The 137,534-nt window shown below is 46.2% G+C and overlaps 2 protein-coding genes across 3 annotated transcripts; one reads left to right on the top strand and one right to left on the bottom strand.

The window, feature by feature from the left end:
* The first annotated feature begins 19,599 nt into the window (after positions 1-19,599).
* Positions 19,600-28,171, top strand: LDHD (lactate dehydrogenase D). The gene is made up of 11 exons (XM_003829529.4): positions 19,600-19,731; positions 20,709-20,821; positions 21,030-21,171; positions 21,411-21,552; positions 21,681-21,840; positions 22,200-22,399; positions 22,495-22,623; positions 22,703-22,830; positions 23,462-23,552; positions 23,673-23,784; positions 23,865-28,171. The coding sequence occupies exons 1-11, from the start codon at positions 19,660-19,662 to the stop codon at positions 24,028-24,030; spliced, it is 1,455 nt and encodes a 484-aa protein (XP_003829577.1). The 5' UTR covers positions 19,600-19,659; the 3' UTR covers positions 24,031-28,171.
* Positions 25,671-137,329, bottom strand: ZNRF1 (zinc and ring finger 1). Of its 2 annotated transcripts, none has more exons than XM_003829527.7 (5): positions 136,265-137,329; positions 42,704-42,799; positions 31,504-31,609; positions 29,817-29,906; positions 25,671-28,654 (listed from the first exon to the last, which is right to left on the bottom strand). In XM_003829527.7, exons 1-4 carry the CDS (start codon positions 136,686-136,688, stop codon positions 29,849-29,851), a joined length of 684 nt encoding a protein of 227 aa, XP_003829575.4. In that variant the 5' UTR covers positions 136,689-137,329; the 3' UTR covers positions 25,671-28,654; positions 29,817-29,848. The 2 variants fall into 2 exon arrangements, with proteins under 2 accessions (XP_003829575.4, XP_008953139.4); XM_008954891.4 differs by having other exon boundaries at positions 25,671-26,982; positions 136,265-137,293.
* Positions 137,330-137,534: the final 205 nt, after the last annotated feature.

Here is a 137,534-nt window from a genome sequence, read left to right as displayed (position 1 = left end):
TCATTGACTTGAGTACAGTACTGACATGTAGTTCCTTTTGCCTTTACTTTTACAAATTCCATTCAGTTCCATAGTTACTTATGTCAGCACCTTTTTCCCCGACCCTCTTCACTGGGGCTGTTTTATACATTTAGAAAGAAAAAGTTACATTCTCTTGCCACCATCTGCATTTTTTCCTGGGACTCCCCCGACTTCCTAAATGATCTTTTAAAAATTTGCCTTAGCTGGGCGTGGTGGCTCATGCCTATAATCCCAGCACTTTGGGAGACAGAGGTGGGTGGATAACTTGAGGTCAGAAGTTCGAGACCAGCCTGGCCAAAATGGTGAAAACACATCTCTACTAAAAATACAAAAAGTAGCCAGGCATGGTGGCGGGTGCCTGTAATCCCAGTTACTCGGGAGGCTGAGGCAGGAGAATCGCCTGAAACCCAGGAGGTGGAGGTTGCAGTGAGCCAAGATTGGGCCACTGTACTCCAGCCTGGGTGACAAAGTGAGACTCCATCTCAAAAAATAAATAACCAAATTAATTAATGAATAATAAAGATAAAAACTTGTCTGTATTGTTTCACTCAGTGTGGTAAAGTTCTATAGGTTTTGACAAATGCATAATGTCATGTATGTACCATTATAGTATCATACAGAAGAGTTTCACCACCCTCAACATCCTTTGTTCTTCATTATTTATCCCTCCCACCTTGAACTCCTGGCAATCACTAAATTTCTTCCCCCCCAGACAAGGTCTCACTCTGTTGCCCAGACTCGAGGACAGCTTTGAACTCCTGGGCTTACCAATCCTCTCACCTTGTCCTCCCAAAGTGTTGGAATTGATTACAGGCTGGAGCCACCGTTACCAGCTAATCACTAATCTTTTTACTGTCCCTATGGTTTTGTCTTTTCCAGAATGTCATGTGGATGGAACAATAGAGTATATAGTCTTTTGAGAGTGACTTCTATCACTTAGCAATATGCATTTAAGGTTCCTCTATGTTATTTTGTGTTAAGGTTCTTCTTTGTCTTTTTGTGACTTGATAGCTCATTTTTAGAATTGCTGATTAACGTTCCACTGTATAAATGAGTTACAGTTGGTTTATCCATTCACTTTTTGAAGGATCTCTTGGCTGTTTCCAGTGGGTTTTTTTTTTTTTTTTTTTTTTTTTTTTTTTTTTGAGATAAGGTCTCACTCTGTCACCCAGGCTGCAGTGCAGTGTTGTGATCATGGCTCATTGCACGCTCTAACTCCTGGGTTCAAGCAATCCTTCTACGTCAACCTTCTAAGCAGCTGGGATTACAGGCACCAGCTAGTTTATTTTATTTTATTTTTTTTTGAGATGGAGTTTCACTGTTGTTGCCCAGGCTGAAGTGCAATGGCACGATCTCAGCTTATCGCAAACACCGCCTCCTGGGTTCAAGCGACTCTCCTGCCTCAGCCTCCCGAGTAGCTGGGATTACAGGCATGCGCCACCACATCTGGCTTTTGTATTTTTAGTAGAGATGGGGTTTCTCCATGTTGGTCAGGCTGGTCTCAAACTCCAGACCTCAGGTGATCCGCCCGCCTCGGCCTCCCCAAGTGCTGGGATTACAGGCATGAATCACCACGCCCAGCCAGGCCTGGCTAATTTTTTTTTTTTTTTTGAGGCAGAGTCTTGCTGTGTTGCCCAGGCTGGAGTGCAGTGGTGCGATCTTGGCTCACTGCAAGCTCTGCCTCCCGGTTCACGCCATTCTCCTGCCTCAGCCTCCTGAGTAGCTAGGACTACAGGTGCCCGCCACCACACCAGGCTAATTTTTTGTATTTTTAGTAGAGACGGGGTTTCACCGTGTTAGCCAGGTCTCGATCTCCTGACCTTGTGATCCGCCCGCCTCGGCCTCCCAAAGTGCTGGGATTACAGGTGTGAGCCACCGCGCCCAGCCCAGGCCTGGCTAATTTTTTAAAATGTTTTTTGGGGATGGGATCTGGCTATTGATGCCCAGACTGGTCACAAACTCCTGGGCTCAAGTTCATTATCTTTAATGACCAACTTAATATTACAAAGAAGCCAAATTCCACAAAATTAATAAACTATTGAATTCAATCTCAATCAAAATTTCAATTAGAATTAAAAAAAATTTTTTGAGATAAAATTCATCTAACATAACATTCAGAATTTTTACCATTTTAAAGTGTGTAAGTCAGTAGTTCTTAGTATATTCATAATGTTGCACAACCATCACCGCTATCTAATTCCAGAATATTCTCATCATCTTGAAAGAAATCCTATACCTTTCAATTCCCTCTCCCCCAATCCAGGTGGAATTTTTAAGGCCTAAAACTTATTATTATTATTATTATTATTTTTGAGACAGGGTCTTGCTCTGTCGCCCAGGCTGGAGTGCAGTGGCACGATCTTGGCTTACTGCAACCTCCACCTCCTGGGTTCAAGAGATTCTCCTGCCTCAGCCTCCCAAGTAGCTGGGGCTACAGGCATGCACCAGCACGCCTGGCTAATTTTTGTATTTTTATTACAGATGGGGTTTCACCATGTTGGCCAGGCTGGTCTCGAATGCCTGGCCTCAAGTGATCCACCCGCCTCAGCCTCCCAAAGTGCTGGGATTACAGGCGTGAGTTACCATGCCTGGCAGAAGATCTAAAACTTATTCTAAAATGTACATGGATATACAACATCATCTGTGAAGTAGTCTGGCCAAAGAAAGCAGAATCTGAATTCAATCAAGCCTCTGAATATGTGCTGTCCAATATAATAGCCACTCAAAATTAAAATGAATTAAAATAAAATTATGCAGCCATAAAAAAGATCATGTCTTCTGCGGGAACATGGATGGAGATGGAGGCCATCATCCTTAGGAAACTAACACAGGAAGAGAAAACACAGGTTCTCACTTATAAGTGGGAGCTAAATGATGAGAATTTATAAACACAGAGCAGGAAACAACAGATGCTGGGGTCTATCTGAGGGTGAAGGGTGGGAGGAGGGAGAGGAGCAGAAAAGGTAACTATTGAATACTGGGTGTAATTCCTGGGTGATGAAATAATCTATACAGCAAACCCCCATGACATGAGTTTACCTATGTAACAAATCTGTGCATCTACCCCCGAATCTAAAATAAAAGTTAAAGGCCAGGCACGGTGGCTCACACTGTAATCCCAGCACTTTGGGAGGCCAAAGCGGGCAGATCACCGGAGGTCAGGAGTTCGAGACCAGCCTGGCCAACATGGCGAAACCCTGTCTCTACTAAAAATACAAAATTAGCTGGGCGTGGTGGCATGCACCTGTAATCCCAGCTACTTGGGAGGCTGAAGCAGGAGACTTGCTTGAACCCAGCAGGTAGAGGTTGTGGTGAGCCAAGATCGCACCACTGCACTCCAGCCTGGGCGACAGGGCAAGACTCCGTCTTGAAAAAAAAAAAAGTAAAAAAATCTTAAAATGAAATGAGGCTGGGCATGGTGGCTCATGCCTGTAATCAAGCACTTTGGGAGGTTGAGGTGGATGGATCACCTGAGGTCAGGAGTTTGAGACCAGCCTGGCCAACATGGTGAAACCTCATCTCTACTAAAAAAAAAAAAAAAAAAAAAAAAAAAAATACTAGCCATGTGTGGTGGTGAATGCCTGTAATCCCAGCTACACAGGAGGCTGAGGCAAGAGAACCACTTGAACTCAGGAGGCAGAGGTTGCAGCGAGCCGAGATTGGGCCACTGCACTCCAGCCTGGGCAACAGAGTGAGACTCTGTCTCGGAAAAAAAAAAAAAAAAAAAAGAAATGAAATGAAATAGACAATTGAGTTACCTTAGCCACATTTTGAATGCTCCATAGCAATGCATGACCACTGGCTACAAAGTGGGAAGCGCAGATCTAGCATGGTTCCATCAGAGCAGAAAGTTGTACTGGCCAGCATCTCACCTAGATATAATAGTTCATAAGAAATACAGAGATTAGAGAAATATATTCAATACCACAAGGATGCAATCACCCAAATACAGAATATGGAAATTTCTACAGAACAAATGACCCTGCTTCATTTTTTTTTTTGAGACAGGGTCTCACTCTGTTGCTCAGTGGCATGATCTTGTCTCACTGCAAACTCTGCTTCCCAGACTCAAGCGATCCTCCCACTTCAGCCTCCCAAGTAGCTGTGACTACAGGCATATGCCGCCATGCCTGGCTAATTTTTTATATTTTTGGTAGAGATGGGGTTTCGCTATGTTGCCCAGGCTGGTCTCAAACTTCTGACCTCAAGTGATCCCCCCGCCTTGGCTTCCCAAAGCGCTGGGATGACAAGTGTGAGCCACCATGCCTGGCTTACCCAGTTTCTTTAACAAATACATGCCATGAAAAAAGGAAGGGGGAAACTTGCAGATAAAAAGATTTATGAGACGCATCAACCGAATGCATTGTTTGGACCTTCACTGAACTTGATTTGAACTAACCAACTGTAAAACAGACATTTTCTTTTTTTTTTTGAGATGGAATCTCTGTCACTCTGTCGTCCCGGCTGGAGTACAGTGGTGTGATCTTGGCTCACTGTAACCTCCACCTCCTGGGTTCAAGTGATCCTCCTACCTCAGCCTCCCAAGTAGCTGAGATTACAGGTGTCTGCCCCTGCACACGGCTAGTTTTTTGTATTTTTAGTAGAGACAGGGTTGTATCATGTTGGCCAGGCTGGTCTCGAACTCCTGACCTCAGGTGACCCACCCACTTCGGCCTCCCAAAGTGCTGGGATTACAGGCGTGAGCCGCTGTGCCTGGACAAGATAGACATTTTTTGAGACAATCCAGGTAAGCAACGAACCGAGGTGGACGTATAAACTCATTCAAATATGGCAGGGGTGAAGGACCCAGCTAGGATGAGAGGGGAGTGTGTACCCAGCTAGGATGAGAGGGGAGTGTGCACTCCCGATTTGATGGGAAGAAAAACGAGGGTAGGTAGAGCGTTGTTTTGGTGATGTTAGCAACATGATGCTTCTCATTTGCTGTGGGAGGAAAAGGAGCTAGGAATTAGCTTCAAGAACAGCAGCCGCATCACTCCAGCATGGTCCTGAGCTCTGCCCCGGGGAGGGTGAATATGAAAGAGGTGTGAAGTCTTTTCTTTCACCTACCTGGAAAACTGCTGCTCATCCTCAAATTTCCTCTTCCAGGAAGCCTCCCTGGCTTGCCCCACTGCCCAACCCCATTCCATCCTGAAAGCCCTCCCTGAGCTTCCCTCCTCATGCTCCTGAGGGTGGCCCACTCTAAGTGGGACACTGATACCTAGACTTGCAGGGTGACGAAGAACTGGCCAGGTGGAAAGCCTGGAGAATATGCCAGACCGAGGGCACAGCGTGTGTCAAGAGCAAGCCTGGCTAGAGCTTGAGGTCTACAGGGACAGAAAGGAAAGCTGGATCTTAAGAGGTCAATGAGGAGGTTGGGAGGAAGTGGGATATAGAAAAGATGATAAATGGATATCAGGCCCTAAAAGGTGCCAGATCTGTGGGGAGGTCAGCAGGGCACAGCAGGATTTTTAAGGCCACTGCAAGGGCTTTGCATTTGTTTGAGGGGCCACAGGAAGCCACTGAAGCGTTTTAGGCCGTGGAATGGTCTTTATCCCTCAGTTTTGTCAACCAAAAAAAAAAAGAATCAAACTGTAAAATACTTGAAGGGATTTACTCATGTGAGTATTACGGTAGGTAGCTAGGCAGGCATGAACAGGGCAAGAGAAGGCTCCCCCTCCACCCAACAGGAAAGTCAGGCCACCCTCAGGTGATGGTCAGGCAGTTACACTGTTTCTCTAAAATAACAGTTGGTGGCAGCCTGCTCCAGGGAAAGGCAGTTTCCCAATAGATACAAAAACCTGAAACGGATGATCAGCCTCCCAATAAGATCTCAGGAGTTGGGGGACTGAGCTTGAGCATGCGTACTAAGAAGCAAAATGATGGAGTTTAACAGATATATGACCTTCTAGGAACATTCAGCTGGTAAGGGAAGAAAGCCTCAAGTCAGCATGCGTACAAGGCCAGTCAACAAATTGCACGTTTCCCTCCCAAGCGCTAGCAGGCCACTGACCATGTGGACAACCCACCTCAAGAAAAGAATCAGGGGAGAAGGGCTGCAAGACCCCCAGAAGCGTGCCACCATATAAAACTCCAAGTCAGGCTGGACATGGTGGCTCATGTCTCTAATCTCAGCATTTTGGGAGGCTGAGGCAGGCGGATCACTGGAAGTCAGGAGTTTGAGACCAGTCGGGCCAACATGGTGAAACCCCATCTCTACTAAAAATACAAAAATTAGCCAGGTGTGGTAGTGCATACCTGCAATCCCAGCTAGCTACTGGAGAGGCTGAGGCAGGAGAATTACTTGAACCCAGGAGGTGGAGGTTGCAGTGAGCCGAGCTTGCGCCACTGCACTCCAGCCTGGGCGACAGAGTGGACTCTGTTTGAAAAAAAACAAAAAACAAAAAAACCACAAGTCAAAAGGTCAAACCACACACTTGTCTTTCAAGTTGCCCTCTTGGCCCTCTTCCAAGTGTACTTTCCTTCCTTTTGTTCCCACTCTAAAGCTTTTTAAATAAAATTTCACTCATGCTCTAAAACTTGCCTTGGTCTCTCCTTCTGCCTTATGCCTCTGTAAACCCCAAAAATCTGAGGCAGATCTCAGTTAATTTAGAAAGTTTATTTTGCCAAGGTTGAGGACACACGCCCATGACACAGCCTCAGGAGGTCTTGGCGACATGTGTCCAAGGTGATCACAGCACAGTTTGTTTTTTTACATTTTAGGGAAACATAAGACATCAATCAACATATGTCAGATGAACATTGGTTCTGTCTGGAGAGGCGGGACAACTAGAAGTGGGGAAGGTTTTCCAGGTCATAGGTAGATAAGAGACCAATGGTTGCATTCTTTTGAGGTTCTTATTAGCCTCTCCAAGACAGGCAAAAGGATATGCATTTATCTCAGTGAGCAGAGGGGTGACTTTGAATAGAATGGGAGGCAGGTTTGCCCTAAACAGTTCCCAGCTTGACTTTTCCCTTTAGCTTAGTGATTTTGAAGACTCAAGATATTTTCCTTCACATTCCCCCTTTTTCTTTTTAAAAATCTTTTAGAGAAAGCATTTTAGAAGAAAATCAGTCTCTGATCTCAGGTTTCATCTGATCTCTCATGGCTAGGATGGTTTATTCCTAGACAGGTAAGTCCCTAGTTGCTAGGAAAGCTCATTTTTAGAAGGTTGTGAAGTCTCATGTCCTCTGAAGAGAAAATAGGGGGAGGAAAGGAGAACAACAACAAACAAAAGAACAATCCTGAAAAATTGATATAGGCCACATTACTCCGAAGTCCATACATCAGTAGACAGATACGAAAGTGGCTGGCCAGGCGCGGTGGCTCACATCTGTAATCCCAGCACTTTGGGAGGCTGAGGCAGGCGGATCACCTGAGGTCGGGAGTTTGAGACCAGCCTGACCAACATGGAGAAACCCCGTCTCTACTAAAAATACAAAATTAGCCAGGCATGGTGGTGCACTCCTGTAATCCCAGCTACTTGGGAGGCTGAGGCAGGAGAATTGCTTGAACCCCGGAAGCGGAGGTTGCAATGAGCCAAGATTGTGCCATTGCACTCCAGCCTGGGCAACACAAAGAGCAAAACTCCATCTCAAAAATAAACAAACTACAAAAAAAGTGGCTTATGTATATAAATATAAATAGGTTGCTGTTATTTTCTTCTAAAGTTTAAGTTGTCCAGCTTCAGTTCACAGGGCTTTATGAAAACACAGCTTAGTTTTCAGTGACTCCAGATTAGGCAAAATGGGAAAAAAAAAGAAGGAAAAATTTGAAAACATTATTTTGAAGACACGTTGCCAAGAAAAATTAGAATTTGGTTCAAAATGTAGATAATAATAAAAACTGAAAAATATTAGACAAGACTAGAATCTAACCATGAGTGTTACTATAGTTTTGGAAACATAATTTTCCTCTCTCCAGTTTCCTATTTTTACTAAAGACAAATCATGGTAGGACTGGTTTGCTTTATTGTACTTGGCCTAATTATTTGTATACACTGCAGCAAAAATAATTAATCTTTACACAGGCTTTTAAACTGGTTTTGATGGAACGTTGTCCCAGAGAAGGAATCTCAGATAAGACTTTTTTTTAAAGCCGAGCCCAGCCATGAATTTGTACCATCAAATATTGATGACTTGGGTGAATTCTTCTCCTCTTGAGGTTCCAAGATAAACGTGGGGCTCCTGGGCCCCACAGTGACATTCTTTACTTACCACAGGTCAGGAAACCTTTACAGGGACTGTGTAGACAAAGGTATGAGGCCAGTTTTTCAAGGGGCTTTTATTGGCTCCATAAGTGAAGTTTGATTCCTTAAAGGAAAGCACACCGTTCTGGTCAAAGTCTTGGTAAAAATAACTAGTTTCTCCAATTGTGTCCTGTTACAAATGAAAACAGATTCTTTTTGCACTTATGGAAATAACTGTATTGTCATAAGTTAAGAATACTCACAAATAGTTTCCAAATTCTGTAGAAATCAGGTAGAGAGAAACAAATATGCTCTGAATTTTGTTCTTGAGTATACTTAATTGTTAAAAGTTGTAAATAGCTTAAAAGTTTTCTTGACTCTGAAAAGCAAAACAAAGATCAGCAATGTTTTAAGCAAAAAGGTTAAAAAGATTACTTCAGACTTCTATTAGTTTACTCCATGCAGTTAATTCCTGTTCTGCTTGATATTCATGAACATTTCAGCCCTCCCTGAATCCTGAAAGTTTTTCCTTTATGCTGATGTCACAATCTCCAAAGTTATCAGAAACCTGCATTCAAGAGCACCTGTTAGACCAGGCATGGTGACTCATGCCTATAATTCCAGCACTTTGGGAGGCTGAGACCAGCGGATCTCTTGAGGCCAGGAGTTCAAGACCAGCCTGGCCAACACGGCAAAACCCCATCTCTACTAAACATACAAAAATTAGCCAGGCATGGTGGTACATGCCTGCAGTCCCAGCTACTTGGGAGACTGATCTCCTCATGCTTCCCTCTTCATGCTCATGCTTTTTTTCTGAGACAGGGTCTTGCTCTGTCGCCCAGGCCGGAGTTAAGAATCACTTGAGCCAAGAGGCAGAGGTTGCAGTGAGCTGAGATCATGCCACTGCACTCCAGCCTGAGCAACAGAGCGAGACTCTGTCCCTGCCCAAAAAAAGAGCACCTGTTAGAGTTTTAGAGTTTTACAGCTGATGGTAAAACTACCTTCTATAAAATCAGTTTTATAGCTGATTGTAAAACCAAAGAGGACCAAAACAAGACGATTATCCGTGAATGACAAAAAGTTTTAGAGCAGCCATAGTCAAAGATACAATTGACAAGGAAATTTGTTACTTCTGCAGCACACAATAATTTAACATAACAATTATGGTTATTACTGATAATGTACATTAAGTAAGATCAGAATTATAGGAGTTTCTCATAATTTTGGAACACATACCAATAACATATTTATAGGAATACAGCCCAAAGAAAACCAAACACCATTTTATATTTGACAATGCTTCCTGTATAATTTTTAGACGAAATAAGCCAAATATGTCATTTTTGGATTTTAGGGAACCTATTAATAACATTTTAAAGGACTAGTTAGGTCAGAAAAAAACATAATTTATAATTTTATCTTGGAAAATTTGTCAAATATCAAAGGTATAAAACACTTGATATTACAAAATAGGATTACAAGTCATTGTAAAAGAATTCATTTAACCAGCTGGGCATGCTGGCTCATGCCTGTAACCCCAGCATTTAAGGAGGCCAAGGTGGGTGGATCACCTGAGGTCAGGATTTTGAGACCAGCAGGCCAACATGGTGAAACCCCATCTCTACTAAAAATACAAAAATTAGCCTGGTGTAGTGGCACATGCCTGTAATCCTAGCCACCTGGGAGGCTGAGGCAGGAGAATCACTTGAACCTGGGAGGCAGAGGTTGTAGTAAGCCAAGATCACACAATTGCACTCCAGCCTGGGTGACAGAAGAAGACTCTGTCGAGGCGGGTGGACTTTGCGAGGCTGAGGTGGGCAGATCACGAGGTCAACAGATTGAGGTCATCCTGGCCAACATGGTGAAAACCTGTCTCTACTAAAAATAAAAAAATTACCTGGGCATGGTGATGCATGCCTGTAGTCCCAGCTACTTGGGAGGCTGAGGCAGGAGAATCGCTTGAACCTGGGAGGCGGGGGTTGCAGTGAGCCGAGATCGTGCAAGTGCACTCCAGCCTGGCGACACAGCGAGACTCTGTCTCAAAAAAGTAAATAAATAAATAAATTAATTAATTAAAAGAAGAATTCATTTAACCAAAGTGATAACTCAAGGATTTAAAAAATACAATGAAAACCTTCATTCTTTTTTTTTTTTTTTTTTTTTTGAGATGGAGTTTTGCTCTGTTGCCCATGCTGGAGTTCAGGGGGTTGATCTCAGCTCACTGCTCACTGCAACCTCTGCCTCCCAGATTCAAGTGATTCTCCTTGCCTCAGCCTCCTGAGTAACTGGGATTACAGGCACCTGCCATCATGCCTGGCTAATTTTTGTATTTTGGTAGAGACGGGGTTTCACCATGTTAGCCAGGCTGGTCCTGAACTCCTAACTTCAGGTGATCTGCCCTCCTCGGCCTGCCAAAGTGCTGGGCTTAGAGTCATGAGCCACCGCACCCGGCCTGAAAACCTTCATTCTTTAAGAGAAGAGATTTAATTTTCCAAATGATAAGCCCTAGTAAAAACAACATGAAGCCAATTAAATTTGTTTTCCAAAATTTTATAAACAATTTATAAAATTTTCATCTTGATCATAAAGTACAACTTCCAGCTGGGCACGGTGGCTCAGGCCTGTAATCCCAGCACTTTGGAAGGCCCAGGTGGGTGATCACTTGAGGTCAGGTGTTCAAGACCAGTCTGACAAACATGGTGAAACCCTGTCTCTACTAAAAAAATACAAAATTAGCCAGGTGTGGTGGTGTATGCCTGTAATCCTAGTTACCTGGGTGGGTGAGGCAGGAGAATCTCTTGAACCTAGGAGGTGGAGTTTGCAGTGAGCTGAGATTGTGCCATTGCACACCAGCCTGGGCGACAAGAGCCAAACTCCGTCTCAAAACAACAGACAAACAAACAAAAGTACATACAGGCAGATAGAAGGATGTGATAATTTTAATTAAAAAAAATTTTTTTTTGAGTTAGAGTCTTGCTCTGTTGTCCCAGCTGGAGTGCAGTGGCATGACCTCAGCTCACTGTAACCACTGCTTCCTGGGTGCAAGCAATTCTCCTGCCTCAGCGTCCCAAATAGCTGGGATTACAGGTGCGTGCCACCATGCCTGGCTAATTTTTGTATTTTTAGTACAGATGGGGTTTCACCATGTTGGCCAGGCTGGTCTCAAACTCCTGACCTTTGATCCACCCACCTTGGCCTCCCAAAGTGTTGGCATTCCAGACCTTAGCCAGTGAGCCTGGCCTATTCCTCTTTCTTAAACTACCAGTCATTTTACTTTAGTACTAAATTTATCATACAAAAGTCTTTCTCATATGAAATTATTTCTCTTTAAGCTTTCTTACCAAAAAAAAAAAAAAAAAAACCCTTTTTATTTTTATAACTTTTTTTTACATCTCTTTTATTCCCTGGTTCCTTTTACCTTGCTTTTTTTTTTTTTGAGATGGAGTCTTGCTCTGTTGCCCAGGCTGGAGTGCAGTGGCACCATCTCAGCTCGCCGCAAGCTCCACCTCCCAGGTTCATGCCATTCTCCTGCCTCAGCCTCCCAAGTAGATGGGACTACAGGCGCCTGCCACCACGTCCAGCTAATTTTGTTTTTGTATTTTTAGTAGAGATGGGGTTTCACCGTGTTAGCCAGGATGGTCTCGATCTCCTGACCTCATGATCCACCCGCCTCAGCCTCCTAAAGTGCTGGGATTACAGGCGTGAGCCACCATGCCGGGCCCCTTTTACCTTGTTTTATACATGACCTTTAAATTAGCTTTGAGGCCGGGCGTGGTGGCTCACGCCTGTAATCCCAGCACTTTAAGAGGCTGAGGAGGGCAGATCACCTGAGGTCAGGAGTCCAAGACCAGCCTGGCTAACATGGCAAAACCCTGTCTCTACTAAAAAATATCAGAATTAGCCAGGAGTGGTGGTGGATGCCTGTAATCCCAGCTACTTGGGAGGCTGAGGCAGGAGAATCGCTTGAACCTGGAAGGCAGAGGTTGCAGGGAGCTTTGTACCACTGCACTCCAGCCTGGGCAACAGAGCAAGACTCTTTTCTCAAAAAAAAAAAAACTTTCAATTAGACAAAAATTGTTCACCTTTTTCAAAAGGACACACTTATTTTTTATTTGTATTTTACTTTTTTTGAGATGGAGTCTCACTTTGTCACCCAGGCTGGAGTGCAGTGGCGCAATCTTGGCTCACTGCAACCTCTGCTTCCTGGGTTCAAATGATTCTCCTGCCTCTGCCTCCCGAGTAGTTGGGACTACAGGTGTGTGCTATCAGGCCCAGCTAAATTTTTTTGTATTTTTAGTAGAGACAGGGTTTCACCGTGTCGGCCAGAATGGTCTTGATTTCCTGACCTTGTGATGCATCCTCCTTGGCCTCCTAAAGTGCTGGGATTACAGGTGTGAGCCACCGCACCTGGCTGGGACACAACTTTTTTTAAGAAAGAATGTTTTTGGCCTGTGTGGTGGCTCACACCTGTAATCCCAGCACTTTGGGAGGCTGAGGTGGACAGATTGCCTGAGCTCAGGAGTTCGAGACCAGCCTGGGCAACATAGTGAAACTCTGTCTCTACTAAAATACAAAAAATTAGCCAGACATGGCGGCATGCATCTGTAGTCCCAGCTACTCGGGAGGCTGAGGCAGGAGAATTGCTTGAACCCTGCACCACTGCACTCCAGCCTGGGTGACAGAGGAAGACTCTTTCTCCAAAAAAAAAGAATGTTTTCCTACAAATATATATATATATATATATATATATATATATATACACACACACACACACATTCTTATATATATATTTGTAGGAAAACATTCTACAAATATATATACATATATATATATATACACATATATATATTTTAGACAGAGTCTCTGTGTCGCCCAGGCTGGAGTGCAGTGGCATGATCTTGGTTCACTGCAACCTCCACCTCCTGGGTTCAAGTGATTCTCCTGCCTCAGCCTCCTGAGTAGCTGGGACTATAGGCATGCACCACTGTGCCCAGCTAATTTTTGCATTTTTAATAGAGATGAGGTTTCACCATGTTGGCCAGGCTGGTCTCAAACTTCTGACCTCATGTGATCCACTCGCCTTGTCCTCCCCAAGTGCTGGGATTACAGGCGTGAGCCACTGCACTTGGCCCAAATATATTTTTATTGGAAAATACCCAAATAATAAAATCTCTATTATTTAACTTTAGATTCAAAATTATGAGTTTGTCTATATTTATCCTATAATATTTACTTATTTTATTTTAATTACTTACCTAGATTATTTATAAAAACTGTGCTTGTCATTATTTAAAATTATGGAACTGCCATTGCAAAATTATCACTGAGACAGTGAAAAAGATTGCACCTAAGTGACTCCATCTTGCTTCTAACCACCAAGCTGTTCTTGTTCATTCCTGGGCATAGGCCAAACTAACTTTGGGAGGAACTTATAGTTTAGCTTTGAAACAAAGATGATAACAGTGCTTTTCCAAAACAAACACTATTGCCTATAGACTGGACTGCCTAAAGCCACAAGATGAGAAGTTATGGTAATCTTACTAAATTTAAGATGTAGCTATTTTTATTAAACCAATATTAATGTCTTATTTATTAAAGATTTGTTAAATATAGTGAACTCCAAGTTTCTCTTCAAAGAATCAGTATGTCAGTATGTTCAGCTCTCTTATTCTTTGATTCTCCATTTTAAAGTTTAGCTTCCTGGTTCTCTTTGCCCCCTAGCTTCTAGTTTCAGTAAACAACTTTCCCACCAGTCCTAATCAGTACTTCACATCTGTTCCCCTGGTCACCTGCTTTGACCTGAGTCACTCTTGGTCACCTACTCTGTCCTGATTCATCCTGAGCCAACTGTTCTGTAACCGCCCTTCCTGCTAAACTACTCACACTGCCACTCCGGCTGGTACTCCTGCTCTTTTTAAAATAGTCAATCGTAATTAGCTTAGACTGTGCGGTCCAACCCTATCCAATAGGGGAACGACACAGCAGTAGGGGCTACCTGCATCAGGAATAAGAACTCCTGCCCCTCCCCTGTCCAAGTGTGCTCTCACCATTGTTTCATCTGCGAGGGGCACCTTTTCTGCAGAAAGTGAAAATTGCCTTGCTGAGAAAATTAAATTTATGTTTGAGTGCTATTTCTTTGTGGCACTGGGGAATAAGCATTTTGCATTTCTAACAAGGTTACACAAGCAAAGATCATTCTGTTTTGGGCTGGGTATATAGTTTTGTAACCCCTATGACAAATTTTGACACCTTATAGTATTTGGCAGGGATAAGTATGAAACTGCTGGATTAATATGCAAACAAAAATGTATGCTGGCAATTCTTAAGACATTTCTAATATTACTTCACCAGTAATTTTAAGGCTAGCTTATTTATTAATAATTTTACTGAGTTACATAAACTTGAAAAAATATTTGACTAGTCTTTTTTCCTGATAAAGCATTTCATTCAAGAACTTTTATTTTCTTAAGCCAGTTAATTAGAACTCTTTTAAGCATTTTCAGTAGTGAAGCATTGTGTACACAACACATAAATACATAGACGTATTAGGCATGCTGATAGAAGTACATCTTATGGATACACTCAGATTATTGATAACCTGTTTCACAACCCTAGGCAGTTGTCAGCTAAATAGCCTTATGTTTGCATATTAAAGGAAACAACTCAGGTGAAAATCAAATAGCAAAATTTACATCATAAGGTACAGAGAGAAAAAGTCTGGTGGTGCCAGAGGGAGATGAAAGATGAATGCCAAATCAAACATAAAATTAAAGAAATTTGCCGGGTGTGGTGGTTCATTCCTGTAATCCCAACACTTTGGGAGGCCGAGGTGGGCGGATCACAAGGTCAGGAGATCGAAACCATCCTGGCTAACACGGTGAAACCCCGTCTCTACTAAAAATACAAAAAATTAGCTGGGCGTGGTGGCGGGCACCTGTAGTCCCAGTTATCTCCGTACTCTCTGGAGTACAGAGATCGCCCCACTGTACTCCAACCTGGGTGACAGAGCGAGACTCTGTCTCAAAAAAAAACAAAAAAGAAATTTATCATAGGATTGTATAAGGAGACTAGTTTTATTTAGATAAAGGGACTACCTATCTTTTAAGTGGATCTCTGAGCTCTGGGCAGAGCCCACACTGAATCCTGGGTCTCCAAGAAGGGACACTTATTATGAGGTTAGAACACGTGATGCTTTTACAGTGCACTTTTTAAAAAACTTCTTTTAAACAAAGACATTTCTAAGTGTCTAAACCATAGTCTTCCTTAAAAACCCAAGGGTAGGCTGGGTACAGTGGCTTATGCCTGTAATCCCAGCACTTTGGGAGGCTGAGGCGGGCGGATCATGAGGTCAGGAGATCGAGACCATCCTGGCTAACACGGTGAAACCCGTCTCTACTAAAAATACAAAACAAACAAACAAACAAAAAACAAGCTGGGCATGGTGGCGCCTGTAGTCCCAGCTACTTGGGAGGCTGAGGCAGGAGAATGGCGTGAACCCGGGAGGCAGAGCTTGCAGTGAGCCGAGATTGCGCCACTGCACTCCAGCCTGGGCGACAGAGTGAAACTCAGACTCAAAACAAACAAACAAACAATAGAAAAAACAAAAAACCCCAAGGGTAACCTCTGTTGCAATAACTATTTTAGTCAAAACAAACAAACAAACAAAAAACACACAAAAAAACCACAAACAGGTAACAACAATACAAAAGTAAGCAGTTTAAGAGACGAGACGAACTTGCCTGTTTACACTCTGGGGATTGCATAAGAAAAAACAGGTTTCTCCCCTAAAGGGAGCCTGGTGCCTTCTCTGTTCTCTTTAAGGAACCCCAGCTATTATAAACTATTTTAGGTCCCTCATGCAGCAGAGGGTGCAAGAGAAAGGAGATACAGCCGAAGTAAATGAAGAAAACAGAATTCAGTCAACTGAGAAGAAAAAAACTTTCACTCAAAAGAAGACAAGATTCTTGGAGAAAAACAAAAACAAAAACATGAAGGCCTTTTAAATACAAACACACACACGCACATGCGCACACACACACACACCACACATACACATGCACATCTTCGATGTTAGCTTTTAATTAAGCTGACTTTTAATCATTGAGCTCCTTTAAAAAAATCTTTTAAAATCTCATTACCATATTTCAGCTAGGACAAATTGCTGCTATTTCAGAAGCACAGCCATTGCTCTTTCAGTTTGGCCTGGCTAGCAAAAAGGTGGCCTCGTTGTGTAACTAAAGTCACTTAGTAGTCAAAATAAAAAATCTTTCCTTTTTTTTTTTTCCTTTTGCTGGCTGTTTTTCACCCCCTATCACATCATCCTTTGTGTATGTGTGTGTGTGTGAATTTAGCCACTTCAGAGGCCTTGTTCCCCATAATTTGGAACTTCCTTTGGATTTGATCAAGTCAGATAGAGTTGATCAAACCCAATGGGAAAAAGACTGAAAGAACAACAAAAAGAGAAATGAACAACAACAAAATAGTTAAGCAAAACAAATGATCACACAATTTATATGATTACTGAGCTTTCTAGTGGTAAGGAGAAATTAAGACCAGCTGGTTGTAATCTTAACTTTAGCCAAAACAAACCCGAATTCAGTTACTTACCTAGGGGTGGGTTTCAGGCTGAAGACTGCTCTCTACCATCCTAGAAGCAGGGAAAAACCCTCATCTTCCCTGTTGGTTGCAAGCTCAAACACCATAAAGGAGTTACCTGCCTTCCATCAACATGGAAGCAGGAAAAATTTGCCTTCCTTGTGTTAGAAGCAAGTAAAACTCCAAAAAAACAAAGGAGTTGTACAACAAAATGAACTTTAGATCTTGACCAGATTTTGAAAGATAAGGTATTCCCTGGAGGGTGTGCTTCCGGGCCTCAGCAAATTGTCCTATTGGTTTGAGCCATAAAGATAGCTCAAGCCGGTACCAAGCACTGATAGCTTTGTCAAAGGTCAGGGGCGCCTCCAGTCAGAATTCTTCTGTGGTTACCAAAATATGAACCCCCCAAATTAACTGAGAAAGGTCTCAGTTAATTTAGAAAGTTTATTTTGCCAATGTTGATGGTGTGACACCACCTCAGGAGATCCCAATGACATGTCCCCAAGGTGGTCAGAGCACAGTTTAGTTTTATACATTTTGGGGAGACTTGAGATGTCACTCAACATACGTAAGATGAACATTGTTTGGGTCTGGAAAGACAGGGAGGGGGCTTCCCGGTCATAGGTAGATAAGAGACAAATGTTTGCATTCTTTTGAGTTTCTAATTCGCCTCTCAAAAGGAGGCAGTCAGATATGCATTTAGCTCAGTGATCAGAGGGGTGACTTTGAAAGAATGGGAGACAGGTTTGCCTTAAGCAGTTCCCAGCTTGACTTTTCCCTTTAGCTTAGTAATTTTGGGGGCTCAAGATATTTCCCTTTCAGACCTCTTCAGTAGAATTCTTTCTTCTGATGAGGCAAGCATTGAGGTTTCTGTAGACCTGTATGGATTTCCCACCACTAACATGAAGACCATGACCTGTGACACATTCCCTGGAGGTCCTGAGAACATGCACCCAAGGCAGTTGAGTTACAACTGGTTTTATACAGTTTAGGGAGGCATCAGACACTAATCAATATAAGCAGGGTATGCGTTGGTTCCTTCTGATTGAGGGAGGAGCTTACAGGTCATAGGTGAATTCAAAGACTTTTCTGATTGGCGCTGGGCACGGTGGCTCACACTTGTAATCCCAGCACTTTGGGGAGCCAAGGCGGGTGGATCACTTGAGGTCAGGAGTTCGAGACCAGCCTGGACCAACATGGTGAAACCCTGTCTCTACTAAAAATAAAAAAATTAGCTGGGCGTGGTGGCACTCCTGTAATCCCAGCTACTTGGGAGGCTGAGGCATGAGAACAGCTTGAACCCAGTAGATGGAGGTTGTAGTGAGCTGAGATCACACCACTGCCTGAGCAACAGAGCGAGACTCCGTCTCAAAAAAAAAAAATTCTGATTTTCAATTGGTTGAAAGAAGTTATTATCCAAAGACTTGGAATCTTGGTATACAACAACAAAAATTTTTTTAAATAAAAAATTTAAAAAAAGACAACCTGGAATCAATAGAAATAAGCATCTGGGTTAAGATAAGGAGTTGTGGAAACCAAGGTTCTTTTTTTTTGAGACAGAGTCTCGCTCTGTCGCCAGGCTGGAGTGCCGTGGTGCGATCTCAGCTCACTGCAACCTCCACCTCCTGGGTTCAAGCGATTCTCCTGCCTCAGCCTCCCAAGTAGCTGAGACTACAGGCGTGTGTACCACCACGCCCAGCTAATTTTTGTATTTTTAGTAGAAACGGGGTTTCACCATGTTGGCCAAGATGGTCTCTATCTCTTGACCTCGTGATCCTCCCACTTTGGCCTCCCAAAGTGCTGGCATTACAGATGTGAGCCGCTGCGCCCGGCCCAAGGTTCTTATTATGTAACATAGATGGTAAATGTCTAAGGCGTTAAAAGGTGCCAGACTCTTAGTTAAATCTCCCTTAGATCAGGATAAAACCTGGAAAGAGGCTGGACGCGGTGGCTCATGCCTGTAATCCCAGCACTTTGGGAGGCCAAGGCAGGTGGATCACGAGGTCAGGAGTTCAAGACCAGCCTGGCCAAGATGGCGAAACCCTGTCTCTACTAAAAATAGAAAAATTATCTGGGCACAGTGGCAGGCACCTGTAATCCCAGCTACATGGGAGGCTGAGGCAGGAGAATCGCTTGAACCCAGGGGGTGGAGGTTGCAGCACGGTACTGCACTCCAGCCTGGGCCACAGAGTGACTCTGTCTCAAAACAAAACAAAACAAAAAACCTGGAAAGGGGAGGGGATTCTCTACAGATTCTAGGTTTTCCCCACAAAAGACAGCTTTCTGGAGCTATTTAAAAAAAAATCAGAGGAATATATTTTGGGGATAAAATACATTGATTTCTTTCAGGGCCTGCTATCTGTCAGGTGATGCTAGAGTCAGGTATCTTATTGCTACAAAGAGTCTGTTTTGTGTCTTAAGATCAGAATGCCTTAAGGTCTCTGTTTTAATGTTAATGCTGGTCAGTTGTGTCTGAATTCTAAAGGAAGGAGGGGGATAATGAGGCTTGTCCTAAACCTCTTCCCATCACAGCCTGAATTAATTTTTCAGGTTTACTTTGGAATGCCCTTGGCTGAGAGGGAGGTCCATTCAGTCGGTTGGGAGGCTTAGAATTTTATTTTTGCCTTACAGTTTCCCAAAACGTCCAGTGAACCTCGCCTCTCCTTTAGAAGTGTCGTCCCTGGAGCCCACGAAAATGTCTGCAAGATCTGCAAGGGCCACCTTAAAGCCCGTGCCACCTTAAGCAGGCCCCACCCCTGGCCTAGCCAATGGGCTGACAGCAGCAGCTGCTGCTGCCACAGTAGCTGACTGGTCACCCTGCCACCCAGTGCTCACACCCTCTGGCCAGTGCCTGGTTATGGCCCGACTGCTCAGGTCTGCAACCTGGGAGCTGTTCCCCTGGAGGGGCTACTGCTCCCAGAAGGCAAAGGTACCGGGAGAGAAGAGAAGTCCCCTGGAGGGATGAGGTGGGGAGCGGGGAGCAGGGGGTTCTGATCCCAAGTTTCCTGGGCTCTGTGATGCCCCAGCACCAAGTGACCTGACCTTGGGCAAAAGGGCACTGGGCTTACCTTGTGGCAAGTGTGGGTGTAGAGTGAGATCAGCTGAGTCCCCACTGCTACCATGAGTGGGGCTGGGGGAGTCAAATGGATGCCCCCGGAATAAAACACACCTGTGGAAGAAGGCCCTGGAGGAAAGGACCTGGGTTCCAGGCCAGGCTCTGTCCTTAACTTGGCCTCCATTTCTCATCTGTAAAATGGGAAGAAACACATCCCCCGCCCCGCCGCGCCCCGCCCCCCACGAAGGGCCCAGAAGCCCCAGGCAACGTAGAGTGGGGAGGGGGCAGTGGAAGCTTTTCCTCCCCGTAATTCCCTTATCAAGCTCTGAGTTCCCTGTAGCTGGGGTGGTGCTTGGTTGGCCCTGGAGAAAGGAGGAAGTGATGGATCTTTTCGGTTGCTCAGGCTGGGCTGGCTATTGAAGGAACCCTGCTGATAGCCTTTTTGGAGAGTGAATTCTGGTTTTTTATTTGGATGGCTGGGCGCCGTGGCTCACGCCTGTAACCCAGCACTTTGGGAGGCCGAGGCAGGTGGATCGCTTGAGCCCAGGAGTTTGAAACCATCCTGGGCAACATAGTAAGACCCTGTTTTTATTAAAAAAGAAAACATTAAAAAAATTCTGGTGGTGTTTTTTTCTGAGGGGAAACTTTGACCCCCAATGGCTCTGTTTGGAAGAGAGGCATTTCTGGATAGTGGGTTTGTTTAAAGTGGGCCCACCTGGCAAGGATGTTGTCAGCGGGGCGGGCGCAGGGGAGGCTCACTCCAGCCCCCAGCCCTTCCCCCTGACGCTGGGGCAGGGCTGTGGCCCCATGTGTCTTTCGGGGGACCCTGGCAGTGTGTTTCTTCCCTGCAGGGAGAGCTCTGCAGGGACTTCGTAGAGGCTCTGAAGGCCGTGGTGGGCGGCTCCCACGTGTCCACTGCCGCGGTGGTCCGAGAGCAGCACGGGCGCGATGAGTCGGTGCACAGGTATGGGAGGGTTCGCGGGCCCCTCCCCTGTCTTCTGGATTCAACCCCAGCTGAGAGAGAGGGTGCTGGGTTGCCTTCCTCCTCACTCATCTGTTTTGGGGTGCTCTGGCATGTTCTCTGCCCCTTGCTCGCTGTAGCCTCAGGCCCTGCAACACCTCGGGACCAGAGGGTGCCACGCCCCGCTAAATCGCTGAGGGTCTGGTTCTAGGTGCGAACCTCCTGATGCTGTGGTGTGGCCCCAGAACGTGGAGCAGGTCAGCCGGCTGGCAGCCCTGTGCTACCGCCAAGGTGTGCCCATCATCCCATTCGGCACCGGCACCGGGCTTGAGGGTGGCGTCTGTGCTGTGCAGGTACAGTGGGGCTCCCTCGCCCACCCCGAGGATGGTCCCAGCACACCTTGGCACACCTTGGCACACCTGTGGCTGCCTCTCCCGCCACACACGGCACCTTGGGTCTGCTCCCGCCCGTGGGCTGCCTGCCTCTGGGGGTCTGGTCTGGCTGCTGGGGGGACACCCGCGGGGTGTGGTCCGGGGACGTGGCCAGGTCAGAGACCCAGGTCTGCAGTGGTCTTAGCACCCGCCCCAACCAGGGCGGCGTCTGCGTTAACCTGACGCATATGGACCGAATCCTGGAGCTGAACCAGGAGGACTTCTCTGTGGTGGTGGAGCCAGGCGTCACCCGCAAAGCCCTCAACGCCCACCTGCGGGACAGCGGCCTCTGGTTTCCCGTGGGTAGGACTCGCGAACCTTTCCTGGGACCCTGAGGGCACCGTGGGAGCAGGGCTGTGTCTGGGGTTCAGGGGACCTTCCTCCCCCGGACCTCCGGTCCCTGAGGCTGCCTTCTGTACGCCGCCCTCCAGACCCAGGCGCGGACGCCTCTCTCTGTGGCATGGCGGCCACCGGGGCGTCGGGGACCAACGCGGTCCGCTACGGCACCATGCGGGACAACGTGCTCAACCTGGAGGTGGTGCTGCCCGACGGGCGGCTGCTGCACACGGCGGGCCGAGGCCGGCATTTCCGGTGAGCGCCCTCTGCGGGGGGCCCGGGCTCTCGCCCTGGGCACTGCTGGCGGGCTGCCCTGCAGAGACCGGCTGTGAAAGGCACCTCCTGGCGGCCCCCTGGTTTGGCAGGCTAGGCTTCCTCAGGCTCTGAAGCCCTGTCAGCTGGGCCAAAGTGGATGGGACCAGGGTTTGCTCTCCCTGCCTGAGGCCGATTGGCTTTGTGGAGCAGAAAGCACTGGGCCAGGGAAACTGGGCCCGAGGGAGGCCAGCCCAGACCTCAGTGCCTGGGGTCGGTGTCCTGGGTTCCAGCTTCGGCTTCTGGCCAGAAATCCCTCATCACACAGCCTGGTACTCACCTTGTGTGTCTCTGGGACGTAGGAAGAGTGCAGCCGGCTACAACCTCACGGGGCTCTTCGTGGGCTCCGAGGGGACGCTGGGCCTCATCACAGCCACCACCCTGCGCCTGCACCCTGCCCCGGAGGCCACAGTGGCCGCCACGTGTGCGTTCCCCAGTGTCCAGGCTGCTGTGGACAGTACCGTACACATCCTCCAGGCTGCAGTGCCCGTAGCCCGCATTGGTGAGCTGAGGATGGGGGCAGTCAGGGTGGGCTCCCTGGAAGAGGCCCCCTGGGAAGGCCAGGCCTCACCTGGCCTCCCGTCTCCCTGGATCCAGAGTTCTTGGATGAAGTCATGATGGATGCCTGCAACAGGTACAGCAAGCTGAATTGCTTAGTGGCGCCCACACTCTTCCTGGAGTTCCATGGCTCCCAGCAGGCACTGGAGGAGCAGCTGCAGCGCACAGGTATGCTGGGGTGGAGTGGGGCAGCAGGGTGGGCTGCCTCAGTGGCGGCCCGGTGTCAGCCCCCCTTCCCCAACTGCAGAGGAGATAGTCCAGCAGAACGGAGCCTCTGACTTCTCCTGGGCCAAGGAGGCCGAGGAGCGCAGCCGGCTTTGGACAGCACGGCACAATGCCTGGTACGCAGCCCTGGCCACGCGGCCAGGCTGCAAGGTGAGCTGGGGCTGGGGTACAGATGGGGCCCACAGCTCGGCCCACAAACCCTTTCCTCAACCCACCACTCTACTGCACAGAGCAGCAGGCTGAGCCTCAACAACGGGGCTGGGCCTGGCTGAGCAGGTGCTAGAAACAGGGGCTGCAGACCGCCCCACCCAGCTGTTCAGATACCGTCTACAGGGAAAGCACAGTTGTCTGCTAAGCCCTCAAAAGCCCTTCCTGTGAGCCAGGTCATGGGAACGGTGCGGTGCTCTTGGGAGCTGTACATGGAAGGAAGGCTTCCTGGAGGAAGAGATGATAGAGAGGGGGATGTTAGCCTAACCTGGGGAAGGGAAGTCTGGGCTCCAGGCAGCTGTGGAAAGGCTCAGCAGCCTGGGGCTTGGGGTGGGAGCCACAGGGGAGTGGGAAGAGCCTCTGCCGGGAGGTGTGGCAAGCACACTTGGGCCATTGGTCTCCTGTGTTGTGTCGGGGGGAGGTGAGGGCTGAGGCCTAGAGAAGAGCAGGATTATTTCCTTGTGTGAGGCCAAGAGCTGAAGCCCAGTGCCCTCCGACCCATCCTCGGCCTTGACCACAGTGACGCCGTACACCCAGGCAGGCAGGGGTAACTCATAGGCTTCCCTCTGACCAGGGCTACTCCACGGATGTGTGTGTGCCCATCTCCCGGCTGCCGGAGATCGTGGTGCAGACCAAGGAGGATCTGAATGCCTCAGGACTCACAGGTTCTGCCCACCCTGCTGCTAGGGAGAGGTGGGGAGGTGTCAGGGCTGATCAGATCCTGGGGCAGCAGGCGGCAAGAGGAGGACTGGGCTGGAGAATAGTTCTGTCCTCTGGGCCCCCAGGAAGCATTGTCGGGCATGTGGGTGATGGTAACTTCCACTGCATCCTGCTGGTCAACCCTGATGACGCCGAGGAACTGGGCAGGGTCAAGGCTTTTGCAGAACAGCTGGGCAGGTAGGAGCGAAGCCAGGGAGGGGAAGAGCTGAGGGCAGAGGAAAGGGAGCCCCCTGAGGATGTCTCCTTCCTGCCCCTAGGCGGGCACTGGCCCTCCACGGAACGTGCACGGGGGAGCATGGCATCGGAATGGGCAAGCGGCAGCTGCTGCGAGAGGAGGTGGGCGCCGTGGGCGTGGAGACCATGCGGCAGCTCAAGGCCGTGCTAGACCCCCAAGGCCTCATGAACCCAGGCAAAGTGCTGTGAAGGGGGTCTGAGCACTTAGCCCACAAGTTCCCTGACTACGGAGCCGGTTCTGGAACTGTTCTTCATGCCACGGCCCCTGCAAGGGAATAGACGCTGAGGCAGTCTTCCTGCCAGCGAGCCCACTGTATCTGGGCCCAAGGCCAGAGGGCCCAGAGAGAAGCCTGAGCACCGTGTTACCTCCCTGGCCCTCTGGCTGGCCCCAGGAGCCTTTGGTTCAGTAAACGACCCAGGGTGGTTCCCAGCAAAGCTGCTTCCTCTCTGCTCCTACGCATCCTGTCCTGGCTGGAAGAGACCGTCTGGGTCCATTCAAGACTCTGATGACACCCCTCCCCGAGGCCTCCCACTGCCGGGGTCCCAGGACCCTTCCCCCTTCACCTGGTGACAGGAACACTCCTTTCCTGGTATGGAACGTGAGCTCCCGTGACATGATGATAGGTCTTCTCCTTGGGGCCTCCCCCAATAAATCTGTAATAAACCTGAAACCCACCTATAGCTACCTGGAAGTCAGCAGGCAGCACTTCCTCCCCTCCCCCTCCAGGGTCTCTGTCCTTTGGTCAGTGACCCCTTCGTTTTGGGGCTGTCCTCTGACTTCTTATAGCCTGGGGAGGAGGTTGGTGCTCAGGGTTCGGAAAGGAACCCAGGTCCCTGTCCCAGCTACTCCGCCTCAGAGCTGAGGAGCTGCCCACGGCACATGTCACTCAGGATGGGCTCCCCAACTGGGCCTGAACCGGGCCTCTGAACACACTGAATGTGTTCCTCAGCAGCTGCCACATCTTTGGAAACAGAGATGAAACTATTTTTGCACCCACCTCTTCATGGGGTGATGTATCGTACCACCAGCTGTTTTGCCCTCAAGGTCTGTCCACCCGAGGGCCTGCCCCTGTCTTGGGCCGGAGCCCCTGTCTTGAGACCTTGGCAGTTGTTCCCCCCTAAGCCCACAGGAGGGCGCCCGAAATCATGAAGCTCAGATACCATGCGGCATCTGCAGCTCAGGACTCTTCTGCCCAGGGCCTGCAGTGCTCAGCCCTGGGCAAACCTCCTCCTAGGGTCAGGTAAGTCCTGGCAGCCTGGAAGCCAAGCTAGTCCTCCATCCCCTGCAGGTCCCAGGAACCTGCAGTGCTGTCTCATCTTCCTTGCCCCTCTAGCCTTCGGTCCCTTTTGGAAAGAGGCATGTCACACCCCACGCCCTCCCTGGCCTCTGCCCCTCTCCTCCTTCCATCAGCTGTCAGTGCTTAGGCAGGCTGCTAGGCCTTAGGCAGAGGCAGCTGCGCTTAGACGCCTCAGTCCAACTTCAGTTCTTGGAACCCCTCCTCCGTGCTAACACTGGGCTCCAGCTGACAGCAGTTACACCAACCTGAGCCTGGAGGCTACTCCTCCGTGACGTTTCTGTCCCGTGCTGCCCTGGTGGGGAGCAGAGACCGTGCCAAGGGCTGACTGGTGACAAATCTCAGCCCTCTCCCCAAACCACCCCAGCACACGTGTGCTCATCACCGAGACAGCCCTCTCGCCCCTCCCCTTCCAGCCAGCCAGCCACCCACTCTTCCAGGCGAGAATCCTGCAGCAGCTGCGCTCTCCCTCCTGGGTAGGACTCTTCTTTGATGCGCCCTCCAGTGCCTGGCAACTAGGAGGCGCTGAGCAAATGACCATTTCCCACAATCTTTTATTAAGAAAAATTCCAAACATACAGAAAAGTTGAAAGAACAAGTACACTGTTCACTGAAATACCAGCCACTGCAGATTCAACAATGAACATTTTGGCCTTATATGCTTTGTGTATTTTGGGGGGAACCATTTGGAATTAAATTACACATTTCTTGAAGGCATTCACCTATATAATCCAGCATCTATCTCCTAAGAATGAGGACATTTTCCCATGAACTTCAGTACCATTAAATGGCTATTAGAGGAATGGTTGGTCTTTGTGAGGGTCTCATGTCCAGGAACCTCATCAAAGTGTGCTAGGCCCTTAGCAGAGAGGGTAGAACCTGCTCGCCGGCTCCCTCACGTTCTCTCCCATCCCAGAAAGGCAGAACAGGGGCAACACAGGATTCTGGAGAGCTGTCCGGATAGAGGATCACAAACATGAGCTCCACCTGGGAAGCACAGACAGCCCCAATCCCACCCCCACAACAAGAGCAGGCAACCTGGGTCCAAATTCAGAGGACACCACAGCCGGCAGAGGGCTGCAGCATGCCAGGTAGGACTGAAGTCGCTGGGGGTGGGGATGAGCACCAGCCCCTAGAGCCTGGAATAGCACCCGGCGTGGGCTACAGCCCTGCCCCACCCAACTCACAGCTGCTCAGCTCACCCATGGCACTGCCAAAGCAGCAGGCTTAAGCCGCCAAGGTGGGCACATGAAGCCTCCATTTCCAGGTCCAGGGGTCAGGCAAGGAGATCTCCTTCAGGGCTGGGCCCTGCCTCGCCAGCTTTGCTGGTGGAATTAAATATAGCACAGGGAGACACAGTTGCCAGGCAGAAGCAGGAGGTGCTGTGAATAGAACAGTGCCCTTTGTGGTGACAAAGCTATGGGGAGCCTGCTGTGCATGTGCCAAGACCTGCAGGGCAGCTCCCCCGGCCCCCACAGGGACCTCTGAGCTGCATGGTTTTGTCCCCGCTTCACATGTGAAATATCTGAAGTTCAGATGAAGTCGTTTCCCCAAGATCATTCTGCCAAGTAGGAGAGCCTGAATGCACAGTCTAGAGCCCACGTTCCTGCCACCGACTCACAACAGCCCCAAGGTCTTCACCCCAGACGGGTCCCACGCTGAGGCCCAGGCTCTGAACCACCGAGTCTTCTTTAGTGTTTCTCCGCTGGCCCTGGCTCACGTTTGCCCACTGGCCTGTTGTGAATGCCCTTGCACAGAGTAGGTGCTTCTGGAAGCATTTGATGGAGGGTGACTGCGGAGCCAGGGGCCGTGGCAGCAGGGGGATGGTCTAGCACATCAGGCGGGCCTGAGAAGGGTCAGAGCAGAGAGGCGGTGGAGTCGTCTCCCTCTAGAGCTTTCCTTCGCTGGCTCTGCAGGAGGCTCTGGAATGCTGCTCCGGGAGCCCGCTGGGCACGGGGACACAGGCCAGGCCTGCACTGCTGCTCCCTGCCCTGAGCTGCCCGCCCAGCCCGCATTTTGCCAACTTTTGTGAGCCTGAGCAGTTGGTTCTGGTTCAAGGGCTCTGAGCTGGCACAGCCCCAAACCAGGGCCTCTTCCTGGGCCTCAATGAAGCATGCCCGTGAGTCAGCACTGAGACGCAAACTGAACAACAGGCAGGGCGAGTGGAACGTGGGATGGGGAGCAAAGGCTGGAAGGAGGGGGGCTGGGCCCACACCTGGAAGAACCCACATCCTTGCAGCCTCCGGTGGCTGCAACATCTTGGCCCCTGCAGATCTTTTCAGAGGTCCGGCACAATGACTCCACAGAGGGCTGACTGGTTCCATGATGCTTAAGAGGTTAGGAAGCTTGTAGGAGGCACGCCTGACTTGCCACTCCCTCCACCCAGGCCTGACTATCTGAGGACCAATTCACACACCTGGAGCCCCGAGTAGCAGCCTGAAGGAATGCTAAGGAGGTAGGTGAGGGAGTGGGGGGCAGGCCCTTGCCCCCATTTCTTGATTGTATAACACTTCATTAAAATAAAATCACGCAGTGCCATCTTTTATTAGACATTTTAATACCATATCAAAACACCTTGACTAATGAAGAAAGCTTTTCTCCCAAGCTTTGAACATTTTTTTAAACATTTTATAAGTTTTTTTTTTTGTATTTTAATATATAAATACAGAAACCTATCTTGCATGGGCTGATGCCACGTGTGAACATCAATGCCTAAAATGTTCTCAAACATAGTGCCTGAAAACAGGGGTAGCTGTACATATTTCTTAGTAAGTCTTTTTTTGTTTAAGTTTTCCGAAAAAAAAAAATCCACGAGGGCCTAAGAATAATGTTCAGGCATTTTTGCAGGACACTTGTGATTGTTAAATCCTCTGAACTGACCGGAACCAGGAGGAAAGAAGGGAAAAGAGATGGGATCAGTAGGAAGAAAGTTCTCAATGGATTGTTTTTTGGCAATGAAGTCAAGATATTAGGGTCTCAAGGGGAGAAAAGAGCAAAAAACCAGCCAGAAAAATAGAGGGAAAAAACCAAACAAACCCAAAGTAGAGAAGTTGGTGGTAGAGAGGGCCAGTTGGGGCAGGGGAAGAGACCGTGTGCTCGCCCGCCGTCAGAAGGCTGGCAGCGAGGCCTTAGCTGTGTTCGTCTGTCACTGAGTGGGTTATGGCTGGGCAGCAAACAGCAAGCTGTAAACATCACGAGGGAAAACACCAGTCGACACTAGACTTTTTTTTTATATAATTTTTTTTTGTAAACACTTTAAAGACAGACCCACAATGCCTTTCAAAGATGAAAAAGAAAATGCCCTTTCCCTCCTGGGCTGAGGGGTGAGGGGAAGGATAGCAGTTGATTCATTCTTCTCTCAAACTTGCTCTCATCCAATTTGGTGTCCTCAGGGAGGAAGGGAGAACCATGATCTGGAAGTCAGTGCAGAAGGGGTGCCCTGTTCCCGCTGGTGTCCCAAGCTCAGCTCTGCCCCAGGGTCCGGTGAGCCTCCTCCCTGGAGCAGGGGCTCTCTGTCCCTGTGTGGACCGTAATAAATAAGTCGTGCTCCATCGGGCCGAGGGCTGGCTGCTCATCCCAGGGCAGCTGCATCCCAAGAGGGCAGGCGGGGCTGGGGCGTCTACACAGGACCCCAGAAGCCAAACAGCACACGGGGAATTTGCAGCCATGTGCCTGGGCAGGTTCTACTCCCCTGCCTCACTCTCCCCCCTGGCTCTTTCTTCTCCCCTTGTCATCAGTTTTTGAGGTGGAGGTAAAAAGAGCAAATGTCCCTGATTTGTCTGACATCATCAGCTGTTCTGGGAGTTTACTTGGAATAAATAAAATAAACCTAACAAAAGAAAACAAAAGCAAGAGAGAGAGAAAGGGAGGGGGGAAGAAAAGAGGTCCCAAAACCTTTGGCTGTGAGATGGAGTTGGGCCTTTGGTTTTTACGGGGGTTTTGTCTACTTGTTTGCCAGAAAAAGGAAAATGCCAGCCCAGAACTTGGAGGGGACAGGTGAGATGGGGGTCAGGGGTGGATGGTTGGCAGCAAGTGGGGTACCCCTGGGGGAGAAATGGGGAGGCCAGACCCAGCGGTAAGCCAAGGGGATGTGTGGAGTCAGCACCCAGTGCTGTGGGATAGAGGGATCGAGTCTGGCCTGGAGGCCTCAGATTCATCTGGAAGCGGCATGGGAAGAAGCAGTGGTCAAATGATCGCTGACCAGCACTTTGCAGGGAACAATGCACCGCCCATGGCTGTTTAGTAAGTGCAATGTCCTTATGGCAACAGGGAGTGAGATTATCCCCGTTACCATAGAAGAGGCGGAGACTCAGAGGTGAGCGAGGATGAGGCCAAGCCAGGCATAAACCCACCGCTCAGGCTCCTTTTCCTGCCCGTGCACATTCCCAGGGGATATTCCTGAACTTTCTTTAGGAATGTAGATTGTACTGGTCTCTTCCCCAACTGATCCTAACTCTTCTGAGCCTGTTCTTCATAACTGTCCACGTTGGTTTGTATCTCTTGTCCTTCCCAGGGAAAATCATTTCCGGATGACTAACTGCTCACTGATAAGGTGCTCCTTCCCTCTGCTCCTGCTTTCTTCTCAGTGGCATAAGGGCAGCCCGGCTCCCTAAACTGCAGGCCCCTAAAGTGACCTGACCCCAAGCCTTGAGCCCGGAGCACCCCCAAACGCGGGCTCACCTTTGAGAGGAGTCAGCAAGCAAGCCCGCAGGTCAGTCCGCAGGGTGTTCCGGACAAGATCTGTTCACTTCAAACCACGAGTCTATGCAGCTGGGAGGAGGGGGCCGCAAGGGAAACCACGTTACCTGCTGCCCAGGCTGCTTTGAAGGGGCTCTTTCAAAGGGCCAGATTCCTGAGCAGGAGCTTCCTAAGTCTCTTCTGAAAGGACCCCAGGGAAACACAGTCCTGTCCCCAGATATCCCTACTTTCTGAAGCAGGAAGAAGAGCGAACACCAAGACTAGTCTTGGCCCAGCTGGAGGCAGCAGTACTGGCTCAGGGGGATCTGGTGCTGCAGGAAGGGGCAGAGTGGCTTTCAGAAGGACCAAAGCTTTCTGTGCAGAGCCCAGGAGGATGGCAGCAGCCACCAGTGAGAAGGTGAGAGCGGTGGACCCCTCAGGGCAGCTAGTCAGCTGTCTCCAAGACTCCAAGGGCAGGGAAGTGGGAACAATGGCATGGCAGGAGGGCCACGGCTCTGAGTGCCACAGTCCTGAAAGAGCTCCTTCCTGGGTCAAAAGAACAGCTGTGAAGCTCCCTCCCAGTGGGTGACCTCTTAGGAGAGCCCCAAACTCTACCCTGCTCAGCCATGATCAGCTGATCAGCAGCATCTAGTCCTTCCTGCAAGAGGCGGGGGGGGGGGGGGAGCCAGACAGTGAAGCCCTGCTCTCCAGTGTTTACAGAGAAAGGCTCTCTGCATCAAAGAGGGAACAGAGATTACCCCAAGACAGCTTCCTGATTTGTAAACCAACATCTGGGCATTTTCAAAGACAGGAACCAGACAGATAATTTGCATAATTCTCCCTGAGGGCCAAAGATTTCCTTTTCTGGTTCTGGTTGGTGCCGCCCTGGGACACAAGCAAGGCTCCGTGCTGGGAGCTAGACCAAGAATCTCTCGCAGGCCAGCCTTGAGCCTCCTCTGCACCAGCCACGCTGCGTGCCATGCCCGGTTGTCACCCTGTGCAGCAGTGGCCCTGAGAGTCAGGCTTTGAAAGGCCTGACTGTCAGGAAGAAGCTCTGGGCTCGAGGATTCAGCAGGTGCTGGCCCCAGGCAGCACAGTGTCCTGTCTTGGGCAAGAGGGTGCCTTCCTTCCAGCTGGAAACAAGGACGAGGCTCACACTGGAGTCCCAAGGCATATCTGGGCCCTGCTACTTTTAACTGTGCCCAGTGCTGTGGCCCCACAGGAAATGGCTCTTCCTGCCTCCCGGCCCTCTAGGGAGAAAGCCAGTGCGAGGCAGTGGGTACACCCTCCGCCTGGCCTTCCTGGCACAGATTGATGTTCTCCCCCTGTGGAGCAGAGGGGCCCGTAGAGGAAGAAGAGGCAGGGAGACAGACGGAGAACCAACCTTCCCAGTGGGATCCTAAGCTCCTCCAACCTGTGAGGCTCTACGGGTCTCCCCATCAGCTCCCACCACCTGAGCCCTCAAACCAGAGCACACCTCTGGCAACTCCACTCTGCCGTGCACTTGGGATGCTCGCACCTTCCCGCCGGCACAGTGGACTCCTGTCTGATGGCCTCTGCCCTTACCCACTCGGAGCCAGAGGTCGGGGGAGAGGTCATCCCATAACCAAAGGAGACAGAACGGCTGGAGATGGGGGTCCGCCCCTCTGGGAGGTGGGGTGCACTAAGCTACCTTGCCAACCCCTCCTACCTTTTGTGATAGATGCACAGGCAGGGCAGCCTGGCTATCGTGTCCCCCTGCAGCAGCTCCTCCAGGCAGATCACACACTCACCCGCGTCTTTAGTCAGCACATCATCTGCAAGGGGGACAGGGGAGAGTGCAGGAGGGTTAGTCACCAGTGGACAGGTGGCATGGGGCAAGCAAGGGCCTAGGAACTAGGGGACTGCTTAGCTGCCCCAAGCTGTGCCCGGCTCTGCAGGGGACACAGAACCCCAAGAGGGACGTTGACCTTAAGACTTTCACCGTGGAGATAATGCGTGGACATCACATGTTAATTACCCAAAGACAAAATGGGATTAATCTCAACATGTGATTAACCAAAAGCCTAGGTGACAGCGGACGAAAAAGGCTTGGAGAAGGGTAGACAGGAAGCAGGGGCAGCATGAGGCAAGCTGTTTCCCTCCACAGATGCTTTCTTAAACACACACGTAGCCGGTGCGCTGATGTCTGGTTTGGAAAAATATGGTAATGGGGAGAGTGGTAGGAGGCAAGAATGAGAGGAAGAAACAGGTCCCCAAGAAAATCCTTGTGCACGGAGGTTCACAGCAGCATTGTTCACAACAGCCCAAAGGTGGAAACAACCCAGTGACTACAAACTGCGCAACGGATAAACAAAAGATGATGTATCCACACAATGGAATATTACTCAGCCAAGAAAAGGAAGAACCACCACATGCTAAAACACGGATAAACGTCAAAAATACTACACAAAGTAAAAGAAGCCACCTATGGTATGAACCCATTTATATGAAATGTCCAGAATAGATACATCCATAGAGAGGGAAAGGAGATCAGGATTGGGGACAGAGGGATATGGGGACTGACTGCTTAATGGGTAGGGGGTTTTCTCCCCCCCACCACCCCGCTTTTATTTGAGATGGAGTCTCACTCCGTCACACAGACTGGAGTGCAGTGGCACTATCTCAGCTCACTGCAACCCCCGCCTCCTGGGTTCAAGTGATTTTCCTGTCTCAGCCTCCCGAGTAGCTAGGATTACAGGCGCCCACCACCACACCTGGCTAGTTTTTGTATTTTTAGTAGAGACGGGGTTTCACCATGTTGGCTGGGCTGGTCTCGAACTCCTGACCTCGTGATCCACCCACCTTGGCCTCCCAAAGTGCTGGGATTACAGGTGTGAGCCACCACGCCCGACCCGTTTTTCCCCTTTTAAAAACTTTATTTTATTGTGGTAAGACTAACATATGCTCTATCCTCTTAACAAATCTTCAAGTGTACAATATAGTATTGTCAACCGTAGGCACTATGTTGTACGGCAGATGTCTAGAACTTACTCATCGTGCATAACTAAAATGTTATACCCATTAATCCACCACTCCCCTTCCCCCCGCCCAGCCCCTGGCCACCACTAGTCTACTCTCTGCTTCTATGAGTTTGAGTATTTTAGCTACCTCATGTAAGTGGAATCACACCAGAGGTTTTCTTTTGGGGCGATGAAGTGTTTAGAACCAGATAAAGATGGGGGTTGTGAATGTCTTAAATGCTATTAAATTGCACATATAAAAATGGTTAATTTTATGGTGAGTTTCATCTCAATGTTTAAAAAGAAAGAAACAAAAATGACCCCGCTCACCATCCCAAAAAGAAGGAATGGAAGGAAGCTACTTGCACCCGTGGGAACCCACTGGTTTTTATTAAGTCCTATGGCATTCTGCGTGCCAGCGACAGTGAATAGCCATGATCTCGGGATTCAGGCAGCTCACAGACTAGCAGGGATGCCGAACAAGGAAACCAAAAGGCACAGCATGAGGACTTCCAGGACATCTTCTCACGCGCAGGCCCAGGGCTGAGGGTATGGGGAAAGAGACCTCATCAGGGTGGGGGCTGATCTGGGAAGGTTTTGGAGAAGGTTGAGGATGGATGAAGCTGGGGTGGGGACGGGAGATTCTGGGCACAGGGAACAGCCTTGTGTTCTGCTGTGGTGTCTGGGGCCGACAACAAGGAGTGCGCAGCAGCCCTGCGTGTGCGGATGAGGGCAGCGGGACACACAGCAGGTGCTTGCACTAAGGGAGGGTGCCCAGGAGGAAAGCATGAGAAGGAAGGGACGGATTCTGAGTTGGGTGGGAGGAGGCCCGGCCAGCTGATGGAGACCTCCAGGAGGCTGCTGAAGCCTAGAGCTGAGGTTTGGAACAGAGACATGGGTGCCAGGCATGGATGTGGGATAAAGAGGCAGTCCAGGGAGAAAGTTCAGACCAAAATCCAAAGAAGGCAGAAGACAAACCCAGGCTGACATGAATATTTGAAGGGCAGGTGAAAAGAGGCGACGTGAACAAAAGGCGACCCAGAAGTTCTCCAAGCCACAGGAGAAATATCAGGAGAGCAGTGTCTCAGCTGTGAAGAAGGCAGAGCTTGTGGCAGGATCCCTTCTCCGTCACTAAAGGAACTTAACTGTCCCTAACACTGCCAATGACAAACACATGTGCGTGTCTTCCTTTGAGCATCACCATCTTCCAAGCTGGGCAGGGCACCCGGTATTATTCTCATTTTGCGAATGAGGATCCGGAAGCCCAAGGAAGTCACACACCTCATGAGTGGGCTTGTGGGTTGTGGGGCTGGGACTGGGACCCTCTGCTTAAGAGGCCTTCCCATTGCTGTTTCTTTGTGTTCTCTTATTATTTTGGTGGAAAGGCAAACACCTGGGGCCCATAAAATGAAGATTCTTCAGGGCCCAGAAGGCTATGGCTTCCACTCCTCAAAGCCCCCCACCAGGAACTCCAAGGAAAAAGCATAAAATGGAACCGATTCGATCCTTAAGTCACCAGGCACATGAGTTGCGAGAGAAGTCACTCTCAGCTTCCTGGCCACCAGGACAACTTGTGGTCATTTTCTGTCTAGAACATCTGGCTAGCCCGAGGACCCACCTGAAAGGGTGACACAAACTGAGAAGGGAGATGGCACAGTCTGCTGCTGAAGTGTCTGTCCCCTCAGACTCCAAACATGGCAAGTAGTGGATGAACACATGGGTGTGATCCCCCTGCTTGAAAGCACTAGCTACCATACATATTCAAATGCATGTGTAGGCACAGATCAAAGTCTGGAAGGATGCACACACTTTCACAGTGGTAGAGGAAAGGAGGACTTGGAGAAAAATCCTTTTATGTATTTCTATAGCGTTCGAATGTGCACTACTTTAGTTAAAAACCCTGATAGGGAAGCATACTGGTGTTTGCATTTTACTATGAAATGCATCAGAAGGATAAGATGGGTTGGTGGATGGATAAACGGGTCTAGTACACTGCAGCCTCCAGGTGGTGCATGTGCTATGTAATAGGGGCGTTCTCTCTCTTTTTTTTTTGACATGGAGTCTCGCTCTATCGCCAGGATGGAGTGCAGTGGCATGATCTCAGCTCACTGCAACCTCCGCCTCAAGAGTTTCTCCTGCCTCAGCCTACTAAGTAGCTGGGACTACAGGTGCACGCCACCACACCCGGCTAATTTTTGTGTTTTTAGTAGAGACGGGGTCTCATCATGTTAGCCAGGATGGTCTTGATCTCTTGACCTCGTGATCCACCTACCTCGGCCTCCCAAAGTGCTGAGATTACAGGCGTGAGCCACCGCGCCCAGCAATAGGGGTGTTCTCTATACAATGCTTTCAGCTTTGCTGTACACTGGGTGCAGTGGCTCATGCCTGTAATTCCAGCATTCTGGGAGGCTGAGGCAGATGGATCACCTGAACTTAGGAGTTTGAGACCAGCCTGGCCAACATGGTGAAAGTCTGTCTCTACTAAAAAACCAAAAGTTAGCCTGGCATGGTGGCATGCACCTGTAGTCCCAGCTACTTGGGAGGCTGAGGCAGGAGAATCATTTGAACCTGGGAGGCAGAGATTACAGTGAGCCAAGATTGTGCCACTGTACTCCAGCCTGGGTGACAGAACGAGACTCTGTCTCAAAAAAACATAAAAACTTTGCTGTGTGTTTGACATTTTTCATAATAAAACAGAGGGAAAAACCTCAACAGAGATGGGAGGAAAAACAGCATAGCTTAGTGAGGGCAGAGTCGTCATGCAGACATTCTTGGACCTGTATTCCCCACTCTCTTTGTCTTGGACACCTCATTTATGACATGAGCGTATGGGCTATAGCCCTTAGTTTCCTCTAAAGCATTCCTTCCCCTCCATACTTAAGGAGGATTTCCTGGGAACATGGCAATTACTGATTCCTAAGTAGTTTATCTTTGCATTTTCTCCTACTGATTGGTAACTCAACTGTGAGCCCAAGGGACTAGTTAGAATTCTCTGGGTCCCATACAGCTTCCCACACCAGGTGTGTTCTCTCCCCATCTGTGTCAGCTCCAGGAGGGCACATGTGGTCTCCCTCATCGCCCCCCAGGAGGTGACAGATTCAGGGAAGGGAGAGGCAGGTATGAGGATAAGGCTTAGGCGCTTTATGACAAGACTGGACTTGACTCTCTTTTTGCACCGAACCTCACACTAGGGGAAAGGGAAGGGGAAGGGGAAGGGGGCACGAGGGCGATTCTTCTTGTCCTGGGGCGGAAGGCCTGTGCACTAAAGGACTCAGACTTGAGCAGAGGAAGGTTAGAGGCAGCCTTTCCTCACCACTCCACAAGGCGGTTTTATGCACAGTGCAGTGTTGTGCCTTTACCAGCTGGCCTGAGTCTGCTGCACTGGTGGGAAGAACTAAAATGTGCAGGCACCCCATCCAGGCTGGCACATGGCAGGGAGCACATTTCACTGGGACCAAGAGCCACTGGCTGCAAAAGGCCACCTGGAGGTTCCCGGCAATAGGAAGGAGTCAGAGTCTTTGACTCAGACAGCAAGGGGAAGCCAGCAGTGCCCACACAGAGCCCAGTGCCCAGGGAGCAGCATTCTTCCACAGCAGGAGGCAGGAGGCACACAAACCCAGCAAGAGGTTGTAGTGGGCTGAGTACAACTTCCTGTCCCCACCCCTGGGGCTGTGGGAGTTAGTGGCCTCCGGATGTCCCTGAGAGCCTAGCAGGGAAGTGGAAATGGCTGAAGCTGATGCTTGCCTATCAACTGGTTCCTACAAGACTTCCAGAAGCATCTGACACGAACCTGCTGCCTGCCGACAGAGAAAAGCCATGGCGGGGGCCTCGCAGCACAAAACCCAGGCGCCTGGCCCACACAAACTGAGACTCTGCTGCAGATGGAGTCAAATGTCCCCTGGTATCTCCAGGCCCCTAGAGAAGAGGTTCAACAAATGCTGCCGGATAAGAACAAAGCCAAACTTTCTGCCATCTGGGTTCTGCCCTTTTCTTACTACCTCTGAAGCACCTCCCAAGTTTCCTGACACCACTGTACAAAGCCAGCCAATGTCACTGCCCAAGGGAGAGCTTGGAAGTGTGTTTGGCCTGGCTGGGGACGGTGTCAGTGCCTGTCCCTCTAACCAGACCAGGGAACCAAACCAGAATGGCGGGCACGGCCCTGGAGCCGAAACAGGAGGGAGGGATGATGCCTGTGATGGGCTGGGGGTGGGAGGCGGTGGCATCTTCTGCTCCCTCCCTGGGATCCAGGCACGGTGCTTCTGACAGCTGCTATTTGTCAAAGCAAAGATATCTGGGAGGAGGAGCAAAAGAGCCTTATTTCTCTGAGCCAGCTATATGCAGGTAACTCCTCAGACACACACACCATGACTCCTAAAGCCCCTGTGGGGATCTTCGGATAAGCTCATGCAGCTGCTAAGTGGTGATGACTCCCAAGCCCAAGTTTTGCCACCCAGCAACCTGGCCCCTTTTCCTTAAAAGACCAGGCCATAAGGGTGTCTTCCCTCGGGGCTGGAAACCACCACCCGTCTCACAGGCACTTTGCATCTCCCCCTTTCTGTGAAGTGTGTGCAGAGGACCCAAGGTGGATGGAGGAACCTGGTCACTGAGTGAACAGACCAGACAGGAGACACACACACCTGCCCTCCATCATGCCAGGCTCGAGTATTCTGCAGAGAGTTCTGGCAACACATCCTCAAGAGACCCTGGAACTGCTAGAAGTATGGAGGGGTGGGGAGGCTCACACAGCTGCAGACACAGATCTGCACCTGGCTGGGAGGGAAAGCCCGTGCAGCTCCGAGGCAGCAGCTGAGCACAGGAACATGCCTCTCCATCTCCACTTGTGCCTGGTGGCCATGAAGGGCCCAGAGAGAAGGAAGGTGGGAGTCAGAGGGGAAACCCCTAGCAAATGACGCAGAGGCTCAGGTTCCACCCCCTGACCTCATTTCCAGCCTAGGTGTGGTGGAGTGCCTGGTCCTGCTGCCTATTCAGCATGCAGAGCTGCTGGCCCAGTCTGCCAGGGACAGGACAGGGCAGTGCCACCCATGCCAGGCCTTGTCAGCTCCCCTTTTGGGAAATCTGGGGGGCTGTGCTCTTCAGGCAACAGGGTGACCTTGAGCAGAGAGTGTAGCCTACCAGCAGCGGCCCATCCAACTGCCCAGGCCTTTGAAGTGCAATGCAATTGTTTTGGTGAGCTGGGCCACCCGCAATGAGGATAGTGGGGGCAGCCAACTAAAGCTCAGGCCTGGAGCGCTTCATACTTTCCTACTGAGGCCACTACAGCTCCCTCCCACAGTCCTCTTTCCTGTAGCCACCTGTTTCTGGTTTCCCCACTTGTGTTAGGGCCCTGCAGGCCTCCCCTAGTCGCTTTTGCTCCTCATACACCCAGCAGCGGCCAGTCTGGCAGTCAGTGCAGCCGGTCAGCAACAGCTGGACACCCTGGGTGAGCAGTCACCTGCCCCTCCTCGCCCTCCTGTAGGAGGAGTAACAGGACAGACACCTCCGCAGTCTGACTCCAGCCTGTCCAGCCTGACTCCAGCCCGTCCAGCATCTAACAATGGCTCTGGGCAATGCCCCAAGCAAGGCTGGGCAAACTCCTCGGCCAGCACCCGGTTTCCCCAGGCAGGGAAAGGGTAGGGTGCTTTCATTCTGACCACAGGGTCTCTGAGAGGAGGAGACATGGGACAAAGAATTGCCTGCAGGCACAGGGCAGGCTATAGCAGGAGCCATTTCTGCTTTTCCAGGAAGCCAGGTCCTCTCACATTTTTATTTTATATTTTATTTTTTGAGACAGGGTCAAGCTCTGTTGCCTAGGCTGGAGTGCAGTGCTGTGATCAAGCTCACTGCTGCCTCAATCTCCTGGGCTCAAGTGATCCTCTCACCTCAGCCTCCTGAGAAGTTGGGACTACAGGCGCTTGCCACCATGTCAGACAAATTTTTTGTTTTTAGTAAATGGGGTCTCACTATGTTGCCCAGGCTGGTTTCAAATTCCTGAGCTCAAGCAATCTCGGTTCCCCAAAGTGTTGGGATTACAGACGTGAGCCACTTCATCCGGCCTCCCTTGCCTTTAAAAGACAGCTTGTGTGACATTTAGCATCTCAAGAGCCTTAAAGATGGGGGCAATGGCCTTTGGCAGAGGGGAGGAAGAGGGCATCATGACATAAGAAGCTGAGCATGGGCTTCTGCTCCCCCAGAACACAGCTGAGGGGAGCTCTCCTTGGTGCTGCTGGCAAATGAACCTGCCGCCCCCCAGATTCTCGCTGGGCTGAGGACCCCTAAGCTTCCAGTCAAAAGCGGGTCATCTCCACGACTCCACAGGATTACAATGCTCTTCCGTTCAGAGCATCACCAATCAGACCCCCACCTCCACGCTTGTTCTGCTAGCCCAGAGACTCGAGGGTCAAAATTTGAATGCGTATTCTTTAGGGCAAGGTCCCTCAGTCTCAGAGTCACAAACAGAGATGTTAGAAAGGGAGAGAAATGAAAAGGCCCATTCGGGTTGATCCATCTTACCCACAAAAACAAACCAACGAACCCCCTCCCTCTTATACAGTATCCTCACCTTCCAGGAAGGCGCTTAGGAGGACAGGGGGTGCTCTGGAGTCCACCGCCCTTCCCTGCCCCTCCAGCAGGGGCTCAGCACATTCCCAAACCTCCCCAGCCAGGTGCCTGTCCTCGGAGCACCAGGCACTAGCTGAACCAGTTAAACTAGTCTCGCCTTTCCTAAGTTGTGTTTTTTCTAAGCTAGCAGGCAGCTACTGGAGGCCTTCCAACCCACCACTCAGGCCAACCCTCATAATAAGAAAAATACTACTTTCTATCTGCCTCATTTAGGAGGTTTCTACTTTTTTCCTTTGGTGGTTAACTAAATTTCATCTTATATAACCATCATAAATTTTCTAAAAATTTCCGCAATTGGTGCCAACAACCACAGAAAGTGTGTGTGTAAATGGGAAGTCTTCAGGGGAGTGACCAGGAGTTCTAGTGAATTTTCATAAGAAAACTCTTCACTCTCTAAGAAAGCCCCACCTCACCCCCTTTCCAGAAAGATTCCAAGAACTCACACCTCTGACTCTTAAGTCTTTTTTTAAATTAGAAAAGGTAACATGCAGCAGGTGAGGTTGGGATGATGACAAATCATGGGGAATACATTGGAGCTCCTGAGCTTTGGCCCACGGTCTGTGCTCTCTCTGAGCTGGAGCAGGCCCTGGGCGTGCCTGGGGATGCCCACTCCACATACACCCCCGGAAGCAAATGCTCTCCTCTTACCTGGAAGGTTTAGGGTCTTCAGAAAAGACAAAGACTGAACATGAGGAGTCCATACCACATGAACAGGGTCCACAGAGGGCCGGACCATTGTTTCTGAACAAAGCACTTCACCACGTTGAGACAAAGTCCACTGGAAGGACTGGAGACAACTGGCCTCTCTTTGCCTCCAGTGGTAAAGGACTGGCTTTTGCAAAAGAGAGCCTTAGGTGTAAAGCCTCTAGTTTACACACACACACACACACACACACACACGTGCACACATACAGAAACACATGCACCCTTGAGGAGGTGGCCTGCCCCTCAATTCCAGGACAAGGGAAAAACTAGAACCAGAACCAGAGGAGCAGTGGTCATGCCTCAGGCTGGCTGGCCAATCTCCCCTTCCTCTAAGGGGGCCCCGGCTCCCAGTGTGGTTTCTGTAGTCTTGGGTGAGGCTGCCGGTGGTGGGGTGTAGGGGGGTAAACCAACAGCACCAGGCACTCAAGTGCTGATACAGAGGGGGACAGGGGGACACATGGTGGCGTCCCAGGCAGTTCTCTGGCAGAGGAGCTGGACAGCCTCACCTTCCCGGTTCTCCACAGGGCAGTGGGGGTAACTCTGCATTTGGGGCATGGGGGCCCAAGAGCACTCTGTCCTCCACGGCTGCTCTTGCCAAGTTCTTCCTGAGAGCCAGGTTTTCTCAGGCCGAGCCCCTCTGAGGCCTCTTTGTATTCTTCCTACAACAAACGCAGTGTCTACAGAGAACGCCCTAGCAATCCACAGGACAAACGGAGGACTTCATGAGGTCTCCACACATGTGGGAAAGAAGTGAATAGGGTTTTTGAGGCCATGGCTGCGGAGGGCTGTGAGACGCAGGGAAGGCTCCTCTCCCTCCCTGGTCCCAAGCGGAGACGGCAAACAGGGACAAAGCTGAGCCTGAGCGTCCTGACAGCATGCACGCGACGGGACTGACGCGAAGCCTGCAGCACATGTGACAACAGACTTAGAGAATTGGCAGCAGTCAGCCCAGGAGAAAGGAGGCGCTGTCCCCTGGGGAGGAAAGGGGCTTCCCAGACCACAGCTATGATGCCCAGGGGAGGGCCGTGCGGGTCCTCCCACCTGAGCATGGCCTAACAAATGCATGGAGCTGAGCCACGTGGGTAATATGCCCACCTGCATCCAGAGTCTTTTGGCTGAACAAGTAATTAAGAGAGTTTTCAGGAGACCTGAGTGGATGCCATTAGTCAGTTACTTCCCAGGAAATGCTCTGAGACCATGATCCCTCCTAGGCTCATGCTTTGTAGGGGAAAGAGCCTTCTGGGAATGAGGAGGCTGCAGGGCAGAGAAGAGTCTCCCTAGGAAACATTCTCGCTGGGCTGGTTGCGTGATCCAGTCCTCAGATGCTCTCAGAAATCCCAGAACTCTTTTTCCAACCACCACTATGACTTGAATCTGGGAAGGTGGGCCAGTACCAGGGTTGGAGTGCACTCAGATCCACTGCCTGGTCTAGTGGAAGATGCCGTTTTCTGATGAACATGGTTTGGAGACCAGACTAAACACTAAGCATGGAAAATCGAGGGTCAGCAGTGGCGTGGGCTAAGCAGCACTGAGGAGAAGTCTGTGGGCTCTGGAAAACTGCAAAAAGAAACCTATGGAGGTCTCACATCTTTCATGGCAGCTGTAACTTCCCAAGCACTGACCATGTGCCAGGCTCTGTACCAAAGGCCTTTATGTGCCATCTCTTACCCAGTTCTGACAATCCTATGAACCAAGTATTGCTATCCACATTTTACAGAGCAGAAAACTGAGGCTCCGCTAAGCTGAGCAACTTGTATAAGACTGTAGACACAGAGTGGTAGAGGGAGATTTGAACTCCCATCACCTGGACTCCAAAGCCTTATGCACAGCATGCTAGGCAGATGTTGACAGTCATTTTGTTTCCCAGAGGCGTCCTGTTAGGTTAGCTTGGGTGTTTTGAAATCCCCTGCCCTCAGGGTCCTACCCTCTGCGGTATTCACTGTTCAGCTCTGAGGCGGCCTCCAAGGTAGGAGGCAACATGGCCAGGGTGGAGCAGCAAGGTGTCCTATCCTCATTTTCAATCCCCAGAGCGTCTCTATGTCACACATAGTCCCCCGTCAAGCTCTCTGGTGTGGACTCATAGGACTAAATCAGGTGTTCGTCCGAGTTCAAACGTGACAAGAAGACGACCAGCTTCCCAGCACTCTATGCATGCCACCAGCACACAGCCCCCACCTCCCCAAGGAGGGCGGGTGCTTGCTCTGGGCCCCTCTGCTAAGCCGTGGAGGACACCTGGCTGTCTTGGGGCCTTCCACAGTCAAGGGTGAAGGAATGGCTGCATCTCCCAGCCAAAGTCCTCAGAACTGAGTTGCAGAGAGGCAGGGGACTAACTGAGCAACCTGAGAGCCTTCCCAGGCCTCGGACCTGACCCCTGGGCCTTCCTTCCTTGTCCCACTCCTCTTCCTCTCTGACCTGAGCAGCAAGGCTCCCAGAACAGTCCACTTCCTCACCACCACTCAGGCACACCTGCCAGAGGGCAGGGTGAAAATACTGCCCAGAACCACCCTCGACTGGAGGCTCCCCCAAGGACTGGCCGGCTCCCCCGACGGATGCTCTGGAGGCTGGTGAGGCAGGCCAAGCCCTTACCGTTGTAGGAGAGGCGAGGTTTGCTCAAACACATTATAAAGTGCATTTCCATCTCGTCAGAAGCCACAGACTTGGAGCAAATGGGGCACTTGAAACCTGAAAGAGAGGAGAATGGGATGAAATGTTTTCTCCAGATCCAGTACATCCACAGTACATGCGGACACTCTTGAATGACAGCCATGTGGGGTCAGGGCCAATGTGGAGGATGACCATCAGAACAGACCCTGGACCTGTCCTCCTTCAAGGACTCATTTGAGCATCTGCCTTTTTTTTGAGACGAAGTCTCACTCTTGTCGCCCAGGCTGGAGTGCAGTGGCATGATCTCAGTTCACTGCAACCTCTGCATCCTGGGTTCAAGCGATTCTCCTGCCTCAGCCTTCCAAGTAGCTGGGATTACAGGTGTCCGCCATGATGCCTGGCTAATTTTTGTATTTTTAGTAGAGAGGGGGTTGCACTATGTTGGCCAGGCTAGTCTTGAACTCCTGACATCAGGTGATTTACCTGCCTCGGCCTCCCAAAGTTCTGAGATTACAGGCATGAGCCACCGTGCCCGGTGGCATTTGACCTTTTTATTGCAGCCTTTGACTGACTGCCAGCTTTCACTAGGGCTCTCCCTGCCTTATGTGCCTCGTTAAGGTTTAACCAAGGTCACTGACACCTGACTTGCGTTTTATCTTCTTTAGACCCTTTCTCAGACAGGTCTGGTGGACAATGGGGTAGGGAGGCATCAAACCAAGGCACCTGGAAACAGCCTTTGCATAACAGTTTAACATTCTTCTGCCTCACAGCCTTTCAGCCACTTGGTTGGATCACCCTGGGAGGAATCTCATCCCTCACCCAGCTCCCAGCCTCAGCCGCCCACGCCAGGTAGCAACTCTCTCCCTCACCCACAGCCCCCTCTGCCTCCTTTGTGGCTTAAGGCCACTGTCCTTTGAGATGTGTGTGAACTGCTTACACATCCAGAGTTTCAACTGATACAGAATTGTACCCATACTGGAGAATTTTGGTTGAGAATCTTTCGAATTGAACTCCGTTAAGCAAACCTAATCCCCGATCCATTTTTCCATACAACACAGATGAATTATTTCTAATTTTTTCCATTCTACTTTCATTGAAATGATTTTCAAATGGATCAATTCTTTTCCATATAAATTCTATCAAAAAGATCTGTTGCCACTGAAATCTTATTTCTCTGCATTAAATTGTGCACATCACAGCTTCTTCCTTTTGTGACTGTGATTCCTGCCCACCCAGCCTGGACTTCCTAATGTGGCACATCTAACAACAGCTGACCCTCAAACAACATGGGCTCGAATGGCGGGGCTCCACTTCCATGTGGATTTTCTATCGCCTCTGCCACCCTAAGACAGCAAGACGAACCCCTCCTCCTCCTCCTCTTCAGCCTACTCAATGTGAACACGATGAAGACCTTTATGACGATCCACTTCCACTTAACGAACAGTAAATATATTTTCTCTTCCTTATATATATTTTTAAATGTTATTAAAATTTTTTTTCTTAATATTAGAGATGGGGTCTTGCTATGCTGCCTAGGCTGGTCTTGAACCCCTGGGCTCAAACAGTCTCCTGGCCTCAGCCTCCCAAAGTGCTAGGATTACAGGTGTGAGCCACCGCACCTGGCCACATCCTTATCATTTTCTTAATAACATTTTATTTTCTCTCTCCTTATTGTAATACAGTATATAATACATTTATAACATACAAAATCCATCTTAATCGACTGTTTATGTTATTGGTAAGGCTTCTGGTTAACAGTAGGCTATTAGTAGTCAAGTTGTGGGGGAGTCAAAAGTTATCCACAGGGCTGGGTGTGGTGGTGCATGCCTGTAATTCCAGTACTCTGGGAGGCTGAAGCGGGCAGACTGCTTGAGCTCAGGAGTTTGAGACCAGCCTAGGCAACATGGCAAAAGCCTGTCTCTACAAAAATTACAAAAAAAAATTAGCTGGGAGTGGTGGTGTGTGGTTGTAGTCCTAGCTACTTGAGAGGCTGAGGTGGGAGGATGGCTTGAGCCCAGGAGGTCAAAGCTGCAGTGAGCCATGTTTGTGCCACTGCACTCCAGCCTAGGGGACAGAGCAAGACCCTGTCTCAAAAAAAAAAAAAAAAAAAAAAAAAAAAAAAAAAAAAAAAGTTATGTGCAGATTTTTGACTGTGTGGGGGTCAGAGTCTCCCACGTAGTTCAAGAGTTCACTATACTATTGTAAAGACTGGACTCTCGTGTTAGTCAAATTTTCCATATGCAGTTTTAATTGATACTAGTGATAACCATCTGCAATATTTCTTTTCTTTTCTTTTCTTTTCTTTTTTGAGATGGAGTCTCACTCTGTTGCCCAGGCTGGAGTGCAGTGGCACGATCTCCGCTCACTGCAACCTCTGCCTCCCAGGTTCAACAGATTCTCCCACCTCAGCCTCCCGAGTAGCTGGGATTACAGGTGAGCGCCACCATGCCTGGCTAATTTTTGTATTTTTAGGAGAGACTAGGTTTCGCCACATTGGCTAGACTGGTCTCAAATGCCTGACCTCAGGTGATCTACCTGCCTGAGCTTCCCAAAGTGCTGGGATTACAGGCATGAGTCACCCAACATTTCTTATGAAACAGATAAAAGGCTGAATGTGGCTGGGTGCGGTGTCTCACGCCTGTAATCCCAGCACTTTAGGAGGCCAAGGTGGGGAAATCTCTTGAGCTCAGGAGTTCAAGACTAGCCTGAGCAACATAGTTAAACTCTGCCTCTACAAAAAATACAAATTAAAATTAAATTTTTATTTAAGTGGGTGCCTAACTCTGCATGAAAAGCCGTGACTCTGGTGGCCCGGGGTGCTGAGAGACAGGAGGCTAACTGACGCAACCACTTTGCTTAAAGTCCTCTCCAAATCCTCTTTTTTTCCCTTCATTGGCAGTGCTTTGAACTATGGGACCAGGCAGAAAATTCAGGGCCTGGCTAACTACAGACAAAGTGGACACTTGACTCCATGGCACAGTCGCCATTTCCCCAACCTCTTTCCTCAGAGATTCTTAGCATCTGAGCATCTCACTTAAAAAGTCCTGGAAACGCTACCAATCCAAGGACTTTGGCGGAGCTTTGGGAAAGGGCTGTATTTCTAACCTCTGGGTGGTTATAAATCCATCATTAACAAAGCTAGAAGACCAGGCCTGGTGTGGTGGCTCACGCCTGTAATCCCAGCATTTTGAGAGGCCACGGTGGGAGGATCACTTGGACTCAGGAGTCTGAGACCTGCCCGGGCAACACAGTGAGACCCCGTTCTCCACAAAAAGGACACAACAACAAGAACAACAACAACAAACCCCAGAAGACTATAAAGAAAGGAGGGGAATTCCATTCGGTTTTCTTGCACAGCTGGATCTAAACACACCAGGCTGATTATTTTCTAACTCAGTTTAGAAATGTGCAGATCCAGCGTCACAGCTCGATGGGGAGGTGAGGTGTGAACCTGCATCTCACAGATGGAAGATGCTTTTCCGATCCAGCCTAAGTCCCTCTGTACTCACATGGGGTTTTTTTCAACCCCAAAGACCAAGGTTTTGCAACCCTTTAAATAACTAAAGGACACCTGCACTTTAACTTGGCACCTGCCTGCAGGCTGAGGCTGTGGAAGGAGAGGAGGGATGTGGTCTAGGACAGGCCTTCTGCCTCCAGGCCCTGACACTCTCACTGCCTAGCGTTAAAGTGACCTGTGACTAAGAACAAAACTACACCTTGCAGGTACTTATGTTTCTGCTAACTCAGAACAGATTCAAGGTTATCCCTATAATAGCATCATTTACTCCCCTGTATTCCAGCGTCATTCCTTGAGTGCAGGAGGGGGGTTGAGTTACAGCTAAGGTACTAGGAAGTAGGCCACCCAACAAGAAGGTCTACAAGGGAATGTCACCAGACATTCACGTCCTAGAAAAAAAAGGCTGAGACTCAAGTTTAGAGCAATCCCCTCACTGTCCAGATGAGGGAATGGGCCCTGGTGAAGGCCTCTGAGTAGCACACTGTCACACAACTGAGGAGGTGGAGCTGAGACTAGCCTCAGGGTTCTCTGCTTCAAATCTAAAGTCCTTTCCATCAGGGTAGGGAGAGTTGGCCACAGGGTTTTAAGAACTAGGCAGGTTGGGAAATATTACCTCTGGAGAGGAAGCACCACTGGTGTAGGAAGAGGCCTACACTTTAACTAAAGCAGGGTTAGTAACACCAGCATCTACTACCTCTGGTGTTTCTGTTTTATTTTGGCATAGCTCAAGAAATAACTCTGGGCTGGGCACGGTGGCTCACACCTGTAATACCAGCATTGTGGGAGGCCATGGTGGCAGGATCACTTTAGCCCAGGAGTTTGAGATCAGCCTGGACAACATAGGGAGACCCCGTCTCTATTAAAAACTTTTTTTTTTTTAATTAGCTGGGCGTGGTGGTGCATGCCTCTAGTCCCAGCTACTTGGGAGGCTGAGGCAGGAGGATCGCTTGAGCCCAGGAGGTTGAGGCTGCAGTGAGCCATGATCATGCCACTACACTCCAGCCTGGCCAACAGAGTGAGACCCTGTCTAAACAAAAAACAAAAATGAGTAAGTTGGTGTCTATTATGTGAGTGGGAAATCACATGATGACCTGGCTTTTCCATCCTCGAGACCATGGCAAGGGCACACTGGCCACAGGCTATGCAGAGTCCACTAGGGGGTGGCCAGCAGCCCCCATCTCTGCCGGGTGCCATCACCGTTTCCTTTGAACCTCTCGAGCACTGTGCACTACGACTGGCACTTTCCATACTGCCAACTGGAAACCAACAGTCTCTCTTTAACCTCTGCAGCACCTACTCTTGCATATGATAATAAATAATAGTTTGCATTTATTGAGTCATTACTATGGACAGCCATGGTGCTTTACATGTCTTCTCATATAAGGTAGGTAGGTACTATCTATCATTAACGCCATTTTACAGATGAGGACATCAAGGCTCAGAAGATTACATAACCTGATCAAGATTCGCATGGCCAGAAAGAGGCAGAGCTGGCCCACGACACCGAGGAAGTCTGCGCTCTTGCTCGTGTGCTGTGCTACTGACTGACTAGCACAGAAGAGTTACATGGCAGAAATAACAGAAATACTACCAGCTATTACCAAATACTCATTTATGAACCTTCTACACTGTCCCAGCAATTTCTCCTTAAGTGCCCCATAGTCCTGGCTAACTTGTAGCCTGAAACAATGGACACTTTTTTTTCCTAGGAACTCTGTTATAACAATCGGGAGTTCTGCTTTCCATTTGGCACTGGGCCTACAGCACTGGTTGTAAGATGCTGAATCTGCAGATTACCTTTTAAATGGAAAATAAAGGGTAAAAGGTAAGAAGGACAGAAAAACACAGACAGCTAGAAAAGACTAATATCCCCAGCTTCTTTCCTGAAATGTCATCCGATGATCAAGATGGATTCTCCCAGTCTATTGCCCAAATCTTTTCCCATAAGCGTCCACTACAGCCCTACAGAATGATAAATCCTGTGATATTTATGAACTACCTGAAGGTTAAAATATCCAGAAAATTTTGATTCCATTTTGGAAAAAAGCTCGCACCAAATTAAAATCAGCCCTCCAAAACAAAAGTAAACCAAAGGTCTGCAAACTCATTCAGCCCGCATGATTTTGTCAAATTTCCTCGGAGACCTTCATCAGCACTCAGAGCAGGTAAGAGATGCTTTTTTTATTTTCCTTCAGGAGAAATCTACAGGACACTCCCTAAGCCTCCGAGACCAGGCTCTAAGCGTCACACCCTGGAGGCCAGGGGAGTAGCCAGCCAGCGCTCCAGCGGCTCCCTGCACATGGGCTGTGTCTGCCAAAGGTTTGCAACTGTCAGTGAAGGGAGATGTCAGTTTGCTCGGGCTTGCTGGCCAAGCCTGATACTGGTTCACCGTAGGCAATCATCTCCTCCCACCAGACAGAGGCAGAGGCAGGGAACGTACCCCTGGTTCCTTGTCCTTTTCTGCCAGTATGTTCAGATGAGCAAGGAACGAATGACAGAGCATTGTGGGGAATGTGTCCTTAATCACCCAGTTCTGCTCTGGGTGGGTTCTGCCAAGCAAATGCGCCTACAGGATCCCTCCACTTCCAATCAAGAGAAGCCAAGAGAGTCCTTCTAATGGAGACCTGGTTTCCTTTCTTTCTCTTGTCATCAGATCAGCTCACTGTTTACACAGCCAGAAGAGCTGAGCAGAGAGTTGGATCAGCCAGAGTCCAGCTGCTTCCTGTCTTTCAACAAGTGCCTTAAGTGGGAAATCCTTTGCCATTTGGTTGGCTGTACCAGAGAGCAGAGCTCTTGAGAGAAGGCAAGTCTGCACTTGCCATCTGTGACCTCTTACTGTCAGGTCAAAGGGACACTCACAACGTCAGGGTAAGCCCACTGTTAGGGGAACCAACAGTGATCCCAGGAATGCTGATGTGGTCATGTGCATCAAGCATGTTCCTCGACCAGGGTAACTGGGCATCCCTTCACCCAGGCCCTACCATTTGACAGAGCAGCCGAGGAAGGATGGGGGCAATTGGTTCAAGCTACAAGGACTCTCCCAATCCACTACAACATTTATCATGCAATATCAACTCGAGTTTTTATGCTCTGGAGACCAATGCACTTCTCATTTTCCAAAGCTGCAACCTTTTCCTTTAAGACCTGATTTCTCAGGACAGGACCATGTGCTGGCGGCGTGTTGCTCCAGTTTCCCTCCCCAGCCCTCCCTTCTGCCCCCTCCCCATGCTGATGCGCTATTTTAAAGGCTGCCCCAGTTCTGCCTGTCTCTGGGATCACCTAAAGGTAGAAGAATCAAAGGAAGCAACCAGGGTAAAGAAAGCCACGCCACACAGATGGGAGGTCCTGGGGCAGAGGGGTAGATGAGGGTAACTCTTGGCTGAGGAGCTCAGAGAGCGCCTGCCCCTTGACTTTGCCCTTAGCATTCAGTTCTTAGTTTCCAGCCTCAATCTTTCCGTCACATCCTCATCGTGCTTAGTGTCAAGGGACTTGAATAAACTAATTTTCATAAATGGGATTTATTATGAATAAAAGATCAAGGGGTAACACTGATGATTTTCTTTCACATTTCTAAGCTGTAGGTATCACATTCTTCACCCTCAAAGACACAGACTCCCTCTCTGTCAACACAGAAATAAGTGAAAACATTGGCACAATTTATCAGTTGCTGAGGTGTGAGTCAGTCTCTCCTAGAGAACATTCTCGACTGGGAAAGGCCCAGGAATTCTGGCTTTTGCCTCTTCGAAAACCTCTCTTCTGGACTCAACCTCTGCAGTTCTGTTCTGGGGCCTGGAGGCTCACCTGTTTCCCCAGAAATTTCTCATAAGCAGACATCAGAAGACAGCCATACTGACAAAGTTTAATGTATCTGTGTGTGTGTTAACATATCTGTTGTGGTGGGTCAATTTGACTGGGCCATGGGGTGCCCAGATTATTTGGCTCAACATTATTTTTGGTGTGTCTGTGAGGGTGGTTCCAGATGAGATCAGCATTTGAAACCATAGACTGAGTGAAGCGGACCGCCCTCCCCAAGGTGAGCAGGCCTCATCCAATCCACTGAGGACCTGAACAGAATCAAAAGGCAAAGAGGAGAAATTTCACTCTCTGTCTGCCTAACTGCTTGAGCTGGGACACTGGTCTTCTCTTGCCCTTGAACTAGGACTTACACCATAAGCTCTCCTGGTTCTCAGGCCTTCAAACTCGAACTGGAACTACATACTCCACGAGTTTTCCCAGGTCTCCAGCTTGCAGATGGCAGATCATGGGATTTCTCAGCTTCCATAATCATGTGAGCCAGTTTCTTATAATAAATCTCTACACACACACACACACACACACACACACACACACACACTCTCTCTCTCTCTCTCTATCTCTCTCTCTCTCTCACTCGCTCACTCTGTCGGATCTGTTTCTCTAGAAAACACTGACCAATAAATCTGTCTATTAAAATACCAAACAAAAACTTTAAAGGACTAGCAACACCAGATGTTGGTAATGTTGGTGAAGATGTGTAGCAACCGGAACTCTCACATGTGTTTGAGGGAATATAAAATGACACAACCACTTTGGGGAAAGGTCTGGTAGTTTCTTATAAAACAAACATACACCTAGCCTGTGACCCAAGCAATTTCTCATCTATGTATTTACCCAAAAGAAATGTCAACATATACCTACAAATAGTCATTTACAAGAATGTTCATCACAGCTTTATTCCTAACAAGCAATAACTGGAAACAATCCAAATGTTGGTCAACAGAATGGATATAGAAACTGTGGTACATCCGTGGAATAAAATGAAACACTATTCAGCTATAAAAAGCAATGAATTACTGATACATGCAACAACATGGATGAATTAAAACACGCCAAGTGAAGGACACAAAAGTGCACACATGATTCTAATTATATGAAATTCTAGAAAAGGCAAAATTAATCTACTGTGGAAGAAATCAGAACAGTGGTTGTCTCCAGGGGTTAGGGTGGGGGCAGAGATTCACTGAGAAGGTAATGAGAGAACCTTCTGGGATGACAAAAATGTTCTATATCATGAAGAGGGTTTGGGTTACACACGCGTATGTGTTTGTCAAAATCCACCAAATATACACTTAAGATTTGAGGTTTCGTTGTTTGCAAATTTTACCTCAACCAGAAAAAAAACCTGTAAACAAATATGGAACTGTAGTTAACTAACTGTAGTTAATGATCTGTGTCAAGGAAGTACACTGATGTCTGCATTAAAATGAAATGAACAAAAACAAAGATGCATAAGTTAAACTTCTTCCAACTTTTCCAAACGTTTGAAATTTTAATAAACATTGAACAAAGTGTCAAGCAGTGAGCTGTGTTGTGAAGAAAAAGCCAAGTAGAGTGGGTGGGTGTGCTAATTTGGATACAGCGGTCAGGGACAGCCTCTGAGGAGGTGACAGGTGAGCAGAGCCCTTGATGTATTAGAAGAACAGTGAGGGCAGAGCATCTAGGCACCGTGAGGACAAGGGCAGCGGGTGACAGCTGGGGGCACACTCTCAATCCTTGTATATGCTCAAATACCTTTCTTTCATTCTGACAGCTGAATGGATAGCTTGCCTGGGTACAGGATGCTTGAGTTGCATTCCTTTTATCCCCGTGGTCTGTAGATGAAATTCCACCATCTTCTAGCTTCTTGGTGTTGCAAATAGGAAATCTGGTGCCAGTGTGACTCTTTTTCCTTAATAATTTGTTCCTTTGGCTTCTGAAAGCTTGAAGATTTTTCTCTTCATCCTAAGAGTTCAGAAACGTTACCAGGACATGCTTAGTGTCTTCTCTTATCAGTTTTACCTTTCAATATGCAGTCTCAAGTCTTCCTTCTTTAGAGAAATTTTCTTCTATATGTTTCATTACTTCCCCTGGTGGTAAGTCATAAATGCTGTTCACCAAATATTTCTAGCCTTCCTCCTTCCATCCATATATAATGACTGCATGTGCCTGCTCTCTTCGAAGTTAAGGGTGGGTTTGTGATTTGCTTTGGCCAATGAAATGTGAGCGGAAGAACGTGCACACACCCAAGCGGACTTTAAGGGCCAGGGCATGACCTGCCATTCTACCTGACTGCTGCAGTGACCAGGGAGCAGGTGTTGCGACAAAACCTCTGCTGGCTTAGGTCCCTGAGTAACAATGGTGAGCAGAGTCCCACCTCTTGACCTGCATTGTATGCAGCAGCATGGGGAAGAAATCAATGTGCCGAGCTGAGCCAGCAAGCTTCTGGAACCGTGTATTATGACAGTATAAGCTAGTCCTGGCCAGTCCTGCCTCAGGCACTCTTCCTCTACCCTTTCTCTTTCTAGTACTCCTGCTGCTTGTATGTCAAATCTCTTGGTTCTATCTTCCAGGTCCTTATCTCTTTCTCCATAACTTCTCTGTGCATTTTCTCGGGAGTGCAGCCTTTCTAACTCTGCCTAGGCCTCAACTACCTCCCCCATGCTTGGCTCAAGGAGGTAAATGGTTGGCATTGGGAGTCAAGGAGTTAGGATATTTATATTCTGCTCTTTACAAATATAGGCTTCCTTGTATCAACTGCAATCTAGGTACTTGTCATTTTCAATGTTCGTATTCCATATGATAATCTAATAATACTGTGCCTAGCCACTTTCTTCTGTTGGGTATTAGGATTCTCAATTTTTACCAACTATAAAGATCCTCTTAGTAGTGATCTTCATTTTCTACTCTAAGCATGGTAGATTCCACTCCAACATATCTCTGAGGTTTCTGAATTCCACACTGACTGGTATGGAAGAAAGAGAATCTGACTAGGCATCAGAGGAAAACACGCTTTCCCAATCACTAGCCAGATGGCCTTGTAACTACTTAGTAATATTCAAGTAGTGCCCTTCCTATTCCAGAATTGTTTTAAAGTCCAACCAAGGATGGATGTGTGACTGCTCTGTGCAGAGTAAACCATTTTATCGGCTGCATCCAGTACTGCTCAAATATACTGAAGCTTGCTGGTAAATCTGTCCATTCGAGGAAATTCACAAATTCTTCAGGCAAAAAAAGTGAAAAATGAGCTGAACTTACATCATGTATTTTGTGACTCCAAGATGCCATCAATTGTAAGAGGCACCATTATAAACCTCAAGAAAGGGAAGAAAAGCTGCCAACAATTTTTTTCAATATGGTATTCCACAGATATTTATAATTTTAAGATGTGATTATATAGCACATCTCGATTTTAAGGTTGTTACATTGTGAAGTGTCTGTGCCTTAGAATCAATGAACATATGAAAAATACATATATGAATATCTGAAATATCATACAGACTGAATTCCAATAATAGACCCAATAAATTTATTCCTGGCCGGGTGCAGTGGCTCATGCCTCTAATCCCAGCACTTTAGGAGGCCAAGGCGGGTAGATCACTTGAGCTCAGGTATTCAAGACCAGCGTGGGCAACATGGTGAAACCCTGTCTCTACCAAAAATATAAAAATTAGCCAGGCATGGTTGCACATGCCTGTGGTCCCAGATACTTGGGAGGCTGAGGCAGGAGGATGGCTGGAGCCCAGTAAGTTGAGGCAGCAGTCAGGCTTGATTGGGCCATTGTACTCCAACCTGGGTGACAGAGCAAGACCCCGTCTCAAACATATTCCTGTCTACTTACTGCAAACCAGAAGAGCCTAAGTGAAGACATCTATCTACAGCTAGGAACAAAAGGAAGGACTGCACACTGTGTGCATGGAGGTGAGCGTGAAGACATCAAACCCACCCTGCTGTACAGTAAGTCCAGCCTGCAGCCTGCCAGGTGGAGCCTCAGCAACAGTATTCCAGCCACATGAAGAATGGGGAAAGCATCTACCAGGAACAGGAGCTATGGCCATTCATTGGTCCTCTTCCCTTTGACCCTCTAGACCATTTCTTCCAAAGAGAGGCCCTCAAAGGGCTGCTTAGGAAGGAAATGACGGGGAAGCAGGGACCGGGACATGATGGTCCAATGACCTGAGTCCGAGCAGATACAAGAAGCTGAAAACTGACCAGGTACAGTGGCTCACACTTGTAATTCCAACACTTTGGGAGGCTGAGGCAGGAGGATTGCTTTAAGTCAGGAGTTCAAGACTGCCAGCCTGGGCAACATAGTGAGACCCCCATCTCTATCAAAAAAAAGCAGCAGCAGCTGAAAACATCAGCATGAGTGTGAAGTGTGAATCAAGTCCCCAACTACTGTCTAAGAAAGATGAATATTGATTTATAACTCCTTGTCACCTGGCTACCACGCCTGGGTAAGTTGAGGGGCATTTAATTATGACTCAGAAAGTGTGGATGTAAAGTCTCCAGGGAAACACTTGGCTTGTATTTTGGAGATGTCTTATTTAAAGGATGGACCATCTGTTGAAAAAGGAGATCCTCTTCCTCTTGGTGCAGTAGCCCAAGAATTTCTTCTAGTTCTTAGACACTAGGGATTACCTACAAGCTAGGCAGTAGGATAGACAGGTCTGCCCAGGAAATGCCCAGTCATTCGACTGAACATCACGCTCTCCTTGCACATACATGGCTGCTCCACCTCTGTTTCCACCGCCGACACACTGCACACCTACATCCCTTGGACCCAAAACCCACTGCTGCTGCTGGTGTGGACTTCTAGCGTTTGGGCAATGCCAGAGAACACTCCTAAGAGTGGCTTGAATTGCCCTGCCTGTTCCTCATAAAATCAGCAACAACTGGAGCCAAGGACCACCTTACCTCAAGAAACAAAAACAAAGGCAACAATAAAAACTGCTCTCTAGGTAAAACAGGCAGTTACCACTCCCAAGGGATTTGTGGGCTGTCTATACAGCAGAAGAAAGTGTCACTTCCTCCACCTTCAGGAGGAACACTGTCCAAGTAGGACCAGCCATGCAGGTCAGGCTTCGCTCTTGGCAGGTGCCCTCAGAAGACCTTCCTAGAAAAACAGGACTGGCCTTGGAACTGCCTGTTTGCAGCTTCTTCCCTGGATATAGGCTGTTTTCCAAGTCCTGGAGTCCTTATTTTTATTTATTTGAGACAGAGTCTTGCTCTGTCCCCCAGGCTGGAGTGCAGTGGCGTGATCTCGGCTCATTGCAAGCTCCGCCTCCCGGGTTCACGCCATTCTCCTGTCTCAGCCTCCGGAGTAGCTGGAACTACAGGCGCGCACCACCGCGCCCGGCTAATTTTTGTATTTTTAATAGAGACGGGAGTTTCACCATATTGGCCAGGCTAGTCTCGAACTCCTGACCTGGTGATCCGCCCACCTCGGCCTCCCAAAGTGCTGGGATTACAGGTGTGAGCCACTGCACCCGGCCCTCATTTTTATTTTTTAAGAGACAGGGTCTCTCTCTGTTGCCCAGGCTGGAGTGCAGTAGTGGGATCTTGGCTCATTGCAACCTCCACCTCCCAGGCTCAAGCAATCCTCCTACCTCAGCCCCTCGAGTAGCTGGGACTTACAGGCCAGTGCGCCACCATGCCCAGCTGGAGTCTTTATTGATGTAATTAGAAATTCCAACCTCCAACTAACTTCCCTTTTTTATGGAGTGTGTGTGGGGTTGGGGGAGGTGTTTGGAGGGGAAAAGGGGAAAAACAGTTAGGGAAGGGAAAAGGACAATGAAGGAAACTTTCACAGAGAATCTATACAGGACCAATAGTTGATTTCTGGGCTCCTAAAGGCACTGTCTACCCTACTGTCCACCCTACTGGCTGATAGGAATCTTTTGCCAACAAGAAAGAAAATGCCTGAACACACTATTAGATCATGTTCAGCATAGCATCTGACTCACCAGCGAACAGACACTCACATGTAAGTGACTGCTCATATGGAATAAAACCATTTGCCTTGCACTGTATAACTTACATCAGTTGATGCCAACAGCCCAGCCTTTCTGTCACTGGAGGTCTGTGAGAAGGCTCCTTCCACGGCTCCCAGCATAATCCTGGGATGCAGAATGTGTGCTGCTGTATTCATTTCATTAAAACCATAAGCTCAGCCAGGCACGGTGGCTCATGCCTATAATCCCAGCACTTTGGGAGGCCAAGGTGGGCAGATCACCTGAGGTCAGGAGTTCGAGACCAGCTTTGCCAACATAGTGAAACCCCATCTCTACTAAGTATACAAAAATTAGCCAGGCATGGTGGCGGGCGCCTATAATCCCAGCTACTTGGGAGGCTGAAGCAGGAGAATCGCTTGAACCCGGGAGGTGGAGGTTGCAGCGAGCCAAGATTGCGCCACTGCACTCCAGCCTGAGCGGCAGAGTGAGACTCCGTCTCAAAAAACAGAAAAAACAAAAAACAAAAACACCATCAACTCAGGCTTGGGCCCTGGCACGCAGCAACACTACAGGCTACCTTCCTGCCTTGGACCCAGTCCTGGCACCCTGTCATCAGGGCATCCTCTGTTCAGCTGCACCTCCAACACAGGTAGATGGAGGTTGGAACCCAGAGGGCACAGTCCAGTAGGCCACAACTGTGTTTTGAAATGGCATCTAAGAGGAAGAAGCCAAAAGAGTAGAATGGAGTTGTTCCGAAAGGTCAACAGCAGTGCAGTGATCAATCCTATCCAAGGGAAGGATAAGGGTGAGAGAAGGCCTTCATACTTCAGTCCTTGCTTTTCTCTCACCCAGGGCTATGGTGACCACAGAGAAAGACATGCAAAGACTCTAGACAGCTGTGAGGGCCTGACCGATGGGTCAAAAGGAGGTTTCTTGTTTTTGTTTTTGTTTTTGAGACGAACTCTTGCTCTGTCGCCAGGCTGGAGTGCAGTGACATGATCTCGGCTCCCCGCAACCTCTGCTTCCCTGGTTCAAGTGATTCTCTTGCCTCAGCCTCCCGAGTAGCTGGGACTATAGGTGTGTGCCACCATGCCCAGCGAATTTTTATATTTTTAGTAGAGACGGGGTTTCACCATGTTGGCCAGGATGGTCTTGATCTTTTGACCTTGTGATCCGCCCGCCTCAGCCTACCAAAGAGTTGGGATTACAGGCATGAGCCACCGCGCCCGGCCCCCAAAAGGAGTTTTCTAGAGACTCTCCAGACAGAAAGCACGAACGAGAAGGACCATGAATTCTAAGCTCCCTAAAATAGTGAATGACTCCTACTCAAGGCATGTAAAGTATGCTACCATATTGCTTTTCTTTGCCTCTGGTTCAGGTTACTTGAACCTGGTAGATAAGAATGGGAGAAGGAGAAGGTTGGGAGTAAGGTGTGGAGGAGGCTCCAACATGGTAGCAGGAACATGGACATACCTTGTAAATCTTGATTCATAGTAACAGTTCCAAGGTTAAGAAAGTTAAGGATCTCCTAAGGATAACAAGAAATCTGGCTAGCAAGCAAAAGATGTGTGATATGAGGTAACATTAAAACCAAGTATATGTCAGTGGACAGAAATGTTAAGCCAGGAAGCAATATCTGTATTGGTCCTCACAAACAAATGTTTATGAAAGAAGAGGACCACATAAATGGGCAATTCCTTCTTCATTTTGACTTTTTACCTTGAAGATTAACTTTACATTGATTGTAACATTCTCTCATTTCAAGTCAGCACTTCAACTTCCCAGAATATTGGCATCAGAAACATAAATATTGACAAATAACACTTATTGAAATGTGTGGCCAGGCGTGGTGGCTCACGCCTATAATCCCAGCACTTTGGGAGGCAGAGGCCGGTGGATCACATGAGGTTGGGAGTTCGAGACCAGCCTGACCAACGTGGTGAAACCCCATCTCTACTAAAAATACAGAAGTTAGCCGGGCATGGTGATGTGTGCTTGTAATCCCAGCTATTCGGGAGGCTGAGGCAGAAGAATCACTTGAACCTGGGGGGCGGAGGTTGCAGTAAGCAGAGATTGTGCCATTGCACTCCAGCCTGGGCAACAGAGCCAGACTCTGTCAAAAAAAAAAAAAAAAAAGGAAAGAAAGAAATGTATGGAAGAGAATTAAAAAGACAAGCAGCCAGATATAATGGAAAAACAGAGATCTGGGCTCAGAGCTACAGCATTCAAGTACTGACTTCTCCATGCACAAGTTATGTGACCAAGGGCAAGTCCCTGAACCTCCGTGAACTTCCATTTTCTCATCTGTAAAACAGAAATCATGTTACCACCCTAGCCATTACACGGGAACATGTGTGCAACCAGTTGTATAAAGGTGTGGTAGGCAGAATAATGGCTCCCCAAACATGTCCACCTCCGAATCCCCAGAACCTGTGAATGTTTACCTTACATGGCGAAAAGCACTTGGCGGATGTGATGAATACAGAACCTTATTCAGGTGGGTCTGATGTAATCACAGCATCTTTATTATGGAAAGAGAGAGGCAGAGAAGAAGACATGACTATGGAAGCAGACAGACAGAGATTTGAAGATGCTTCGCCATTAGCTTTGAAGTTAGAGGAAGGGACCATGAGCCAAGGAAAGCGTGGCCTCCAGGAGCTGGGAAAGACAAGGAAATGGATTCTCCCCTAGAGCCTCCAGAAGCAGCACAGCACTGCAGACACCTTGATTTCAGCCCAGCGAGACCAATGCAGATTTCTCATCTCCAAAAATGCAAGAAAATACATTTGTGTTGTCAAATTTGTGGATATTTGCTACAGCAACAACAGGAAATGAATGTAAAACCTTCTAAGAGAAATGGCTGTTCTTCTAAAAGATCAACTCTTTTTTTGTTTGTTTTTTTGAGACGGAATCTCGCTCTGTCGCCAGGCTAGAGTGCAGTGGTGCGGTCTTGGCTCACTGCAACCTCCGTCTCCCAGGTTCGAGCAATTCTCCTGCCTCGGCCTCCCGAATAGCTGGGACTACAGGCATACACCACCACGCCTGGCTAATTTTGTATTTTTAGTAGAGACGGGGTTTGTACATGTTGGTCAGGCTGGTCTCAAACTCCCGACCTCAGGTGATCCGCCTGCCTCAGCCTCCCAAAGTGATGGGATTACAGGCGTGAGCCACCGCGCCCAGCCCCAGCTAATTTTTTGTATTTTTAGTACAGAGGGGGTTTCACCATGTTGGCCAGGACGGTCTCGATCTCCTGACCTCGTGGTCCGCCCACCTTGGCCTCCCAAAGTGCTGAGATTACAGGCACGAGCCACCACGCCCGGCCTGGATCAACTCTTAAAGGAGAGTAGCTGGGGTTCCCTGGCTCTGCTGAAAATTATGAAGCAGGATATCTTAGTCAGTTTGAGCTGCTGTAACAAAATACTGCAGACTGGACGGCTTAAACAATAAACATTTATCTCTCATGGCTCTGGAGGTTGAGAAGCCCAAGATCAAGGTGCTGCCAGGTCTGATGTCTGGTGAGGGCCTCTCCCTGATTTGCAAATATCCACCATCTTGCTGTGTCTCACATGCTGGAGAGAAAGCGCTGGTGTCTCTTCTTCTTCTGGGGGCACTAATAATTCCATCACAAAGGCACCACACTCACGACCTCTTCTAAACTCACTTATCTCCCAAAAGTCCTCCTTCAAATACCATCACATTAGGGATTAGGCTTCAATACATGAATTTTGGGGGAGGAGGGGGATAAAACACATTCAGTCCGTAGCACATGGCATCCTCTCTTGGGAAACCATTGAAAACTGTGCCCCAAGAGAGGATGCCACGTGCTATGGACTGAATGTGCCACGCTTAAATAGGATAAGCAATCAAGTCAGTCAGTCTGTCTATCCATTCATATGTATTCTAGTTATTAAGTTGTAAGGAAAATGGCAAAACAAATATAATTTCTCCCCTCAGTGAAGGGATGACCCATTAGGGAAGAGGAGAAAAGAGGAGGCCACAGAGCTCTCATTTCTTTCACATCCCGAAGTGGCTGTCTAGTGAATGTGTCCCACACACAGGCTCTTAACCTGAAACCTATGGGGATGGACATCAGTGGATCCATCAGCCTCCTGAAATAAGATGCCACATTCTAAGGGAGATTCATAGAGTTAGATGTCAAAAGTGTTTGGGCTTAGAACCCAAAAGTGAAAGATTATAGATAGAAGATTAAAACATATAATAGATATGTCAATAACAATCCAAATATTTGTGATTTACTTTTAGTATGGAGAAGATGGGACTCTGAAGGAAGAAGAAAACTGAATCAGGCCCTCCAGGGCTCTATATCGCATGATCAGGGTTGTTTGATATTTGCTATGGCATACAAAAGGGCCATTCAGAACAAGTTCTGTTAAGCGTATTTTTCCTCTCTCCTGAGTCCACATATGTAAGCTATTCTCTACCTCACACAACGCTCTCTCAATCCCACCTACACCTGCAGCAACTGCCCCAGTTCCAATGAAGCATCTCCAATGGCCATCTTCACTTCCTCTCCCAGTTCCTCTTGAACCTGCTCCAATCTCTAAAACCATCCTTTCCACGGTTGCCAATGACCTCCACATGACAGCATCCTAACATCGATTCCTGAGCACTCAGCAGCCATGTGAGAAAGGTGACCCTCCTCTTCCACCTTTGCTGCACCTGCTGTCTGTGGCCCCCTTACAGTATAAGCCCCTTGAAGGCAGAGTCTGTTTATTTTACTGCTGTAGCCCTAGAGCCTGGCATATGATGGGCTCTTGAAAATATCTGTTGGATGAATGAACATCACACTTCATGGAAATGTGTGAAAAAGGCCCAGCTGTACAACCGGAAAGAGATAACAAATTAAGGGCAGTCAGCCTGCTGTCTGAGTCCATTCCCAGCAGAGGCTACCTTCTACCAGTCAAGGTTCCAGTAACTGCCATACCACAGCGAGGGTTAAGTAGGACAGTGAAGCGTGTGTGAGACAGAATGTCGGTTAGGAACCCACTGCGGTCATGCTGCTTCCTGCCCAACCCGCAGTTCCGATAAGGGGTGCAGAGAACGATCATGTGTGCATGTGCACAGACTGCAGGCGCCCCTGCCACCATGCTGTGGTGTGCAGTGGGCATGAAGGGAGCTACTTCGGCTGCCACCTGGGCAGGCCTTGACAGTACTGGTGGCAGGAGAAAGGTCAGCCCTTTCCCCCTATGCTAAATCAAGTCACAGCTAGGACAGCCTCCAGGTTCTCATTCCTCCCACCAACAATGAGGAGTAGGAGGAGCCTCTCCATTTACTCCCTCCCACCCACCCCCACCTGGAAGTGGCCAGAGATAGGGGGGAAAAGCAGACAGCATGGTGACCTGGGCTTATGACCCCAGGCAGGGGTTGGCAAAGTACTCAATAGCCATTTCCTGGACTGTGCAAACTTTTGGGTGCTTCTGCACTCTGATACAAACATTTCCTTAATACATTTATTCAATATTTTATTATTATTACTTTTTATAGAGACAGGGCCTTGCTATGTTGCCCAGGCTGGCCTCCAACTCCTGGCTTCAAGTGATCCTCCTGCCCAGGCCTCCTAAAGTGCTGGGATTATAGGCATGAGCCACTGCACTGGGCCTAAAAAAAACTTTATTATGGAAATTTTCAGACAAAAAAATTGAATAGAGTGAGCTCCCAGGTACTCATCACCCAGCTTCAACAATGATCAAATCAGGGTCAGTCCTATCTGATTTTCCCCTGAGGTGTTCATGTCTTGGTTTGCTGGAACAACCCCAGTTCAAGTGTGTCATCTTGGTGTAATTAATAGCTCCCTCTTTCAGTTTCAAACTTGCCTGGGATTGAATGATAAATTATATGGTCATCTGATCTTTATCCCAACTCACTCTCCCTGCACCAGATTATTTTGAAGAAAATGCCAGACACGAAATAAATCCACCTATAAATATTCACAATGTGATAGTAAAGGCTTAAATACAACTTCACACCCTTTAGACACCAACTTATGCAGCACTGTGCCCTCTCCTCTCAAGGGGCTGTTGGAAGGGTCACCCAGTAGGCTCTGTGCTACATGCTGGCATATGGAGCCTCACCGGGTGGCATGACCCCAGCTTAGGGATGGGGCTGACACACATGCAGAGAAGCCACTTATGCCGGCCTGACTCCACTGCATCGCCTCCTTCCATGGCACCACACTGCCTCCATACAGGAGGTCTAGCAACGGTCACGGACAGCAGGAGAGCAGAACAGACCAGCAGTCTGTGGCTCGTTTTACACATGCACGCGGAAGGAGCAGCACGAGTTTCAATCATTCCAAGTGAAAAAATGCAAACCTCAAACTGACCCACAGAGAATAAAATCCCAATCTTTATCTCTGCTCTCCGGGTGGTAGCACTGCAAGATTCTAGAGCCAGGCTGAAAGTTAGGGTATTTTAAGCAACCTACCTTCCTGACATTTACGAGAAAATAGCAAGAGAAAAGGGACATAATCATGTTTTCTGAGTCCTCAGAAGTGAACCGGAAAGTTCCCTAGTCTATGATCCGGCAACCCTATTTCTGGGTATATTTCCTAGCGAAATCCTCACACAGGTCAATCAGAATACAGCACGAGGATGTTGGCCACAGAACCATGTCGGGTAGCAGATGATCCCCAGGGGAACGGGCAAGGTCCCCGCAGAGCATGTACATGATGAATACTATGCAGCAGCCACAAGCAATGGATTAAATGTGCACGTCGGACAGATCCAAAAACAGTGCTGAGAGAAAAAAAGAAACAAAAGAATCCGTAGCACCAGGCCATTTGTGCCATTTTACCTAAGTTAAAAACACATGCACACAACTAAAACCTTAGATTAACAAAACCCATGTATGCACAGAAATCAGCAATTAAACCAATACACCAAACATATTGACATGGTTGGCTACGGCAGGGTGGGGAATGGACAACAGGAATTAAAGAACAGATCAATGTATGAATGAATAAAACCAAGACAGCTGCCTGGCCAAGACCAGTGAGACCAGCAATAGTGTGTCAAACATGTAATAGCATTAACTCAACACCATGCATTGGAGGGAGGTCTAAAAAGAAAGGAAAAACAACAGCTATTAATAAAAACTAGCAAGCAATCAACAATTGTGAAAAAAAAATCTTGCCTCAATTTTATATTTATGTATATAGATATGTATACATATCTATGTGTGTATATATATATACATATATATATAGAGAGAGAGAGACAGAGAGAGAGAGAGAGACAGAGAGAGAGAGAGAGAGATGGGGTCTCACTATGTTACCCAGGTTGGTCTCCAACTCTTGGGCTCAAGGATTCCTCCCACCTTGGCCTCCCAAAGTATGGGATTACAGGCGTGAGCTACTGTACCTGCCTGGCCCCTCAATTTTTTAAATGCTTTCTTTCACTAACTAGATAACCAGTTGAGTGTGATGAACAGTAGCACTGGGGCCCATCACTACACCAACACAGTACCTGCATCTCAGAGGGGAAGCTGGAGGGGCTCAAATGGAGGCCTTCATTGTAATGCCTCCCTCACAGTGAGGGCCTGGGATTGCTGGTCACAGGGCCACCTGCTTCCAATTGGGTGAGCCATGTCACAGCTCTGTTTACATTTCTTACTTGCAAAAGGAGGGGTTCAATGGGACAATCTACACCTAAAATTGCTTCCTGCTCTAACACTTGACACTTGCACAAGTGTGTGTTTGTGTATACTACAACATAGCTAATCCTATGTTCTAAACTGTGTTAATGCTTAATTTTGTGCATATGTTACTGTCTCTAGCGGGTGGACACTGAAGGCTGAATCTACTTTCTCCAATTAACTGCAGGTTACTCTGTGTCAGGCACTGGACTGGACACTGAACAGTACGAGGGGCAGTTTAAGCTCCTTCCTGAAGCTTAAACTCTGATGAGGGATCCAGACAAGTAAACAAGCCAGAGCACTACCTTGTGATCAGCATTACGACAGGGTCAAGGCAAGGTCCCAAAAGTAACTAGGAGTGGGGCCTGCACTGCCATTTTGGGGCCAGTGGGTTGGGGTGACAGTGATGTGAGGAAAGCTTTCTTTTAAGAAGGAAAGTTTAGGCTGAGACTAAAAGATAAGCAGGCCAGGCATGGTGGCTTATACCTGTAATCCCAGCACTTTGGGAGGCTGAGGCAGGAGGACTGCTTGAGTCCAGGGGTTCGAGACCAGCCAGGGCAACACAGTGAAACCCATTTCTACAAAAAATACAAAAAATCTGACTGCATACCATGTATCTGATAATTAAAAAAAAAAAATTAACTGGGCGTGGTGGCATGCACCTTGTAGTCCCAGCTACTCGGGAGGCTGAGGTGGGAGGACTGATTGAGCTCAGGAGGTTGAGGCTGAAGTAAGCCATGATCATGCCACTGCACTCCAGCTGGAAAGACCTTATCTCAAAAATAATAAAAAATAAAAGATAAGCAAAAGCTACCCAGGCAGACAAGGGGTACCCTAGGTGCAGGAGTCAGGGGTGAAAAGGAAAGAGTTGCAGGTCGAGGAGGCATCATGTGCAAAGGCCCCGGGGTGACAGGGAGATTATTCTTTCAAAGAACTGGAAGAATAATGATGTGGTTGGATCAGAAAGGTAGACACCTATCAGCAGCTCATGGGTATAGTAGATTGTATTTTCCCCGAACAGCCCCAGGATTATTTCCGTCCCACATGCACTTCCACAATCTTGCCACCCTTCATCAAGCGCTGGAGTCTGTTTTCCCTGCCCTTGAACCTGTGTGGGCCTGGGACTGTTCTGACCCAGAGTACGGCCAAAATGCTATGACTTGTAAGGCTAAGTCACACAAAAGATGCAGCCACTGCCTAGCTTTCAAGACCCTCACCCTTGGAAGCTTGCCACCATGCTGTGAGGAAGCCCAGGCCACATAGAGAGGCCACCATCAGCATTTGGATTGACGGCCCTTGCTGAGGTCTCTGTGGAGAACCAGACACGTGAGGGAATGAGCCATCAAAAGGTACCTGTGGCCAGGTACGGTGGTTCACACCCATAATTGGGAGGCCAAGGTGGGCAGATCACTTGAGGTCAGGAGTTCGAGACCAGCCAGGCCAACATGGCGAAACCCTGTCTCTACTGAAAATACAAAAATTAGCCAGGTGTGGTGGTGGGTGCCTGTAATCCCAGCTACTTCAGAGGCTGAGGCAGGAGAATCACTTGAACCCGGGAGGTGGAGGTTGCAGTGAGCCAAGATTGCACCACTGCACTCCAGCCTGCGTGACAGAGCAAGACTCAGTCTCAAAAGAAAAAAAAAAAAAAGACACCTGTGCCTGGCCTTCTAGTTTTCAGCTGAGGTCCCAGACATCATAGACTAGCTGCTTCTGCTGTGCCCTATGCAAATACAATACCTGACCCACAGAGTCCATGGGCATAATAAATAGTTGTTGTAGGTGATCGAGTTTGGGGGTATTTTGTTATGCAGCACCAGTATGAGAACAAATGGATAAAGCATAGTTTATTCACATAATGGAAAACTATTACAGCAAGGTGACGAAAACTCTACAACCCTACAGAACAAGATGGGCGGCTCTCACACATGATGTGAATGAAGGAAGCAGACACATGAGTGCACGAGGATCACTATCTGATCCGATCTACTTAAGATACAAAACAGGCAACGCAAGTCCACGCTGTTACAAGTCAGAAAAGCAGTACCTCCATGGGAGCTGCAACTGGGAAGGGGTATGGTGGGCGGGGTTGGGGGAGGGTTCCTAGGATGTCAGTACACAGAGGTGCTTAGTTTGTGAATGCATCAGGATGTATGCTTATGATGTAATATAAGCACTCCTTTGTATGGAGAGTAAACTGCAATAAATAGGTTTCCTTTTAAAAAATGCTGACAGAGTCGCAAAAAAATGTGGATGTGGGATGCTAAAGAGGAAAGCAGGATCGGGGGCAAGGTCCATTGAGGGTTTAGGTGCATCATTCCAGAAACACTGCAGAACTGTTGAACAGTTCAGAGGTGGCTTATATTTCAGAAATATTACTTTGGCCATGGTGCAGTAAATCGATTGGGAGGAGTTGAAAAGCTTGCAGAGCAGTGGGGAGTTACTGCAGTCATTCAGGCTATCGGTGGTGTGAATGGAGAGGCCGGCCTAGGCTAGGCGGCCCTGTTGCCCTGCCAAACATGAAGGTCCCTATGCTCCTGGGGCCACTGGGCTGGCTGCCCAATGGGCCATCTGCTGGACTTAGAATCCAGAAGGGACATCTGGTCAACCCGACTCTGAACAATTATTTGTCTTGATTACTGAGTTTTTTGGCATCCCCTTATATTTTCTGCCTGGCTCTGGCAGAAAGTGTATGGATTAAAAGGATTTTTAAAGGGTTTACTCTCTTGGACATGTTATTAGCTTAGAAGTCAGAGATTTAGGGGTGTAGAAGTTAATGATACTCAAGCGGCTCGCTTGGGCAACTGGGTAAATGGTGGTTTTTGTGGAGACATGAACTCTACAAGGGGAATGGGCTGCTACAAAGGGGGCAGGGGTGAAGATGATGATACAGTTTGGGGCATACCAAGTTCTAGGAATGTGAGAAACATGTAAGTGGAGATAGCTGGTTTATCTGGTGTGAGGGGCCGAGGCCCAGGGGGAAGATCTGGACTGGAGATATGGATTAGGGTACAAACAGTTTTTAAAAGTCCAGATGAGGCCATGCACAATGGCTCACGCCTGTAATCCCAGCACTTTGGGAGGCCGAGGCGGGTGGATCACGAGGTCAGGAGTTTGAGACCAGCCTGGCCAATATGGCAAAACCCCATCTCTACTAAAAATACAAAAATTAGCTGGGCATGGGGGCACCCACCTGTAGTTCCAGCTACTCGAGAGGCTAAGGCAGAAGAATTGCTTGAACCCAGGAGGTGGAGGTTGCAGTGAGCCGAGATCGCACCACTGTACTCCAGCCTGGGCAACAGAGCAAGACTCTGTCTCAAAAAAACAAAAGTCCAGATAAGCCCACTCCAGGAGAATGTACAAAGATCCAAGACTAAGCCTGAGGGGAAACCATTTAAGGGAACAGAGTTAAACACCTGGGCAAAGATGGTGGATACAGGAAATATAAGAGAGCAGTGAAGAATATTTACAGCAGGGTAAGAGGAAAAAATAACCCCCCTGCCAAACAAATGATGTTCCCATACTGGAGATGTCTATGTGCAAAGCAACTCTTCTTGCCTTCCTTTTTTTTTTCTTTTCTGAAAAGGCAATAGTGCTACTGAAAGATTACCTCCTAACTTTGGTTGAACAACTCAGATCTTTAAAATGATGAGCCAATTAACCCTGTTCACCCCTTTGGCTAAAGAGCAGCAGAAAGTACCATTTTTCTGACTTTCTTGGGTCCCTTTGGTGTTCCTCGGGCATCAGCTTGATTCCATCCATTTTCTGAATGAAGAGAGGGAGGAGGGAGTGGGACCCTCACATTTTTTAATGCACCCAAAATAACTGAGTGAGGAACTTCTGGCCCATTTCACAGAAGAGGGAGAAAAAAAAAAAGACTCAGACAAGTAAGGGAATAGATGTTGGGTGAAAAGGGAAGTGTGTTCTCTGGCCTTGGCTACCAGGGCCAAATTTTAAGCATGGATCAGGGCGATTTCACTTTGTGCCTTAGAGGTAGTGGGCCTGTGTGGCTGCAGAAGTGGTGAGGAGCTTGTTGCACAGATGCTAGACCCCAGGGCCAGCCCCAGCCCTGCTCATCCACTGCAGCAGCTGGTCTCGGAGGCCCTCACACACACCTGGGGTAGTCTTCCTCCAAAGGTCCTGCTATATAGCAGGATCACTGGGTCTGTAGCTTTTTGGACAAATATTTGAATTTGGCTTTAATAGGCAAAACCAATCAAGTAGACAATCCGTGAAAAAGGAGCAGTAGGTATGGATCAGAGTGCCACTCCCGACTCTGCTGCGGGAGAAAGGGATTGGCCACAGCAGCACAGCTGCTCCACTGCGTGTGCCCCCCGCAAACTGAGACCCTGGCCACGCCAGGGTTAACTGGTTCATGATTTTTTTGAGACAGGGTCTTGCTCTGTCAACCAGGATGGAGTACAGTGGTGTGATCACAGCTCACTGCAGCTTCGACCTCCAGGGCTTAAGCAATCCTCCCACCTCAGTCTCTGGAGTAGCTGAGACTACAGGTGCATGCAATCATGCCCAGCTAATTTTTTTTTTTTTTTTTTTAAGACAAGGTCTCGCTCTTTTTCACCAGGTTGGTCTTGAATTCCTGGCCTCAAGTGATACTCCCACCTAAGCCTCCCCAAATGCTTGGATTACAGGCATGAGCCACCATGCCTGGCCCTCTAATACTATTTTTAAATTTTTCTGAATGTTTGAAAGTTTTTATCATAATAGTTTTTTAAAACTGCAGTGAATTATAGGATATTCACATTAAGCAGGATAAATAAATGATTATAAATAGCTTCACCTCAGCTCAAGTTTTGCTGCCATGTGGGTTAAGAAAAAGCATTTAATTTTCAGAGCGTTCTGGATTTCAGATTTGTAGATAAGAGACGTATTAATTTTGTGCTGTTACCATTCTCATTTAGGTCTTTAGCCCTTCTAGAGTCTCCCATCGTGTATGATAGTCTGTGCAGATCCAGTTAATGTTTCTCCATTTTAATTAGTCAATTCTCCTAACATTATCTATTAAGCAATCCATCCTTCTCTCATTGATTCATGGTGCCCCTTTATCGTATATTAAATTCCCGTATGTATATGGGTCTTTCTCTGAGATCATTATTCTATTTCATTTGTCTATTACCTGTTTTTGCGCAGACATCATTTGCTTTTAGTACTATGGCTTAGAAGCTTAAAAGTTCCCTTTTCTCTTCTTTCTGAAGTTTAACTTAGGTAATCCAAATGCATTTAAAAATAAGATTTCTTCAAAAAATCCAATTAGAATTCTGAACGGGTTTTACTTGTAGCAGACTGTATTTTCCAAAGATAGCACCAATATATATCTCATCCCACATGACCTTCTTACAAAGTGATATTAACACTCCTCTATCGAGACATGGGGTCTATGTTCTCTTGTACCTAGAGTGACCTTCCCACCTGCTTCAACCAATGGAATGTGGCAGATGCTGTGTGACTTACAAGGGGCAGTCAGAAAGGCAAAATGGCTTCTACTTGGTTCTCTTTTGGGACAAGCGCTGTGGGAGCCCTGAGTCAACCTATACTTAGTGCAGTAACCCAGAAGGCACCACATTGGAGAGATCACATGGAAAACGTACACATAAACAGATGACAGAGAACTGCAGCTGTCCCAGCCCCAAACTGCTTGAGTCTTCCCATACCAGGCAACAGGTATGTGAGTGAAAAGCCTTTGAGATGGTCGCAGCCACAGCCACCATCTGACTGCAACCTCAAGAGAGGCTTCAAAAGCCAAAAACGCCTGGCAGAGCTGCTCTCAAATGCTTGGTTCACAAAAACTGTGAGAGATAATGATTATTACTGTTTTAAGCTATTAAGTTTTGGGGTAATTTGTTACCCCACAGTTACTGAAATAGCCCTGAATTTCTAAGTCAACGAGAAAGGAAGATCATCATTTTATAATACTAGATCTAGGCTAGGCGTGGTGGCTCATATCTGTAATCCTAGCACTTTGGGAGGCCAAGGTGGGCGGATCACCTGAGGTTGGGAGTTCGAGACCAGCCTGGCCAACATGGTGAAACCCCATCTCTACTAAAAATACAAAAAATTAGCCGGGCATGGTGGCGCATGCCTGTAATCCCAACTACTCAGGAGGCTGAGACAGGAGAATTGCTTGAACCCGGAAAGTGGAGGTTGCGGTAACCTGAGATCGCGCCACTGCACTGCAGTCTAGGTGACAGAGCAAAACTGTCTCAAAAAATCTTCCATTGAATATAATGTTTGCTGTAGATTTTTGGTACAGGATTTAAAAATCAAACTAAATATCCCTTCATCAATATTTTATTGAGAATGTTAAACATAAAATGGTACTGAACTCATCGAATTTGTTTTCCGTATCAAATGAGATAATCATGTCTTCCCCTCCTTTGGTCTACTGATGTAACAGGGTCTCTGATGTTGAACCAGTCTTGTATTTTGGGGGAAAACAGTATTTGTGATATATGTCCTCAATACACTATCAGACCAGTTATCTGATACTTTATTTGGAGTTTTTGTAACAGAGGTGCCAGGGGGCTTTTTCATTTGTGATTAAACATTAGTATCTGTTTAGTCTTTTTTATGTAGTATTCAGTTTCTTCAAAGAGCGAGGCTCCAAACTCTTGTCTCTACCCTTGAACTTCTGGAATTGAATGGGAAACGAGTTTGGAGCCTAGCTGCAGAGATGCCTTCTGACCCTGTGGTTTGGCATCTCACTCCCATCTTCCCTTCCTAGGTGCTTGGCCAAGTCCATACACTCCTGCTCTCCAGAGGAGCCCTCCCAACAGGTGCAGGACTTGGAAAAAGTCACCTGAGAGAGGAGCAGCAGCGGCTTCCACATACAGGACTTTCTAACAGTCCTCTTGTCTCTAAGGTTAATCGTGATCTGGCTAATAATTGGTGGAGTGTCCACAGGAGGGGCTACCACTAGCCCTGAAAAGGGTAAAACTTCGATATACTGACTTGTCCACAAATTGAAGGGGAAAAAAAAGCAAGTTATAGACATGAAGAATGTGACACCCTTAGCAAACAAAACCCATTCATGCTTGCATAAGCATAAGGAAGGATATACTTCTGAGTGTACACACCCATGCTTTACAAGGGCTGCCTGGTCACCCAAGAGCAGGGAGACCAGGGCAGAAGAAGGGATAAGACCTTTAACTTTAAGCTTTCTATATTGTTTCATTTTGTGATGACGAACTCAAATTACTTTTATAATTAATTAAAAACAAGTCGCCCCACACCTTAATCCCTACCCTAATTATCCCTGGATCTCAGCTAAACGTCACAATAGTTGGCACTGCTACTACAAAGGTGTAAGTAACAAATGGCCAGAGCCACGCTCTGGCCAGAACAAAACAACAAAACCCTGGAGGAGTTGAGTTGCCGTGCGGCAGTAGTCTAAGGGAGGTGCTAACACATCCAGCCCTGCAAAACGCAGGGCTGACTTGCCAACCCCAGTGCAGGAGCCTCAGCCGCAGGCGCCTCGGGGTTGGGTGATTGTACTAGAGTAAGAAGTGAACAGCCTCCCCCAGGCTTTCTTATCATTTTTGCTTTTCCTCGTCTTCAGCTCTGGCTGCCTGCTATCACTTGTAATACTATAACTACCAAGGCAATGGGATTGGTATAATTTCTCGTTGCATGAAAACACATTCCCCTTTTTCCTTATTTGAAAGCACACGAGTTGCTATGCAAGGGTCAGAGGAACACGGCCTATCTCTCACGTGAAGTGGGGTGAGATACACCCATTCTACATTCCTGCAGGACCAGGTTTGCAACCCCATGCACCTGCCAGTTTGCTGGGCCCTGTGAGAGGCAAAGGACGGCACATGCACTGCTGAGGGAGCAGGAGGGTGAGCTGTGGCAAGGCCCAGCAGTCAGTTCTTCCGAAAAGCTCTCTCTGGCTTTCCTTGATACAAGACACACAGGGTGCCAGGTATTAGAAGAAGGGCCAGGAACAGCCTGAAAAGGTCTCCATTCTCCAAAGCAGCTCTGAGTCCGTTGCTCATTTAGCTCTTCCATGGAGTGGGGCAAGTGAGTAGGAGGAAGAAAAAACCAGAGCGGCAGCCGACATTTCTAGAGCCACTCCTACGTGCCAGGCAGGTTCTGGGAGATTTATTTACATTGTTGCATTTCATCCCATGAACCTCTGCTCTAAGCACGCTTTTTTTTTTTTTTTTTTTTTCCCTCGGAGACTGAGTCTCACTCTGTCACCCAGGCTGGAGTGCAATGGCACGATCTTGGCTCACTGCAACCTCTGCCTCCCGGGCTCAAGCAATTCTCCTGCCTCAGCCTCCTGAGTAGCTGGGATTACAGGCATCTGCTACCACGCCTGGCTAATTTTTGTATTTTTAGTACAGATAGTGTTTCACCATGTTGGCCAGGCTGGTCTTGAATGCCTGACCTCAGGAGTTTTCTTGTTTATTTCATTATTATTATTATTTTGAGATGGGGTCTCACTCTGTCACCCAGGCTGGAATGCAGTGGCACAAATCTTGGCTCACCGCAACCTCCACCTCCCGGGCTCAAGCGATCCTCCCAACTCAGCCTCTCAAGTAGCTAGGACTACAGGTGCACAGCACCACCCCTGGCTGTTTTTTTGTATTTTTGGTAGAGATGGGGTTTCACCATGTTCCCCAGGCTGGTCTCGAACTCCTGAGCTCAAGTGATCCGCCTGCCTCAGCCTCCCAAAGTGCTGGGATTTACAGGCGTGAGCCACTGCACCCGGCCAAAACCCTGTCTCTTTAAAAAGAAAAGAAATATCAAGAATGGAGCCCCGTATTTTAACAAAAATCCTAAGCCAGGAGACTTGCTCCATATTCTCCAATACTTCTCTAGTGCCACCTAGCATGAGGGGGGCAGATAACACACAGGGAGGTCGCAGCCAACCCAAAAGGCCACTTTTCCCCTCCTCATTGCTGAACAAAGGCAGCGACTGCACTGTGCCTGGAGTTTTCCCTCTTCTCATTCCTTCTCTGATTGAGTCTTCCACTCACAGAGCTTGGTGGCGGGGGCAGGTCTGCAAGGTGCTCGCAAGCATTCACCTCTCTTGACAGCCACTGAATTTCAGAGTTCACACAGTAACTTCACAAATTCATCATTCACTCTAGAAACTACCCGCAGTGTCTTCCTTGATTTATTAATTCAAATACTTTTAAGAGTAGATCAAGGTCTTTGGGCTAAAATTAAAAACATGCCAACGAAATACCACCATATATTTTTCCAAAGCTAAATGCCATGCACACCTATCCACGGCAAACACTGAATGCAGCACCCTGGATGCCAAGCAGGATGGAGGTGGGAGACATCAGAGATGAAGGGAGATAAAGTAAAGCAGGTGGGGCCTGGCTGGTGATGCCCACCCCAAATCTAGGCTGGAATTAAACCCTCACCTCCAGGAATGTGCACACCCCACAGGGAGGCTACAGGGTCTGCTCGGGCCTCCCTGAAGGCACTCCCTGCAGATCAGGGTAGGAGGAATGACCTGGGGCTTTCCAGAGTCCGGCTGTGAGCGCCCAGCTTGCTGCTGGCGTGGCGCCGGGGAAGCGGGGCTATGTGGGGAGCTGACAACAGGTACGTTCTCATCCAGGCCTGTGCCTAACCACTCGCATGACTCTGCAAAAATTTTAGCTTTGTCTCCTGTTTTTCACTTGTAAAGTGAGGCTTATGCCTCTAAGTTTCCCTCCCATTATAAAGCCTCTGAAAAGTTAGAGATTATTGTCATGTTTCTTTCCTACCACAGGTCCCCTCAAGGGGAAGTTCTGGAAGAACCCTGTGTTCTTCCACCCTGAAGAAAGGGGGCACTATCTCCAGGTGAGCAAAAGGAGCTGGGAAGCCCCAGGCCTCCCACGTGGTAAATGTTCTACAATATTGTCAGAACTGACACCTCAGTTTAAAAAAGTCTGCATTAGAAAAGGCAAGGGGGTACTTGCTATTCACACACAGCCTGTAACTTAGAACATTCCTCCTCGTTCCTCCTGTGTGTGTCATACGGCCAGGCCCTCCGGACGCCTCTCCTAGCAAGCACCAGCCCCACCCCATATGAGCCTCCATTACCCACCGTGGCTTGACGTACAGAGGCTCTCACAAAGACATGAAAGACTGAGGACCCATCTTGCCGCAGGCGGCCAAGAGGAGCCTGATAAGGGGGCGTCCCTGCTCCTCCCGGGTGATCCTGCTACACACATAGATGACAAAGGGAGCTCGGGGGCATGCGGCCAAAGCTGCTGTGGAAAGGTAAAGACACAGTCCATATTTGCACTCTCTTTGACTTAGCTCTTTTAATTGACTCTTTCCGATAAAGAATTCATTTCACTTCAGCAACTGCCAACTTTAGCAAAAGGTCAGTGCACTGGCCATGAGCCACTGTCGATGGAAACTTCTCAGCTGCCTTCAGAGATGCCTTGAGAGGCTGGTGCTTGATGGTCACGGGCCTCTGCTACCTTCGTCTCCCGGGGCTGTGCTCCATGCTGCTTCCCAGGGAGACAACGACCAGGCATTCCCTTCTGACATGCTCTTGAACGCAGAAGGTTCTAAGCATGTTATTACAAATGAGCTGGAACAGCTCTGTCAAAGCAAGTTCTGTAAGTTGTCTCGATTCTTCTGAAGTGACTGAACAACCATTTGCTTAGATTTCTCACTTGGCTTAGATCTCGTAGCATAACAACGAGAACATGAATATTTTTTCATTGACACTTTGTCAACTCAAAAGTGTAACCTAATTTTAAGCTTCTCTCACAGATTACCTTAAGGGAAATACAATATAAACCACCATCTTCTACTGTCTCGGCAGCAGGCTCTTGGGAAAGGGAACCTCTCCCAGTTCTACTACACTTGGGCCAATTGTCAGTAAAAGGTCTCAGCCAGGTCAGAAGCTGACGCAAAGCACCTGGTTCCTCAAATTAGCACTTTAAACCAAGCTGGTGACAAGACGACTCGTTGTGTTAAGAAACCTGAAGGAGTGAAAGTCATACTGTGGTGTAGGGATCAATTGAGAAGTCCCATACTTTTTATGTCTTCTTCCCTAGGTAACTTTGCCATCACATACACATGCAAAATCAAATCACAAAACTGCTGGCAAAAATATCAGAGCTGTCCATCAACAGATGAATGTTTAAAGAAAACGTGGTACATACACACTATGAAGTACGATTCACCCATAAAAAAGAGTGAGATCCAGTAATCTGCAACAACATGAATGGAACCGGAGATCATTATGTTAAGTGAAATAAGCCAGGAAAAGAAAGATAAACATCATATGTTCTCACTTATTGGTGGGATCTAAAAACCAAAACAATTGAATTCATGGACACAGAGGGTAGAAGGATGGTTACCAGAGGTTGGGAAGGGTACTGGGGGTGTGGTGGGAGGTGGGGATGGTTAATGGGTGCAAAATAATAGAAAAAATGAATAAGACCTACTATTTGATAGCACAATAGGGTGACTATAGCCAGTTAATAACAATTGCATATTTTAAAATAAAGAGTGTAATTGTTTCGTGTGTAACTCAAAGGATAAATGCTTGAGGGGATGGATACCCCATTCTTCATGACCTGCTTATTATTTCACACTGAACGCCTGTATCAAAACATCTCATGTACCCCATAAAAATGCATACCTACTATGTACCCACAAAAAAATTATTACTATTTTTTTAAATCAGAGCTTCATATTAGGATCTGAATTCGTTAGTGTCCCCTGAAGGGGAGTCACCACTGCACAGCCTTCTTGAGAACTTCCTTCACTATTTTCTTAGCCTCCTCCTCCTCATGAAGTTATAAAACTCTAGTACCCTCATAGTACAGGGGAGAAATAGAGATGACCTCGGAAGTCTACCATCAAAATCAAAGGTGCAGCCAAGATTAAAATCCAAGTTTCTGGCCGGGCGCGGTGGCTCACGCCTGTAATCTCAGCACTTTGGGAGGCCCAGGCAAGTGGATCACTTGAGGTCAAGGAGCTCAAGACCAGCCTGGCCAACACGGCGAAACCCCATCTCTACTAAAAATACAAAAATTAGCGAGGAATGGTGGTGTGTGCCTGTAATACCAGCTACTTGGGAGGGAGGCAGGAGAATCGCTTGAACCCAGGAGGCAGAGGTTGCAGTGAGCCGAGATCACTCCACTGCACTCCAAGCCTGGGCGACAGAATGAAAATGCCTCAAAAAAAAAAAAAAAAAAAAAAAGATTTTCTGAGTCTGGTATGCTAGGGTGGATTTCATGGTCATTGTGCTCAAATGCAGAGATAGGATATATTTCCCTGCTCCTGCCACAGGCAAGGCGGGACTACCCTAACTTAGGAAACTGTTGGCCGGGCGCAATGGCTCATGCCTGTAATCCCAGCACTTTGGGAGGCAAGACGGGCAGATCACAACGTCAGGAGTTTGAGACCAGCCTGGTCAATATGGTGAAACCCCGTCTCTACAAAAAACACAAAAATTAGCCAGGTGTGGTGATGCGCGCCTGTAGTTCCAGCTACTCGGGAGGCTGAGGCAGGAGAATCACTTGAACCTGTGAGGCGGAGGTTGCAGTGAGCCGAGATCGTGTCACTGCACTCCAGCCTGGGTGACAGAGCGAGACTTGCCTCAAAAAAAAAAAGAAAAGAAAACTGTCACTTCACCTTGGTTTATAACGGCAAGTCCAAGTGCTCCTGGGTTTCTACAACTGAGAGAAGCTCCTAATATCCTGGGCTGTACCAAATAATCAAACGAGGTCTAGTCATAAAATCCTAGTCAAATTGTCTGTCTGATCCCCTAGACTTTGTAAAGGAGTGAAGAGAGAAATGAGATGAAGGAACATAAAGAATGTGACTTCAAGGGTCAAATGAAACAAAGCCAGCCTGAAGGAGAGAAAGAAGCGGTCAAATCCATCAGCCTAAGACCTTTAGTCCATGTTTAAATTGATTTATACAATTTCCAAACATTACAGGTAGAGTAAAAACTTCGAACTTTTGGCTCCGAACACTTCTCTGCTCACATTCAGAAATGGAAGGATCAGATAAGACCTGAGAACAAACTTCGAGAGATAGATGGGAGTCTTTTTGATGGCTGAAAAACCGGTTCCTACGAGATCTGAGCCATTTCGCCACAAACAAAAGTAAGAAGATGGGTAGTTTTCTCTGATACCCCCACTGCATCTGAGATTTCTCATGCTTTATCTGAATTCATTATGCTGTTCTTTTTGAAAATCCAAGATATCCAGCCTGGCCAACATGGTGAAACCCTGTCTGTACAAAAAATACAAAACTTAGCCAGGCGTGGTGGTGCATGCCTGTAGTCCCAGCTACTTGGGAGGCTGAGGCAGGAGAATCGCTTGAACAGAGGAGGTGGAGGTTGCAGTGAGCCAAAATTGCGCCATTGCACTCCAGCCTGGGGGACAGAGTGAGACTCTTTCTCCAAAAAAAAAAAAAAAAGAAAAGAAAAGAAAGAAAGAAAGAAAGAAGGAAAGAAGGAAGGAAAGGAAAAGAAAAGAAAAGAAAAAAGAAAATCCAAGATATCTGGGGCCAAGCCTACAAGGGCAAAGGGTAGCTGCAAAGTCCTGACACCTACTCTCAAAACAGTCCGGATGGTGGGCAGTTCCTCTGGCTCTTCCTAGAGCAGGCAGGCCTGACACATTCTGAGGCTTCCTTCACTGCTCCCAGATGCTCACACAGCTGGGGATCAAGGCCAGTATCTAGTTGTTTATATTCAAGTATGAAAAGCCTGGCGGGTAGCAGACCCTTGGAAGAGTAACATTTGGCAGCAGCTCATCAACAGTCCAAGGAAAACACAAGGTGGTCAAACACTCTCAACTAAGGCACACAGAAAGCCCAGCGCATCTCCTGGGGGATGAGACCGATTTATTTAAAGGAGAAATGGAAAGGAACCACGAGGATGTGGAACAACTCTCCTGAGTCCAACCAGCAGAGCAAGACGAGTACCAACACCCACTGCCATCTACCCTCCACCTAGTCTGTCATCAGGTTACCAAACTCAACCCAAATCCCTTTTCCAAAGCAGCGTGATGAGGTTTGCTACTTACTTTCTGCCCAAGTCCTGGGAGCCCTATTGACCAGTAGGGCTATGATTCCTCTTTAACTGATCCCCACTATGGCAGTCATTTCTGGTCTAGAGTAGTTGTCCCATCTTTAACAATTTATCTCATTCTTTTGAGAGGCCTTGGCTACTCTGTTATTCTCCTTAGTTCCTGCTGACTGCAACAGTGTTGGGCCAGCAGGTTTGGGGAAATAATCCTTGGGTCTAACATTTATTGTGTTATTCTTAGAGGGCTCCTTGCAAGCAAAGCTACTGAAAGCCAAAGCAGAAAAAGCTGCATATAATGGATGAGAACAGCTCACCTCAAGGGACCAGCCACAGCGCTCCTCAGATCTAAACGCTCCCGCACAGAAAGCAAAGGAGCGTCCATTGTGGCACATGCTTGTAGTCCCAGGGAGGCTGAGGTGGGAGGACTGCATGGGACCAGGAGTTCGAGATCAGCCTGGACAACATAGTGAGACCACCCCCCCATCTCTAAAATAATAAAATAAAATAAAATATTAAAAAAAAGAAAAGAAAAGAAAAGGAAAAAGGGCAGGTCAAGTATCAGTGTATTTAGAGGACCAGAAAGGATGGAATGCGGTTCTCTCTCAGGCCTCATATTTGTTGAGAAGGTTTACAACAGCAGTGGTCCCTACTTTTCTCCACACACAGCCCACCACGTATAAACAGCAATTTCTGGGTGGGCGTGGTGGCTCACGCCTGTAATCCCAGCACTTTGGGAGGCTGAGGCAGGTGGATCACCTAAGGTCAAGAGTTCACGACCAGCCTGGCCAAGATGGTAAAATCCCATCTCTACTAAAAATACAAAAATTAGCTGGGTGTGGTAGTGCGCACCTGTAATCCCAGCTACTCTACTCAGGAGGCTGAGGCAAGAGAATCGCTTGAACCCGGGAGACGGAAGTTGCAGTAAGCTGAGATTGTGCCACTGCGCTCCAGCTGGGGTGACAGAGTGAGACTCTCAAAAAAATAAAAATGAAAAATACATAGCAGTTTCCAAGGCAGAAGGAAAGAACCAATTCCATCGAATTCCTTGCAAAGCAGCTGTTACGACGATCCTGAGGCCAGGGAAGATGAATCCCTTATTTATAAAAATGAAAGAGGTCAAGATAGCACCTGAAAGACCAGAATGAATCTGGTCACTCTGCTATACCAAACAGGCCAAGCCCCTGGCTAAGGAATAAATTGCTTCTTAAGGAGCTTTTCTTAATCTGGCACCTCTTTATCCAGGACCAAATCAATATATTAAAAAAAACTCCAAGTGTTGATCAAACGTGGTGACTCTAGCAGAGCAAAGAAGAAAACAAAACTGTCACCATCTGTATTTGTATTAGAATAACCTTACTAAATTCCATTTAGATTAGAAATCTGGCATGAATAAGCAACAAACAAGCACGTGAACTACAATGGAGTCAAAGGAACAGGGACATGCAGCAGGACGGCAGGGTGGGGGTATTCCAAGATGCCCCAGTAGTACCTGATTCTGAATGAGAGAAACCCCCAGGAGATTCTGAACAAATCTGAAAGAAAATGCAACAGCATCACGGTACTCTGCATAGAGAAATGTCCATCAAAATAAGACTCTAAATCTGTAATACCAACTACCCAAGAAACTGAACTAGAGGATGCCACAGGCCTGAATGAATCAGGAGAGGAATCTAGTGGCATTAAAAAGTCTTTTCCTGGCTGGGCGCAGTGGCTCAGGCCTGTAATCCCAGCACTTTGGGAGGCCAAGGCGGGTGGATCACATGAGGTCAGGAGTTCAAAACCAGCCTGGCCAACATGGTAACTTCTTAAGTTACCCCATCTCTACTAAAAATACAAAAATTAGCCAAGCATGGTGGCACACACCTGTAATCCCAGCTACTAGGGAGGCTGAGGCAAGAGAATCACTTGAACCCAGGAGGCAGAGGTTGCAGTGAGCTGAGATCATGACATTGCACTCCAGCCTGGGTGACAAGAGGAAAACTGTCTCAAAGGAATAAAAAAAAAAAAAAGTTTTTCCATGAACCAAGTCCTTGAAATGAAAATGATCTATCCTCTCACATCATGATATTTGTGAACTTCAGTATCTGTATCTTCAGTATTTTTGTCCAAACATACAGTTTCCATTCTTGTCAGAGGATCAATACCAGATTTGTCAACCAAGAAAGGTAAACATCAACCTCACACACAACATCAACATCATACATAATCCTATACCTCACTTTTAAACCTATTCTTTTCAGAACCACTAGAACTTATGAGCAGTACTGTCATTGAAAACGATGGAATCTTCCACCATACTCAACCCTTTCAGGGCCTCTGGCCAGAGCTGCCTGATGAAAATGTGAATGAACACACAGTCACTAGGCTTACACGCTGGGCTGAATAGAATGAAACTGATCCTTTTACAGTTCAACTTCCTTAAGCCCATACCTCTTAAGAAGAAGATTCCAATTCTTCCTTATGGATCCTTAAACTTCAAACTATATATAAAAAGGAGTCTTAATGTGATATGGGGAGAGGCACCTGCAGAACTGACCATCAGCTATTAATGGCTAAAATGATTACAGTCCTCAGAATTTTCTCCAATGGCAAATATGCCCCATTACATAGAAATACAACATGCCTGCTCAGCAAAGGAATTGAGGTAAATTCTGAGCAGCTGAGGAACATCTTGGATCACTGGTTGGCAAATGTCTTTATCGAGGAAATACTGGAACAGAAACATTGACGGTTTTCTTAGAAGACCCTCTTGGTCCTTCAAGGATGTGCCCAGTTGGAGGCAAGGCCGGCTTTCCCAGGTAATGCTACTTTTAGTAGGAAAGGCAATAACTACCCCCACAAGACTGAGTGTTTATGCTGTTTTTCTTCTGTAAAATCAAAGACCTTTAATCTCTAAGGTCACTTGGAAAGCGTGGTAGGGTCCCGAGGTCAAGTCTGCAGCATTCTTATGCCTTTCCAGCAGAAATGAGACTCCACAGGCTGGTAGGAAGGAGCTCCTTCTTCCAGGCAGGCAGCTGGTGTGTCCACAATGCTCTGTGGGCAAAGGAAGGAAAAGGCCTCTCATAGGGAGACGAGCAATGCCTGTCATCAGGCCTGCAGTCTACCCAAGACTCCAATGTTTGAGGACAGAACACGACCTACTCCTGGGCTGGTAGCATGGAAAGTGCTGGAACCAAGTTCTTCACAACAAAGACATCCAATAACTTAGGGCACTGGTTCTGCTGCAAGAAGGTGAGATTCTACATCATACATTGGGGACTGGAAAGACAGAATGGATACACACAAATGAAGGAGTGGTTCTAAATTCTAGTAAGCCTGGGCGATACAGTGAGACTCCGCCTCAAAAATAAATAAATAAAAATAAATAAGTTCTAGTAAGCCAGTGTTGCCACTTTATTTAAACCTGAGAAACAGTTCCTTTAGAAAGCATTAAAATGGGAGCAATGGAAAGAGTCCAAATGACGTTCCCACACTTCTCAATTCACTCCTTGCATCAATGCAGCATGGGGTGATGCCTGGCCCTGCTTGTTGGGAGAGGAAAGCCATCTCTTTACAAACGAACGCCTGCCCACCCACTCTGCCTGTTACAAAGGGCCTTCTTTCTGAATTTGTTCTAGAGAGCTGATATGATCACAGTAACAGTTTCATTAGGACACCCTGCTCCTTTAATTTCTGCTCTAAAACAAGAGAGCTAGACAGGAGAAAAGACCAAGAAGAGAGTCAGATCCTCCTGTTTGGACTTGACCTGTAAAAAAGGCTAGAGACAAGAAGGGCTGGGATGGTCCCAGTGATGTGGGCAGTGAAGGCCAAAGCACCATTGCCATGGAGCAATTCCCACATTCCTAGAGAAACCACGCTCCACGTGAATAGGTAAGGCCAATCTCCCAGGAGGATTAGTATCAGGGGAGAAATCAAGAAATGCTAACACAGAACTTAGCTTGAGAAAACAGCCAGGGGAGAACAAAGTGCCAGTATTACCTGATTGCTAAATTATTAAATTGCTGCTTAGGCTAAAAAGCAATGGTTCCTTAGGCCCTGAATTAAAGGCACCTGACACAGACCAGCATGAGGACTGAGAAGGCCACATAGTGATCTCCACTCTGACCATACCCAGCTTTCCCTCACTTCCCTGCAGACCCTATGGAGAAATCTGCCCAGAGAATCAGGCAGGAAAAGATGAGCCAGTGCCTGGCTTGTCCCTTGAGCCACCAAAGTCAACAAAGCAGACAGAACTGGCAGGGTGCCAGGGAGGCAAAGTGGCATCAGCTTCTCCCAGCAGGGCCACCCCTCACCACAAATGGACTTTTAGAACAAGAGTACCCTACCCTCACAACAAAGGTCACTGCATTTATTTTCCTTCTCCAAAGCAAAATGGCTGAAGCCAGGAACTGCACTTCTGGTCAACACAGTTAAGGTCCTTCCCACTCTGGAAGACAAAATGCACTTTGCTTGTTGAAACACAGCAGGATGAGGATTTTCCACATGGGCTTCTGCCTTTTTCACAGGAACCACGAAACCAGAGGAAACTAAGGGTCCTTGCTTAGGGCCTTGGGGGAGTACAAAGGGAATTGTCAACAAGGAAGGAAGAAATAATCTCAAATGGCATCAGTCCTATTCCCTGAAGGGGAAGACACATAGTTCATACGAAAAGTAAAGTTTTGACCAGGGCTTGGGAAGACTCCGATCACCAAAGGGAATATGTAACAAAGAACTTGCGTGGCCACAATGAGCCAAAGCCAGCAGAGGTGACCTGAACGGGGAGTACAGGAGCCCAGGAACAACCTGGGAATACCCTAAAGGCTCTTTTCTAAAGTCTAGACTTTCTCCAAAATGTGATGTGTACACACCAAAGTACAAACTGAAAAGACATTTTCTGAGCTTGTGAGGAAATTACTACTTATGTGAGTCCACTCTGCTTATTTAATAGGTGGATGTGTTTTACAGCATGGGGCACATCTATCATGGGCATTAGGGAAGCTCACAAATAGCCCCTGATAGTGACAGCCACTGGACATTGGCGATTTTTTTTTTTTTTTTTTTTTTTGAGATGGAGTCTCGCTCTGTCACAGAAGGCTGGAGTGCAATGGTGTGATCTTGGCTCACCGCAACCTCCGCCTCCCAGGTTCAAGTGATTCTCTTGCCTCAGTCTCTTGAGTAGCTGGGACTATAGGCGTGCGCCACCAGGCCCGGCTAATTTTTGTATTTTTAGTAGAGACAGGGTTTCACCATGTTGGCCAGGCTAGTCTTGAACTCCTGACCTCAGGTGATCCACCTGCCTTGGCCTCCCAAAGTGCTGGGATTACAGGCATGAGCCACTGCACCCAGCCATTGGCGATTTTTATGTTTTTAGCTGGAGTCCTCAAGTTAGAGAACAAAAATGCTTTTCTGACCCTCTATTCCCACCTTATATGTATATTTAGATAATTGATGTTTAACTTTAAGGTTCTAGCCACCCACCTGAACCAGTTTTATTATGTGGGGTGGGAAGTGAGATAAAGCTCCCTAGATTTCCTCTGCGATCTATAAATAGAGCTTCCCGAAGGCAATCAGACTACCTAGGGCAGGAATTTCAGTCCATTTGCTCAGGAGGCTCCTCCCTCACTTCCAATCCAGAGGCCCCATGGAGCTAAGTCAGAGGGCACCGATTCACATCATGTCCCCAATGGCAGCAAATGAAAAGGCTCAGATTCTCCTCATTTTCACATGGGTTGCCAGCCTTGCTTTAACTCTGTAAGTTTGTGTTCCACAGAGCAAAATCACAAAAGAGATCATGCAATGATTAAGAGTGCATTTTGTGAAATGCATCACAACAGTAAGCTGGACGGACAGACAGATCGATGGAGGGAAGGCTGTATAGACAGTTTGTGATAAAGCAATACAGACAATGTTGGCTGCACGGTCGAGGTGGTGGTTATATGGGTGTTCACTGAACAGTTCTCTCAATTTTACTTTCTGACACACCTGCCTGCTGGAAATGGAGGTGGCCTTGAAGAAGTGAGAACGGCAGTCATAGCCCTGAGGTCAGAGGACATGGTCTCACCTCAAACAAGCCTGCTGACCTGGAGGAGGACTTTCACATCCCCAAGCTTCTTTATTTAAAAGGGTAGTGGTCAAAATCAGGGACCTTTTTACAAACATCTTATGTTTGGACCCAACTACGAGTCTACTGACTCACAATGTGAGGCAGGTGGGGTAACATAACATTATCTTTATCTTTTTTTTTTTTTTGAGACAGGGTCTGGCTCTGTCACTCAGGCTGGAATGCAGTGGTGCCATGCTGGCTCACTGCAACCTCTGCGTCCTGGGCTCAAGCAATTTTCCCACCTCAGCCTCCCAAGCAGCTGAGACTACAGGTGCACGCTACCACACCCAGGTAATTTTTTTGTATTTTTGGTAGAGATGGGGTTTCACCGTGTTGCCCAGGTTGGTCTCGAACTTCTGGGTTCAAGCAATCCTCCAGCCTTGGCCTCCCAAAGTGCTGGAAAAACAGGCGTCAGCCACCACGCCCGGGCACATTCTCTATCTTGATAGGGTTTTGGGTTTTGCCGATGCATGCACTTGTCAAAACCCAGTGAACATGTACTTAAAATGTGTACATTTCTTTGTATGTAAACTCTCCACCAAGAGGAAAAGCTATAAAGAAATACTTAACACCAGTTAATGATGTACATATCAAAATATTTAAAGATAAGTATACAGATGTCTGTAGTTTACTTTGAAATGTGTACAAAATAAGAGGTGGATAGATAAATAAAGGAGTGGATAGATGAATAGATATGTGATGATTAAACGAACATAGTTTAAATAAAGATGGGCTGTGTGCTGTGGCTCACGCCTGTAATCACAGCACTTCGGAAAGCTGAGGTGGGTGGATTATGAGGTCAGGAGCTCGAGACCAGCCTGACCAACACGGTGAAACCCGATATCTACTAAAAATACAAAAATTAGCTGGGCGTGGTGGCACACGCCTGTAATTCCAGCTACTCAGAAGGCTGAGGCAGGAGAATCGCTTGAACCCGGGAGGTGGAGATTGCAGTGAGCTGAGATCATGCCACTGCACTCTAGCCTGGGAGACAGAGCAAGACTCCGTCCCAAAAAAAAAAAAAAGGGAAAGATGCAGGCTGGACGCGGTGGCTCATGCCTGTAATCCCAACACTTTGGGAAGCCAAGGCGGGCAGATCACTTGAGATCAGGAGTTTGAGACCACCCTGGCCAACATGAGGAAACCCTTTCTCTACCAAAAATGTAAAAAATTAGCTGGGTGTGGTGGCACACACCTGTAATCCCAGCTACTCGAGATGCTCAGGCAGGAGAATTGCTTGAACCCAGGAGGCAGAGGCTGCAGTTAGCTGAGATTGTGCCACTGCACTCCAAACTAGGCGACAGAGTGAGACTCCGTCTCAGAAAAAAAAAAAATAGATGTATTTGGAGATGGGTAGTAGTGGAGGGGGTGGTCTGTCACCCATACAGTGCAATCATAGCTCACTGCAGCCTTGAACTCCCAGGCTCAAGTGGGCCTACTGCCTCAGCCTCCTGAGTAACTGGGACTACATGCATGTGCCACGACACCCAGGTTTCTTTTTTTTTTCTTTTTGTAGCGACAAGGTCTCACCATGTTGCCCACACTGGTGTTAAACTCCTGAGCTCAAGCCATCCTCCTGCTTCAGACTCCCAAAGTGCTAGGATTACAGGTGTGAGCCACTGTACCTGGCTTACAAGTTTTTTTTTTTTTTTTTTTTTTTTTTTGAGACGGAGTCTTGCTCTGTCGCCCAGGCTGGAGTGCAGTGGCGCAATCTTGGCTCACTGCAAGCTCTGCCTCCCGGGTTCATGTCATTCTCCTGCCTCAGCCTCCTGAGTAGCTGGGACTACAGGCGCCTGCCACCATACCCAGCTAATTTTTCTGTATTTTTTTAGTAGAGACGGTGTTTCACCGTGTTAGCCAGGATGGTCTCGATCTCCTGACCTCGTGATCCGCCCGCCTTGGCCTCCCAAAGTGCTGGGATTACAGGTGTGAGCCACCGTGCCTGGCGGCTACAAGTATTTTTATTTTTTTTTTAATATCAGGAATACATGATTGATTGATTGATTGTTGAGACAAGGCCTGGCTCTGTTGCCCAGGCTGGAGTGCAGTGGCGCAATCTCAGCTCACTACAACCTCTGCCTCCCAGGCTCAAACCATCCTCTGATCTCAGTCTCCCAAGTAGCTGGGACTACAGGTGTGCACAACCACGCCCAGCTAATTTTTGTATTTTGGGTAGAGACAGGGTTTTGCCATGTTGCCCAGTCTGGTCTCGAATTCCTGGGGTCAAGCAATCCTCCCGCCTCGACCTCACCAAGTGCTGGGATTACAGGAGTGAGCCACTGCATCTGGCCACAAGTATTTTAAAAAGGTCCTCGGATGGATTAAACAAACCGTGGTCCATCCATAACATGGACTACTACGTAGCAATAAAAAGGAATGGACTATTGAAATACACAAGAGTTTGGAGAATTATGCTAAGTGAAGAAAGCCAATCCCAAGGATTACATGCCCTATGATTCCATTTGTATAGCATTACTGAAATGATGAAATTCTAGAGCTGGAGAAGAGACTAGTGGCTGACTGGTATTAGGGATGGGGAGGAGGGAAGAGAGATGGGTATGACTATAATGGGCAGCATTAGGGATCTGTGAGGTAGTGGAACAGTTATCTTGATTGTGATGTTGGATACATAAACCCATATGTATGATGAAACTGCACTAAACCACACACACACACACACACATACACACACAAATGGGTGCATGTGAAAGTGATGAGATCTGAATATGGTCTATGGATGGTACTAACAGCACCCATGCCAATTGCCTCATTTTGCTATTGCACCATAATTATGTAGGATGTACCACTGAAGAAAACTGGGTGAAGGTACAAAGGACCACTCAGTGGGCTAGTCTTACTGTACAGAAGTAAGTAGAAGCAGCGAGATTTGTTTTTTGCATTTTTTGTAGAGACGGAGTTTCGCCATATTGCCCAGGCTGGTCTCTAACTCCGGAGCTCAAGTGATCTGCCCATCTCAGCCTCCCAAAGTGTTAGGATTACAGGTGTGAGCCACTACACCCAGCCTCTACAAGCAATTTTTAAAAATTATCCAGGTGTGGTGGTGCACACCTGTGGTCCCAGCTGCTCGGGAGGCTGAGGCAGGAGAATTGCCTGAGCTTGGAAGGCTGAGGCTGCAGTGAGCTATGATCGTGCTACTGCACCCAGCCTGGGCAACAGAGCGAGACCTGGTCTAAAAAATTTTTTAAAAATTAAAGACATTAGAAAAAGGATTCCAGGCCGAGTGTGGTGCTCACATCTGTAATCCCAGCACTTTGGGGGGCCAAAGCAGGCAGATCACCTAAGGTCAGGAGTTTGAGACCAGCCAGGCCAAGATGGTGAAACCCTGTCTCTACTAAAAATACAAAAAGAAGCTGGGTGTGGTGCTGCACACCTGTAGTCCCAGCTATTCAGGAGGCTGAGGCAGGAGAATTGCTTGAACTCTGGAGGCGGAGTTTGCAGTGAGCTGAGATTGCACCATTGCATTCCAGCCTGGGCGACAAAGTGAGAGACTCCATCTCAAAAAAAATAAATAAATAAAAGGGATTCCAAATTCCAGCAAATAAAAAACTAATAAAGAATGGAAGGAAGGACAAAGTAGACAAGAAAAATAACTAAACAATTTCTTGAAATGAAAAGGATAGTCATTAAAATTTTTTTAATTCAATGAATGTAAGGATTATCCACAGGTTTTAAAAACCACTGGTCAAAGGTTACTGGGAAACGAGATCTGCGCACCATTTCAGAGTTGGCAGCTACAGATCACCTTTGCCTAGTAGAGATCACCCGAACCAAGCCACGGACAGACTGACATCATGAGCTTCCTGATAGGATGCAGTGGGAAGGACACATCATCATCTGTGCAGTCCTTCTGCCAAAAATGCTTAACTGGCAAAGGCAGGCCCTAATGGTTCTATTCTCGAGAGCCGACAAGTTACAAAAGGGAATTTCTTCAACTCAGTGAAAGTTATCTAGAAACCCACATCAACTGCCACTTGTAAAGGCGAAATTTTAAGAGCATTCTCTTTTAAATCTCTCTATGGTCAGGAACAAAACAAGGATGTCCACTTTCACTGCTTTAATTCAGTGGTGAATTAGAGAGCCAAGCCAGCATTATTCAATGTTAGGGGCTGAATAGTGTCCCTTCCCAAATTTATATGCTGAAGTCCTAACCTCCAGTACTTCAGAATGTGACTATATTTGAAAAGAAGGCCTGTAAAGAAGTAATTAAGTAAAAATGAGGTCATCGGGGTGGGCCCTAATTCAACATAACTGGTGTTCATATGAGAATAGGAGATTAGGGGCTAGGGCTGACTCATGTCTGTAATCCCAGCACTTTGGGAAGCCAAGGCAGGTGAATCACTTGAGTCCAGGAGTTTGAGGTGAGCCTGGGCAACAGGGCAAAACCCCATCTTTACAGAAAATACAAAAATCAGCCAGACGTGGCGGCATGCCTGTAGTTCCAGCTACTTGGGAAGCTGAGGCAGGAGGATCCCCTGAGCCTGGGGAGGTCGAGGCTATAGTGAGCCATGATCACACCACTGCATGCTAACCTAGGCAACAAAGCCAGACCTTGTCTCAAAAAAAAAAAAAAAAAAAAAAAAAGAATGATTAGGACACAGACACATACAAAGGGAAGACCATGTGAGGACACGGAGAAGCAGAGAAGACCACCATCTGCAAGCCAAGGAAAGAGGCCTCAGAAGAAACAACCCTGCTGATACCTTGATCTCAGCCGCCATGCCTCTAGAACTGTGAGAAAATACATTTCTGTTGTTTAAGCTACCCAGTTGGTAGTACAGCAGCCCTAGCAAAGTAACATGGTAGGCAAAAGATTTAAGGGCTTAAAAGGAGGAAACAGCTGTGATATGATTATCTATATTAGGAAAGACAAGAAAATCTACAAATGGTAATAACTAACACAAGTTCAGCAAAGTTGCTAGACGCAAGATCTACACACACAAAGTCAACAGCACTCCTCCACATGCCAATAACAATGAGAAAACAAACAGACACAAAAGTGTTCATTGTGACTCTATTTCTAACCACGGAAACATGGAATCAAGTTAACTGCCCCTTGCTATGAATACAAATAAATAAATTGAGCCAGGCACAAGCTCATGCTTGTAATCCCGACTCTCTGGGAGGCCTGCTTGTAGCCAGGAGTTCAAGACCAGCCTGGGCAGCATAGCCAGAATCCATCACTACAAAAAATTTAAGAATTAGCTGGGCATGGTGGCATGCACCTGTAGTCCTAACTACTTGAGAGGCTGAAGCAGGAAGACTGCTTGAGCCCAGGAGTTCAAGATTACAGTGAACTGTGATCATGCTGCTGCACACCAGCCTGAGTAACAGGGTGGGACCCCATCTCTTAAAATAAATAAATAAATCTGTTGAGGTATATTTATCCACATATTAAGGGAACACTATAAAGCAGTTCAAATGAATGGGGTAGATCTGTAATGAATACATCTCAAAAACATAATGCTTAATTTTTTTTAATGGCAAGAGACAGATTATATCCACTTTTAACATACACACAAAATTGTGGGGATTCTTGTAAGTGGTACAAGTACAGAGAAATCCACAGAAATAAAAAATAATATAAACATTTCATTTTGGTGATAACACATAGATGTTCACTATATTATTTTTCTGTACTGTCCCGTATACCTGAAATACTTCATTCCGGGCGTGGTGGCTCACACCTGTAATCCCAGCACTTCGGGAGGCCGAGGCGGGCTGATCATGAGGTCAGGAGATCAAGACCATCCTGGCTAACACGGTGAAACCCCGTCTCTATTAAGAATACAAAAAAATTAGCCGGGAATGGTGGCAGATGCCTGTAGTCCCAGCTACTTGGGAGGCTGAGGCAGGAGAATGGTGTGAATCCAGGAGGCGGAGCTTGCAGTGAGCAGAGATCGCGCCACTGCACTCCAGCCTGGGCGACAGAGCGAGACTCAGTCTCAAAAAAAATAAATAAATAAATAAAAAATAATAATAGAAGAAAACAGCTGGGTGTGGTGGCTCACGCCTGTAATGTCAGCATTTTGGGAGGCCAAGGCAGCAGATCACCTGAGGTCAGGAGTTCGTGATCAACCTGGGCAACATGGTGAAACCCCATCTCCACTAAAAATACAAAACTTAGCTGGGCGTGGTGGCACATGCCTGTAATCCCAGCTACTTGGGAGGCTGAGGTACAAGAATCACTTGAACCCAGGAGGCAGAGGTTACAGTGAGCTGAGATCGTGCCACTGCACTCCACAGAGCAAAACTCTGTCTCAAACAAAACAAAACACAAAACGAAACACCCAACTCATTGAGGCCTATATAAATGCAAACATTTGGCTGGGCGTGGTGGCTCACACATGTAATCCCAGCACTTTGGGAGGCCAAGGCAGGCAGATCACCTGAGGTCAGGAGTTCGAGACCAGCCTGGTTAACATGTTGAAACCCCGTTTCTACTAAAAATAAAAAAAATTAGCCAGGCATAGTGGTGCGTGCCTGTAATCCCAGCTACTTGGGAGGCTGAGGCAGGAGAAATGCTCGAACCCAGGAGGTGGAGATTGCAATGAGCTGAGATCGTGCCATTGTACTCTAGCTTGGGCAACAAGAGTGAAACTCCATCTCAAAAAAAAAAAAAAGAAAAAGAAAACATTAAATTCTAAATGACAGCCGGACACAGTGGCCTGTAGTGCCAGCTATTTGGGAGGCTGAGGTGGGAGGATCACTTGAGCCCAGGAATTCGAGACTGCAGTGAGCCATGATCATGCCACTGCACTCCAGCCTGGGTGAACTAGCCCTGTCTCTGGAAAAAAAAAAAAAAAAAAGACGAAGAAGAAGATTCAGCTGAGCAAGTCAGGTTTACTGGCACCAGATGCAGGTTCACACTCAAAGTCAAGACCATGCTATGGCCATGGCAGGAGGCCAGGCTGGGCAACACAGCAAGACCCTGTCTCTTAAAAAACAAACAAACAAACAAGTCTATTACTATGGATGGCTCAGATAAAGCCAGCGATTGATACTGTCATAGCATCTTTATTGCTAAGTTAAAAAAAAAATATTGCACCCAGCACAATTTGCACTGGTCCCACCTCTACTTATTAGTAGTAATCTTCACAGCTCATCCATCCCCTCTCTATGCCTAAGGTAATGACTCAAGCTTCTCCTTCTCAGCCTTTTCCTAATAGAAAAAAAATGGTCAAGAGCACCTAACAAAAAACCATAATGCAAATGCAAAAGGGTAGGCAGAGTTCATGCATTTAATTTTAGGTCTGTTACTAGGTTTTTCTTGAGCCCTGGCCAGGGTTATTCTGGTCCTGGCATGGGGAACATAGTTTGCATGGGTGTGGGTTAAATTAAAAACAAACAAACAAATAAAACTCTCACATCAAGTTTTCAAAGAACATGTCCCTAGGCTGGATCCTTGAGGCAGCCGGACAAGCACCACCCATGATCCAACCAGGACACCTGCCAGAAGATCCTAAGATGAAGTTTGTTTCCCACATTACAGAAAAAGGACAGGGGCAGCAGCTAACACAATAATTATTTCAAACACTCTACCACCTCCTTCTTCTGGTGGAAGTATTATGCAACATTAGAGAAAGGAATTCCACTTTGAATAGGCCCATGGGTGACAGAGCACCATACTAAGCTCTCCTTAGGGAATTATATTAAATAACAGATAAGCTGCTTAACATATTATGTTACTTCACTTTTAAGTATGTCATTCATGGTTCATTTGTTATAAATGCAGTCCCTTTTCCAAGGGAAAGGGGTATGTCCATCAAATAACTTAATTAAAAATATGGCCATACTGCCTTGTGAAATTAGTGGCAGAGAAGTCAACAGGATGAGGAAGCCTGAAAGTCAAGAGCTTGGGCTGGGTATGGTGGCTCACATCTGTAATCCCAGCACTTTAGGAGGCAGGAGGATTGCTTGAGGCCAGGAGTTCAAGACCAGCCTGGGCAATATAGCAAGACCCCCATCTCTATTTAAAAAAAAAAAATGGCTGGGTGCAGTGGCTCATCATGCCTATAATCCCAGCACTTTTGGAGGCCGAGGCGGGCGGATCACTTGAGATCAGGAGTTTGAGACCAGCCTGGCCAACACGGCAAAAGCCAGTCTCTACTAAAAATACAAAAATTAGCTGGGCATGGTGGCGCATGCCTGTATGCCTATAGTCCTAGCTATTTGGGAGGCTGAAGTGGGAGGATCACTTGAACCCAGGAGGCAGAGGTTACAGTAAGCTGTGCAATTCTAGCCTGGGCAACAGAGAGAGACTCCGTCTCAAAAAATAAAATAAATTTTAAAGAAAGTCAGAGCTCTATCTGTCCTACACCTAGGGAAGGTGACATCTAAACCACTCTAAGAAATTCCAAAGTTTAAATTCTGAAAGTCAAGATCACATTTTAAAAGTACAAAGCAGCTGGGCATGGTGGCTCACACCTGTATTCCAGCACTTTGGGAGGCTGAGGCGGGTGGATCACCTGAGGTCAGCAGTTCAAGACCAGCCTGGCCAACATGGTGAAACCACGTCTCTACTACAAACACAAAATTAGCCAGTACTACAAATACAAAATTAGCCGGGTATGGTGGTGCATGCCTGTAATCCCAGCTACCTAGGAGGCCAAGGCAGGAGAATGGCTTGAACCAGGGAAGTGGAGGTTGCAGTGAGCAGAGATCGCATCATTACCCTCCAGCCTGGGCAACAAGAACAAAACTCTGTCTCAAAAAAAAAAAAAGTACAAAGCAAGAATAGCTGGCTCCTGATATGCAACAGGTTTCATGGAAAACCAGTACTCTACCCAACCCAGGGATCCCCCATGTCTCCTACATGCTATATATATCTGTGTATATATGCCATATACTGTCTCTTTTATCAGATTTTATCAGATTGTGAGCTCTATGAGGGCAAGAACCATGTCTTATCCATTTCTGTGTATCTATCAGGACTGAAAATGATTCCTTGCATATATTATAGTTAAATGTTCAGTAAGTATTAGCTGGGTTTGAGTGAATCCAGCACAAAAAGGCCTGGTGAGGTAGAAGGAAGATAAGAACTGTACAGTTTTGGAAGGCAGCCTGTTCAAAACAAACACATGTCTAAAATGTAAAAGAAGAACAGCCAAATTTTACAAGAAAGAGATAAAATGTTCCTCAAAGTAAAACTGAGGAAGGGAAGCACCAGTTTCCTCTCACAAGCTTCTGAAAAGATAAAACCATGTCTGGTTTCAGTGATAATGTGTTACAGGCTTAGGCAAGAACAGGTGAAAAAAATCTGATAAATGCAATCAACCATGAAGCTGGCCACAGCTCAGGGCTGAGGGAACCAGACTTGGCCAGGCTGCTTAGAAACTCACTGGTATAAATATGGCTTTAAAACAAAGGAGGCTCAAAAAGAGGAGAGATGATAAATGCATCAGTCTCAACTTGTTCTTTATTGTAGACAGTCTCCCACTTCTATTCAAGTATTTTTGGAGTGCCAACTACCAGTGAGACAAGGAGGTGGGATGACACCAAGTGTAACACCAAGGGAAGCACTCAAGGGTCATCTTTACCGTCCCGGAGCTGGCCTTGGCCTGCGTTCCCACTAGCTGTTAAACCCAACATGCCAAACCTGGAAGACTGCTAATACATCAAGCATTGGTGTACAGCAGGCCTTCGCTTATTATAACCTCTAAAGAGCAGTGAGCCCATTTCAGGCCCTCTGTGAGAGGTCACAAGGACCTCTGAATGAAAAAATACCAGGATTCAAAAACCATTCTGCAGAAATCAACAGGCTGATCCTAAAACGTACGTGGACATGCAAAGGACCTAGGATAGTCAAAACCCAACATTATTTTGAAAAACAGGAACAAAAATGGAGACTGTACACTACCCAATTTCAAAACTTATCATAAAGTTACAAGTAACCACAATAGCAACAGACACATAAATCAATGGAACAGAATTGAAAGCCGAGAAATAAACCACTACATTTATGACCAGTTGATTCTGCCAAGGGAATTCAGGAAGAAAGGATGGTCTTTTCAACAAATGATGTTGCTACAACTAGAAATACGTGTGTTTACAAAAAAAAAAAAAAAAGAAAGAAACAGACACTCCCTCCTTCATACCATATCCAAAAATTAACTCGAAATGGAACACAGACATATGTAAGAGCTAAAACTATAAAACTTCTAGATGAAAATAGGAGAAATTTTTGTAACCTTGGTCTAGACACTTTTTTTTTACATATACCAAAAGCATCATTCATAAAAGCAAAAAATTGATAAATTAGACAACCAAAATTAAAAATGTTTGCTCTTCCAAAGATACCATATAAGCAAATAAAAGCACAGGCCACACATTGGGAGAAAATAGTTGCAAATCATATCTGACAAAAGACATATTCATAATACATAAGCTCTTACAACTCACTAAGATGACAAATAACTCAATTTTTAAAAATGAGGATATACAGAAAATCATTGGACCTTCCTCTTAATTTTGCTGTGAACCTAAAACTGCTCTATTAAAATAATTAAGTCTTTGTTTTTTGAGACAGAGTTTTGCTCTTGTTGCCCAGGCTGGAGTGCAGTGGCATGATCTCAGCTCACTGCGACCTCCGTCTCCCAGGTTCAAGTGATTCTCCTGCCTCAGGCTCCCGAGTAGCTGGGATTATAGGCGTCTGCCACCATGCCCAGCTAATTATATATATATATATATATATATATATATATATATATTTTTTTTTTTTTTTTAGTAGAGATGGGGTTTCACCATGTTGGCCAGGCTGGTCTCGAACTCCTGAGAGAATTAAGTCTTAAAAACAGAAAACAACAAGCAAGCAAAGATTTGAATTGACATTTCACCAAAAAAGATAAGAGAATTGTTAATAAATACATGAAAAGGGATCATCACTAGCTAAGGAAATACAAATTAAAATCACAGTGAGGACTGGGCACGGTGGCTCACACCTGTAATCCCAGAACTTTGAGAGGCTGAGGCGGGCGTATCACTTGGGTCAAGAGTTGGAGACCAGCCTGGCCAACATGGTGAAACCCCATCTGTAACAAAAAATACAAAAATTAGCCGGATATGGCGGCATGCACACGTAGTCCCAGCTACTCTGGAGGCTGAAGTGGGAGAATCACTTGAACCCAGGAGGCAGAGGCTGCAGTGAGCCGAGATCATGCCGTTGCACTCTAGCCTGGGCGACAGGGTGAGACCCTGTCTCAAAAATAAATAAATAAATAAAATAAATTAAAATCACAATGTGGTACCACTACATACCTACTAGAATGACTATAATCCGTAAGTCAACAATACACGGTGTTGGCAAGGATGTGGCAAAACTGGAACTCTCAACCATTGCCCATGAAAATGTAAAATGTACAGCCACTTTGGAAAAGGCTGCCAGTTTCTCAAACGTTTAAACACAAACTTCTTACATGGAATCTTATGTCCACATAAAATCACGAACATGAATGTTCACAGCAGCATCATTCATGATTGTCTTAAGCTAAAAACAATCCAAAAGTCTATCAGCTGGCGAATGGATAGACTGAGTGTGGTAAATTCATATAATGGAATACTATTTAGCAATAAAAACTACCGACGTCAGCACAAACTACTGATACATACTCAACACATATGAACTTAAAAACATGGTAAGTGGGCTGGGCATGGTGGCTCATGCCTGTAATCCCTGCACTTTGGAAGGCCAAGGTGGGTGGATCACCTGAGGTCAGGAGTTCGAGACCAGCCTGGCCAACATGATGAAACCCCATCTCTACTAAAAATACAAAAAATTAGCTGGGCATGGTGGCGCGCACCCGTAATCCCAGCTACTCAGGAGGCTGAGCCAGGAGAATCACTTGGACCCAGGAGGCAGAGGTTGCAGTGAGCCGAGATTGCGCCACTGCACTCCAGCCTGGGCAACAAGAGCAAAACTCTGTCTCAAAAACAAAACAAAAAAAAACCCCACAAAAAACAAAAACAAAAACATGGTGAGTGAAGGACACCAAACAGAAAATAATACATACTGTATGATTTCATTTATATGAAATTCCCAGAAAAGGCAAATCTAGAGAGATAGCAGTTGCCCGGGGGGGAGCAGAGGTTGACTAAAAACAGGCATAGGAACTTTCTGAAGTGGCCCTTTCAGATGTGGTGGTTCACATCCGTAATCCCAGCACTTTGGGAGGACAAAGTGAGAGGATTGCTTGAGCCCAAGAGTTTGAGGCTGCAGTGAGCTACAGTCTCACTAGTGTACTCCAGCCTAGGTGGCAGAGTGACACCCTCATTTTAAAACAATAAAAATAAAAAAAGGACTTTTTGAGAGATGGAAGTGTTATAAAATTGGATTTTAAGCCATGCATGGTGGTGCTCGCCTGCAGTGCCAGCTACGTGGAAGGCTGAGGAAGGAGGATCCCTTGAGCCTAGAAGGTCAAGGCTGCGGTGAGCTATGACCATACCACTGTACTGTAGCCTGAGTGACAGAGTAAGACTCAAAAAAAAAAAAAAAGAAAGAAAAGAAAGAAACACAAGATTTTAGTGATGGTTTCATAACTCTATATATTTACTAAATATCACTGTACATTTATAATGTATGAATATTATGGTATGTCAACTATACCTCAGTTTCAAAACAGTAACAACCAATATCCCACAACATCTGGAGGATCCCTAACTGCAGGTTCCTATATACAGTGAAAATCTTTTGGGATACTTTCTGGTAGAACTGTGGTTTTCTGGCAAAGAACTATGAAAGGGATTTCTCTATTAACAGTGCTTCTTCAACAACAGCACATGTAAGAATCACCTGGAAAACCTGTTGACAGACCAACCCCTCTCCTCCCACTGGATTCAGTAGGTCTGGGGTGGGGCCCATAAATCTGCATTCCTAAAAGCTCCAGGACCAGTCATTAAAAACAGAGATTTCAAAGTCTCACCAGAGATGTATTATATCCAAATCTCTAACAAAGGGGAACCTGGGAATCTGTACCTCTTACAGGTTATCAGGGAGAATCTTATGATTGATATGGTTTAGTACTCCATGAGCTACAACACTCTCGTATACCATTAACTCCAAGGATTTTTATAAGTAGTTTCAAGAGTAAAATCTGTGTGTTCCTGGGTTGAAAATGACCAAGTAAATTATCTGTATTTTAAGTGGTTCTAAGTCTTTAGGGTTTTGCCTTAGGCCTCCCTAAATAAAGCAATTTGCAGGAAAGCAACTTATATTTATTCACAGTATTCTAAATATGCTTCCACATTAAAAAAAAAAGTTTTCCAAACAAATTAAAAATAATAAATAAAACAGAAAGTTTTTGCCATTAAAAACATTTAGGCCACTTTTCAAGTTTAGTCTAATTTTAAATCTGTTCATTTCAAAACCACATTTTTCTATATTTTTAACAGGGGTATGTAATTGTTAGATCTATAGGAACTATTAATTCTGCACAATTCTGATAGGCACTGATAACAGCAGCAACAGTGCCATTTTCAATGGTTCAATTCAAGGATTTATCACACACCTACTGGAATGTAATGCTGTGCTTAACACAGAGATTAAACACAGAAGAAGATATGGTTCTTACCAGGAATTCACCAGTGATTATAAAACAATAGTACTCAACATCACTGTATACTGGAGCAGATGGGGAAATTTTACAGAAGTAGGACTGTGTCCTAGAAAAAAAAAATAACAGCACTTAAATTATTTTCAATTTCTCTTATCAGTATGGCTCAAAGGAGTGGGAGGACTCATCATCTTGCACACTGGAATGCCATGTTGTATGAAACAGAAAGAGCCAGACTGCAGATCGTGCTTAGAAGAACACACACACAGGACTTCCTGGAGAGCATCTTACTGTTTCTTCAGAGATTCTTATTTAACTGGCTTACAGTGGGGCTCAAGCTCCCCAAGGAAAGTGTTCTGTGGTAAATTATGTTTCTAAAGATAGTTGCAACAATAGTGTCCATCTTACCAGCTCTTCGGCAATGTCCCCTCTCCTGCCCTTCCCCTTGTCACAATGCCAAACCAAATTCTTGTTTTGACCATCGGAAGGTGGAGAAAGCCACATAATGTAACTTCCAAGGCTAGTAGGCCCTAGGAGAATTTCAGCTTCTGCCTTTGCTGCCTGGTATGCTCACTTTTGGAATTCAGCTGCCAAATAACAAAAGCCAAGCTAGTCACAACTAGGGAGACAGTCACAGCGAGAGAGAGAAGGCTTTGCCTCCTCATCATGCCCACCAACTTGCCAGATGTGTGAATGAAGCCATCTTAGCCATTACAGTCACTGACTACAATGTCATGAGACACCCCAGCTGTTAGTCACATAGAGAAGAACCATCCAGCTGAGCCCTGCCTGAATTCCCAAGTCATAGAATTATGATCAAATATAAAATAGATTTTGTTTTAAGCCATTTAGTTTTGAGGTAGGTTTTGTTGCCTAACAATAGACAACAAAAATAGGCTTCAAGTCTGCCCTAGAATATTCTTCTAAGTAAATGATATGCAGTCATAGTCAACATATATGAACTTGGTCACTACTTCTCAAGAATAAGAGAAGCTTGAAATCTAGCTACCAGGAGGAAGAAAATAAGTGTTCACAAGCAAGATCCAATCCACTTCCTCATCACAGACTTTTCCACATTTGTCAGCAAAAGGTTTTGTTGCTTCCCAAATTTTGTATTAGGAAAACAGGTTACATGAGTGCTTTAACTCCTTTCTAAAGGCCATGCTAACTAAAATCAGTGGTTAGTGAGATGTTTTCAGCTCAGTACTCTCCTGCCTCTAAGCACATTCTATTCATAGATTTGGGGTCCAGAAACCATTTTTTACAATGTTAAAGGAGATGGAAGAAAAGGTGAATTGGAGAGAAGGTCTGGGGTGGGGGAGATCTACCCACAAACATGAAGAGTGGGCCAGGAATGCTGGCTCATGCCTGTAATCGCAGCACTTTGGGAGGCCTAGGTGGCAGATCACCTGAGGTCAGGAGTTCCAGACCAGCCTGGTCAACATGGTGAAACCCCGTCTATACTAAAAATACAAAAAATTAACCAGGCATGGTGATGCACACTTGTAATCCCAGCTACTTGGGAGGCTGAGGCATGATAATCGCTTGAACCCAGGAGGCAGAGACTAGATTGCGCCACTGTCCTCCATCCTGGGTGACAGAGGGAGACTGTGTCTCCAAAAACAAAACAAAACAAAAAAAGAGTGAAGACCAAGTGACATTAAAACTGAGTACTTCTCGGCTGCCTTGTTTAACTAAATAAATGAGGCAAAAGACTGGCATTGCACACCTATCTACTGATGTAGTTCCAATCTTAAGAGTTTGCTGAAACAGGAGGAACAAAAGATCCTGGATGAATACAGATCTCAACAGTATCATCCATTCTGCTCATCATGAAAGCTTCAAAAGATGATGCTGGAATCGACAGACTGAAATTCTAGCTCTGTCAATTCCCATCTGTAAGATGGAAATAGTTTATTTCCACCTCTTGGGACTGTTGTGAGGAAAAAAATAAGAGCATGTGTAAAGTACTAACCAAGTGCCTGGCACAGAACAGGCACACAAGAACTGTCAAGTTCATGCTCACCTTCTCTCTTCTCTCCCAAATCAACACAACTGGACCTATAAAAGTGCTGCATAGTCCAAGCATCTTCTCGAATATACTCTAAGCAAACATAATAAAGAAATGAAATCACATATGGCTCAGTTCAGAGTGGCTGAGGGAATTAAACATATGTGTGTATAATACATACATACAAACATATACCATCCAGGTGTAATCTGGACAAATCTTTACCCAGTTATCACAAAGGTATTAGTATCCCTTTTAAACATATAAAGTTTGAACAGCTGAGAAAGAAAATGAAGTTGTTTCTACATTTAGACAGGTTGTCCACCCGGCCAAAAAAATAAGAACTTTTCTTAATCCAAATGAAGGAAAGAAGGAGAGGGGGAAAAAAAAAAAAAGAAACAGATGAAAGTATTGGATAGGAAACAAATAAGCAAGATAATTAATTTAAATTCAATTATATTGATGACTGCATTAAATATAAACATTTCAGTTTAGGGGCAAAGACTGTCAGTCTGGATTAAAAAGCAACATCAAGCCCAGTGTAGTGGCTCACGGCTGTAATCTCAGCACTTTGGGAGGCTGAGACAGGAAATCACTTGAGGTTCAGGAGTTCAAGACCAGCCTGGCTAACATGGTAAAACCCCATCTCTATTAAAAAATACAAAAATTAGCCTGGCATGATAGGCAACATAAGGAGAGCTCATCTCTACAAAAAATAAACAAAAATTAGCTAGGTGTGATGGCACATGCCTGTGATCCCAGCTACCCAGGAGGCTGAGGTAGGAGGATCACATGAGCCCAGGAGGTCAAGGCTGCTGTGAGCTGAGATTGTTATAGGAGGTAGTTAGTAAGACATGAGCAGAGCAGGAGAGGTCCCCTCACACCCCCAACCAGGAATGTCAGGTGACCATCAGGTGATGGTCAGGCAGTTGTTAAGCTGTCCCCCTAAAATAATAATTGTCGCAACTGGTGCCAGAGAACGGCAGTCTCCCAGTAGATAGAAAAAGCTGAAACTGGTGATCCCAATAAGATCTCAGGAGTTGGGTGAGTGGGCTCAAGCATGAGCACTAAGGGGCAAAATGGCAGAGTTTAACTAGTTTATGACCTTTCTCTAGGAAGACTTAGCTGGTAAAGGAATGCCTCAAGTGGGCATGTGCACAATTTCAGGAAGCACACTGTGCATGGGGCCCCTCCCAAGTGTTGGCGGCCACTGCGCATGCGGACAGCCAACCCCAAGAGAAGAATCGAGGGAGAAGTAACACAAGACCCCGAAGCATGCCAACATATAAAACCCCAAGTCAAAGGGTCAAACCGTGCATTTGATCTCTCAAGTCGCCCACTTGGCCCTCTTCCAAGTGTACTTTACTTCCCTTCTTTCCTGCTTTAAAGCTTTTTAATAAACTTTCACTCCTGCTCTAAAATTTGCTTCAGTCTCTCCTTCTGCCTATGCTCCTCAGTCGAATTCTTTCTTCTGAGGAGCCAAGAATTGAGGTTGCTGCAGAGCCATTCGGATTTGCGGGTGGCAACAAGATCGCACCACTGCATGATCACTGCAGTTGGGTGACAGAGTAAGATGTCTCAAAAAAGAGAAAAATCAAATTGTATACTTTCTATAAGAAAAACATTTTAAGGCCCAGTGCAGCAGCTCACGCCTGTAATTCTAGCACTTTGGGAGGCTGAGACAGGAGGATCACTTGAGCCCAGGAGCTGGAGACCAGCCCAGGCAACACGGCAAAACCCTGTCACTACAAAAATTACAAAATATAGTTGTGCACACACCTGTAGTCCCAGCTACTTGGGAGGCTGACGCAGGAGAATAGCTTGAACCTGGGGAGGGGGGGTGGAGGGTGGGGATCGCAGCAAGCATATGAAGCAATTGGAACGCTTATGCACTGCACTGTTAGTAAGAATGTAAACTAGTAAAATGGTGCAGTTGCTATGAAAAAGTTATAGCAGTTCCTCAAAAATTTTAAAATAAAATTACCATATGATCCAGCAATTTCACTTCTGGGTATATGTATCCAGAAGAACGGAAAGCCAAGGACTGAAAGCCAACTGGACGCAGTGGCTCACACCTGTAATCCAAGCACTCTGGGAGGCTGAGGCTGGTGGATCACTTGAGGCCAGGAGTTTGAGACCAGCCTGGGCAACGTGGCAAAACCCTGTCTCTATTAAAATTACAAAAATTAGCCAGGTACAGTGGTGCACACCTGTAATCCCAGCTACTTGGGAGGCTGAGGCATAAGAATCACTTGAACCCAGGGGGCAGTGAGCCAAGATCATGCCACTGTACTCCAGTCTGGGTAACGGAGCGAGGCTCTGCCTCAAAAAAATTAATCAACTTAAAATCAAAAGAACTGAAAGCAGGGTCTTAAAGGATGTTTGTATATTCGTGTTCACAGCATTGTTCACAATATCCAAAGGCAGAAGGAACTCAAGTGTCCATAAATGCAATGCATGAATGGGGACAAACAAAATGTGTTATGTACATACAAAGGAAGTAAATTCTGACATTTGCTCCAACATGGATAAATCTTGAGAATGTTACGCTAAGTGAAATAAGCCAGTCACAAAAAGACAAATACCATACAATTTTGCTTATATGAGTTATTAAGAGTGGTCAAGCTCATAGAAAGTAAAATGGTGGTTGCTGAGGGGAGAGGGAAATGGAAAGCAGTTGTTTAATGGGTACAGAGTTATAGTTTGGCAAGATGAAAAAGTTCTGGGGATTGGTTGCATAACAATGTAAATATATTTAACACTACTGAACTGTACATTTTTAAATAATTGAGGGTAATTTTTGTTTGTTTGTTTTTGAGACGGAGCCTCGCTCTGTCGCGAGGCTGGAGTGCAGTGGCACAATCTCCGCTCACTGCAACCTCCGCCTCCCGGGTTCAAGCAATTCTCCTGGCTCAGCCTCCCAAGTAGCTGGGACTACAGGCGCGCACCAACACACCTGGCTAATTTTTTTTTTTTTTGTATTTTAGTAGAGACAGGGTTTCACCATGTTGCCCAGGCTGGTCTCAAACTCCTGAGCTCAGGCAATCTGCCCACCTTAGCCTCCCAAAGTGCTAGGATTACAGGCATGAGCCACTGCACCCGGCCAAGGGTAATTTTTATGCTAAGTGTATTTTGTCACAATTAATTTTAACAATCTTTAAACAACATCAAACAAGAATCATTTAGAGGTAAATATTTTAAAATGTGCACAAGACTTTTATTCTAAAACTATAGGCCAAGCACAATAGCTGACGCCTGTAATCCCAACACTTTGGGAGGCCGAGGGAAACAGATCACTTGAGGTCAGGAGTTCAAGATGAGCCTGGCCAACATGGGGAAACCCCGCTTCTACCAAAAATACAAAAATTAGCCAGGCATGGTGGTGTGCCTGTAATCTCAGCTACTTGGAGGCTGAGGTGGGAGAATCACTTGAACTTGGGAGGCAGAGGTTGCAGTGAGCCAAGATTGCGCCATTGCACTCCAGCCTGGGTGACAGAGTGAGACGCTGTCTCAAAAAAAAAAAAAAAAAAAAAGCTATAAAACACTGATGAGAAAAATTAAATAGCACTTAAATGAAGCTAGAGAAATACCGTGTTCATGAATTGGAAGTTGCAATATTGTTAAGATGTTAACTTTCCTCAATTTTATCCTTAAATTCAACAAAATCCCAATCAAAATTCCTGCAAGCATTCCTTTTTTTTTTTTTTTTTTTTTTTTAGAAATAGACAAGGTGATTCTAAATTTTATATGGAAATTTGAAAGCCTGAGAATACCCTAAATAAGAATTTAAAAAAAGAATAAAGAAATCAAATAATAATATTTGATTTCAAGACTTATTATAACACCACAGTAATCAAAGGAACATGGTATTGGCTTAAGGACGGACGTATAAAGAAAAACAGAATAAAGTCCAGAAATAGACTCTACATGTATTGCCAATAGTACCCTTAAACCTTCCATGGTAATCCAGTGGAGTCTTGCTCTGTCACCCAGATGGAGTGCAGCAGCATGCTTACAGCTCACTACAGCCTTGAACACCTTGGCTCAAGTGATCCTCCTGCCTCAGCCTCCTCAGTAGCTGGGACTACAGGCATATACCACCATGCCCAACTAATTTTTAATTTTTGTAGAGACAGGGTCTTGCTGTGTTGCCCAGGCTGGTCTGGGTCTCAAGTGATCCTCCTGACTTGGCCTCCCAAAGTGCTGGTATTATAGGCATGAGCTACTGCATCTGGTCCTTTGTAAATTTTTTAATTGAATTGTTTGTCTTTTGGTTATTGAGTTGTAAGACATTTGTATACATTTTAGATATACTAATTCCTTATCAGAACATGATTTGCAAAATTTTTCTCCCATTCTGTAAGTTGTCTTATTATTTTCTAGATAGTATCCTTTGCAGCACAAAAGTCTTTAATTTTCTTTGTGTTGTTGTTTGTTTGTTTTTTGAGATGGAGTTTCGCTCTTGTTGCCCAGGCTGGACTGCAATGATAATTGACAAAGTCAATTGACAAAGGACTTGCATAGACATTTCTCCAAGGACTATATATGAAGACCCAATAAACACAAGAAAAGGCCGGGTTCAGTGGCTCATGCCTGTAATCCCAGCACTTTGGGAGGCTGAGGTGGGCAGATCACCTGAGGTCAGGAGTTCAAGACCAGCCTGGCCAACATGGTGAAACCCCATCTCTACAAAAATACAAAACTTAGCCAGGCAGGATGGCAGGTGCCTATAATCCCAGCTACTTGGGAGGCTAAGGCGAGACAATTGTTTGAACCCAGGAGACGGAGGGTGTAGTAAGCTGAGACCGTACCACTGCACTCCAGCCTGGGCGACAGAGCAAGACTCCGTCTCAAAAAAAAAAAAAAAAACCTCACAAGAAAAGATGCCCAATATCCTTTGCAAATCAAAACTATAATGAGATACCACATCAGAACCACTATGACTGCTATTATCAAATAGACAGGTAATAATAAGTGTTGGAAAAGATGTGGAGAATCAGAACCCTTATATACTGTTGGTGGGAGTGTAAAATTGTGCAATTCCTTTGGAAAACAGTCTGGCAATTCCTCAAAAAGATTCAATTAAAGTTACCCAGCATTTCTACCAGGTAGATCCGGCAGAATTGACTCGACACAGCAGAACTGACCGAGCAATTCTACTCGTAGGTATATATAGCCGGGTGTGGTGGCTCACGCCTGTAATTCCAACACTTTGAGAAGCCGAGATGGGCAGAATGCTTGAGTTCAGGAGTTTGAGAACAGCCTGGGCAACATGGAAAAACCCTGTCTCTATGGAAAATACAAAAAATTAGCCAGGCATGGTGGCAAGCGCCTGTAGTCCCAGTTACTTGGGAAGCTGAGGTGGGAGGATCACTTGACCTTTGGAGGTCAGGCTGCAGTGAGCTGAGATCACACCACTGCTCTCCAGCCTGGGGGACAAAGTGAGACCCTTTCTCAAAACAAACAAAACAAACAAACAAACAAAAAACCTTAGAAAAAAAATTTTTTTAAGTAAAACAAGAAAATGTCTACACAAAAACTTGGACATGGCCGGGCACGGTGGCTCCCCTGTAATCCCAGCACTTTGGGAGGCTGAGGCAGGCAGATCACGAGGTCGGGAGATAGAGACCATCCTGACCAACATGGTGAAACCCTGTCTCTACTAAAAATACAAAAATTAGTTGGGTGTGGTGGCGCACGCCTGTAATCCTAGCTACCTGGGAGGCTGAGGCAGGAGAATGGCTTGAACCCAGGAGGCGGAGATTGCAGAGAGCCAAGATCATGCCAGTTCACTCCAGCCTGGGCAACAGAGCAAGACTCATGTCTAAAAAAAAAAAAACAGGTGGGGCGCAGTGGCTAACGCCTGTAATCCTAGCACTTTGGGAGGCTGAGGCGGGCGGATCATGAGGTCAGGAGTTCAAGACGAGCCTGGTTAATGTGGTGAAACCCCATCTCTACTAAAAATACACACATTAGCTAGGCGTGGTGGTGCACGCCTCTAGTCCCAGCTATTTAGGAGGCTGAGGAAGAACTGCTTGAACCCGGGAGGCGGAGGTTGCAGTGAACCGAAATCACGCCACCGCACTCCAGCCTGGGTGACAGAGTGAGGCTCTGTCTTAAAAAAAAAAAAAAAAAAAAAAAGGAATAAAGTGCTGCATGCTACAATGTGAGTGAACCTTGAAAACATTATGGTAACTTAAAGAAACCAGATGCTAAAAGCTATGCGTTATATATTATCCCATTTATATAAAACGTCCAGAATAGGCAAGTTTACATAGGCAGAAAGTGGATTAGTGGTTGTCTTGGGTAGGGGAAAATGGAGGAAAATAGAGTTACTGCTAATGGTTATGGGGTGTCTTTTTGGACTAATTTAAAAAGGTTCTAAAATTTATTATTTTTCTCTTGTGTTGCTTGTGCTGTTGGTGTCATATTTAAGAAACTACTGCCCAATGCAAGGTCAGTAAGATTTCCAACTACATTTCCTTCTAAGAGTTTTATAGTTTTTTTCTCTTTTTCTTTAAATATTTCTCTCTTTTTTTTTCCCTCCAGCTACTGCAGATCAAAGTTTTAGTTCTTATATTTAGGTCTTTGATCCATTTGGAATTAATTTTTGTATGTGGTATGAGGTAGGGGTCCAAACCACATTCTTTTCCATATGGATATTCAGTTGTCCCAGTAGCATTTATTGAAAACACTATTCTTTCTCTATTGAATGGCCTTGACACCCTTGTTGAAAATCAGTTGACCATAGATGCATGTGTTTATTTCTGTACTGTCATGAGTATGGTAAGTGTGGTGATGGTTGTACAATTCTCAGAATATATTAAAAACCATTAAACTGTTTACTTTGAATGAGTGAACTGTATGATATGTGAATTGTTTCAATAACAGGTTTTTTTTTTGTTTTTTTTTTTTTTTGAGATAGCATCTTGCTCTGTCACCAAGGCTGGAATGCAGTGGTGCTCTCTCAGGTCACTGCAACCTCTGCCTCCTGGGTTCAAGCAATCCTCCCTCCTTGGCCTCTTGAGTAGCTGGGATTACAAGCATTCACCACAACACAACACCTGGCTAATTTTTTTTTTCTTCACCTGGCTAATTTTTGTAGTTTTAGTAGAAATGGCTTTTCACAATGTTGGCCAGGCTGGCCTCGAACTCCTGACCTCAAGTGATCAGCCCACACCCAGCCTCAATACATTTTTTGTTTGTTTGTTCTGAGATGGAGTCTCGCTCTGTTACCCAGGCTAGAGGGCAGTGGCATGATCTTGGCTCACTGCAACCTCCGCCTCCTAGGTTCAAGCGATTCTCCAAGCTCAGCCTCAGCCTCAGCTGGGGCTACAGGCACATGCTACCATGCACAACTAATTTTTGTATTTTTTTGTAGAGATGGGTTTTCACCATGTTGGCCAGGCTGGTCTTGAACTCCTGACTTCAAGTGATCTGCCCGCCTCAGCCTCCCAAAGTGCTGGGATTGTAAGTGTGAGCCACTGAGTCCACCCAATAATAGTTTTTTGTTTTGTTTTTTAAGAAAAGGTCAGCCAGGCATGGTGGCTCATGCCTGTAATCCCAGCACTTTGGGAAGCTGAGGCAGGCGAATCACAAGGTCAGGAGATCGAGACTATCCTGGCTAAGATGGTAGAACCCCGTCTCTACTAAAAATACAAAAAAAATTAGCCGGGCATGGTGGTGGGCACCTGTAATCCCAGCTACTTGGGAGGCTGAGGCAGGAGAATGGCGTGAACCCGGAAGGTGGAGCTTGCAGTGAGCTGAGATGGCGCCACTGCACTCCAGCCTGGGCGACAGCGCAAGACTCCGTCTCAAAAATAAAAATAAAAATAAAATACAATAATAAAAAAGTCAAGACTGCAGTCAAGCTGGAGATGTAGCAAAAAAAAAAAAAAAAAAAGGTCAAGATTGCAGTCAAGCTGGACATGTAGCATACACACTGTATTTACAACCACTAATATTAATGACTTCACCAAGTTTGTGATATATAAAAAGAGAGTTGGTTCAAGGACTAAGCCTTCATGCCTTTCAACATTTGAGGTAGAGAGATAAAGAGGAATCTGCAAAGGAGATAAAACCAATGAGAGAGATAGGAAGAAAACTAAGTGAGCATCGTATTCTAGAAGCAGTGAAGACAGTGTTTCAAGGGGAAGGAAATGACCAGCTGGGTAAAATGCAGCCACTTTTCCCAAACTGAGAACTGACAATAGGCTACTGGATTTAGCAATACAAAGGTCCTCAGTGACCTTGATAAGAGCTGTTTCAATTGAGTGATGAGGGCAAACACCTGAGTGGAGTGGATTCAAGGAGGATGGAAGAAGAAAAATCAGAAAACCAAGAAAAGAGAATTCTTGAGAACTTTTCATCTTAAAAGAAGTAGCAGGGGCCGGGCACAGAGGCTCACGCCTATAATCCCAGCACTTTGGGAGCCCAAGGTGGGTGGATCACTTGAGGTCAGAAGTTCGAGACTAGCCTGGCCAACATGGTGAAACCCCATCTCTACTAAAAACACAAAAAATTAGCCAGGTGTGATGGCACATGGTTGTAATCCCAGCTACGTGGGAGGCTGAGGCAGGAGAATCACTTGAACCCAGGAGACAGAGGTTGCAGTGAGCCGACATCACGCCATTGCACTCTAGCCTGGGCGTTGAGTGAAACTCCGTCTCAAAAACAAAAAACAAAAAGTACCAGAATGGACTAGTATCTGTAGGGGAAGTAGAATCACTATAAGTTAATTTGTTATTCCTGTTTTCAAGATGGAAGAAATAGCAGCAGTTAGTATGCCAATAGGAATGTACCACTAGAGCGGTAATATTTAGCAGAGAGCAGAGGAAGGTTGGAGCAGCACTCTGGATGGACTCAGGAAGTGGGAATGAAATTTTGTTTGCAAATGGAGGTATCGGCCCTTGCAAGGATCATGTACAACTCATACCTAGTTACAGGAAAGGGGGAAAAGGCAGATATACAAGCACGTGGGTGGATACGGTGGCGAGTGCCATTGTTTTCTCAATGAAATAGGAAGGTCATCAACAAAGGCTAAGAAAGGTGTTTTTAAAAGAGAGGAGAAAGTATGGAAGAGTCCTCTAGGAGGTTGGAGAATGAAGGAACTGTGGAAATACAGCAGGATTCCCAGACAGCATTAGGGGCCTGTTTAAGGTTAGTAATCATGAATTAAGAGTGAGGACCACGAATGTGCTCAGTGTTTCTTCTAACCCAGGAGCACACCCACAAAGTAGGCAGAGAGTTGGATTTAACCAGAGTTGTGATTTAGCCAAGCAAGTGTGACAAGGCAAAAGAGGGGAAGAGGATTGAGAGTGTAGTACATGAGGCAGTCATTATAATGACTGACCATGGAATTTAAGTTATTTAAGGAGAAAAGTACAGGCATGAGGGCGTGAGGGAAAGGGAGAAGAAAATAGGTTCAATGGGCTGTAGTTCCTGCTGGAGTCAAAGATGGTTGAAAGGACTGATATTATAAACAGCAGATAAATGGAGTCACAGGGGGCAACTCTTATGGCTGACAAGGTAAGAAAATCTACTCCACCATTTTACAAAACTACAAAGAATGTCATAGGCCCAGCTATAGGGCTAAAAAGGATTCCCACAATTCAACTGTTGATGGCCAAACTCATTGCAATTTAATAACAACATGAGATACCATTTATTAGAGCCACAGCACTTTTTTTTTTTTTTTAAGAGACAGGGTCTTGCTATGTTGCCCAGGCTGGAGTGCAGTGGTGTGATCACAGCTCATTGCAGCCTTGACCTCTTGGGCTCATGCAATCCTCCTGCCTCAGCCTCCCAAAGTGCTGGGATTACAGGAACGAGCCACTATACATGGCTAGAGCCACACCACTTTCTAGCTATGTAACACTGGCTGAGTTCCCTAACCGCTGGGTCTTAGTTTCCTTATCTGTGAAATAGGAATGTTAACAATAATCACCTCAAGGGGTGACGATTCAATAATTGAATGTTAAGCATTTAGAACTGTGCCGGGCACTTAATAAGATGAAATAAATGTCTGTTATTAGTGATATTCTTTTTCTTTCTTTTTTTTTTTTTGAGACAGTCTCACTCTGTTGCCCAGGCTGGAGTGCCACCTCTGGGTTCAAGTGATTCTTGTGCCTCAGCCTCCTGAGTAGCTGGGATTAAAGGCACGCGCCACCACGCCTGGCTAATTTTTGTATTTTTAGTAGAGACGGGGTTTCACCATGTTGGCCAGGCTGGTCTCGAACTCCTGGCCTCAAGTAATCTGCCTGCCTCTGCCTCCCAAAGTGCTGGGATTACAGGGGTGAGCCACTGCGCCTGGCCAGAAATGTTCTTATTACATACTACTGTTACGATCTACTTTGTTGTATATATTTTTTTAATGCAATAACCAACAAAAACTGCTATGAAAGCAAAAGTCTCAGTAGGGAAGAGTTCAAACACTGAAGTATGAAGCCTGGCTAAGGCTCAAATCATTACAGAATTTTTCCAAGTACTTTTTCTAATCTGCTCCTGTTTCTCCACTTTCTAGAGGCATGAGGGAAATGACACATGTCATCCAAAAGGGCTCTGAATTCAGGGGAACGCTATAAACATTGACCTTGCTGTTGGGTAATGGGTTCAACTTCATTCTAAACTCGTTTCCAGGTTCTATGCCAGTACTTTTACTCTTGCCCACACAGTTGCTCAGTCACATGTAACAGCAACAGCTTAAAAAAAATAAATAACCTTAGAATGTTTTTCTTATTTAGGAATATTTTAAATGTTCGTTTAAACACAGATGAGAGTTCTTTTACAACTCAAATAAGATGCTTAGTTATTGGTCATTTGATTATTCTGCAGATCACTAGAAGAGGGAGGAAAATTCAGGCCCTTGCTGACCTGTCACCTGACTCAAACTATGGGGTTATTGGATCAATCCCACACAAGACCCCTCTGTGGGATCCTATCCCAGACAGATGTATAGGCCTCACCAGCATGCTGCCTATTTGACAGTTTCTGTTGGCAGCACCCCAAGGAAGCAAAAGCACCAGGCTGAGTGCAGACCCATGACTAGCTGCCTCTTGCAGGCCTGACTTAAAATCCCACCCACCCCGTCCCCCCACTGCCTGGTGTTTTCTTTTAGAGCTCTCAGATGTGGATCCAAGATAAAAATTTCTTATGCTCTAGTCTAGCCATTGGCAGAAGCAATCATCCCATCAGAAAGAAAAATGGAAAGAAACAGTGAACTCTGGAACAAGTTAGACACATTCAGATTCTTCAGAACAGAGGGCTGGGAAAGAGAAAGTGGGGCTCCTATGAATCCCCTCTTACGAAATGTCCTCTGCAGTGGGGGTCGAGCTCTTTGCTGGCTTATTATTTAATTGGTCCCTAAGAACAAACTAAGTTTATAGGAGGGGCTATACGATCTTTCCTGTGGTAGTCTTATAACAACTCATAAAGAAATTGTGGCCAAATGGTAGATATGGTCCCTAACAAAGAGCTAAACAGGTATAAGCATTTTGGGGCACAATTTTGGGGGGATAGTCAGGGAGAAGTGTGCTGTGAATAGATTTCACTTCCAGGTACAAGTTTCCAGAAATTACAACAGAAACAAAAACAAAATAAAATAGGCCAGGCGTGGTGGCTCAGGCCTGTAATCCCAGCACTTTGGGAGGCCAAGATGGGCGGATCACGAGGTCAGGAGATCGAGATTATCCTGGCTAACACTGTGAAACCCTATATCTACTAAAAATACAAAAAAATTAGCCGGGTGTGGTGGCGGGCGCCTATAGTCCCAGCTACTCAGGAGGCTGAGGCAGGAGAATGGCGTGAACCCGGGAGGCAGAGCTTGCAGAGAGCCGAGATGGCGCCACTGCACTCCAGCCTGGGCGACAGAGTGCGACTCTGTCTCAAAAAAATAAATTAATTAATTAAATAAAATAATAAAATCCACACATGTACATGGAACATGAAACAATGAAGAGGACATTAAATAAGAAAGAGAAGTTGTGAAACAAGCATAATGTGCTTTCTACGGCTTTACACACACCCGTTCATCCAGAGGCAAAAATTTGGAGACATATACACCAGAGGGATCATGGGGGAAACTTCCACTTTCTACATTAATGTTTAAAATCTTCACAGTGAATATTCTGATTATTTTTGTGACCAGGAAAGAAGCAGGAAGAACTTTTGTTTCTTAAAAGATTTGCTTAAAAGACAGAAAATACTGATTTGGAAACCACAAAGGTCTGTTGTCTTCTGTTTCTGCGCAGCACATGCGAGTTCAGCCTTTCCAACTCCCTCACCTGCTCCAGGGCTTTCCTTCTTTTGTAACTTCCTCCTCTTCCTTCTGCAAATGCTGCCTCTTTCTAAACCCCTTCCTGTCATCTTACAAACCATCTTTTTTGTTTGAGATTAATTTCCTGCAGAAAGTCAATCCCAAGCCACTGCTGACAACTCTACAAAAATCACCAGAAAGAAGTAACCCAACTCTTTCCCAACACAAACTACCTTTATCTTTATTCCTATGATTACTGTACTTCTTCATGTGTATATTTACTGAACTTTTACTAGGCACCTAACTCCGTATCATAGGTAATAAACACTCACAATAGACTTTTTAAAAAAACGTTCTCAACTAACACATTTGGCTCATAGTAAGTACTCTGCAATCAGTAACAATATGCCTTCTCTTAATAGTAAACTCCGAGCCTCAATTCCCTAAGCCAAGGACAGTAAACAGGCTTAGTCTCACACATCAACTCCAGCAGTTAGTATGGACTGTGGGCACTTGGAGTACTGTGTTAAGAAGGATTCTGGGCTGGGTGTGGTGGCTCACGCCTGTAATCTCAGCACTTTGGGAGGCCAAGGCAGGTGGATCACCTGAGGTCAGGAGTTCGAGACCAGCCTGGCCAACATGGTGAAACCCCGTTTCTACTAAAAATAAAAAATTAGCCAGGTGTGGTGGCACGCACCTGTAGTCCTAGCTACTGGGGAGGCTGAGTCAGGAGAATCACTTGAACCCAGGAGGTGGAGATTGCAGTGGGCCAAGATCACGCCACTGCACACTCCAGCACGGGTGACAGAGTAAAACTCTGTCTCAAAAAAAAAAAAAAAAAAAAAAAAAAAAAAGGATTCTGAGCCCCTGTCTCAAAAAAAAAAAAAAAAAAAAAAAAAAGAAAGAAAGAAAAGGATTCTGAGCCCCTGTAGGGCTCCATAATAAACAGTGAGGTAAATTATAACAGCGTCAGCCATGGCCAAAGAAAAAGGTTGGGGGTCAGTGGCTCTTCCCTCCTACATAGCTTGTTGGGCCCCGGGCTGGTGTGACTTTTTTTGTTTTTTTGTTTGCTTGTTTGTTTGACGGAGTTTCGCTCTTTCACCCAGGCTGGAGTGAAGTGGCGTGAACTCAGGTCACTGCAACCTCCACCTCCTGGGTTCAAGAGATTCTCCTGCCTCAGCCTCCCGAGTAGCTGGGATTACAGGTGCCTGCCACCATGCCCAACTAATTTTTGTATTTTTAGTAGAGACGGGGTTTGGCCATGTTGGCCAGGCTGGTCTCGAACTCCTGACGTCAGGTGATCCATCCACCTTGGCCTCCCAAAGTGCCAGGTTTACAGGCGTGAGCCACTGCGTCCGGCCGGGTGTGACTTTCTTAACCTTGGTGTATCTGGAGTCCAGTCACTGTGAAATGATGCTTTATTTAAAGAAGGTGTGGGTATGTGAATGTGGGGGGTGGGGTAGGGGAAGGTATCTTTTCTTGAGAATCTTTAACTGTTCTATAGCAACTCAAAGGAGAATGAGATGGCCATTTAAGGGGGTGGAGAGAAAAGATGACTTAATTACAAGGAATTTCCAACTTGAGTCAAATTTCAAGTCATAAGAACTTAAGCTGTTTTTCTCCAGTCACCTCACAAACCCATCCTCTCTAGTCTCAGATTAAACAGAGCTGCATAAAATCAATGTAGAAATTTTTCCCCATTTTCCCCAAAGTGTATTCAACATTGGGGGTTCCTGCTTACCTGGTTTCTCCTCTTCCAATTACCAAATTACAGGAAAGAAAAGTAAGCTTGGGATCACCAATGATCCCATAAATCATCCTAAGAATGCAACACCGTCTCTGAATTCTTCCTAAACATAGTTGATGCAGAATGGTATGATGCTAAAGAGAACCTCCTAGACTCTCAGCACAAGGGCAAGTTAACTTGATCCATTTTCTGAAATTACACATTTACCGATTCTCTCTGTACTATAAGAGCACTACGGAAGAGTTTTGAGCAGCACTGTCCAACAGGACTTTCTGCAATGATGGAAATGTTCTTTATGTATGCTGTCCAATTACAGCAGTCACTAACCATTTGTGGTTACCGAGCACTGAAAATGCGGCTAGAGTAACTCAGAAATGGAATTTAAATTTTGTTCATTAATTTTCACTAATTTAAATTTATTTATTTATTTTAATTAATTTGTGTGTTTTTTGTTTTTTGTTTTTTTTTGAGACGGAGTCTCGCTTTGTCGCCCAGGCTGGAGTGCAGTGGCACAATCTCGGCTCACTGCAAGCTCCGCCTCCCGGGTACACACCATTCTCCTGCCTCAGCCTCCTGAGTAGCTGGGACTTCAGGCGCCCACCACCACGCCTGGCTAATTTTTTTTGTATTTTTAGTAGAGACGGGGTTTCACCATGTTAGCCAGGATGGTCTCGATCTCCTGACCTCGTGATCCACCCACCACAGCCTCCCAAAGTGCTGGGATTACAGGCATGAGCCACTGCGCCCAGCCAATTAATTATTTTTAAAAAAATTTTTTGAGACAGAGTCTCGCTCTGTCACCCAGGCTGGAGTGCAGTGGCATGATCTCATCTCACTGCAACCTCCGCCTCCTGGGTCCAAGTGATTCTCCTGCCTCAGCCTCCCGAGTAGCTGGGATTACAGGTGCCCACCACCATGCCAGCCCACTCCAGCATGAGCAACAGAGCGAGACGGATGGATGGACGGACGGAAGGATTAGTGTACTGAAAACAGAGATAAGGAATTACCCATAGTAAAGCATATAAAGAATTGGAAAACACAAAAGAGTTTAAGAAACAGGAAGGCAGACAGAAGGCCCAATATAAAATTTCTAGGATTTTCAAAAGGAGGGATGGGAAAGAATAAGAGAAAGGTAAAATTTGAAGAGATAACTAGATGATAATTTCTTAGGTGCTGTGAAACACATGATATTTGATATTCAAGGACAAATAGCAAACAGATGTATAAAAATAAATTAAATCCGGAACATATGACAGTAAATTTGGAGAGCACCATGAGTAAAGACAAGATAAAGCAGCCAAGAGAAAAAAACATTAACTCTAAGAGTTGAGAAGACTTTTCAAATGCAGTAATATCAAAAGCTAGAAGATAATGAAACACAATAACATCATCTAATTGCTGAGAAACAGTAACTGCCAACCCAGACTTTTATAACTAGCTTAATTATCCAATGGTTATGACAAATAAAAACACTTTTAGGTAAGCAAATAGAGTTTAGCACCAATAGACTCTCACTAAAAAACAGTGTTAAAGCCTATCTGTGGAAGAAGGAAATTTAACTCAAAAGGATGAAGTATGATAAAAGAAGGAAGGGAAGGCAAAAAAGTTGGCAAGCAGGCGAGTGAATTCAAATAAGCAGACTTCATCAAATAAGAATAGCAACAACTAATTCCAGGGTATAAAAGCAAAGGGGAAGGCCACGCGCCTGGCTCACGCCTGTAATCCCAGCATCGTGGGAGGCCGAGGCGGATGGATCACTTGAGGTCAGGAGTTTGAGACCAGCCTGGCCAACGTGGTGAAAGAGTCTCTACTGAAAACACAGAAATTAGCCGGGCATGGTGGCGCACACTTGTGATCCCAGCTACTTGCGAGGCTGAGGCAGGAGAATCACTTGAACCCGGGAGGTGGACGTTGCACTGAGCTGAGACCGCCCCATTGCACTCCAGCCTGGGCAACAAAAGCAAAACTCCATCTCAAAAACAAACAAACAAACAAAACAAGGTAGAATTGTAATACCGATCCACAGCAAAGTGTAAGACAAACTGTGGGTTTCTATTTGGGAATAGAGTAGAGATACTGATTTAAGATTTTAATGAAGTATGCAAGCCAAAAATTTAAGAGTAGCCTGTAACAGAACTGAAAGTTTCCAAATGGTAGAATGAAACCCTTTCTAAGAAAAGGCTGAAGGGGCCGGGCGCGGTGGCTCACGCCTGTTAATCCCAGCACTTTGGGAGGCAGAGGGCAGCGGATCATGAGGTCAGGAGATCGAGACCTTCCTGGCTAACACGGTGAAACCTTGTCTCCACTAAAAATACAAAAAAATTAGCTGGGTGTGGTGGCGAGCGCCTGTAGTCCCCGCTACTTGGGAGGCTGAAGCAAGAGAATGGCGTGAACCTGGGAGGCGGGGCCTGCAGTGAGCCAAGATCGCGCCACTGAACTCCAGCCTGGGTGACACAGCGAGACTCCATCTCAAAAAGAAAGAAAAGAAAAGAAAAGACTGAAAAGGAGAAAAATGCAAACAAAACATGGTCAATAGCACAAAGTAAGATATGAAATAATAATGTATTTAATGATATTAAATAAATTACATAAGGTATTAAATGAGATATTAAGATAATACACAATTGCTATCATAATACTTTTAAATGGGTTAAACATGCCAATCGAAAGACAGTCTCAAAATAGGCTGGAAAAAAATCCAACTATATGTCATTCACAGGAGATACACCTAAGACATTAGGACATAGAGAAAAAGAAAAGGGATAAGAAAAGATGTAGCAGGCAAATATTTACAAAAAGAAAGCTGACATTAATACCAGACAAAAAAAGACCAAGAGAAAAAGTACTGTTAGGGATAAAGATGCTCTCTACAATTCTCTAGGAAACAATTCTAAAGAGAACTTCAAATTATATGCAGACACGTTTGACAAAATTATGAAGAGAAGTTCACAAATTCAGTCATTAAAAAAAAAACTTTAACATAGTTCTCTCTCTGGAATTGTTAGATCAAGAACACCTGGCTGGGTGCGGTGGCTCACACCTGTAATCCCAGCACTTTGGGAGGCCAAGGTGGGAGGATCGCCTGAGCCCAGCCTGGGCAACATGGTGAACCCCCATCTCTATAAAAAATACAAAAATTAGCAGGGTGTGGTGGTGTGTGCCTGTGGTTCTAGCTACTCGGGAGGCTGAGGCAGGAGGATCGCTTGAGTCCAAGAGTTTGAGGCTGCAGTGAGCCGCGACTGCACCACTGCACTCCAGCCTGGGCAACAAAGCAAGACCCTGTCTCAACAAACAAACAAACAAAACAAAACAAAAATCAAAAGTTGGTAAAATATGGAAGATTTGGACAACATAACTGATAAGCTTGATGTAAGGACATACAGAATAAAACTTCACCCAACATTTTTATTTTTCTGCATTCCCCAACCCCCTCACCCAACAGTTGTTATACAAACTTCTAAAGCACAAATGAAATATTTATGAAAACTGACTGTGTAGTATGCCACAAATTAAGTATCAATAAAAACGAAACAATCAGTATCATACAGACTGTTCTGTGATTATAATGCAATTAAGTTAGAGGCCAACTTAAAAAAAATTTGAAAATACTACAGTTATGTCTTTGCACTCCAGCATGGGCAACAGAGGAAGACCCTGTCTCAAGAAAATAAATAAAAAGCTGTATTTTGTCCAGGCATGGTGACTCATGCCTGTACTCTCAGCACTTTGGGAGGCCAAGGTGAGAAGATCGCTTGAGACTGGGAGTTCACGACCAGCCTGAGCAACACAGTAGTCTCTACAAAAAAAACCCATAGTAGTCTCTACCAAAAAAAAAGCTATATTAATCTTTTTGTTTGTTTTTTGAGACGTCTCACTCTGTCTCCCAGGCTGGAATGCAGTGACACCATCTCAACTCACTGCAACCTCCGCCTCCTGGGTTCAAGCAGTTATCCTGCCTCAACCTCCTGAGTAGCTGGGATTACAGTCACGCGCCACAACGCCCGGCTAATTTTTATATTTTCAGTAGAGACAGGGTTTCATCATGTTGGCCAGGCTGGTCTTGAACTCCTGACCTCAAATGATCCGCCCGCCTCAGCCTCCCAAAGTGCTGGGATTACAGGCATGAGCTACCAAGCCTTGCCTTATTAATCTTAGTAAGAGAAGAAAAAGACAGTATAACAAAATTATGAGTGAAATTTTATGACATATGTGCAAAAATCCAAAGGAGAATATTAACGTATTAAATCTGGAAATGTATTAAAAAAATACATCACAACCAAGCAGGATTAATTTCAAGAATATAAGGATAATTTAACATTAGAAAATCTATTAACATAATTCAAATCATTCACAACTGAAAGGAGAAAGACCAGATGATCATCTGAATAAATACAAGGAAAACTGTTGATAAAATTGCTGTTTGTGATAATTTAGCAAAGTAGGAATACAAGAGAATAAAGGCAATATACCAAAAACATATGTGATGCTTCCAAAAGCAGGAAACATTCCCTTTAAAAAAAAGCAGGAGAAAAATAAGGATTCCCATGATCATAGATTCTAATACGGTTTTTACTGGAGGAACTAGCCAGCAATCTTAAAATAAGAAAGAAAAGTAACACAAAAGAGGATTACAAAAGAGGAAACACAACAGTCATTATTTGCAAAGGGTGTGATTCTCTGAATTTTCTGTCGATATTTCTCATTAAAACTATGAAACCTACAAGAGCATAACAAGAAACCCGAAACAATTATAAAAAATTTTAAAAGCTACTATTAACAGTAAGGACCAAAACTATAGGGTATCCTAACAAAAGGAATTCAAGATCTTCAAAAAAATCATAAAGCTTTATCCAGTGACATTAAATATTAACAGCTTACATTACTGATCACTTACTACCTGCTGGGCACTGTTGTGAGTGATGTGGATATGCTACAAACTCATTTGATTCATATGAGTCCTATATGACAGACACTGTTATTATTGTTAGCTTCACTTTAGAGGTAAAGAAATTAAGGCACAGGTTGTTAGGTCACTTGCCCAAGCTTCCAAAACCAAAAATTAGCAACACTGGGATTCACAACAAAGACAGTCTGGTGTCAAGCCTGTGACCTTAACTACTACCCTATACTGTCTCTCCCAAGAGAGGGTGTCCCATTCCTCCAATAAAGGCATCTCTGGCTCAGCTGAGCCAAACTTCCAGAAGCCATTCTTGTGTCATCCTGATGCCGACTTGATTTGAATTATCTACCCTACAGCTGTCTAAGAAGCCCTTCTTTCAACAGATTGGATCCAAGCACCTTGGGAGCAGAGAGTGGCAGTGGATTTATTTCTGTTCACATAAGGATACAGACCAACAATGATTAAAGGAGATCTCAGTTTTAGGCCTAGTCTAAGTCACACCATGTCACTTTTAAGATCACATGGCTCTCCAATTCCCAGGAGCAGATCAATACAGATTTCTTAAACTTGAAAAGTTGTGTTTATTAAGATCTTAAGCTGCTTTCCAGATTCAAGAACATAATGGATGTCAATGATTTATCTTTCTGATAACCTTTGAGAATTCTGGGAGATGGATATGTAATATTTATTTGTATAAGTTCTGCAACTTTTCTGTAAGTCTGAAATTATTTCCAAAAATTTTAAATGTAAATAAAATGTTTAAAATTTTTATTTTTATATCTGTAAATCAATTCTATCAGATTCATGGATAAGCCCAAATTTACAAAAATGGCTTATTGATAAACTCAATTTAATTCTAATAAATATCCTAACAGTTTTTTCTCCTCACAGAAAGTTAACAAAGCTGATTCTAAAATTTATCTGGAAGCACAAAGTGCCAAAAATAGCTAACCAGTTTTTGTTGTTTTTACTGTTGTTGTCTGTAACATACAGAACTGTTTACTCTGCTGTTTGCAATACAAAGACATCAGGAAATGTTATTGTTTGTGCAATATAGTAGGGAAAAAAATGAAACTGCCCATTAGGGTGGGTTTGCCAGATGTCCTGTCATTAAAAAAGAATACCAGCTTTAAACAGAACAGTTCCTGGTACTCTGTACTTCATTGTGTTGATTCTATCTGGATTCCCTTATTTGTCCCTTAGAAAGATTCAGTTAGCCAACACAGTTTTGCCCTTCCATGTAGCAAGACCTATTACAAAACCATAGTAAATAAAACAGTAGGCCGGCCGCAGTGGCTCACGCCTGTAATCCCAGCACTCTGGGAGTCCGAGGCAGGTGAATCACCTGAGGTCAGGAGTTCGAGACCAGCCTGACCAATATGGTGAAACCCCATCTCTACTCATACAAAAAAAAAAAAAAAAAAAAAAAAGCCGGGCATGGTGACAGACGCCTGTAGTCCCAGCTACTCTGGAGGCTATGGCATGAGAATTGCTTGAACCCGGGAGGCAGACGTTGCAGTCAGTCGAGATCACGCCACTGCACTCCGGCCTGGGTGACAGAGCGAGACTCTGTCTCAAAAAATAAAAACAGGCTGGGTGCAGTGGCTCAAGCCTGTAATCCCAGCACTTTGGAAGGCCAAGGCAGGCAGATCACTTGAGGTCAGGAGTACAAGACCAGCCTGGCCAACATGGTGAGACCATGTCTCTACTAAAACTACAAAAAATTAGTAGGGTGTGGTGGCGTGTGCCTGTAATCCCAGCTACTCGGGAGGCTGAGGTGGGAGAATTGCTTGAACCCGGGAGGCGGAGGTTGCAGTGAGCTGAGATAACGCCACTGCACTCCAGCCTGGGCGATAGAGCGAGACTCCGTCTCAAAAATAAAAAAATAAAAATAAAAATAAAAATAAAAGAGTATTAGCGGCCGGGCGCGGTGGCTCACGCCTGTAATCCCAGCACTTTGGGAGACCGAGGCGGTGGACGGGTCACGAGGTCAGGAGATCAAGACCATCCTGGCTAACATGGTGAAACCCCGTCTCTACTAAAAATACAAAAAATTAGCTGGGTGTAGTGGCAGGCGCCTGTAGTCCCAGCTACTCGGGAGGCTGAGGCAGGAGAATGGTATGAACCCGGGAGGCGGAGCTTGCAGTGAGAGGAGATCGCTCCATTGCATTCCAGCCTGGGGGGACAGAGCGAGACTCCGTCTCAAAAAAAAAAAAAAGAAAAGAAAAGAGTATTAGCACAAGGATAGATGACTTTACTACTCCTCAAATGCTGCTGAGAGAGCTGGTTATTCATATATGGAAAAATATATATATCCCTATCTTGCCCCATTCTAATTTAATTATAGGCTGGGAGCTGTGGCTCACATCTATTACCCCAGTACTTTGAATCAGTCGGATATGGCGGTGCACACCTGTAGTCCCAGCTACCCAGGAGACTGAGGTGGGAGGACCATCTGACTCCAGGAGTTTCAGGCTGCAGTAAGCGGTGATGGCGCCACTACAGTCCAGCCTGGGCAACAGAGTGAGATCCTGTCTTGAAACTAAATACACGATTTTTTTTTAAAGACAGAATTTCACTCTTGTTGCCCAGGCTGGAGTGCAATGGTGCAATCTCGGCTCACCACGACCTCCACCTCCCAGGTTCAAACGATTCTCCTGCCTCAGCCTCCTGAGTAGCTGGGATTACAAGCATGTGCCACCACGCCCAGCTAATTTTGTATTTTTAGTAGAGACGAGGTTTGTCCATGTTGGTCAAGCTGGTCTCGAACCACCTCGGCCTCCCAAAGTGCTGGGATTACAGGCGTGAGCTACCTTGCCCGGCCAATAAACCTTTTTTTTAATTACCCATGGATTAAGGATTTAAATACAAAGTGCAAATTTTTAAAACTTTTAGAAGAAAACATAACATCTTTATGACCTCAGGTAAATAAAATATTTCTTAACACATAAAATGCATAAGCCATAAGAGAAAATACTTGAATATTCAGTTATTTCAAAATTAAGTAACCATAAGAAATCACAAAGAGAATAAAGAGATAAGCCACAAACTGAGAGAAGACACATCTACATTACATATGACAACAAAGAATTATTATCCACAGACAAAACAAAAACATTCGTACAAACCAGTAAGAAACAGTTAAACCACCCAATATAAACATGAGTCAAAGACATGAACAAGTATTTCACAGAAGAAACACAATGATTAAACATACAATATTAATACATTAATTATAGATAAATATATTATCAAATATATAAATAACAAATAAAACCACAATATTATACTATTTATACCCACTAGAGCTTGGCAAAAATTAAGATATGACAATATCAAATTTTGGCAAGGACACAGAACAAGCAAAAATATGTTATTTCTGAAGTGTAAACTGGTATAAGCACATTGGGGATTTACTGGGCAATATTTAATTATGAGTTGAAGATACATACACACACACACGCACGCGTGCACACATACACATACCCTGTAACCCCACTATTTCATGACTAAGGATGTACCCTAGAAAAACTCATTCACGTATGTAATGAAACAAAATTTTCAAAAACTAAAAATAACTTTAATATCCACTGATAACAGAATAGATCAATAGATCAATAAATAGATCAATAGAGTATAGCTGTGAAAATAATTGTGCTATAGCAATAAGTAGTAAAATGAATTTATATACTACCTCCATTTTGAGGTAGTATATATACACACACACACCTCATAATATCTTTCTCCTTCCATGTCTATACAGTTTACATGAAGTTTACAGAAAACAAATGCTGTTTTGGATAGCTACAGGGAGCAAAAGCATGAACATATATGGCGGGAAAAACACGAGTGAGGGCAGTCGTTCCCTTTGGAGAGGGAAGGAGAAAATGGGAATAAGCCAGGGTACATACAATTATATCTGTAATGTTTTAGTTATTATAATCTGCTTGGTAGGTGAGCATATTATCTTTCTTGAATGCCTAAAATATTTCATTTTTAAAAAAATAATTCCAGGCTAGGCGCGGCAGCTCACACCTCTAATCCCAGCACTTTGGGAAGCTAAGGCGGGTGGATCATCTGAGGTCAGGAGTTCAAGACTGGCCTGGCCAACACGGTGAAACACGGCCTCTACTAAAAATACAAAAAATTAGTCGGGTGTGGTGGCGTGTGCCTGTAATCCCAACTACTCAGGAGGCTGAGGCAGGAGAATTACTTGAACCTGGGAGGCAGAGGTTGCAGTGAGCCAAAACCACACCCCTGCCCCCTAGCCTGGGCGATACAGTGAGACTCCGTCTCGAAAAAAAAAAAATTAAATTAAATTAAAAATAAATAAATAAATAATTCCAAGACACCAAAGAGTTCCCATTTTCAGAGTCACACAGCTATTTGAGTTCCCGAAATGTACAAGTGAACCAAAATTGAAATAGCACAAATCTCTGTGACTTTTCCATTTAGTAATCGCAGGACTAAAACTTCAGAGTTCATTACTAAAAGTGAATGGACAGGCCTGGCGCGGTGGCTCACGCCTGTAATCCCAGCACTCTGGGAGGCCAAGGTGGGCGGATCACGAGGTCAACAGATTGAGACCATCCTGGCTAACATGGTAAAACCCCATCTCTACTAAAAATACAAAAATTAGCTAGGCATGGTGGCATGCACCTGTAGTCCCAGCTACTCGGGAGGCTAAGGCAGAAGAATCGCTTGAATCCAGGAGGCAGAGGTTGCAGTGAGCTGAGATCACGCCACTGCACTCCAGCCTGGCGACAGAGTGAGACTCCGTCTCGGAAAAAAAAAAAAAAAAAAAGTGAATGGACAGAAAAAGTAAGAGTCAGGGCTCCAGGCTGGAACTCATGATAAGACTTACCCTGTGGGCCCTCAAGTAAAGAGACAGAGAAGTAATTCTTACTCCTTTATAAAGGTGATCATCACTTTTCTCTGTGTTCTGAACTCCTTAGGCAAAAGATACTTTATAATTACTTGTACGCCATCATATGAAAGTGTTGAACCTCTACTATATAACCTAAGAAAAATTGGTCCTTTCTGAACAGAGGTTCCTAATTGCTTTTTCCTTGTTTGAAGGAGTTAAAAAAGTCACTGTTGAAGGATATATCTCTAATCCTACAGAACTGATGCCTTCAAGAAAACTCTCTCCCACAATTCCCTCTCCTGGTTCCATGCCTGTGCCCTTTATTATGTTTTGCTGGCTCTTATGCATCAAATGCTCACTTCCTGTTTCCCCTTTATTGAGCTCTGGAGACCTGGAACCGGTAACAGGCTTTGAAGAAAAGTACAAAGCCAGGAAAACACAGAAGACAGGCCATGACTTTCCAAAGGAAAGCAAATCTTAACACATTTCTAATAACCGTTCAGCCCTTCCCCTGTCTGTAGCTTATGTAAGATAGTGGTTCAGACATGAGTCCCGAGAAACTGTAAATAATGAAGTTGAAAACAGTTAAAACTCAGGCTAGGTTGGCAGAAAAGTTTAAGACAGGCAACTGAGATTTGATATCATAATTCTGGCTTTTTCTAAGCTCTCAGTATCCCTAAATGTTTCATTTTCACTATGCCACAAGGAGGCTGACTGGGTGGCGTCTCCTCTGGGCGCCACTATAAATGCTTTAGACCTAAAATCTTAGAAGAGCACAGATGACCTTATATGAATCCACTCTTTGTAAAGTGTGCCATGATCAGTGCCAAGCACCAAGCTGACCATATGGAAAAGGGGGGCACAGACAGTAAGGAAATTCCCCATGACCTCTAGATTCTCATCATTAGGTCCACAGCCATCCTTTAATCCAGAAAGCTGATGTTCTGCCTATAAATGGCTTCTGGCTCTCTAACCCAAGGCCTCCTTCCATCTCATGATCCTTTTACACTACAACGGTGTTTTAATTGAAACTCCAGTCTCACTGGTCATGCTACTGCAGCAATTCACTGAGCACAGGCTTCTCTGTTCTATTCTGCTGTCCTGCACTTTGAATTCAGGGCTTGGTGTCAGCATGGAAAGCACCAGCGTTCTGATATGGCAGCCTTTGGTTATGTTCCCCTCAAGGGATTTATCATCCACAACCTACTCAAATCCCTCCCCCAACAGCTACCAAAAATTCCCCTGGTGAGAAATGCTATTATGAGAAGGGGTGGCTGCTTTGTGACTCACACTGTTTCATTAAAAAGATTTTTTTTTTCAAACAAATTTTCAGTAGAGGAATCCAAAGGTTTTCCAAAGCCACAGCAAAACAGAACAGCTCATAATACTATTTCTCAAAGGTCTGCCACTTCATAGGAGATTCCTATACCTCAAAAAACTGGAGACATTTAGATTCACTATCCTTTTGTGCTGCCCTTGGCCTCTGGGTTGAGAAAGCAGGTAGGAAATGGATCAATTAAACACAGCCATCATGACTGGGCTCGTCAGATATTAAGATGGACGGCAGCTAGCTTGCAAGTCAGCCCTTATCACAGGTCTTAAGACTTGCTTATAGCTTTCCAGGGCACTGGCTGCAATGGCATGAATGTTTCAGTCATAGCTAACCAGAGTTGAGGAAATCTAATAATATAGGATGTACATGGGTATTTAGGGACACTTGTTATAGCAGCAGGCAGAGCTATAAAAAAGTGTCTTTGGCCAGGCATGGTGGCATGTGCCCACAGTCCCAGCTACTCAGGAGGCTAGGGTAGGAGGATGTCTTAAGCCCAGGAGTTCATGTCCAGCCTGGGCAACATAGTGAGACCTTGTCTCTGAAAAAAAGTTTGTTTTTAATTAAAAAATAAAAGTTTCTTCGAAAAGCTGACTTAAATGCTGTTATACTTTTGATATTAAACGGTTACACCATTTAGATCATTTACACAATCTAAATGGACTAGAACAATATTACACAAAACTAATTTGTTAGGTTGGAATCCCAAGGGCTCCCTCAAATCCTTGTAGGATTCCCAGAATACTCAGGCAGGCAGCAGGATAAAAGAATCTTAATGGCTCTCTCCAAAAAAGGCACCTTCTCCACAGGGAAAAGGTTATTTAAGATGGAAACAAAATGAAAAGATCTCCAAAAAGCTAAGAAGTATATGCAAAATGACCACGTCAGATGAGGCCTGTGATCTTAGGTTCTCCTACCTCTGTTCCTGAATCCAGGTTAAAGCTTCTCCCAGCTGGGCATGGTGGCTCACGCCTGCAATCCCAGCACTTTGGGAGGCCAAGGTGGGCGGATCACTTGAGGTCAGGAGTTCAAGACCAGCCTAGCCAACTGGCGAAACCCCATCTCTACTAAAAGTACAAAATTAGCCGGCTGTGGTGGCACATGCCTGTAATTCCAGCTACTTGGGAGGCTGAAGCAAGAGAATTCCTTGAGCCCGGGAGGCAGAGGTTGCAGTGAGTGGAGATCATGCCACTGCACTCCAGCCTGGTGACAGAGCGAGACTCCTCAAAAAAAAAAAAAAAAAAAAAAACACAACAACAACAGTACAGTACAGAGGTGACTAATTTCAGAACAACTCTTTATGAAGTATGGATTAACTACTTTTCAGAGGGCTCAAGCTACTACCAACAAGAAAGTTGGAGCACTCCTATGACAAGTCTGATTCACCAAGACCAAGATGAGAGACCATACGTACCTAAATACGAGGTGAAATTTCTCCAAAAATTATCCTTCTGAAAGTAAGGCACTACCAACAGCCAAAGTACTCATAAAATCTCTTGGCATGAGACAATTCGTTAAATTCTTTATTTTGAGCAAAATGTACTCAAATATAACACAGATTTATTACTTATTCCCGAGGGGAATACATTACAGTCACTAGTGTTGGCTATCATAAACAAGGCTTTAAAAAGTTTCTTAAAACTGCACTAAAATCAACAACGAAAGAAAAAAGCAACCCAGGCCGGGTGTGGTGGCTCACACCTGTAATCCCCGCACTTTGGGAGGCTGAGGCGGGTGGATCACCTGAGGCCAGGAGTTCGAAACCAGCCTGGCCAATATGGTGAAACCCTGTCTCTACTAAAAATACAAAAATTAGCAGGGCATGATGGCAGGCGCCTATAATCCCAGCTACTCTGGAGGCTGAGGCAGGAGAATCGCTTGAACCCGGGGGGCAGAGGTTGTAGTGAGCTGAGACTGAACCACTGCACTTCAGCCTAGGCAACAGGGCAAAACTCCGTATCAAAAGAAAAGAAAAGAGGCAACCTGATTCAAACGTGGACATATAAATAGATATTTCTCCAAAAAAGATATACAAATGGCCAATAAACACATGAAAAGATGCTCAACATCACTAATTCATTAGAGAAATGCAAATGAAAACTATGGGATACTACCTCGCATCCATTAAGATGGCTACTATTAAAAAAAAAAACAGAAAATAACAAGTATTGGCAAGGATGTGGAGAAACTGGAAGCCTGTGCACTGTTGGTAGGAATATAAAATGGTGCAGCTGCTGTGGAAAACAGTATGGTGGTTCCTCAAAAAATTAAAAATAGAATCACCAAATGATGGAGCAATTCCACTTCTGGGTATATCCTCAAAAGGAGTGAAAGCAGGGTCTTGAAGAGATATTAAGAAATTCACATTTCTAACAATGAATTACAGCTATTTACAATAGCTAAAATATGGAAGCAACCCAAGCGTCCAGCAACAGATGAATGGAAAAGTAAAACGTGGTAGACAGACAATGGAATACGATTCAACCTTTAAAAGAAAGGAAATTCTGAAATATGCTACAATGCAGATGAACCTTGAGGACACTACGCTAAGTGAAATAGGACAGCCACAAAAAGACAAATACTGTACGAGTCCACTTACATGCAGTACTTAGAGTACCACTGAACTGTACACTTAAAAATGGTTAAGATAGTAAATTTTGTTACATATATTGTATGACAGTTAAAAAAACAAAACAAAACTGGGGAGGTGGGGGAGAGGGGAGCCAGCACAGAAGTGTAGATGTTGTGAAGCTCAGAGACATAGACTTATAATACCAAGGATGAAATTTCCTTATGGGTATTTGTGGCTTGGGATAAATTTTACAGAGACAGATTTAAAAAGTGGTGAATCATGCTTCTAGAAAATAGTGTTCAATGACCAGAAAGAAAAGTGGCTCTAGGGATGACAAAGATACTGAAATCAAAGATGCACATGAAGAGTTTGAAAATCAGTTTTTCTTTTGATATTCTCACTGAGAGGACAGAGGACCCCTCATACTGAGACATACGAGGAATTTCTTGGTATGTACTTAGCTGGAATCACAAAGAAAAGATCACCTGCCCCAACCCAGAAATAGGGCTTTGGAAAAAAATGAGTGAAGAGAAGTATATCCTTGCAGCAGCCTTATGGACAAACACCTACATTTATTTGTTTATTCAACAGAGGAGCTGATGAAAAGGTAAAATCTCCCAGAAGCTAAAATATTCAGACTCTTAAGGAGTGAGGAAGCAAAGATTCTTGGAAAGAATAAGTTAATCGCTCTATAATAAATATATATATTCTCAGCACCTACCATAGGTCCTGGTATACCAGAGGCTATCAATGGAATAAATGAATGTTTTCGTTCAACAGATCATCACACACAAAGAAAAAAAAGTCTTATACTTTTGGGTCAGTCAGAGAAAAGGAAAAACAGGTCTTCCAACCTCTTTAAAGCCTAGATTCATCCTAAGCTCTTGACTTGTCTAGCTGCCTGGCTGAAGATGTAGGAAAGAGGGTAACTCAGGAAGCCCTTCTTAGCACCAAAGCCAAAGAAGAAAGGAGGAAGACAAGCGCAGAAGGAAAGGCGACACTGACACCATTACCTTCTGTTCAGAGCAACTTCAATTCTCAGACCAAGGCAGATTGGCTTGGCCCTGTATGTAGGCAATAATGCTTAGTCCCATGTAAAAGAAAACCATCAAATAGCCAACAATGTTGTTCCTGGTTGAACCTACCCTCTGGGAGCTGTAGAGATTGCTTAGCAAATATCTGACTAGAAATACTGAAAATAAAGGCCAGGCACAGTGGCTTCACACTTATAATCCCAGTACTTTGGGAAGCTGAGGTGGAAGGCTCACTTGAGGCCAGGAGTTCAAGACCAGCCTGGGCAACATGGTGAGACCCCCTTCTCTACCGAAAAAAGAAAAAAAAAGTAAAAAAATTATCTGTTCATGGTAGCATAGCATCTGTAGTCCCAGATACTCCAGAGGCTAAGGCTTGAGAATTGCTTGAGACCAGGAGTTCCAGGCTGCAGTGAGCGTGATCTTGCTATTGCACTCCAGCCCGGGCAACAGAAGAAAAACCTTTCTCTAATGAAAAATAAGAAGAAAAAACAAATAAAAAGAAAGCTAATGAATACACCAAAAAAGGATTCAAAGTTTATTTCTCTGTTTGGGGAGAGAAAAACTAAATGCTTGGTGGAGTTTAGTTTCAGATGTAGAAGGTCTTCTTACTTGCTTTCAGGTTCATTTGTTACAAACTTAGATTCTTGGGTCTCCAGCTCTACTGAATTCTGTGAGTGGGGTCCAGTCATCTGCATTAACTACCTCCCTAGACAATACTGAGCACCTTTAAGAACCCTTCTGAACCATTCACAGAAATCAGGAGAGCTCTTGTTTGTATCTGCCTCTTTCTTGGTACAGATCCAAGAGGTCACTATAAATTCTTACCATGCCTCCCCTAAGTTGGAATTCACAGGGATCCAGTGAATTATTCCTTCCTCCTTTCTCCCAACAGAGGAAAGCTGTGTGTTCAAGACTAACGACTCTAGGGAGGTCTCAAGGTAAACAGTCTCATCAGTCTAGAAACTATTTCAGCTGCTGCTTTAGGATTAAATTTGGGGTCTGGCATCGTCGCTGACACCTGTAATCCCAGCACTTTAGGAGGCTGGGGCAGGAGGATCGCTTGAGCCTAGGAGTTTAAGACCAGCCTGGGCAACAAATGGAGACCCCATCTACACAAAATTAAAAATTAGCCAGGCGTAGCGGCATCCGCCTGTAGTCCCAGCTACTCAGGAGGCTGAGAAAGGAGGATCGCTTGAGCCCTACAGGCTGAGGCTGCAGTGAGCCATGATCGTGCCACTGCACTCCAGCCTGAACAAAGCCAGACCCTGTCTTAAAAAAAAAAAAAAAAAAAGATTAAACTTGGTTATTTGCTTCACACTTCACACTTGAGGGCTGGTCTTCAGGTTGTTCACTCATACCCACAACTCATCCTTCATCCATACAGCACATAAAGGACAGAAACCCAACTGCTGGATTCAAGGATAAACCTGTGTTCTAGTGAGAACCTAAGATTCAGAAGTGAAAACTGCTGGGTCTCTAAGAATCCCCTTCTCACACTCAAGACTGAACCCATGGTAATTACTATGAACCATCTGATTCAGACTAGGCCATGAGAAAGCTTGGAAAAGAAACAGACTGAAATTTATATTCACCCATCATCCTAAAAGACTGAGGTGGCCAGGCACGGTAGCTCATGCCTGTAATGCCAGCACTCTGGGAGGCCAAGGCAGGTGGATCACCCGAGGTCAGGAGTTCGAGACCAGCCTGGCCAACATGGTGAAACCCTGTCTCTACTAAAAATACAAAAACTAGTCAGGCGTGGTGGTGCATGCCTGTAATCCCAGCTACTTGGGAGGCTGGGGCAGGCCAATCACTTGAACCCGGGAAGTGGACGTTGCAGTGAGCTCAGATTATGCCACTGCACTCCAGCCTGGGTGACAGAGTGAGACTCTGTCTCAATAAACAAACAAACAAACAAACTGACTGAGGTTAAGATTTAGGTTTTGGGCTAACTTCAAGATTCTAGAACCACAACCTTAGTGATCCACTGTCATTAAAAACACCCCTACCTAAGGATGAGTAGGAGCAGAATCAATATCCCATTTAAGTTACCACCACTTCCCTATGAAGTTTTTCTAATTTTGAAGCTGTCAAAATTAAAGCTTAGTTTTATAATTGGGTATACAGCAGTACCCCTTGTCCAAGGCTTCACTTTCCATAGTTTCAGTTACCCGTGGTCAATGGAGGTCTAAAATATTAAGATACCATGATGCACCACCCAACATGCATGGGTCAACAAGCAACTGCATACATGATGGTGGTCCCGTAAGACTATATACTGTACCTTTTCTATGTTTAGACACACAAATACTTATAACTGTATTACAATTGCCAACAGTGTTCAATACAGTCACATGCTGCACAGGTTTGTAGCCTAGGAGCACTAGGAGCAACATATAATCTAGGTATGTAGCAGGCTATACCACCTAGGTCCGTGTATGTACACCCTATGATGTTTGCCCAGTGACAAAATCCCTTAATGACCCATTTCTCAGAAAGTATCCCTGTCATTAAGCAATGCATGACTGTACTTTCGAGACAGGGAGAGAGAGACAGAGAACACATTCACATAACTTTTATCACAGTATATTGTTATAATTGTTCTATTATTAGTTACTGCTGTCGAGCTTTTATTGTGCCTAATTTATAAATAAAACTTTATCAAAGGTATGTATATACAGGAAAAGACACAGTAGATATAGGGTTCAGGTGAGGTACTATCCACAGTTTCAGGCATCCACTGGGGGTATTGGAACGAATCCCCTTTGGATAGGGAGTAACTACTATACTCAAATTTCTGTGTCCAATAAGCTTGGGGTGAATACCACATATGTAAAATACAAAGCATGTTCCTTTTCCCAAAAGGAACTAGAGCTTGCTTCATTTCTTTGGCTAAGAATGGCCTAAGTATTCCTTGTGACATGATATATTGAGGTGGGTCTTTGTTTAATATCAAAATGTACGTATCCCATAAAGCAAACGCTTTAAGAGCTAAGCCACCGTTTCTTACAACACCATTCAAACCTCAATAAGCAAGAGTTAACTATGACCTTCAAGAAATTATCTTTGCCTCGGGGTAACTTTTGTATTTTAAGAAAATAAGCCCTCATGGTAATAAAGAGCTAAAAATTCTGCTTTTTAATAAAAGTTTTCATTAACAATAGAACTTTTGCAGGGCAGGAGACCCATCATGCTCTTTGGAGACCACAGAATGCTTTTCCTTCTCCAGAAACCATGTGAAGGCCCATTACTTCTAGCACACCTATGGCGGGTCACAAAGGCTTTCTGATCCACTCCAAGGGAGTTGGCAATTCTCCCCCATTAGCTAACAATAAAAGAAAATTAAATCAATTGAGAACCCTACAGTGGCAGCAAAATAGAGCCCAAGAGATACCCTGCTAGCATGTTCAAAGACTTATTAAAAGCCACGTTGGGCCAGGCGTGGTGGCTTATGCCTATAATCCCAATACCTTGGGAGGTTGAGGTGGGAGGATTGCTTAAAGCCCGGAGTTTGAGACCAGCCTAGGCAACATAGTGAGACCTCATCTCTACAAAAGATTGTATAAAATTTAGCCAGGTGTAGTGGTGCGCACCTGAGTCCCAGCTACTCTGGAAGCTGAGATGGGAAGACGGCTTGAGCCCAAGAGTTTGAGGCTACAGTGAGCCATGATTGCACCATGGCACTCCAGCCTGGGCAACAGAGCAAGACCCTGTCTCAAAAATAAATAACAAAAACAAAACACAATCACCTTGTATCAGTCTCAGTTGATGGCTTGATGACAATAAAGAACAGTTTAGACTTTCTGAAAGTGCATACATATATATACACATATGACTAAGAAGGTGAAGTGAAGCCCTCAATGGCCAGCCCTTTTATAGTAGAACCTAGAAAACAGCAACTTCTTTCAACATGGTGGATGGTGCATGTTTTGTACCCCACATTTAGAAATCCATACTCTGAGACAAACAGAACTACCGAAAGAGAATGACCAGGCCTCCAGAATAGCACCGAGGCAGCCATCAGGAGTTATAGCAAAACTTTTTAACGTGGAAAGGGAGACTCTGCTTCTATAAAGCAGCCCTTATCAGCGGCATTATGAGTAAAAGCAGCCCACTAATGCAGGCCAGACTTTAGGACACAGAACCAGATTCCATTTGGGGGCTACAGCTAGCACAGCTGTAAACCTCTCTCCACCCATCAAATTCTGAGACCATTAGGCCTGGCACGGTGGCTCATGCCTATGGTCCCAGCACTTTGGGAAGCCAAGCTGGGAGGATCAACTGAGCCCAGGAGTCTGAGACTGCAATGAGCTATGATCTCGCCACTGCACTCCAGCCTGGGTGACAGAATAAGACCCTGTCTCAAAAGAAAAAAAAAAAAAATCTGAGGCGATTGAAGGCAGACAACTATAAGAGAGTGCCCCCATAGGAACTCCACCACTCTCCATTTAGAATGTCCTTTGACTTTTGTGCACATTATCTCATGAGACCCTCACTATGACTCTGAGAGGTAAGCAGGACAGGTGTCTTCTACATTTTACAGATGAATAAATTGTGACTGAGGTTAAATGACTCGCTTGCCCAAGGTCACAAATCATGCAGCTAATCAGCTGCCTAACCAGGAGATGAGCCTAGCACTCTGACTCGTAGGCCAGCGCAATCTCCAGGACACCATGCGACTTCGTGATGTTTTCAGATAAGAGGCGGAAGAGGGTACTGGTTAAGAGCCCAGGTTCTGGCACCAGCCAACCTGCATTCCGATCCCATCTCCACCACCTACTAACCACCTGATCTTGTGTGAGTTCCTTAACCTCCCCAAACCTGTTTCCTTACCTGCACAATGGGGGTGGGAGAGAACAGTCTTACTCCATGGAGTTAGAGTGATGATTAAGTGAGATGATGAACATAAAGTACTCAAATTCATGTACTCAAAAAATGTGAGTGGCAGGCACAGTGCAGGACCCATAACAGAGATCAAGGAACACAGTCCTGCTCTCACAGAGCTTAGACTTTTGGCAAACCATACACAGAAAAAAGTAGACAGATAAAATACTTACAAAGTGTGTTAAGAAAGATTAAGGTGCAGCGTGCAGTGGCTCACGCCTGTAATCCTACCACTTTGGGAGGCCGGGTCAGGCAGATCACCTGAGGTCGGGAGTTTGAGACCAGCCTGATAAACATGGAGAAATCCCTTCTCTACAAAAAACAAAATGAGCCCCAAGCTTATTGGGCATGGTGGCGCATGCCAGTAATCCCAGCTACTCGGGAGGCTGAGGCAGGAGAATTGCTTGAACCCGGGAGGCGGAGACTGCAGTGAGCAGAGGTCGCACCACTGCACTCCAGCCTGGGCAACAAGAGCGAAACTCTGTCTCAAAAAAAAGAATGATTAAGGTAACAGGTGAGTGACTGGAGAGAATAACCAGAGGGGCCAATTTTTAAGAGTGGTCTCTAAGCCCTAAGGGATCAGAAAGAAATTCGTGTGAAGAACGGAGAGAAAAGCACTCCAGGAATAGGGAATGGCATACGTGGGGGTCACAGCACAGGGAAGTCAGGAACCTAGAGAAGACAAATGTGACTACAGCGCTTCCTCTCCCGGGATCTGGGGAGCAAGGCTGGAGCTCGTGAGGGTGACCACAACTATTTTAAAAATGACAAAGATAAGGCTTAAGAGAGGGGATATGTCTTGCGCAAGGTCACAGCTGCTCAGAGGAGTAGCTGGGACCAGGGCCCTTCAGTATTCTACCTCCAGACCCAGCCTAAGCCCACGCTCTCTGAGAAGGCCTTGTATACACTGAACTCCCTCATGTATTTCACTGACAACTGTTTTCTGTGCCCATGAAGAGTTGCAAGAGCACCTTGAAAACACAAGCAAACATATCATATCAACTTCCAGGCATCTAATCAATTGTGCACCAAAATCGTTACCGTTCCAATCTTGCAACAGAAGAGCAAAAGCTGCTTAGACCTTACTCAAAGGCTTCAAAGCAGAAACAAGTTTTGCTTCTTGCAGCAATGAGTAACAGAGGAAACAGATGTCCTGGAAGATCCCATGGTCTGTTTCAGGTGAGATGGAACCAATGCTGCACAGGAAGGTTCATCTCAAATGAAATGCACAGGAAACGCCAATTACTTTATGTGAATAAAAGAATAAATCCCTAAAGCAGTGGTTCTCAACCAAAGTGTTATCACCCACACCCCAGAGGGCATTTGGGAATTCTTGGGGACATTTTGGGGTGACACACTGAACTGCTGGATGCTATCAGCATTTAGTAGGTATGCTCGATGTCTTGCAGAAGGACATGATGGTCCTACACAGTAAGGAATGGATTACCTACAATATTAATAGCAGCCTCCCATACACACTTTTGACACCCTTCCCTAAAGGATTAATATGCTCCAACTTTCCTGTCCCCACAGTTCAGTGGCTCTCCCTACCCTCACCATGATCGGATGAAAAAAAAATAAGGTTTCACAGCTTAAGAGTGAAATTCTGGAATCCAACTACAAGCTCATAACTGTAGCATGGAACCTGGTAGTAGCATAATAAATACATTTTTAGTAAGAGGCTTAAGAAATTTTAGCAAAAAAAGCACTCCCTTTCTTCCTCCCTACATATCTCATATGTTTTTCAACACAAAAAATTCTGTGATTTTAGAGAAACTTCTTACAGTACTTTTAAGTTCAAAACCAGATGCTCATTACAGTTCTTTTAAACACCAAACCAGTCATCTCAAAAATATGGCTAACTCTCTGGACTAAATTCCATAGGAAAAACTATTAATTTCAAAATGCCTAATTTTGATCAAATGCCTGAAAGAGCCAAAGGCAATCATGTCTTGCATCTCACTCAGGGCAGAATTCGATGAGGTCAGAAAAGCTCCAATGATATCCGGAGGTCTGTCAGAGATTAAAATATCATCCTAACAATTCACAAGCTACTTCTAAGTGTTACCCTAAATTAGTCACTAATCGTTTCTCCCCCAACACTATTTCACAAATTAAAGTTTACAGAATTGACAAAAAACCAAACCAAATGAAAACAAACCCCAGGCTATTTGCAGGGGGGGAAAAAGAGATACCCCAAAAGTTAACCCTATTTCACAGTAGTTAAAAGAGTGATCCAACAGATATTACCCTCCATAAAGTACCCTAAAGGCAGGAGCAATCTTTCCCCTACACTATCTAAATTTTCCCAACTCACCCAAAAGAATCTTAAGATGTAACTTCTTCACTCAACTTGCCAATTAGCAAATAGCGGCCCCCACATCCCTTTTGGCCAATTTTCTAGATGCCTGACCTAGCAGACAGACCTGTTTTCCTCCTGCCAGGCCTTTTTTGCCCTCCCGCTAGGAGCCTGGAAAATCCCCCTCCAACCTTTTGCTGGCCTGTCACCAGAAGTTCATAAAATGAATTCATCCAGATTCTCTGAATCCTCCTTTTCCCCAGTCATGTGCCAACAGTCAGGCAATAATGCCCCACCTTGACAGGCTCCCTGTTACAAAAAGATGCAGATTCACGGGAAGACCAAGCACTTAGCATGGAGCAGAAGAAAAAAAGATGGAGGGAGGCGAGAGTCGTAGAGCCAAGCCTGCTGCATGCAGTACGGGTGACCACAGCCCTGGTCCTGCAAAGCCCCCGCGAGACTCGCCGGCTGGGCCCTCCGTACAGCAGCCACACCTGTCTTTGCCAGCCGCCTGCCGGCTGCTCCATTTTAAACATTTCAAACAGATCTCCAGCAGGGTGGCAAAACTGGGCACCTCTCTCTCCCAGCAAGAGTGAGAGCCCTAATCCAGGCATCACTTGCCCCTGATTTTATTTCATTTTCACACACTCTGTTTAGGAGACACTGCTTGCTCCAACTGGCTCCATCTCTCCGTTACCGGTGAGGCAGGCACAGTGCTGCAGTGGCAGAATGGAAGCACCCAGGCTGACTTGCTCTCAGCCAGACACGACCTCTTCTCTGAGGAGGGTGATGCCAATAAATGTAACTCCAATAGGTAGGCTTCGCTCTGCCCTTCCACAAGTGAACACACGCCGTGAGTCCCTAAATCGCCAGGCTCCGCAGCCTCGCAGAAAGCCTAGTTTCCAGACGGTAGGTATCCCATTCATCCCTTGGCATCGGGAACCAAAGGGAATGCAGACAGATCCCGGTCGTGCACTACATTCCCAAACCTTGGCACGCACGCGAAGGCTTGGGGCGCCCCGGCGCGCCCTCCCTCCGAGGCCTCCACCACCCGCGGACTCACCACTGTGCGAGCTGAACCACCTGGGTGCGATGTGCAGAGGTAGAGCATCCGCCAGCGAGGCTCGGGAGCCCAGGTACAGCATCCCGTCTCTATGGTGACCGCCGCCCGTCTCCTGGTAACCATTGCCATGGGCATAGGTGGAGTCGGACGCAGACCCTCCGCCGCCGGGCGCCCTCTCGGAGTCGCCGGTGCCCCGGGAGGCGGCGGTGTAGAGGCCAAAGGGCACCCCCCCGGCCGTGCTGGGGTCCATGCCCATGCCTGCCACCGAGCTGACCGAGCGGCTGCGCAGCCCCATGGCCCCGCCGCCCGTCCGGTAGTGCCCGAAATGGGGCGCCCCTCCTGGCGGCGGCACGGCGCTGTCATCGGTGGAGACCCCCGGGAAGGGGCCCCGGGAGCGGGCCGCCGTGCTCTGCTTGCCCCCCATGCTCGCCCGGGCCCCGGTGGGGCGGGAAACTGGAGGCCGAGACCCTCCCCCACTTCTCAGCAGCGGGGGGAGGGCTGGGCGAGCATAAAGGGGGAGGGAGTCAAAAAGGAGACCCGGAGGGAGAAAAGGAAAAAAAAGCAAAAGGAAAAAACCCGCGGGGCGGAAGAGGCAGGCGGGCGGGCGGGGATCCCAAACTCAGAATTTCAAACGATCCAAGGCAAACGCATGTTTCCCCTCAAGGTCCAAAGAGGCGCAGTCCGGCGCGGGCTCCGCGCGCCACAGGCCGCCCCCGGGCTCCGAAAGCCGGGGGAGCCGCAAGGAAGGAGGGAGGGAGGCGGCGGCGAGCGGCGGGCGGGCGCGGGGAGGCGCCGGAGGAGGCCTCCCGCCCCGCGGGAGGAGGCGGAGGAGGGCCGGGGGCGCCGGGCGCGTCCCCCGCCTCAGGACGCCGCGACCATGGACGGCGGCCCGGACCCCTCCAGGCCTCGGGCGGGCCGCGGCGCTGGGCGGCCAGGCGCAGCTCGGGAAGCCGCGGTCGCGTCGCGTCGCGCTCTCGCTTCAGCCGCCGCCGGCCCCGCCAGCCGCGCCGCCCCGCTCGGTCCCGGGCTGCGCTCGCCGGCGCTCCTCGCCGCCGTGGAGACAATGGAGGGCGGCAGAGCGCAGGCGCGGCCCGCGCCCCCTCCCCCTCCCCCCGCCGGGTTAACCCTTTCGCGGTCCCTGCGGCGCCCGGGCCGCTGACGCCCCAGCAGTCCCCACCCACCGCCCGCCCCCGGCCGGCCTCTGACCTGGGCGGCCTGACCACTGGGCGTTAGCCACAGAAACCAGATGTCTTTGAAAAGCAAACACTTC

Source organism: Pan paniscus, chromosome 18 (assembly GCF_029289425.2).
Source record: "Pan paniscus chromosome 18, NHGRI_mPanPan1-v2.0_pri, whole genome shotgun sequence".
Lineage (NCBI taxonomy): Eukaryota > Metazoa > Chordata > Mammalia > Primates > Hominidae > Pan > Pan paniscus.
Note: the sequence above shows the minus strand (reverse complement) of the source record. Positions and strands in the feature narration are given on the sequence as shown.

Excerpts from the sequence above, each read along its gene's own strand:
- LDHD (XM_003829529.4), top strand. The coding sequence starts at position 19,660 with ATGGCCCGACTGCTCAGGTCTGCAACCTGGGAGCTGTTCCCCTGGAGG. Across the intron at positions 21,172-21,410 it reads GTGGCGTCTGTGCTGTGCAG|GGCGGCGTCTGCGTTAACCT; the intron begins GTACAGTGGGGC and ends CGCCCCAACCAG. Across the intron at positions 23,553-23,672 it reads GAATGCCTCAGGACTCACAG|GAAGCATTGTCGGGCATGTG; the intron begins GTTCTGCCCACC and ends CTGGGCCCCCAG.
- ZNRF1 (XM_003829527.7), bottom strand. The coding sequence starts at position 136,688 with ATGGGGGGCAAGCAGAGCACGGCGGCCCGCTCCCGGGGCCCCTTCCCG. Across the intron at positions 31,610-42,703 it reads ACCTCGCCTCTCCTACAACG|ATGATGTGCTGACTAAAGAC; the intron begins GTAAGGGCTTGG and ends TCCCCCTTGCAG. Across the intron at positions 29,907-31,503 it reads CTGTGCATCTATCACAAAAG|CTGCATAGACTCGTGGTTTG; the intron begins GTAGGAGGGGTT and ends CCCTCCTCCCAG.